We start from the raw sequence: 144,179 nt of genomic DNA on the forward strand, positions 1-144,179 counted from the left end.
GGGATAGTAGGGACCGTGCTCAGCATTACACGAAGAAGGACTGGCCTGTGCGGGAGGAATTGGTGCCTTGCAGAGAAAGGAACGTTATCAACGACCCTATGGTGGACAGAGACAGAATACTCTTCCCACCGCTGCACATCAAGCTCGGCTTAATCAAGCAGTTCACCAAGGCTCTGGACAAGGATGGTGACTGCTTCACTTACTTGTGCCAGGCTTTTCCAGGATTGACCATGGAGAAGTTGAAAGCTGGCATCTTTGATGGTCCTCAGATCCGTCAGCTCATCAGAGATCCAGAGTTCGGAAAGTCAATGAACGAAGTGGAACTGGAAGCGTGGAAGGCATTTGTTCTGGTAGTGAAGTACTTTCTTGGCAACAATAAGGCCAGAAACTACGCAGAACTTGTCAACAACATGCTGACTGCTTTCAGAAACCTGGGCTGCAACATGAGTGTCAAGATGCACTACCTATTTTCACATCTGGACCGGTTTCCTGAGAACCTGGGTTCAATGAGTGACGAGCAGGGGGAGAGATTCCATCAGGACATGAAAGAGATGGAGACCAGGTATCATGGTCGGTGGGACGCAGTCATGATGGCTGACTACTGTTGGACTCTGAAGAGAGACCTTCCTGCCGCTGAGCATTCCAGGAGTTCCAAGAAACGGAAGTTCAAGCCCTGAAGTTTGAAAAATGGTGAAGCAACATGCAATTTACATGTACTTACCTTTATCAATGCCCACCATTCAGTTTACAGTAAACCTGACCTGATGGAGAGAAACGGATGCCATTTCCTGATTCAGCAGTGCAAAAATACCCTAAATCAGTTGTAGAAATCTAGACAACATTCAAAAAGTAAAAAATTGTTGCCCAGTGAATCCAGCCCTGGCTAAAATGGCCTCTATCACGATTGAGTGAAAAATGAAACTAAGTCCAGAAACAAGTACAGTGGTACCTCGAGTTAAGTACTTAATTCGTTCTGGAGGTCCGTTCTTAACCTGAAACTGTTCTTAACCTGAAGCGCCACTTTAACTAATGGGGCCTCCCGCTGCCGCCACGCTGCTAGAGCACGATTTCTGTTCTCATCCTGAAGCAAAGTTCTTAACCCGAAGTACTATTTCTGGGTTAATGGAATCTGTAACCTGAAGCGTATGTAACCCGAGGTACCACTGTACAGATAATCTCACCTGCTCCTCAGCCTTCCACCTGGACAGAGAACATGGACCACCAGTGGCCCATCACCATGTGAGAATCTCTGGTCCAGAGGCACGGCTTTCATCATCTTTGTCATCATTGGTTTAAATCACAAACAAGCCATGTCAGTGGGGAGAAAAAACAGTACATAAACAATAAAAAAATGAAGGCAGTACATGATGAAGTGCTAGCTTCAGAGAACAAAAAACAGGGATTGTTTCCTTCATGTCCTGCTTACAAGTTTCCCAGAAGCATCTGGCTTGCAACTGTGGGAAGCAGAATTCTGGACGAGGCAAACCTTTTCCCTAGCGCTGAGCTGAACATTCTCAGCCAAGAATTTCAGTTCTAAAGGAGAGGTGGGGGAGAGAAGAGGAGTGAAGTGGCTCCCCTTTCTTCACCATTTTCATTGCAGCTAGTTTCACAGCAGCGGTTGTGACAAAGAGAGCTTTTCTTAGCACAGTGACCAGCTGGGAGCTGACATTTCCCCCACCAGAAGGACCTGAGAAGCATGTTAGGATATGATGTAGCCTCATTGTCAGTGTACTTTGGTGGTGAAATGGGCAGTTTCCAGCCAGTAATAATAATAACTTTCTTTTCAACCACCACCAAATCTGATATTTTAGTTGCATTTTCACCACTCACTTTGATGCCCATGAAACAATTATTTTCATAATGATTAGATTTGAAGTTGGTGGTGGTTCTTCAAGGTTTTCTTTATAGATTTGGATGCCAAATATTTGCCAGAAATTCTACGGTGTGTGTGTGTGTGTGTGTGTGTGCTCGCACACACAGAGACATACACATATACACACTGTTGTGTATATGGTGTATAATTTATAATTTAATAAGTTAATTTAATTTACCATTTAATGTTTTTATATGTTTTTATATATGTTGGAAGCTGCCCAGAGTGGCTGCGACAACCCAGTCAGATGCATGGGGTACAAATAGCAACAACAACAATTTATTATTATTAGCAATGAATATTTATTGTATATTGATTCCTGAAGTTCATATTGCAAATATTCCTTTAGGGTGATATTCAATGTTATACTCAGAATAGACCCATTTGAAATAAGTGGGATTATGTAACAAATCATTTTAATCCAATGGGTCTACCCTGAGTATGGCTATCATTGGCTATCATCTATGAGCTATAAGAACTGTCATTTCACGAACATTCCTTTGCCAACGTTTAGCACATTTCTAACTTATTTAGCACATTTTTTTTTAAAGGAAGGTGCATTGCTAAGCTCTGAGAAAAATATGGATTGCACCTGGAGCTTCTTCTATGAGATCAGCACACCACATACACAACAGTTTAAAGCAATCATTAAAGATTTTGACTGGAGTCATAAATACAGAGAAGTCAATCAATAATTCTAAAATATAGCGTCTTTTTCTTTTATCAGCCAAGGGTGAAACACAGGCACATCCACTGAACATGGCTTTAATTGAATCACAGTTGCTTAAGTGTTCTCAGGAGGTGATAAATTAAAAAGTGTTATGCATGAAGGAAATAGGTTTCCACAAGCTGGAAAAAGCAATAAGGCCTGAACTTGGTAATAAATTGCTGGTTATCCACAAAAACCAAGTTGCTACCAATAAAAATTATCTGTGCACCTTTTTTAAAAAAGAAAAGAAAAAAGAAGAAGGCAAGAAGAACATGTTTGATTCTGCTCTCAAATTAACAAGGCTATCTATAAAAGAGGCAGAATGATTTCTTGCAGCCAACGAATGTTGCCTTTGTGTTGTTTACAAGAACACCATTTAAATCAAGCACAACAACACCATTTAAATCAAGCCATAATTCGATTCAACTGCTGTTCTTTTTTTGAAGTAATTCTTTGTTTAATGTTGGGTGATGGCATTGCTGGCTAAATTGACTGGCGTTTGCTATCCAAATAATGCAGTTGGTTACCAGAATCTTTTGACATAAAGCAGTAAAACAAATACTAAACTATGTGTTTTTATGTTAAATTTCCATTCGAGAAGCCAATCGGGACATACATTTCAAGATGAATCAATGCAATAACTAAAGGATCTTCCACACTTTAGTTTGCCCTTCCACTTCCCCCAGGAAAACCTGCAGTTTAATACTGAATTGGAACAAACAGCAATGGGATTTTCCGTGGATTGCTGTTTGTTCTGATTAACACTAAAGAACAGGTTTTCCAGTGGAAAGTGGTGGGGCAAAGTCAAAACCACTTGAACCTGTGCCTAGAAAACCATTTGTACCCATGCTTTCTAGGTATGGGACAAGTGGAAGTGTGAATGAGCCCTTATACTGAGCAAAATTGCGTACCAAAATAAACAAATTGGGAGAAATATGCATGAAAATGCAAATGAGATTTGGCTGTCCTGAGGATAGAGGCAAGCTGCACTTCACTGTTATGAATAGCATCAGATCTTTCCTCACTTTACATATTGAATCGATGTACTATTTACTTGTTAAATTTGTATCCTACCTTTGAACCCAGAAGCCTACTTTTCCTCATGGTCAATGCAGGAGTTGCCTGTAGGCTGGTGATTTGGAATGGAGTGAGCAGCTAAAAATTGCAGGAAAATTTCTCAAAACCGTTGCCTACTGTAGTGTGCCCCCTCCCCTTCTGGCTTAAAATACAGTGGTACCTCAGGTTACATATGCTTCAGGTAACATACACTTCAGGTTACAGACTCCACTATCCCCAAAATTGTACCTCAGGTTAAGAACTTTGCTTCAGGTTGAGGACAGAAATCATGTTCCTGTGGCGCGGCAGCAGCAGGAGGCCCCATTAGGTAAAGTGGTGCTTCAGGTTAAGAACAGTTTCAGGTTAAGAACAGACCTCCAGAACGAATTAAGTACGTAACCAGAGGTACCACTGTAATCATAAGAAAAACCTGGCACTTGGAGTCTTAGTTAAAGTTAAACAGAAAAAGGATCTATTTCACAATAAGAATGGTAAACAGAAATATTTTGGGAGTTAGAGAATCAGCAAAGTGTACACACCAAACTCAGCAGATGTCGCAGACTTTTCAATAAGATGGTAAGTGTACACCTTAGATTTACTTTGGTTACTTAAACTTATCACAGAGATGTTCCAGCTTAGGTTTCAATAACTTGTGGGTTTTGAAACAGGCTGGTACTTTCTGTCAGGCTAGTATTAATCTGCCTATTGTCCTTCTGATTCCCCACCTTTAGAAATCTCACACCTGAGGCTCCTCTATTTGACTCGGCAAGGTTTATTTCTTTTAGCTGCAACTCACCAGAACTCAGTTCCGACACTTCTCAGGTGGGCTCCATTGCAATTATAAGGAGAACAAGAGTGGCATTCATGGTGAGCTCTGGCACCTCTTTTTTCTAGAAAAATAGCACTGTGGCTATGGGTTAAATCACAGAGCCTAGGACTTGCTGATCAGAAGGTTGGTGGTTCGAATCCCCGTGACGGGGTGAGCTCCCATTGCTCGGTCCCTGCTCCTGCCAACCTAGCAGTTTGAAAGCACGTCAAGTGCAAGTAGATAAATAGGTACCGCTCCGGCGGGAAGGTAAGCGGCGTTTCCGTGCGCTGCTCTGGTTCGTCAGAAGCGGCTTAGTCATGCTGGCCACATGACCCGGAAGCTGTACGCTGGCTCCTTCGGCCAATAAAGCGAGATGAGCGCCGCAACCCCAGAGTTGGCCACGACTGGACCTAATGGTCAGGGGTCCCTTTACCTTTACCTTAGCACTGTGGCTCAGTATACTGGACCAGGGAGATCAGTGCACACCCCCTTTCTAGCTGGTTTGGGATTCATCTTCTCTCACTAGGAAATCTATCCCCTTCCTACGCAATTGGGATTTAAGTAGAGTGTTCCCTCAGAACTCCTCTTCTCCCAGAATTCAGCTTTCTCATGTCTGTATACCCTTTGAAAGACAATAACCACTGTCTTTCAATCCAGCCCCCAGCTCAGAGACTGCCTTCTCTGGCTGCAAATATCCCCTCAGGGCGGATTTTCCATGGCTCAGAGGTTATACTGTTTTCCCAGCCCAATGCCATGAACAGAGTCCTGTCTCCACCCTCCTTCTGGCTAGCTGTACCTACCACCAATCAGAGTGAAGCTCTAGCTCAGCATATTCCACTCTGGTGGAGTTCCACCTGCACTGCTCTTTTCCTGGACTTTCCATCACACCTACGCATTTGGAAACTAATGCAAACAACACCATTACCCATATGTGTTAACATGTTCAGACGTAGGAACAGAACAAACCATCTGCTTCTATAAATGAAGAAACAGTTTAAAAAACCCATAGAAATGCATGAAAGGGTAAGTAGAGCGAACATCCCAGCTCCGCAGTAACACAACATATGGGCAACCCAAGGAACAGTAACAGCAACTCGTGGCATACTACAACTCTGGAAAACCACAAGACCACCCACAGTCATCGGCAGTGCTGAGCTTAGCACACATTTTTAAACTGGCAAGCCTTTCCTCATTTCTCAGATGGTAAGCTGGTAATTTGTATTCAGCCAATGCACCTCCCAAAATATTCTTTAAAATGCACATGATCGTATGAGCCTAGAGGAGGAATGGAAGGTGAGGGACTTTAGTTGTTTAAAAAGCAAACAGAAATTATTAAGGTGGTTGTTGTTGTTTTGCAATTGCCTGACCCAACTGAGGACATCTCAGAAGTTCGCTGATAGTGTGACTGACTGGTTTGTTCTATTTTTCTGTTTCCAGGTAAAGTTCAGAGAGGTGTGCATTTCTCATGTAGGGGAAAACATCTAATGCATGCATCTTTGTGGACTTGACTGAATGCCAATAAAGGGGGCAAATTCACTGTTGGAAGTCTTAGGTCCCATCCACACTGTACATTTGAAGCTGCATCATACCACTTGGCTTTCCCCAAAACATCTTGAGAACTGAGAATGCTGAGAGTTATGAAACACCTATTCCCCTCATGGAGCTACAGTTTTGACAGGGTTTAATAATCAATCCTCCTTTCCCAGAGAACTCTTAGAATTGTAGCTGACAAATCTCTCCACCTTTAACTAACAAAAGTTCCTGGGATTCTTTAGGGGAACCCATTACAGTGGTACCTTGGGTTACAGACGCTTCAGGTTACAGACGCTTCAGGTTACAGACGCTTCAGGTTACAGACTCCGCTAACCCAGAAATAGTACCTCAGGTTAAGAACTTTGCTTCAGAATGAGAACAGAATGAGAACAGCACAGCAGCAGTGGGAGACCTCATTAGCTAAAGTGGTACCTCAGGTTAAGAACAGTTTCAGGTTAAGAACGGACCTCCAGAACGAATTAAGTTCTTAACCAGAGGTACCACTGTACTGTTTAAAGTGGTCTGTTACTGCTTTAAATGTCTGTATCAGCAACGTGACATCAGCCAACATGACATTACTGAGCTAAGTTCAATGTATTAGTGTTAGTGTACAAACACCTGAATTACCTAGGATCAGGTTACTAGAAGGAACACGTTGCCTCATTATACATCAGCCAGGTCATTGTCATCATGCAGAGAAGCTCTCGTGACACAGGTGTTTGTTTAGCAGTCAGTGGTGTAGCGTGGGTTGCCTGTGTCCGGGGCATGAAGAGGGGTGGATGGGAGAGAGAAAAATGGATGTAGTACACATGTGCATTCAACTGCCTAGCAGAGATTGCAGCCAAAGAGATAAGAAGAGTCGTTCTATTGTCTGAAGAGGTCACTTCCTGATTTGCAAGGAGAAGCCATTTTTAATGGAGCCCAATGACGGAAGCGCGCAACTGTATTGAGGCAGCACCGAGTGTTGAATTTTTGCACCACCTAACAATTTTGTGCCTGGGGCAAACCCCCCACCCCACTATGCCACTATTACCAGCTTCTCCTGGAACTAAAGCTTTCAGAACAGAAGCACTAAGCCTTTGGGGTACACTTCCTGCTGAAATTAAACAGGCACTTGCAAATCCTGATCTGTTCCATTGTTTGCTGAAAACATTTTTGTTCTGTCAAGAGTGTTTAGAGAACGCACTTAATTGAATTCCTTGTTGGACCACTTGATCCTGTCCATTTGCAAAATGAAATGTGACTGTAGATTTTGCTTTAATTTGGGGAAACACTTCCACAATATTTTATTATAATGAGCTGCTGGTTTAGAAATGCTTTTATAAGTAAAAGTGAATATTCACATGTAATGGCGTCAAGCTAGCAGTCACCTTTCCTGTATTTGTGCATTCGGTTCTTCCTATCAAATTTCAAGTCACGTTGACACCACTTTGGATTCATAACCAGTTCAATGTAAGCTTCACCATTTCTCCACAACCTAAACCAGCCCACTCCCATTTAAATGGCAACCATGTTGTGACTGGTGCCCACTTCTTCTTCTTCTTCTTCTTCTTCTTCTTCTTCTTCTTCTTCTTCTTCTTCTTCTTCTTCAGGTCTCAGGGTGGTTAAACAGAATAAAATCTAAATATAAAACCACAAAATGCATAATCAAAATAAAAACAACCACCAAACAGCACTTGAAATGTGCCCACAGGTCTCAAAAGCATGAAAAATCCCTGATATGACAGAACGGGCACTGCCCAAACACGTCTTGTTTTAGTTATTCCATACACCAGGACCAGATGTAGGTTTGATGAGGCCCTAAGCTGCTGAAGGTAATGGGGCCCTTTATATGCCCAGCTGTCCTTTGTCAACAACAAATTGTCACTGTTTTTTGTGTTGAATATATGCTATATGGTAACTTATGGACCTAACAGGTATCTAAAGCCATTTGCACATAACAAAATATGTATTTTATCAAAGTAATTGTTGAACTGAAATACAATGAAGAAGTATATTAATAGTCAAATACAATGAAGAAGTATATTAATAGTGAAATAATTATTAAGCTCTAACTTTAAATGATTTTTTATGCCTAACAATCTTAATAATGCAAAAACATTGGCATTACATCATAGGAGCCTACACAGCACAAAACACTGTTGCTGTATGTAGGTTTTATTTGTTTTTTATCTTGTATTTTGGAAATGTACACCCAGTTATTTTTCCTTTAATTTTTTTTTTGAGACCCACAAGAGAGTGGGACCCTATGTCAGGCTTCCTCATCCTCAGCCCTCCAGATGTTTTGAGACTACAGTTCCCATCATCCCTGACCACTGGTCCTGCTAGCTAGGGATCATGGGAGTTGTAGGCCAAAAAACATCAGGAGGGCCGAGGTTGAGGAAGCCTGCCCTAAGCTATAGCTTGTTTAGGTTATACGTAAATCCAGCACTGTTCCACACCAAATTCAAAACTTTACCCATTTCCTTCGTCCTGCAGTATATAATTCCCATAAAATGCTTGGCAGGTTAAACCAAGCTATTATTATCCTAGAATTATCAATGTCTCTTAGCACATTAAAGCCACAGACAATTGCAGAGTTTCCCCCCTTCCTTATCTGTTGGATTCTTACCACCTCCCTGTCCCTCCTATCAAAATACACAAAGCTCTTGTTTATTTGTTATCATTAAGGTTTCTTGCTGGGACACCAGTCTCCCCCAGTCTCTTTCCCATGCATGTATGTTTCTGAGCAGGGCAGTATGGATGCTCATCAGATGCCCAATATACATTGTAGACCATTTCTAACACAAAAAATGTAATTAAGATAATGCTAATGACTTTATCAGATTATTATTTTTTTAAGTAGTTGAATGAAGTCATGGAATTTGGCTCATAGCAAGAGATCTCTCTGCACACTTTTTATTTATGACTTGCTTTCCACCTACGCTGACACAGCTGGGAATTTACAACGGCACCAAAAGCATTACAAGTAGTAACCTCAGAAATTCCACATTTTTATCGGGCTGCATTATTATGGAACGTTTGTCATGCAGCCCAAACGCTGTCAGTTCTGTAAGTGATTTACAGCAACATCTGTAAAAAAAAGAAAAAGAAACAAAAAACATGGGGAAGGGATAGGAACTCATCCCTGTATTGGACCCTACTGTTTCAGAAGATATTCCTGCCACATCACATTGAGGAACACACAGAACTAGAAAACACAGCATGCTTGCAAGTGCATATCAGGAAAATGTGGCTGAAGAGGTCTAAAAGCAAAGCCCATGCTTTTCTAAGCTGTAGTCCTATGCCTGTCTACCCAACAAAATCATTGAGACTTACTCCAGAATCACAGGTTGTGGCTTTAGAAATGTCACACACTAGTTGTATAAAACATCTGTTGAGGGAAATATATTGATTTTAGGTCCTCCCTGAAAAATACACACAAAAAAGATGCAGCCTAGGGTGAACATAATTATTTAACAGGTGGGGCTCAATGAGTACACTGGTTTAATTTTTGATAATATACAGATGCACACAAATCAAAGCAGCAACAACAAAAAAATGAAGCAGTGTCTAAGCAGTGTCCATTAAAGCTAGTAAAATTCTAGGTTGCATCCACCAAAGTATAATGTCCAGGGAAGTAATAGTTCCACTCTTTGCTGCCCTAGTTAGACCCCACCTGAGTACTGTGTCCTGTTCTGGGTGCCACAATGTAAGAAGGATATTGACAACCTGGAAAGTGTGCGGAGGAGGGCAAAGAAGATAATAAAAGGTCTGGAGAAGAAGCCTTATGAGGAATGGTTGAGGAATGTTTAGCCGGGAGAAGACTGAGAGGTGATTTTAAAGCCATCTTCAAGTATCCGAAGGGGATTCAAATGGTAAGAAAAGAGCTTCTGACGAAACATTCTGTTGTTTCAAACTCATGTCCTGTCACCTGTGCTACACCTGTATGAATATCAAGCCACAAACTTTATTTGATATCTGCGTCAGAAGGAAAAACAGCATAGCATAGCTCTGTGTTCCATGAGCGCAGAGTGTCAAGGTCAACTGTTTAGCCTCTTTCTAACTAATAAAACTCAGATGCCAGAAACTGTGTGTGGAAGCAAACTAAAAATATATTTTTGCAATGTTTCTACCTCCAAAAATGAATGTGTGGCAACATGTACTCTGGAACTGGTTCCTACATACAGGCACATATCAGAATGAAGAAATCCTAGTTCTTCCTTTCAAAATGGGCACAAACAGTGTATTTGTCCAGAGGCAGCCTTCACAGCCAACACAAGCGGCAAATGTTTCTTTACTCAGGAATTCCATCTGTAAGACATCTTAAGAGGTCCTCAGTGTCTAGCAATTGGGAGTTGACAATTGAAACTGGAGCTCCTCTATTAGCTGAAAAGAGCTCCTCTATTAGCTGAAAATATGCTTAACAGCATGATACACTTAAGCACCATTAAGGCCCATTGATGTTAATAGGAGATTTAAGTACAGTATATGCCTATTTGCTCTACTTAAAATCAATGGAAATCAGAAGTGCCTAACTTTGGGTAGACTGGGCCTTCTGACAAGATGTAAAGCCATAATATGAAAAGCAGAATTTTACACTTGTTTGGGTCCCACCCTCCTCTATTTTGGCTTTTTGTCAATTCTTTCTCCCCTTTTCTGGAATTTCCCAGGATTGGAAAGCCAACTTGTTGAAAGCCTTCTTTTGGAAGAAGAGGAAAAGAATCCAAAAGTCTGCCTATCTATGCACATCTCACCATGCAGATCTTTAGCTCTTTAGTCTAACTTATGGGTAGGCAAGCTAAAGCCTGGGGGCCAGATCTGGCCCAATCACCTTCTCACCTTCTAAATCCGGCCCGGGGACGGTTCAGGAATCAGCGTGTTTTTACATGAGTAGAATGTGTCCTTTTATTTAAAATGTGTCTGTTATTTGTGGGGCCTGCCTGGTGTTTTTACATGAGTAGAATGTGTGCTTTTATTTGAAATGCATCTCTGGGTTATTTGTGGGGCATAGGAATTCATTCATTCCCACCCCCAAAAAAATATAGCCCAGTCCCCCACAAGATCTGAGGGACAGTGAACTGGCCCCCTGCTAAAAAAGTTTGCTGACCCCTGGTCTAACTGTCTGTAAAATTAAACTCTGATCTGTCATTAGTGTAATTCTAGATAGAAGTATTGAAAATTGTTGAGTATGAACAGCCAACGAATAATGAGCTTACTCTTAGGAAAGTGAGTATAGGATCACACCACTAGCAAGCAAATCTAATTTAGGGTTTCTTACATTACTGTCTTGGAGCTGTGTGTCTTAACCCTGGAAAAATTAATTTCTCTCAAAACACCGTTAATTATCCCCAAATGCTGATATCAGTGTCTGCCACCACATAACCACATCTGGCAACAATGAAGACAAATTAACAATAACAGTCAGAAAACCTGGCAATTTGATAAACAAAAGCATGAAAAATCCATTCTGTACAGTTAGACCACCGGTGACTGAAGATGGATTAGCTTCCTGTCTCCAATGCTAGGGCTGAAATTAAAGAGGGAAATTACACTGCAATCTGGATGCCAGGTTCCTGGATGGGGAGAAAAAGAGAGAGCTTTGACTTCACTGGGAGGGGCAATGGGGAGGGGAAAAGACCTTTTGCTCCAGACTTACTCTCTGAAAGATGCAGCCTACAGAGTTCTGTTCCAACAGCTGCTTTCAATTAAGCTTTAAAAAGTCTGACAACTATATAAATTTGCACCTTCAAAGTGAAGGGATTTTTTTAATATATTTTTTAAAAAGAGACTCATAATATTAGCCTACAGGGAGCCACATGGGTCTAAGCACATTGTTGAGATGAGGATTCACAACTTTCAGGAGCCCTCGAGTAATGAAAACAGATTAGGGTAAATTAGACTTTCAATACCTTGATATACATTTCTTACCACTCCACAATTTTTGCTTAAAAATGGCACGGTTGCGGGGTTCCCCCACTTAAAACCTGGTCTAGATGAATTGTACCATTTAACTGAAGAATACTTAAATATGTATCTTTAAGACAATAGAGAATTATGTGCTTCCTCCATCAGTTGGCCTCCAATTCCTATCAACTGCAGCTACGATGATCAATGGTCGAAAATTGTAGTTCAGAAGTATCTGGAGGCCACAGGTTAGCCACCCCCGCTTTACTTTAGAGTAATACATGGATAACCTCCACTTAATAAAGGTAAAGGGTAAAGGGACCCCTGACCATTAGGTCCAGTCGTGGCCGACTCTGGGGTTGCAGCGCTCATCTCGCTTTATTGGCTGAGGGAGCCGGCATACATCTTCCGGGTCATGTGGCCAGCATGACTAAGCCGCTTCTGGCGAACCAGAGCAGCACACTGAAATGCTGTTTACCTTTCCACCGGAGCGGTACTTATTTATCTACTTGCACTTTGACGTGCTTTTGAACTGCTAGGTTGGCAGGAGCAGGGACTGAGCAATGGGAGCTCACCCCGTCGCAGGGATTCAAACCGCCGACCTTCTGATCGGCAAGTCCTAGGCTCAGTGGTTTAACCCACAGCGCCACCCCCGTCCACTTAATATAGTGCTGCAAATACAATAGCTTCTCTGTAATATATGACCTTTGCACATGCAGGGAGAGTAGAGAAGGTTTTCAAGTAAGCCCTCTACTGTGTGCATATTTGGAGGTGATGAAAATCATACCACACACCCTGAAAAATATTTGAGTCCCCCTTAATGCATTATACACAGGGATGCAGGTGGCACTGTGGTATAAACCACTGAGCCTAGGGCTTGCTGATAGGAAGGTTGGCGGTTCGAATGCACTGTGGGCATCAAAACTGTTCTGGGTCTTCCCAAACTGGGTGGAGAAGCATTGAAATGGCAAATGTGATTCAACATAAGCAAGTGTTAAGGGAAGTACCTTACATCAGGGCAAAACAGTCTAACTTCCCATATACAGTGGTACCTTGTGTTGCGTAACCTCCAGGTTCGGGTTACGGGTATACTTCCAGGTTTCACCGCTCGCACATGCGCAGAAGCACTCTATTGCGCTGCACAGGCATGCAGAAGTGGCGCCTCTAGTTACAGATTTTTAGGGGTGCACACAGCACCCCGAAACGAATTAAGGTACCACTGGACAGCTTTGGAGTCTGAACTGACAGTGACTGATGGCGAAAGTGTTTGGATATGTGCAGTGTAGCCCCACCACAAGTACTTTGCCCATCAAAGTGTTTTGGCTCAAACAGAGCAGGGTGCCTTTTGCTGTTTTCGAGTGAGGATACATAAGAAGTAATGTTCCCAGTTACTTCTTTACAATTAGAAGACTTCATCAGCTGTAAGCTTTGTTCCGTTCCTAGGCAGGTAACCTTCTGAAAGTGTTATGAAAATACTTTATTGGGGTATGCTTTCATAAAGCAGGCTTAACAGACTGTTGAATGACTTGGTAAACAGGGTTTAAAACTATTTTTCGATCTTTGGCAAAAAAAAAAATAATTGGACATTGCTACATTTTTAGAGATGATTTTGTTTGGGAAACTGAAATGGTAAAATAACAAGCATAAAATGATTAACTCATATTCATCTGGGAATGTTTTCGAGTGACTCAAGTGGCACGCAATCAAAGTTTCATACAAATCAAACATGTGTGCCTTAAGGAATGCATCACATGTGGATGGGCTGTTCCTTTGCATGTGCAAAGCTCTACATACAACTTGGAAATAGGCCAATGTATGGTGGGTTTGAATATGCTGTTGCTCATTTTGCTCTGCAGAACTGTGGTGCACATTGGCAAAGCTGCCTAAATCAAAAGTAGCAGCTCAGGTAAAATAATGAACACTATCTGGAAAAGGAGACTTACAAGTGCCTTTGTTCAGATGCCAAATATTCTGCTATGGGCGCTTATGCACTGTAGTGCAGACAAATTGGTGAAAAGATGGTTGGAGGAGGGAAACGACTTTTTCATTTCTCTGAACATAAAAAGCCGGCTGTATATTTCTTTTTATTACAGTGCTTCAAGTGCACAAGGCAGCCCAATGTATTAAAAAGTGATATGGAAATATGACCATTTTACCTGCTTATAACTTTGGAATGACCATTAAATGCACACACACACACACACACACACACACACACACACACACCCTTGGAAACAAAACATGTACATATGTTGGTATTCCTTTAGAACACTTTAGCACCCATTTCAACAAAATGAAATCTGTCTTAGTAACAAATGCATAGTTATTATTCACACCCTTAATTTACAAAAAGGTACCATTCAGTTAAAACAAAGCTATAAAATTATTAGAAATATATTCTATAAGGAATGTATAATCTGCATAAAAATGTATAATGTTTTGGCAATAAAACTGCATCTGTATAAAAAAAATGTGTTTCTTTCTTTCTTTTTGAATCATAGCCCTAATAAAAAACAAGTATGGAGTGTCTTCTTTCCTCTCCTTTTTTAAATAATGTCCACTTTGAGGTAGTATGTTCCTTTGGTTCATAAATCAGCTTGCAGGGTAGAGGGGGAGCTATGTATCCAACTCAGAGAAGCGAAAAACAGGAGTCCTAAAATTTTCAGCAGCCTGTTTGTATATACAATTGCCACTGTCCCCTTCATGAAACGTCCGGTCTTTTCTGTTATCATCCTCAGACTCTGAGTCAAAATTCAATGATTCACGAGGATGATTTTGAGAAGCTCTTGGCTGCCAAATTGAAGGCTGCCGACAACTTGAGAAGGAATCCAGCTGGTGTCTCCATATAGGTTTTCCAAACGTTCCTGAAACACATACACACAAAAGAGAGAAAATATGTTTGTCAACTGCTCTCCATTAAGAAGGGACAAAAGGCCACCCCACAGACCAGTGAAATGTTCTTAAATCAGATTCACCTTTCTACCTCTGCCTTTTGACACAGTTAAATGTCGAAGTTAGTAACAAGACGCATTTTTAAAATAGTCAACTTCCTGAGATTAGCCAGAGGCAGTATACATGTGGCTGCAGATTTTCACTCAACAATGTTGCCAGCTGGTTAGGGAATTCTGTGTGCAAATGGGTGCTGAATGCTGAATTTCCCAACCCAATGTTGAAATAATAATAATAATTTAATAATTTATTATTTGTACCCCGCCCATCTGGCTGGGTTTCCCCAGCCACTCTGGGCGGCTTCCACAAAGACCAAAAATACACTAATAAGACCAAAAATACACTAATAATGGAGAATGCATGCCCATGGTTCACATTTATTTGCTTTTTCAAAGCTAGTTTAACCATTGAAAGCATACCCATGAAAGCGCCGCTCGTAGTAAGGGGTGGCAGCTCTTGATTTCTGCTAAATTCACATGTATCCAAATTCAGATGCAAGCTTCTTGTCCCACTATCTTCATGCTGAGTGTAACCAGAGGGGAGCAATTTACTGCTTGGAGGGTGTATTCCAGAAATGCTGATATACTGGTCAAAAGGATCTTCAGGCGGGTGTGGATAGGGGTAGCATTCCTTTTCCTTCAAGCAGCTTGAGTCATACAGGTCCGCACACACTGCCCTTTGCTCTGGGTTGCAGCCTTAAAAAAAATAGCGTAAGCAAAAAAAACAAGGTTGGGTTAGCTTCGCTAAGCAAAAGAGAGCCTTCAAAAAGAGACAATGAAATGCAGCAAACTATTTTATATATACATATGGAACGAAGATTACCTGTGTGGTATACGTCAAACATATCTGGGCCACATATATTGCTTTTCAAATATATACTTCCTGAAGTTCCCAGATAATGACATAAAAATGGATCGGTTACAGCTTCCAAGTCATTTTCGCTGCAGTTATCTGTATGGCAAATTCCTTCAAAACAGAAATGGTGTATAGGTCAGGATCCCTTTATTTTCACTTTAACATTCATATATGAATACATATTATAATTTTTTATTGATTTCAAAGCAATATTATTTTAAGGTACTCATTTATTTCTGTATTAAGTGTATTTAGAGTCCACCCTTCACCCTAACGTCCCAGATATCATACTAATTTGAGAACGTAATGAGATTTTTCAGTTAGTGGTTTCCAGTGTGTAGAGTTGTGCACCCTTAACATCCAGTTCCACAGAGTCTATTTAGATGGTGTAGCACTGACCACGCTGTGGGACATCTCAGCTTTCTGTAAAAATGCCCCTAAATTCTAGAAGTAGCTTGTCAAAGGTGTGGAAAAGCTGCTGCTTGGGCAGGGTGGCGGCGGAGAGGATCTCCCAACAACATTCCTTACAAAGAACTGGCTGTGCAGCCCTCTAGATCACAGTCATTGCCAGGGTCACTGTCATAATGTTCCTTGTCAAGTTAGGTGCACTTATTCTGGCACAAGATTTCCTCAACAGCGAGAGCTAGAACAAGGATGGGGGGAATCTGCGGCCCACAAGCTGTTGTCCCATCATCTCTGATCGTTAGTTGAGGGTGATGGGAGTTGCAAGATGATGATGATAATATAATAATAATATTACAGTAATACCTCTGCGAACATCCACCTTGTCTTGCGTCCATTCCAGTGAATGTCCGCAGCAAACCCGGACGTACCAGAATGGGTTACTTCTGGGTTTGCTGCTCGCGCATGCGCAGAAGCTCTAAATTGCGCTTTGCGCATGCACAGAAGTACAAACCACTCCATGCGTGCGCGCAGATGTGGCGCTTTGCCCTGCGTCCTTTTCGGCTAGCAGCCAGGGCTCCGGAACAGATCCCGGCCGCAAAACGAGGTACGACTGTACTGCTTATACCCTGCCCATCTGGCTGGGTTTCCCTGGCCACTCTGGGCAGCTCCCAACAGAATATTAAAAACATGATAAAACATTAAACATTAAAAACTTCCCTAAACAGGGTTGCCTTCAGATGCCCCTGGGGGGCCACAGTCTCCCTACCTCTGATCTAGAGCGTTAAGTAGGGCACAATATATGGCTGCCACACCAAGTCCTTCTGTTGCATCTCACAGAAAGAACCAGAGGATACAGACTTTGCCTTCTGGATATGGAAGACTTGGGAAAGTACTAACTTGGAAAAAAGCACCTCTGCTTGATGCTGGGGAATGGGGAAAAACTGAACTTATCCTGTCAAGACAGAAAGGTCTCAGCTGACTCTCTTGCTGAAGACGCTTGGTAGCATTCGGATCACTACTGTATTGATGTCCTTGGCCAGTGGTTGAAAAGCTTAGCTCCAGGTGGAAAATAAAAATGGAATAAAATGCACAAGAAAAATCTCCAAGCCATTTCCTGGAAGCACTCCTCAGCAGGATAAAAATGTATGAATTTGCATCTGTATACACCGATGATCTAAATGCTAAAAGATGGCAAGTGTTTTGATATTCCAATACCCTTTAAGGGACCATAGCCATTAGTTGACAATTTTCTCATCAACAGAGTCTATCTGTCGAAGAAGCTACCCTCCATGAATTAAGGACAATAGTGATTGGATCTCTAGCTTTCGGATGGTACACTTCAACATTTTGAATGCTTACCGCCGCTGTCTCTTTGTTGTAAGAAATATCCTCCCATGGATGAGGATGAAGATACAAAATGATGTTGACTTCCATTCTCCAATGACCCATATCCATCTTGCCTTTCAGCTAGAGTTCCCTGGGATGACAGATAGCTTGGAATATCAGCAGGCAGATTTGTCTCATCTGCGATTTAAGCAAACACACGGAGCTATCAGCATCGAGATTCTTTGCCACATTTTAGGGCTAATAAGCAACAGAGGGATGTATTTGAAAAGCTATTCGCTCTTCTGAATCGGAGTCAAGAGACACAAATAAGCCTGGAAGAAAAACCTCTGTAGGTTAACCACAAACATATTTCAGTCTGCTCTTCCGGTGCCAAGTTTCAGTTTACACACCTGTGTTTGTGATGCTGCAATCTTCATTTCTCCTTCTTGTGTGGTATATGATGACCACCCACACGAGGGAAGTGCCCACCACGCAGCACACCACAGCTATGATCACAACGCCCACAGTGGCCCATCCATCATCGTCCAAAGACGGGGCAGCGTTCTGAGGAGAGTCACAGGTTGGCGTGGGAATTACGCTGAGGCGGATGTTGCCTCTCTCTGTCCCAAGAGTATTAGACATTTCGCACGTGTATTTCCCAGCGTCTTCAAAGTCTGTGTCCACAATGATGAGCAACTGGTTTCCTGCTGCAAAGAAATGCCTCTCCGTCACCATCAGAGTGCTGTCGTCTTTGGTCCAGTTAAGCCGAGGCGGGGGGCTACCACCGGCGATGCACTGCAAGACGGCCGTTTCACCTTTCGTCACCGTCCGGTCCAGCAAAGGCCTCAAAAACGAGGGTGTTTCTGAAGGAAAGAGGGGGAGCAGCAAATATATGAATGTTACCAAGAATGAATCTTTATTTGCATCAGCCATCAGCAATAAAACAACAATATGATATACAAAGAATAGAAAGAAAAAGTCAATTATATAAAATACATTTTAAGGTTTTGAATCAATAGTCAAATAGTGGCTCTTATTCTGATTGCCCCAGCTAAAAACATTGCAACCTTTGCTGTCACCTGCTCATCTTGATCTGCCAAGAGAAAGGACACTGTGGCAGTGGCTGGGCGACCCGGAATGGAAAACAAAAGAGGGGTGATAATCTCATTCCTAAAGTCTTTATAAAGAATGCAAGCCAGAAGGGCATGCGCCACCAATTCGGTGCTGCCATCTCCGCAAGGACGTAAGCATTTTTCGTGTTGAATCTGTTGGAATCGTCCCTCAAGTACAGCCAAGGGCAATACATTCAATCTTGAGAGAGTAAAAACGTGTCTATATTTTAGAATTGCTAGGTTATGCAGATAGGGTGCCAGTGAGTTAAAATGTGAAGCTGGAAAATAGTCATACCATGGGCAAAATTTCCTTATAGTGGGCAGGTTGTTCTGACGCTCGATATCATTGAGGCGCTGACAAATTAGACTGTTTGCTTTACTAAAACCCAAAGTGAGTAGCTGTTGTGGTGATAAACCACAAGAGTGAAGTTTTTGACAGACAATTTTAGTCCAGGCGCTCTTGTGACAATCTTGCAGCACTAGGGATATTAGACCGGGGGGATTTGAGTCCAAGTCTAAAAATATCTCTAAAGCTTTAATCATGTTATCAACAAGCAAAGACAAAGGGGCACCCCCAGTGTTCAGTTGGCAATCACATTTCATCTTACCTAACACTGTTAATGTTGCATTAGCAGAGATGCTCCCAGCAGTGTTCTGAGCTGTGCAGCTGTAGACACCAGTATCTTCGATTTTGACATCCACTATAAAGAAGACATCGTCCTCGGGCATCACGTGCATGCGTCTCTTACGTGCTGCGGGAAAGTCAGTGCCACCATCTTTCTGCCAAGCGATCTGGGGCACCGGGTGGCCGACTGCAGCACATTCCAGCCGTGCCATCGCACCTGCACGGATGGTGAGGTCCATGGGCATCTTGGTAAATGAAGGAAGCACTACAAAAAACACAAAAGATGCAAAGAGATACAAGTGAGTTTTCTTATTAGATAGCGTACAGACCACAGTTTTCAGTATGCCCATACAATGTAAGTGGAATCGGTGTCACCATCGATTCATGGACAATTGTTTCCCCTGCCCTCTACCAGCTCAACCGGGTCTAGATTTTTTAATGCCCAACTCCGAAGGAAACATCTGCAAGCTGCTTTTGAAATAAGGACTGATTTCAGGGAAGCACATACAGGGCAATCATTTCCTCATCCCGAGCACTAGCAGCATAACATAACGAACTGGCTGCTTGCTATGCTATCAATTCTGTTGCTGATTCTCTAGTTTATTTGGGGATAGATGGACCTGTCAATATCAGTTTCTCTCGGTGCGCCTTGCTTCTTCATCAGATTTTTTTATATATATATAAAAATTGTCTGCATGAAAATCTGTATGCAATTCCTGCCAATATTCACATTTTGCATTCATACTGTGATTTGAGAAAGGCACCACAAAATTTGTAGATGTGCATATTTTGAATGATTGCTGCCTCCTGGTTTACACATTAATTCTGGGAGTGTGAGTTGTGTGAATTTCTCCCCCATGATACTGTATTTCATTTTACTTGAATATTTGACTGAATGGTCTCTTTAACTGGGTATATCTTGGATGGCAATTGTTTGAATCTTTGATGAACCAAATGCAGTCTACTTTATATAAATAATTTCTAAAGAATCAAATGAGGTTTAACAGGTTGTGACGTACACAACTCGGGGAAACATATATATGAATTAATCTTATTTTAGACAGACCGTATTCACTCACATTTCACTCCAAGGTTAATTCTGGGACAACTTTGTTGGATATAACCTACTGAATCCCAGATATATAGATATATATATGGTTTTGGTGCATTCAAATATAATGTGCTTTCACATTTGTTCCCCATGTGTCCAGAGAAGGCAGCCAACAGCATCTCAACTTCCAGTATCCAAATATTTCGGGTGATGCCTTTTGGATTACATATCACATGATTTTTGTTTAATATACAGGTAATCTCAAGATGCTTACTGTTCACTGTGAGTTTAGCTTTGACAGAGTAGGATGAGCCAAAGTGATTTGAAATAACACACTGATATTTCCCCTCGTTGCTGAATTCCACATTGCGCAGCCTAAGAATGGTGGTATATTCCATCACTTCGCCGCCCTGTGCCCTGAGATGTGCGTAATTCTCCATTTCAGCATCATGCAGCAATTCATTGTCCTTCTTCCAAGCAAAAGTCATCGGGGAATCGCTGCTGCTGGCGGCTGAACATATAAAACTTAAATTGGAACCTTTGATTGCTGACTGAGTTTCAGGCTGTACAGTTATCTGTGGCTTCGGAAAATCATCTGTGAATATAAGAGCAAAGGGGGGGGGGGGGACGAATTGCAATAAGCTCATGTGATTTCTTGTCGGAGACGAAAGTGAGAGACCAGACCAGACCTTTAATTAATTGGAAGAATCAAGTACTTAAAAGAGATATGATGCAATTTCCAATCAGCAGTCTAAATCATGGATGGCAAACCTTTGACTCCAACTCCCATCATCCCTGACCATTTGCTATGGTGGCTGGGGCCTGATGGGAGTTGCAATCCAACATCATCTGCAGGGCCACAGGGTCCCCCATCCCTGTTCTAAATTGTACTCTTGAGGGAGGTTCTTTTACCAATAGCTGGGGAAGCGGGGGACGCTAAACCACTGAACCTCTTGGGCTTGCCAGTCGGAAGGTTGGCAGTCAAATCCCCGCGACAGGGTGAGCTCCCGTTGCTCTGTCCCAGCTTCTGCCAACCTAGCAGTTCGAAAGCACACCAGTGCAAGTAGATAAATAGGTACCACTGTGGCGAGAAGATAAACGGCGTTTCCGTGCGCTCTAGCTTCTGTCACGGTGTTCCGTTGCACCAGAAGCGGTTTAGTCATGCTGGCCACATGACCCAGAAAGCTGTCTGCGGACAAACGCCGGCCAACAGCATCTGGTGGAACACTAGTTCTCCATCTCAGGTCTACAGAGTAACTTTGTTTGTACTTGAGTTCATCTCAGAAACTGTGTCCGCCAAAGGCACCATCCTTTCCCAAATAAGGAAGCAGCACAGATACAGAAATGGATCCTCTGTTTCTTGTCTACAGAAAGAGGACGTTGCTGGATTGGCTGGGGCAAGCAAGCCCAGGCCTCCCATTCCCTCTGATGTTTGGTCATGCTGCTTTCGCATGTGGTTGGGGGTAGGTGGGGCTAAGAGAAGATAAAAAGGGCTCTACTGAATCCCATTGGGAAATTGCTGTACTCTGAACACTATAATGTTTTGACCAATCAACTAATGTTTAACATTTCACTCATGAAGCAGAAGTACATTCCAACTGCAATCCTCTATGCATTTATCTGGCAGCTGAGTCCTACTGAACTCAATAGAGCTTGTTTCTAAATAGCCTAAGATTGTGCTGCCAGTTTCCACCGCTTATCAGCTATTGGCTTTGCCACTCTGTCAAGGGAGTAAGAGGTGGCATGTTAAAAGTCAGGTTCCTGGCTTGGTGTAAAATTTCATTGCTTATAATCACAGCGACTTCCATATTGCCTTTTCACCTTTTGGGTTGTGCTGCTTTGGCCCAGGGAATACCAGCTGACAACTTCTATTGCATAATCATATGATGATCATACACAACAATGGATCAGCAAGATTATTTTATGTTTTAAATCTCATTTTCACCTTCTTCTTTTTTTAAAAAAATTGCCTTTAGGTCTAAAACTTATCATCTTTTGATAGCTGGGAGAATTACAAATTACATAAATTTCGAATTATTAAGGACAAAGGAACCGGCAAGCACACAATTTCATTTTGTTAAAATGCCCCGTTTCTGTTTCCTCGTCTTCCTTTCTTCCCAGAACTTTAACCTGGCATGTTGAATTAGCTTCTAAAACCACATACACACAGAGAGAGTTGTTTTCATTAAATTTAGAAAGGCATGTGGTATTTTTCTCCTGCTGAGCAATCATTTTAATGAATGCAAGGATGAATATTTAAATTACTGCCATTCAGCTGCAAGATCTGAGAATTAAGGAGCACAATTCTTTTTGACTGAAAATATATCTTTAAGCAACATTTCCCACTGAAACATTAACGTGATAACTAGGCTATGGAGATCAAAAAGTGTTTATTCAATTCAATTAATTTGTTTAGTCCATTAAAGAAACCAAATTTTGTCCAGTTCTTGGTATATGCTGCAAAGAAAGTTTAATTCAAGCAGTAACTCTCTCAATTAGACATGAGGGATTTATTTTAAAAGTTATTAAGAAGCCGTATTGCAAAGATGCTATAGCATATATATTTATAGTGTACTGCATTTTGGTGCTTCCCAGCTGAATGCTTGTAACATTGGTTCAGCTGAAAGCATGTCTCTTTCTTGTAGAAGTGATTTTTTGTGGCTTAATTTCCCATCTCTAATAATGGGGTCAATTATGCTTTTGGACCTACAGTTTCATTAGTTATATTTTACAGCTCTTCAGAGCAAGCCATGGTGGGTTTTTCTTTTTACAAAAGCTGCATTTCTGCTGCCCGTTATGCATTCATAAATCATTTTCTTTTAATGCCAGTGTTAACTGTGTACAAAACTCCAGCCCAAGTTTGCCTAGGGCCACCAACTATGGCCATTAACTGTGGCTATGAAAGAACACTTTTGACAGTGGTTCAATGAGCAGCACATTCATGAGCAGCACAAAAATAAAGGAAATCCTAGACCTGAACCTCCCTGCTATTCAGCACTGGTGTGTTTTTCACTGCAAGAAAGATAAACCAGAGTTAACCCCTCAAAAATCCACAATGCATGTCAGATTGTTTGCTCTTTCTGGTCAGTTCCTGTTACCACAGGCTCCCTGCTTCCTTTAAAAATGCTCACATTTCATTGGCTGTCAGGGTTGGACAACCTCCCTCCCTTCCATTGTGAACCAAGAGATGCAAAGAGCTTCTCACTGTGAGTGAGGTTGATGCAGCTGCCCTCAAATAGGATCTAATGAGGAAAGTGCCTACATCAATAGGGCTGGGCGATATATCGTCCAAAATCAGTTTGAAGTCCATATTAGGATATCCGTTTCATAATTTTTGACCTGGCAATATATCGCGAATCATGATGTGTGTGCTATGCCAAAAACATAACTTGAGAAAGACCATGAAGACAGCCAATGTCTCCACATACATCCATCCTTATTTTGGATACTGTGCTATATCAGTATATTGTGAAGTTTAGCTGGTAATATATCAACAATGCTGAAAACCAGATACTGCCCAGCCCTACACATTGTTTTGTGGTCCAATCTCTTTCTACTCTTGAGGGACGCGGGTGGCGCTGTGGGTAAAACCTCAGCGCCTAGGACTTGCCGATTGCATGGTCGGCGGTTCAAATCCCCGCGGCAGGGTGCGCTCCCGTTGTTCGGTCCCAGCGCCTGCCAACCTAGCAGTTCGAAAGCACCCCCGGGTGCAAGTAGATAAATAGGGACCGCTTACCAGCGGGAAGGTAAACAGCGTTCCGTGTGCTGCGCTGGCTCGCCAGATGCAGCTTGTCACACTGGCCACGTGACCCAGAAGTGTCTGCGGACAGCGCTGGCTCCCGGCCTCTAGAGTGAGATGAGCGCACAACCCCAGAGTCTGTCAAGACTGGCCCGTATGGGCGGGGGTACCTTTACCTTTTTACCTCTTTCTACTCTCTTAGAAATGAAACTATGCCCAAACAAAATTGATCGTGGAAAAAACATTGGAAATCCCTAATTTTGGGGGGTGGGGGTGGGTGGAATAATTGTGCTGAGTTGCAAACACAGAAAAGTGAGTCTGTGAGAAAATATTTCCCTAAAGACCGTGAGCTCAATAGAACTTCCTGGGCAGCTACTAACACGCTGGTCAAAATAGAAGGGATGCCTTTGTCCCACCTCTGACTCTTCTCTTTAGGAGGTGGGAGCCAGGAATGCGAGAGCTTTGCTAGGGCTCTCAAATGTTCTTAGATGTAGGAGTGCACAAAGGCCATAAAAATGAAATATTGTGCTTAAATATGACTATGTGGATTTTGTATGTTAACAAAGCTCCTGAAGAATGTCTTAACCTCTGCACAATGAAGGTGCTATTTATATTATACATATTCCTGCACTTTTGCATTTAAAAACACTAAGCATGCATCTGTCTAAACATTTCACAGCACACAAAAATATTTAGAACAATGCTTACCTAAGTGGCATTCACATTTTAAGCCTAGCAGCATATGCATTTGCCACCACAAACCACTGAGCCTTCCTTTGTACACAATATGCAACTATGCAGTACACAAAACTTAATCCTAAACTGTCGTTCCTCATCTGAAATAAAACCACAAACTTGAAATATCTGCAGTGCAGAGCTCATGAACAGTGGAGGATGGGGGGAAGAGTATTTTAAACAAACAAACAAAACTATTAACCCTCACAATTCAGGTAATAAAGCTAAAGCTGTTTAACTCTGCCCTGAAACAACCATCTAGACAGCAATGAAAAAGGATTACAAAAAACAACAACCTTACCACACACAAAATCTTCTAGGCTGACAGCAAGCACATTCCTCCCTTTTAGTATCTGAGGGTGGGCACAAGTGGCATTGACGAAAGCCTGGAAATTGTTGTCCATCAGCCATTCGGGTAGCCATTTCAGCTGGCAGTCGCACAAAAGGCTAGACGTGTTCAGGTACCTATAAAACAAAACAGGAGCGGATTCCATTCATAGGAAGCAGAACTTCACAGCTTCCAGAGCAGGAAAGCAGTATTAAATCAAACCCAAAGATAAGTTAAGCACCAAAACTGATCACAAAAATCAACGGTGTTGCACTGATTTATTTATTTCGTTTGCAGCCTGGCCGGTCTCAACATCTCAGGGAAGGTTCATGGAAAGGTGAGAATCATGGGCTATCAGGCGTACATGTGTTGGAGGGAACATATTACAGGCTTCTTGCTCATCCTGGTCTAACACATATATAAGAACTGAGTGTGGCAGTGTGTACAAGCCTCCTGCCTCACTCCTAACCTACCCAGATGTGCTACAAAGCCAGCATAGAAGGATTAGCTATTTATACAAACATAGGAAGCTGCCTTATACAGAATCAGACCATTGGTCCATCTAGTTTGTCTACGCCTGTATACCTGAAGGAGCGTCTCCATCCCCATTGTTCAGCCTGGACACTGAGGTCCAGCTCTGAGGGCCTTCTGGCAGTTCCCTCATTGCAAGAAGTGAGGTTACAGGGAACCAGACAGAGGACCTTCTTGGTAGTGGCACCCGCCCTGTGGAACGCCCTTCCATCAGATGTCAAGGAAATAAGCAGCTATCTTATTTCTAAAAGACATCTGAAGGCAGCCCTGTTTAGGGAAGTTTTTAATATTTAATGCTGTTTTTAACACTCGATTGGGAGCTGCCCAGAGTGGCTGGGGAAACTCAGCCAGATGGGCGGGGTATAAATAATAAGTTGTTGTTGTTGCTGTTGTTTGTCCACACTGAGTGGCAGTAGCTCCTCAGGGTTTCAGACAGTTGCTTGGGATTGAACCTGGAATCTTCTGCATGCAAGGCAGATATTTTATGGCCCTTTCCCTATACTTAGAGGAGAATGAGGGGGACAGAAACAAAACCTTCCCCTACCTTACCTCACTGAGATAAATCCTGTGTTGGCTCCCTGGTATCAGAACCAGGGTGGTGGAGGAGGAAAGGACTTAAAGAAGCAGAGCCCAGCGTGATTAAGGGTTTGGTTTTGCGTCATGGACATGCAGCTGAACAGGCAAGTGTCTAGTATAGTCAGTCAGCCGGATTTACGTATAAGCTAAACAAGCTATAGCTTAGGGCCCCACTCTCTTGGCCCCCCCAAAAAAATTAAAGAGAAAAAAACCTGGATGCACATTTCCAAAATATAAGATAAAAAACAAATAAAATAAAACCTACATACAGCAACAGTGTTATGTGCTGTGTAGGCTCCTATGATGTAACTAATGGGCCCCGCCTGCTAGCCTGTTCCCTAAAATATCACTGGTTTGTTCCTTTCTATATATAGGGTGCCTACATTCTGCATGTGCAAATGGCTTTAGATACCTATTAGGTCCATAAATTACCATATAGCATATATTCAACACAAAAAACAGTGACAATTTGTTGTTGACAAAGGACAGCTGGACATATAAAGGACCCCCATTACCTTCAGTAGCCTAAGGCCTCATCAAACCTAAATCCAGCCCTGGGTATAGTTCAGAGTAGCCCTTGCTTTAGGTAAGTGGGGAAAGAATTTCTGTCTTATAGGACCAAAACAGAGTATTATTACTTGTTCAGCATGAACTTCTAGAATTATCCTTGCCTTAGCTGTATACCTCCAAATATGTACAGTGGTACCTTGGAAGCCGAACAGAACCCGTTCCGGAAGTCCTCTCGACTTCCAAAACGTTCGGAAACCAAGGCACGGCTTCCGATTGGCCGCAGGAGCTTCCTGCAGCCAATCGGAAGCCACACTGGATGTTTGGGTTCCAAAAGAACCTTCGCAAACAGAAACACTCACTTCTGGGTTTGTGGCGTTTGCGAGCCAAGACTTTTGAGTCACAAGGCATTCCAGAACCAAGGTACGACTGCTATTCCTTTTTCAGATCCACAACACCCTTTTTCTTAACTGTGCCCTATGTTGTTCGACAACGACGTGAGAAAGTTGCTAAAGGTACTGCTTTTCAAAATAAATGCATTGTCATTACTACCAATGTCCGTGGCTATGATTATCCAATATATTCAAACATAACATATGTCTCATTGGGGCAAAGCAGAGACACTTACAATTCTTTAAGTTTCTTCATTTGTGAAAACGTGTTTCCTTGAACCGACATGATGGCATTGTTACTTAGATCTCTGCAGGTGAAAACAAAAGGAAAAGGCAAAATGTAGGATCGCAAGGCAAACAAAGTCAAAGCAAATTCTCACATTCTGCTCTGGGGCTGGGGTAAAATAGAACATGAAAAAGAAGCAGCTTGTACCATATAAGTACCACTACACAGAGGCTCATTTAAAAGATAATAAATCATAGAATTGTAGAGTTCGAAGGGACCGTGGGGATCATCTCATTCAAGCCCTGCAGTATAGGAATATTTCACCCAATGTGGGGCTTCAACCCACTGGGTCTCATGCTGTACCAGCATCTACCCCAGTTGTATGTTTTGACTGTATTTCCTAGATACAATGCAATTTGGCAGGGGAATGCCATCTATAGACCCTATGCTGCAACACAGAAAGTCGTCTCATACTCAAACCATCTCTAGCTCAGTCTACACTGATAGGCAACAGCTCCCCAGGGTTTCAGAGAGGGCTTTCTTCTCAGCCCTTACTGGAGATTGAAACTGGGATCGCAACTGGGAACTTGGGCGTGCGAAGCTGTTCCTTTGGAGGAAGAACTGTGAGGGGGAGAGACTCCATCAGGCAAGGCCTCCTTCCACCTGCCTTGCCCCACCCTCCGGCCCTGGGTCTCCTCATAAGGAAGCTGTTCCTGGAGGAAGAACTGTGAGGGGAGAGACTCCATTAGGCAAGGCCTCCTTCCACCTGCCTTGCTCTACCCTCTGCTTCTTAATGTGTATTGTATTGTTTGATGTCCTGTGGCTTGCTGTTGTTTTATTGATTATAGTTTAGATATTATTGTAACTGTTGAGTGGATTTCTGTGTAACTTTTATATGTTGATATTATTATTTTATACTATTCTAATGATTGTTGAGTGTTACTTTTTTGATGGAGGTTGCCTATTTTAAAATTATGTTTTATTATCACATTTCTGCATTGCATTAGATTGTTATAAGATGTACATTTTTTGTTTCTTCAGCTTGTAAACCGCCTTGAGTATTGTAAGATAGAAAGGCGGTATACAAATTAAAAACGATGATGATGATGATGACGAAAGCAGGAGCTCTACAACTGACCTATATGCCCCCTTTGAAGGTTATCATCAAGTTGGCATCATTGCACATTTTAAAAATTGTCTGGTTCAATGTGATTTTCAACTACTTACAGGTGTTCAAGTGCATCCAGACCAGAAAACGCTTTCTTAGTAATTGACCTAATTCGGTTTCCTTGGAGTAGCCTGGAAATATAAAAAACTTAACATGTAACAGATGAAAATAAAATAGATGCATGATTTTTGGAACCGTTAGGAGAGACTCTTAATAATTGTTTTTTAGGCATGTTTTACTGCACTATGTCTACCTACCTCTCAACACCTTCCTCTCCTAAATATATACATGTATTCTGCTTCAGTTACTGGAGAGATGAAGGCATGTTCAAAGCCTTTTAATGTATATAATTTGGTGAAGCTTTTTTTTTTTTTTTGCAAGGGCTGTCAGCCAATTTATTTCTACATCTGTGCATTGTGAAGAAAATCTTTGCATTCTAACAGAGCCGTTGCCTCTGAATGCTGGATTGCCCTGCCAAACATCTGCCCTTGCCTGCCTTATGTAGCTTTCCACTAACAGGACTGCCTCTAATTTCTACTCTGAAGAATCTTGGTCTTATGTGAAAGGCATAAGGACTGATTGCACGACACCATGCATGCAGTTAAGATAATCCAAAGTCTTTTCAACTGAAGAGTATTTGGAAACTTTTTTTGTAATTAATGAAAAGAGAGATGTACTGAAGAGAGGGACACGGGTGGCGCTGTGGTCTAAACCACAGAGCCTAGGACTTGCCGATCAGAAGGTTGGTGGTTCAAATCCCTGTGACGGGGTGAGCTCCCGTTGCTCGGTCCCTGCTCCTGCCAACCTAGCAGTTTGAAAGCATGTCAAAGTGCAAGTAGATAAATAGGTACCTCTCCGGCGGGAAGGTAAACGGAGTTTCCGTGTGCTGCTCTGGTTCGCCAGAAGCGGCTTAGTCATGCTGACCACATGACCCGGAAGCTGTACGCCAGCTCCCTCGGCCAATAAAGCGAGATGAGCACTGCAATCCCAGAGTCAGCTCGACTGGACCTAATGGTCAGGGGTCCCTTTACCTTTACCTTACTGAAGAGAAGCACATCACGGAAGGCCGGGTTAAACTAAGGTGACTCCAAAGAGCATATCAAGAAAAAATCCTGGTGTTTCTGGACTTTTGCCCCAAGGTTTCATAGGTAAAGGTAAAGGGACCCCTGACCATTAGGTCCAGTTGTGACCGACTCTGGGGTTACGCACTCATCTCGCTCTATAGGCTGAGGGAGCCGGCGTTTGTCTGCAGACAGCTTCAAGCCGCTTCTGGTGAACGAGAGCAGCATACGGAAACGCCGTTTACCTTCCTGCCGGAGTGGTACCTATTTATCTTCTTGCACTTTGACATGCTTTTGAACTGCTAGGTTGGCAGGAGCAGGGACCGAGCAACGGGAGTTCACCCCGTCGCGGGGATTCAAACCGCCAACCTTCTGATCAGCAAGCTCTAGGCTCTGTGGTTTAACCCACAGCGCCACCCGCATCCCTTTTCCAAGGTTTCATGTGTTAATTCCCACTCTGCCTGCCTCCACTTTAGTTAATTTTCTGATTACCCTTCTCCCTCCAACTATAAGCTAAATAAAGCAGATTAATATGAGAATCAAGCTTCTGCTAGCTTTGCACTGTTGCAGCTCAGACCTCAGCAGAGAGGGCTGTGTCAGGGAAGTACAGTGGTACCTCAGAAGTTGAACGAAATCCATTCCGGAAGTCTGTTCAACTTCCAAAACGTCCGGAAACCCAAGGCGCGGCTTCCGATTGGCTGCAGTAAGCTCCTGCATCCAATCGGAAGCCATGGAAGTTGTGTCAGATGTTTGGGTTCCAAAGAACATTTGCAAACCAGAATACTCACTTCCGGGTTTGCGGCGTTCGCGAGCCAAAACGTTCAACTCGCAAGGTGTTTGGGATCCAAGGTACAACTGTAAATGTTAACATACAGTCAAGCACCCTAGTGGCCAAATCCACATTACAGATGACTTCCAGCTTCCCTCAACCACCAATAATAGCAATCTTTTCTTTCCCACCCTTCCTGCCTGGTCCTTCTTTAATCTTTACTTTTGCCTCCAATGCCTTTCTCTCTAATGTGCGAAAGCGGAAAGAGATCTGGAAGGACAATAGCAGCTGGGGTGGGATGGGGAATACAGAATCTGCACTTGAAGATAAAGCAGTAAGTTGTACTTACAGCCACCTAAGTTTGTCAAGTCCGGAAAAAGCGCCATTCATATCTTCGATTGTCCAGGAGATTTCATTGTTTTTAAGATCCCTGTTGAGAGAAATAGATAAGTCAGATCCAAGGTCTTCAAAGTGTACAAGTGCGTTTAAATCACAAAAGCAATTGATTCCTAGAAGGAAGCACATTGGGAACCCAGCGGCATGTTCACCCCTAGTCTAAATGTTTTACCCAACTGGAAACCCAGGAAATTGGTTACACTTTCCACACACAGTGCTTAGAAGCACCCTCTTAAAAGTCATTTTCAAAAGGAGCAGCTGCATGTCATAAAATCAGCAAAGTAAAGCAGCCCTGCTATGTCATGATTTTACTTTTTGTTCAACTGATCGTATGACGTTTTTATTTTTTTTCAGGCCTGTTGTGAGGAATTATTCTAAAATGTGAGGTATATATATATGAAATAAAATCAAAACAGTTAAAGTAGCTTCAACAGTTGTTGCCAATGCATATCAATGGCAGCAGAGACGAAATCTTCCTTATATCAAAATGTATTCATCGTTTAGAATTCCTTCACATTCATCTACACTAAGATAGTCTTGCTATTGTAGAGCTTTCTGAAAGAGAGAAAAACCCTACTATGAAACTTACAAAGTCTGCAAACTCGATAGCCCTCGGAAGGCACAATCGGCAATGTAGCTCACTCTGTTGTTCCCAACATTCAGCCTCACAAGTAGGCTTAAGCCAACAAAGCTTGAATCCTCCAGCCGGGTTAAATGATTATAAGTTAAGTCCCTGCAAGTTTGAGAGGGGGAGAAACGTTTGCTTTAATCAGAATGAATAAGGAACCCAAACCCAATTCACAATTTGTCCCCTGATTAATTTCAGCCTGATTATTTTTGATATAAGCTTGCACATTATTTTCCATCACAAAGAAAATAGTAGAATGGGTTTCCTTATTCCTAATAGTAGAATGGGTTTCCTTATTTAAAAAATGACAGTAACAAAAGACCAAACATAACTTTTACGAAGGGGGGGGGGGACGCAGTTGGCTTCAGCTCCTCACAACAAAATATCATTGCATTAACTAACACACAAACAGCTGTTGCCACCTTTAGAAATCTTGTTAGAAAAAAAAATTCACAGCTCACTGGTAAGCCGCTCATGCTTTGGCTTGTACCCTGCTCTTAAAAATGGAAGAGTTTAAACACAAAACTACTACTCACAGCTCACTGAGTTTTTGGCAAAACTCCCAGGCATCAGGGCTGATTCTGCTGATAGCATTTTGGCTAAGATGGAGCTGCTGCAACATCAGCAAGCCATAAAGCCAGCCTTTGGTAATCTCTGTTAGGTTGTTATGATCCAGCTGCCTGTACACACACACACACACACACATAAATAGGAACAGAAAAGGGGGGGGAAAGACCTCAAGTTTCATATGAAAACTTAAAAATCAATACATAACAAGAAGAAATTAAGGCTCTTCCTACTGGAAACAGAAGCCAGAAAAGTTTTACAGGTTGGTGGGTTGTACATTTATATATTGTTAGCATCACAGTTACTCAGAATAAGCAATGAACTAAGGGATTCAAAAATGAATTATTTTTTGAAGACTATGGAAGCGTATACTTACAGGATTTCCATGCTACTTAATCCCCAGAAAGCTCCATCCATGAGCCTAGCTAGCCCATTTCTTTGTATTCTTAAAGATTTCAAAGAAGGAAGTCCTTGAAACGTAAGCCCATCTATTTTTTTAATTTTGTTACGGTTCATTTCTCTGAGGGAAAAAAAAAAAAGAGTTCCAAGTTAACTAAAATAAGCTCAGACTTCCCAGCACACACACACACACACACACACACACACACACACACATATATATATATATATATATATATATTTGCTTTCGTAGATTTTCACGGGTATAGGAATGCAGGTTTTGGTGTCCTCGGGTGTCTTCCCGTGTAAAAGTTGGGGTGTCTAGGCGACGTTTCGACGAGGTCTCACTCGTCATCTTCAGGCTGGTGCTTTCGGCTTCTTGTTACTGGAACAGAGCAGGATCTCAGTGTTTGAGTTCCTATAAATACTGTTGAGGAGGTGTGGTGTATAGCCCAGAACATTGGAGGCTATACACCACACCTCCTCAACAGTATTTATAGGAACTCAAACACTGAGATCCTGCTCTGTTCCAGTAACAAGAAGCCGAAAGCACCAGCCTGAAGATGACGAGTGAGACCTCGTCGAAACGTCGCCTAGACACCCCAACTTTTACACGGGAAGACACCCGAGGACACCAAAACCTGCAATATATATATATATATATATATATATATATATATATATTTTCAACGGAGTATGTATATATATATATATATATATATATATATATATATATATATATATACTGAGGTCCAGCACCGAGGGCCTTCTGGCGGTTTCCTCACTGCGAGAAGCCAAGTTACAGGGAACCAGGCAGAGGGCCTTCTCAGTAGTGGCACCCGCCCCTGTGGAACGCCCTCCCACCAGATGTCAAAGAGAACAACAACTACCAGACTTTTAGAAGACATCTGAAGGCAGCCCTGTTTAGGGAAGCTTTTAATGTTTGATGTATTACAATATTTTAATATTTTTTTGGAAGCCGCCCAGAGTGGCTGGGGAAGCCCAGCCAGATAGGCAGGGTATAAATAATTATACACACACACACACACACACACACACACACACACACACAGGGCTGCTCCACTCTTGGTACAATCAGAACGTCAAAGTGTAGCCCCACAAATTGTTGATTACGTACGTTGCTTGTAGCGAGATGGAACAGTAACAAATAAAATCCAGATCTTCCTGATGTACCAGGATTACATTGTGAGCTGCAACAGTATGTTAGCATTCTGAGGGGCATTACTCAGGGCAAAGCAAGCAGATCATATCAACATGAAACCTTAGGACAGGGATGGTGGAAACTGTGATCTCCATTGTGTTGTTGGTCTACAGGTTTCAACATCCCTGACAACTGGCCACACTGACTGCAGCTGATGGGAGCTGGTGTCTAGCAACATCTGGAGAACAACGAGTTCCTCATCCTCGGTTTAAAACATGAATGCATCATGAGATCTATGCCTCTGTTCTATCTAAAGCTTTCCTGCCTTTATGTGGTTACTACTGAGGTTGATGCTCAACCGCTGCCAGAAGCCTGCAAGACTAATTTAAAACAGTTAGGCTGTACTCACAGATGCTGGAGATGAGGGAGTTTAAACATCTTCTGTGGGATGGCTGAAATTCGGTTCCTGTTCAGCTTTAATACTTGAAGTGTGCTAGACAGGTTGTCAAAAGTGCCTGGTTCCATGGAGATTATTCGATTATTATTAATGTGGCTGTGGAAACAACGACAGTTAGCAACTATGGAAATTGTAGCAGATTTCATACCAAGACCTCATTACCGACTACGTGGTAACTGCTAATCCTAACTTAAGAACTTAATAATCACTTTAAAATATCCCCCACCTCTGTCAACCTCCAATCGGTGGTTAAGGGGAACTTTGAATGGAAACATACGTTTTGCCTTCAGCCAAAGTCTATGGTTCCTAGCAGACAGGAAATAACCAGCATGATCCAATGGCAAATATAATTTAAATTCTGAAATAATATTTCAATGACTGAAAGATATTCTGCCCTTTCACTCGTAGAAGGGACCATTAGATTCAACCCAATGTATTTATAGGACAACTTTTTTAAAAAAAAAACCCACACATACTGAAAGGGCTGTTTTTACTTTAGTCTACTACTTTAACTATGCTTATCAGACAGTAAATTAATATATGATTTTAGAACTCAAGATGTAATGAAAGCCTTGTCTTAAATAAAGTTAAACTTACATGTACTTGAGCATCAGAGAAGGAAACGACTCCGCCTTAAGCACAGAAATATTGTTGTTGCTCAAGTCCAAAGTTTCTAGAGACTGGAATGGCTTCAGGTCTTCAGGCAAGATGTCTGTAATCTTGTTACTTGTCCTAAATTAAAATTTGCATGTCAAATTTAAGGCAGTTTCCAGACAAGCAATGAAATGATTGCACTTCCCAATAATTTAAGGAAAAATAAAAAGTTTTGCCAGGATGAAGGTAGCAATCCTATATTCATGCTCTTAGCCATAAGTCCCATTGAACTCCACGGAGCTTATTTCTGACCAGACATGGAGAAAACTGCAATGTCAGAGCCACACATAAAAGCAAAACAACATAAAGATTATGGAGGGTTGATGGAGTCTCTGGTGCGCATTGGGGCAGGGGGATGCAGGGGGAAATTAATGGAGGGGAAGTCTCAACATTTCCAACCCCCCCCCCAAAAAAAAAATCACATACAAGGAACCATGAGCAAAAGAGGCATAGCACACAAAAAGAGAAGAAGAGGGAAGGCAACAATTAAGATGCAGAAAGCTCTGAACACATGGAAAAGCCAGAGAAAAATGATAAAGACATGACAGAACAGAGCAGCTAGTCAGACGGATGAGATTGAGCAATGTGCAAAGAACAAAACATGGGGAGGAAATCAAGAAGAGGAGGACAAACATAACATGAACGTCTTTGGAATTAAGAAATTTATAATTAATACCACCAGGAAAAGAACAAAAAAAGGAAGAGGTGATTATAACGTGAGACAGGAGAACAAGTTAAGAAGCAGAATTCAGGAGCCAAAGAAGGGGAACACTGTGAATTTGGGAGCCAAAGAAGAAAAACAACCAAAACCTGAACACAACAAGAATAAGGCCTTCCATGTACACATCTAATAACAGGGCATGTGATCATTGGAACTTTGCTGTTCTGCTACAGTGTTCACTGGCATCATATCTTAAATTAAAATGTAGTTCTTTTGAGGAAACAAATTATTCATAGTTTCCTAATGACTATTTATTTGCTTCCTTTGGGAGAGTCAGTTCAGCACAACAATTGTAGAGCTGACCCAGGAGGTATCAGGCACTAGGTCAGTCAGAGTGTCAAACATGCTGCTCTTATTCTGTCAAGAGCACAATTTAAAATAACACAAGTAAAGCTCTCTTCTCCTCAGCTATCAACCCAAGAAAAGGGCCACCAGTCGCCCACTCTGAACAAAATTGTAACAAATTTGTTCTCATGATTGCGTATAGGATAGGGTGCCACCAGCAAAAGAGATACCGTGTCTCATGCTTAGGGAAATAGAAGGAGCTTTAAAGTTTTCATAAAGACTGCATCGTTTCATCCTTCCACATAATTTCAGGATGTTTTTCTGCATTCAGGATCCAAAAATGACCCTCTGAAAATTCTTGCCCAAATAGGAGAAGGTCACATAGCAGCAGCTATTCCATCAGGCAAGAGAACAGATGGGGGAAATGGAAACACAGCTATCCCATTGCCTCTGGCCTACCCCCAACAACAGCCAGTTCCATCCTACTTCCATTCCAGCTGGTCGTCATAAGAAGTGTGTCTTCAAAAACTGGTACCCGAGTTTGCTACCAACCCTTCGATACATACATACATACATACATACATACATACATACATACATACATTCCTTTGTATGTCAAGCCTGAAAGCAGTAGGAATGATCTTACTATTGATCTTGGAAACTACTCTGGGAGCCTTTTCAGCTAAAGAATGAGGGTAAAAATTCTTGAGATCAATAAATGATTGGCAATCCTTGTTGAGATGCCTGCCAGCGGAGCCAGCTCCAGGTTTGAGGGAGTACTAGGCAAAGAGCTTTCTGCCGGGCCTTCTCCTACATCAGGGACGAGGAGTTTGTGGCCCTTTGGGTATTGTTAGGACTCCCAACTCCCATCAGCCTCGGTCAGCATCACCAATGCCCAGGCATGATGCGAGATGGAGTCCAACAAACATCTGGAAGGCTGCAGAGGTTCTTCGCTCCTATCCTTCATAGATAGATTGTTGGGCTTCTGAGGCAACATGCCATGAGCTGCCTCTTTTAAATTGCCTTCAGTACTCCGGAGCAATGCAGGAGTCCTCTGGTAAATTAAAAATGGTGGTTCAGAGGCCTAGCTGTTTATAGCAAGAAACCCAAAGCAGGCATTGTTGCTGGCGACCCAGTTGCTGGGCACTGGGTTACTAGAAGTTGCTGGAAGCTGCCAAGTGCTGATGCCAGGCCCGTCAGGCTACTTTATGGGGCAGATTAGAAAATATGAAAGGGCAGAAACGTAATGTGGTTTATCATGTTCTAAATCTAAGCAGAGGGAGAAGCTGGCTTGCCCACCTCAATTCTGCTAAAATTATACCATTTAAAGGTACTCTGAGCACATCAATGGGACTGTTCCTTCAAAATAAGTTGTTTCTATTTAAAACAGGATGTCTGGCAACTGAGGTACCCATATAAGCACTTAAGGGAAGTTAGAGGCTGAGATTAATCACTACTCATTAAAACCAAGAAATTGGCTAAAAAGAGAAGCCAGAAGTTGTGGATTAACTAGCCCTCACACCAGATGTGTTAAAAAGAAGTGATATTTTGTTACACCTCAGACATTGTTCTCACTCAGCATCAAGTTTCAGCCCTTGGCCTGTCGAGTCTAGGCTCTTTAAATTTAACTCTTAGCTACAAGATCTTATTTAAATCTTTTTTTAAAAAAAAAACCAACGGATGAGCCATGCGGCAGATTTATGAGTGAGCAAGACAAAGTTAGATAACAAGTTTAAGAGGCTTTAGTTTAGACGTTAGTGTTCATAAGGTAATTACTAATAAGGTACTAAAAACTGCCAATTACTTGAGTGACAAATAAAATTTTCCTTGCAGTAAAACTGTGCTTCAGCCTAAGCCAGCAATTTCCTGAACTGCACGCCTCCTAAATTGCAGTGTGAAAGTATTCAGTTAGGGAGAGCGTACACACTGCAGTCTTTGTGTCACCATTGCTTCATAAAAGAGAAATTTCTTACAACTGGCTGCATAATAGCACCCCCCCCCCCCATCATGAATTTCAGCTGTTCCTAATGGATCTGAATAATCTCACCTTCAGATCAGATGTTAACTAACTGGCAAATTACTCCAAGGCAGCCTCCTTTATAGATAAGGCTTGCTGGAGCTTTATTGTGGGAATACGGGAAGAGAAAGAACATTCGTTTGTTAACTAACAGCGGGCAAGACATTAGTAGTTTAATTACATCTCAATATAGTTCAAAGGCAGAGTAAGTAATTAAACCACCCGGCATTTTTGGTGCTGGTTATCTGAAAGATGCACTTGAAGATAAAGCTCTCTCATCTCTGCACTGAGTGTTACACTGTCTTAAAGAACATCATACCTTCAGTCAGAGGTCCTCAATCTTTCTAGGCCCCCTGGCCCACGCGGAGTTTTGAGAGCATGTCACAGGCAAAAAACCCTTTGCTCCCTTCGGTTCTCCCTCCCCACAACAGGCAAGCTCTCTGCCCCCCATTTTTTTCCATGGGGCCTGAATAAAAGTCAAATCCAGCAAAATGAAACTGGATTTTAGTAAATTCACGTACTTCTATATCCTCCCCTCCAAAAAAAAAAGACATAAAATTAAAACTTATACTGGTAGAGTGCACCGTTAAAAAATGTGAGTATATCACAAATCCAAAGCTTGCCAGAACCACAAAAACACTGATGCAATGCAGAGATCCATATGGGTCATCATGATTGATTGATTGATTTTGCAAAGGATTACAACAAAACCTCCAATGAATTACAGAACGCATCTGCGGACACAGAGGTAACCTATAATTTGATGACAGTTTTGAGGGGATCCCCTGAAAAAATGAGGAAAATTCAAGCTCTCACATAAACTAACATGAGTTAAATTAGATTTGAATGTGTCTTATTAGCAGGAACACCAACAAAACTTTGAAGTTTCCTCAGACCTCAAATATTTCCTTACATATAACAAGTATGTAAGAGCGCTGTCATGCTGCAGTTTGCATAAGTGTCGACAGGTGGTGCTACAAACTACAGGGGGCAACAAACTGGGCTGTCAGAGCTGTTGAGCCATCACAGCAGAATCAGAGAATGAGGAAGAAGCTTGAGGTATAAGGACGAAGACTATCAGGACAGGGCAGCTTCCCAGCAACCACTGTGCTCGGCTGCTGTCTGTTTCACACCGATGATGCCTGTTAGTGGGCATCCTATGAATGGACAGGGTGATTTGGTTGAGCTGTAGGTGGGGGGTTGGAGATTGTGAATGGAACAAGCACAGATATGGCTCTTGGGGCTCCCAGTATCTACACCTGTCTTTCTCTGCCTTGGGTCCTCCAATGCTGTTGGGCTACAACTCCCATCACCCCTAAACTAGCAGGACTAGTGGTCAGGGATGATGGGATCTGTAGTCCAACAACACTGAGGACCGAAGGCTGAGAAAGGCTGATCTGTACCAAATATAGCTGGGAAACCAGGGGCATCAACTGAAGTCAACTGGTGAGTGCAAAGGAAGAGGAGCCTGAATGACCGACACAAATCCCCAGATACTCTGATTTAACTGTATACTTTTTGTTTCAAAAATAGCATTATATCTGAAACACAAGAATGTGCCAATCATGGCTATAAATCACATCAAATCTCAGAAAGATTATCAACAGTTGTGATCATTTACAGGATGTCTATCATTACCTTGAGCTTGTAGAGAGGAAAATAACGATTTGCCTAACATACTATAAATAAAACAAATTAAAACATCTTTTAAATCAGGGTTGGGCAACCTGAAGCCCAAGGTCCTATGAGGCCCTCGGTATTGTTTCATGAAGCAGAAAGGGCAGAAAAAAACTTCATGAAAGATGAGTGGCAAAAAAAACAGAATATATATACTTAAAAGCAAAGCTAAAACCACACAACTGTTATGAATGTGCTGATGGTTACTGTATCCTTAATGTGAGCTGGTAATTTATCAGTAGCAGAGATTATTTCTTTTCCTTTATTTTTTAATAATCTTATTATTTCTCTTCATTAAAATTGTAACACACACACACACACACACTTTAACAGAGTAGGGACAGATCAGGGAGTTCACTCATTTCAAGCCGTACTAGTAAAATCTGCAGTTTTTGTAGTTGGTCCTAACAGGTTACTCACACTTTTTGATAAAGATCAACTCCCTTCTTATTGCATTACGTTTTGCTTGGCAGGCATTCAGATTTGATGTCAGAAAATTTGTGGCTCTACCTATGCATCTTATTGAGAGAGGCAGTGTTGTATATTTTTAACTACTGATTTTATTTATACTTGGATTTTTGTTTAGGCCAACTTGTTTTTAACTTCTGATTTTTACTGATAATTTTATTGTATCTTTTTTTTGTTTCTAATGTATATTTTTGTTCTACTTCTTGTTTAATGTATATTATTTTTGTTCTAAAGCTTAGAGATTTCAACAATTAAACAGTGTATATATGGTGTTTTTTTAAAAAAAAAACCCTTAAAAGTAAAGTCATACCTTGGAAGTCAAACGGAATCCATTCCGGAAGTCGGTTCGACTTCCAAAGCATTTGGAAACCAAATCGTGGCTTCTGATTGGCTGCAAGAAGCTCCTGCAGCCAATCAGAAGTCACGGAAGCCCCTTCGGGTGTTCGTATACCAAAAACCTGAACAGTCACTTCCGGGTTTGCTGCGTTCGGAAGTCAAAACATTCAAGAACTAAGCTGTTCGAAAACCAAGGTACAACTGTACAGTGATTAAAGAAATAGAAATTCCACGGTCCAATAATCTATTTGGTTTAGGACAGCCTTTCTCAACCTGTGGGTCCCCAGATGTTGTTGAACTACAACTCCCATCACTCCTAGCTAGCAAGGCCAGGGCTCAGGGATGATGGGAGTTGTAGTCCAACAACATCTGGGGACCCACAGGTTGAAAACCGCTGGTTTAGGACATTGAACATCTTCTATTGGATTGTTTCTCTTGGCAGAGGACTCTCACTATTGTGCAAACAACTAATTTCACATCTTTCACCTTCACTTCTCTTAAATGGCAAACGGCCTTAGCCATTTGACAAGGCAGACTCCAAGCATGACTGGATCTCTTTGTGCCTGGAGAAGGGAAGCAGCAGAAGAAGCAAGAGAAAATGTCAGGAGAGACTGCCGCTTCCTCCTTTCTCATCCAAACCATAAGAGAATCATAGAATGAATTGTAGAGTTGGAAGGGACCCCAAGGGCCATCTAGTCCAACCACCTGGAATGCAGGAATATTCAACTGTCCTACACGGGGATCGAACCTGCAACCTTGGTGTTATCAGCACCACTCTCTAACCAACTGAGCCATCTCTCGGACTCTCTTCCAGGGCTTCTATGTTTCATCTGCCTAAGTCCAGAAAACTGCAGAAACTACAAAGTGGACCCCAGCTATATTTTTTGCCTCCACCAACTTCAGCACAGATGAGAGATGCTCAAATGAGAATAAGAGGAATCCTGGTGGACCAGATCAAAGGCCTGTCTGGCCCAGGATCCTTTTTCCCATGGTGGCCAACAAGCTGGTCCTTTTTCCCATGGTGGACCAACAAGCTGGTGCTCAGTAACTGGTCCTCATGGTCATACTGCCCCTGAAACCAGGAGACAGCGTATAGTTTACACTTCCGTGACCTCATCTATTTGGCATGCATCATACACCCTGGTACTCCCAGATCTGCCTTTGCTTTCTGTTACCATTTTCCCTTCCAACTTGCTCTGCCACAGACCAAACATTTAACACGCAGGCGTATTCTTCAGCTTTACCGTGAACCACATTCAAGAGCTTGCAGAACCTGCTCCTTCCTCCCTCTGTTTGCAGTCCTTTGTTTGCTGCCTCCCCCCAACAAGTAACATTTTACCACAATTTTCATTCCTGGGCCTGATTCCAAGTGGATTCCAAGAACGAAACCTTGCCTGTAATTCAATAGGTCATGCCTCCACCTTCGTCTCAAGTTCACCATTTCTTTTTCAAGGCTCACGTACCCTTAAGCCCATCACAACAAGTTGCTAGTACACGGCAATTTAAACATCTGCTAAAAACAGTTTTGCTAGTTTCAGATATAATAGCTTATACTTTTAGACTTGTGGTCTGACATCCCACCTATTTCACCCACCCCAGTTAGCCCAGAAGACCAAAGCACTGGTCACGTTCACAACACTTGTACAGCTGCGAGAAATGTGACTTCCATATGTGTCACAGCGAACATACAACTTTATACCTTCTCAAAACACACCGGTTGACAAGGAGTTCAGGTTATATCTTATGGCTCAAAAAAAACCCCAAAGGAGTGAGAAACCAAGTTTATATATATGAAACAAGAGACAAGCTTGTATGTGCACATTCATCACACAAAAACCATGCCATCAAGGAACGACTAACATGTGAGCAACCATCAACAGGTCAAGCAACACAGAACTTTTGTGCTAACGTCATTTCACTGGGGGTAGTTCATATATTCATCGCCAACCCATCGGGTGGTGAATAATTAAATGCTGCATATTTTAGGGTGTGTGTTTTTAATTTGGGGGGTGGTGGAGACAGATAGCAGCTAGGAGCAACCTGGAAATTGCTGAGATTTGCCCAGTGCTCATAACCAATGATTGTACATAGTGATCAATATCCACACAACACAACTAGTCATCTGGTCCCCTCCCAAAACAATTTATAAGCAAACACCAGAAGTAACCAAGGTGCCACATCAGATAAGCTCACATGATTAAATAAATTATTTGAGAAAGAATTTAAACAGCCTAGATGGTTGAAGTGACTGTGCCAAACTTTGTATTGTAAGGGAAAGAAAAATATTAATTATTGGAGGGGGCATTCTTTTCAGCCTCAGATGTGAAGGTTATTTAAATATAAAGTAGTAAGCATTCGCACCAATGCTCTAGCACAACTGCAGGTCAATGTGTCGCTGATCTTAAGTTGTGACTAGCTGCAGTGCACAAAGGGAACCACAGTAGCAGTTACACGCTTCCAGCAGTAGGGGTGCTACGCTCTCTGAGATGGGGTGAGGTTGGGAAAGCTCTGGTTTCACAGCAATGGCACCACAGCCCCTCCACCCACACTCTCATGTACTGCTGTTGGTTGTGACAATCTCCAATATCCTACTGGGGATAATAGGAAAACAAAGTTATGAGGATGAGGAAATGGTTGTTGAACTCTTCAGGTTCCAACTGAAATAGAAAGTCAAAGAATGCCAATCATTAACCAACTGGGCCAGTCAGCTCAACAGCCAAACTCTTGGGCACTTTCTTATTTCCAATGCAAGGGGCTCTTCCAGTTTTTTCTAGGACAAAGTCTGTCAGGCAAGAATAGTCTAACATCTTATTTCCGTACCTGGTGCACCCCAGCTGTTTTGGACAACTTCCAACAGCCCCAGTTGTAGTCCACAACAGCTGGTAGACACCATGTTCCCATCGTTCAGCCCGGACACTGAGGTCCAGCTCTGAGGGCCTTCTGGTGGTTACCTCACTGCGAGAAGCAAAGTTACAGGGAACCAGGCATAAAGGCCTTCTTGGTAGTGGCGCCTGCCCTGTGGAACACTCTCCCAGCAGATGTCAAAGAAATAAACAACTATCTGACTTTTAGAAGACATCTGAAGAAAACCCTGTTTAGGGAAGTTTTTAACGTCTGGTGTTTTATTGTGTTTTTAATATTTTGTTGGAAGCCACCCAGAGTGGCTGGGAAAACCCAGCTGGATGGGTGGGGTATAAATAAATAAATGATGATGATGATGATGATGATGATGGTGTACTCTATACACAAAGGTGTCCCAAGGCAGCTGCCTCCCATCATGCAAATCTTGTATCAAGAGAAAAGTTAGGATGGAATTGCCCAGCTATTTACAGCACAAAGTCCCCTTGAAAAATTAACATGTGGTGACTCTAATTGTGCAACAATCTGATCACTTCTAAACTTCTGTAATGTTCAGAGGCGACATTCTCATTTTGGATGAGGCACATGGAAGTGCAGGAGACATGGCAATACCCAAGCCCTCAAGGCGTGAGGATACAATGGACTAACTCTACGCAGTTATCACTACCATGCAGAGAGTTTCGGCAACCATCAAATTATAGCCATTATATGGTCTGCTTATCTTAACTCTACCACCACAAGATAACTACCAACCGTATTACATGCCTTTCTCAGACATTCATTACTAAGGCATACATTTCATCCCATTTATGACGGTTGGCAAACAGTAAACCTCACAGAAGCTGTACCTGCCCTCCTTGAGAGAGTATCACAAAAGTACAAAAGAAGACAGCCAGGTATGCATGAAGTGTTTTACGAAATACTTAAACCCACACAACAGATGGCCTCACAGGTGTTTAGTTTCACTCATCACCGTTCTTATTGCAAAACTCCCTTTGTTCATAGGCTTTGTTTGCCCACCAATAGGTGTCTAGTACACACTATAAGACTCCGACAAACAATATCCTATTACCTCACAGTCCTCCCTCAGGCTTGTATAAGTAGACCAGGCACAAAAGCCAAGTGGGCTGAAATGCTGAGCCACTGCTACGTCATTTTCACAGCGTAACTTTGTGCATGTTTATTCAGGAGCAAGTCCCGCTACGTTCAATGGGGCTTGCTGACTAGGAAGTATAGGACAGCAACCTCAGTTTTAATGGGTCCTCTCATACAACACATATATTCACGGCACATTCCCAGCTCTAGCAAGAAGTCAGGATGCAGAAGCAAGTGCATTAGACGACCTAAACAGCCTGTGACAAACAGGTCTAATTTATACAAGCACTTAAGAAGGAATTCCATCTAAAGCAATCCCACTGATGATAATAATAATTATATTTATATGCCACCCATCTGACTGGGTTGCCCCAGCCAGTTTGGATGGCTTCCAACCAATTAAAACGACAAATGCAGAACAACATCAAACATTAAAAACTTCAAATGTCTTCTAAAAGTCATATAGTTGTCTATCTGTTTGACATCTGACAGGAGGGTGTTCCACACGGCAGGCATGGCTACCAAGAAGGCCCCTCTGCCTGGTTCTCTGTAACCATATATTTTTGTGAAGAGGGAACCTCCAGAAGGCCCTTGGAGCTGAAACTCAGCATCTGGGCTGAACAGAAGATACGCTAAGATTTCATGATATGGCAATTTGTAAGTCATTCATTCACAAGGGAGCTTTTTGAAATTCAAAAATGGTTCTGTGCATGAAAATGGAATGGCAAAGACACTACATGAGGACCTTAACAGAGTCAAATATAAATGAGTGAATTGACCTTTAAATTGGTGATTAACTTGCACAACAGATTGTACTATGCTGCCTATTGAACCACTCGTTGACTCCAGCTTATCTACAGCAATCAGAAGGTCAATACAAATGTTAAATGTAAGGCCCTGGAGCCTTATTAGAACCTGTGGGATTCCTAAAACAAGTGTCCACTCCTGTGCTGCCTGTAACACACAATTCAAGCATTTAAAAGGTTGTCACGTGACATGCTTGAGGTGCCCTTGCAACACATTGCTCTCCTTGTACTATGAACTAAGTCAACCAGACATCACAAATCAGATTTGATAGTGGACTTATTTCCAAAGCCTTGTTGCTTCCCTACCCTTGCAGGAGTATCTCTTCTCAAGATATACAGTACTCCAGGAAGAGAAAAACTTTCCACAGTAAACAGCAAAAAGAGAATGTTGGGGAAATGCTTTCACCAAAAGCGCAATTGACTCCCCCCGCCCCATAGCAAAAAAATACAGTGCCACTGAACATCTGTCAGGTACAGAATTCTGTTCTTATGAGCATCTGTGTTTTACACCCTACTCCAGGGTGTAAATCCTTTCAATGAAGAAAAAAAAAAGGTCCTAGAGTCATCAAAACACAGCGGCTTTGATTGTGAGAATATATTATCTATCTTGAGTTGTTAATTTACTGCTGGTTAATTGTTCTGAAGAAACGCCATGCGTTCAGATAGGCAGGCTACTCCTCTGGCAGGAAAGAATACTGTGCACACTAATTTGAATGAAGATCTTCTATACCAATAGCAAACACATACTCCATGTGTGGGTCATTATCAGCCTCCATCACAGGCTGAGCGGGTTCTAGCTGCTCAGTCCCACTCCCTTGCCTCAGAGGACCTCAGTGGGAACTGTTGCCTGCTACCCGCAGAACAAGTCTTGTCTCCATCACCAGCTGAGTGAGTGCCACTTATTTAGCATGGCTCCCTTGTCTCAGATGTCATCAATGAGCTCTGTTGCCTAGTAGGAAAGACCAAGGAGGACAGGGAATGCCACCTGCAACCAGGGCCAGATTTAGGTTTGATGAGGCCCTAAGCTACTGAAGGTAATGGGGCCCTTTATATGTCCAGCTGTCCTTTGTCAACAACAAATTGTCACTGTTTTTTTGTGTTGAGCATATGCTATATGGTAATTTATGGATCTAATAAGTATCTAAAGCCATTTGCCCATGCTGCCATGCAACCAGTCCATGTAGAATGTAGGCACCCTATATATAGAAAGGAGCAAAGCAGTGATATTTTAGGGAGCAGGCTAGCAGGCGCATTGCTTACATCATAGGAGCCTACACAACACAAAACACCGTTCCTGTTATGTAGGTTTTATTCTATTTGTTTTTTATCCTATATTTTGGAAATGTACATACAGGGGTTTTTTCCTTTAATTTTTTTGGGGTCCCCCAAGAGAGTGGGGCCCTAAGCTATAGCTTGTTTAGCTTATACGTAAATCCGGCACTGCCTGCAACACTGTTGGGAATCTCACTTGCCCTACTGATTTCAGTAGCACTAACCTCCAAGTTTAGCAGGCCTGAGCTGCAAGCTCCCTGCTAAAGTTCCTAGGGAGTAAGCTGCATTGAACCAAGTTTGACTTAGGCATATTTCTGCACAGCTCAACTCTAAAATCTGTTTTTATGTTTTACACTCCTTGTTAGCTACTCCAATAAGAGCCATACTGAAGGGTATGGTATATATATTTTTTCAAAATAAATAAAATAAACAAGCACTCTCACTTCAAGATAATCTACCATGTGAGGAAGATGACAGCACAGTAATTACTTCAGACTTAATGAATGCTGGTAGCTTGTATCAAATTCATTTGTGTTCAGTATTTAACCCCAAATCTCTGGGTCACAGTGTTAAGATACACAAACAACAACAACAACAAAACCTAAATTGCTCTATTTCACTGAGTCATAAAGTAGAAGATGAGGGTGTTTTCTTTTTCATATTGCACCAGATTACAGTAGCCTTTTTATTCTATATATAGTTATTCAAGTCATTTGCAGCCTAAAAGCAAAAAGAGCCCATTTCATTCTGAAATTCAGCAACCTTTGTCACCTCAGAATTGGTGACCCTGGCTGCAAGTTACACCCAAATCTCGCAGAGAATTTTAAAAAAAGCTACACAGAGACTACTTTTAAAGCTGTGCTGCATGAAAGCCCCTAGATCAGGGGTCTGCAACCCGCGGGTCCGGAGCCGCATGTGGCTCTTTTACATCTTTGCCTCGGCTCCGGGGCGGATACTAGCGAGGGGAGGAGGCGCATTGTGCACCCCGACACTCCTCACTGTGGCGGGCGCTGTACTGGCTGTGACGTCGCATGGGGGCGGTGTCCAAGTGGCTCTTTTTGTCTTAAAGGTTGCAGACCCCTGCCCTAGATGTATCTGCCTACAATCTGGCAAGCTTCATCCACTCTGGAGGGGAGGCTGTGCTTGCAAATTTTATCCACTCCTATGAAAAGTTTTTCAAAAAGTTATAAACCACTTTTAGATTCCCTGTCATAGTATATTGGGGGGGGGGGGGTAAACGACTTTGTTTTCAACATATCTAATTCTGTTCTGCTTGAGTCAAAATGGAAAGACACAGAGCAGCCTCAAAACAGATTGGGCTGCTTCCCAAAGCTACTGATATAGATACAAGTCAAATCTTGTTGCTGGTGCACACCCCTAGAGAATATTGTCAAAAGATAACAAACTTTCATCCTTATGATTCATGTGCAGTCAACAATAAAGAGATATAATTTAAAGTAGCCTAAGCCGCTGAGAAGCATATTACCAGGAAATAAGTGTGTATGGGGATTTGCTCCTGCCTCCAACAATTCTATCAAACAGCCTTTTGCAAAAACCTCCTTGGAGGGACAGGGCCACACATGGGGCTCCTCTAGCAGCAGCAACTTCTATGAAATTACTTTAGCGGAAGAGAAAGCTCCATGCCTTGTGGGGCAACTCACAGAGAGTTGACATCTTCTTGCAGTGAATTGGAAAGCACACTCACTGAAAGCACCTCTGGGTGTGAACATCAGAATGCAGAGCAAGTTCCATGTCAAGTGTCCAGAAGCAGGGAAAAACTGACCTCGCCATTAATATAACTGGTATGCACATGGAAGAATGGAGTGTTTATTTTACCATTTACTCAACAATGTCAATCACACATACCATTGCAAGACAGAAGGCAACGACTCCCTCTTATATAGTGAAATATAGCACAGATCTGAATGAAAGCCAATACAATCAAGAAGTCAAATGCTCTCGGAAAATGACAGCCTATTGGATGTGCTGCAAGGCTTTCCATCATTCTTCACATATTGGTTGGCTGTGTCAAAGCTGAAGGGTGAAACTTATTCACCGGTGCCCTCCAACTAAAGTTTGAGAAGTAGCAGCCAAACTGCATAGAGAAGGCAGAAGGATGATCTTGCCAGGCTCTCGGCAAAGCACACTCCATCACTTTCTCTGTAGGACTGTATGAGATACAGCATTACTGAAAAGGTACAAATTTTCATATAGATATATAGAGGCAAGCCCCCATTTACACAGGAGTTATGTTCCGAGGCACTGTGCGCACCAGTGAAATCGCGCATATTTGAAACACCACTGAAAAAGCCTGCAAGCGCCCTGCTCCACACTTGTCCTGCCTCCACGCCACTCTAATACAGTGGTACCTCGGGTTAAGTACTTAATTTGTTCCGGAGGTCTGTTCTTAACCTGAAAATGTTCTTAACCTGAAGCACCAGTTTAGCTAATGGGGCCTCCCGCTGCTGCCGTGCCACCGGAGCACAATTTCTATTCTCATCCTGAAGCAAAGTTCTTAACCCGAGGTACTATTTCTGGGTTAGTGGAGTCTGTAACCTGAAGCATATGTAACCTGAAGCGTATGTAACCCGAGGTACCACTGTATTATAAGAGAAGGCAGGGAACATCTCCCAATCCACTTTTTTCCCCACCACACATGATCTTATAACACCTCCACCAAATAAGCATTTCTCTTCTAAAATTTGCACCATTTGTAATCATGATTTCTTCAGTCATAATACTAAAGAGTTGATTAATGGGTTGGGAGTTGCCAGAGTTCTTATCACGACACCGGGGCATATTGCATCCCATTCTCATAGAGGCTGTCTGTGTTATGAACCCTCCATGCATCTCTAATGGCGGATGGCTTTGAAAGCAGGTGGGGTAATGGCAAGAGAACCCCTCTCCTTCCACCACTCTCAGAAATTTATTGTGTCCAGACAGGGAAACCTTTCCTGAAACTTTTTTTAAAAAAAATCAAAAATCAGAGCATAACTTAGGACTGAAACCACACTTACAAAGGAGATTGTCATGGACCTTCACTTTTAATGAAACAAAGGAAGTGTCCCTCAGATTGCCAAAGTATAACAGAAACCAGGTGAGCATCATTCATCTCACATCTACTTCTCAACTACAGGACCAAGGGAAGCCTACAGAGCAGGAGTCAAGCTTGTCCATATTCACAAAAAGTGCCTTTTTCCCAATTCAGAGACTTCCATTCAAGCGCAAAAGTACAGAATGGAGAGAGGGAGAGCCTGCTTCTGCGCAGAGAAAAGAGTGTAATGTGCAGAATCTGTGGTCACACTTCACAAGTGCAGAATTAAGTACCGGACACGGAATTTCTGCATGCAAGAAATTTACCAATATGTCTGTTTGCAGCAATATAGAATGGAATGCAGGTGGTGAGGGCAGGATGGGGTTTTACTGCCCAACACAGACCTGAGAGCGGTAGAAACAGAATTATGCAACAGATGCATGTGCAAATTAGCTTCATTTCCCTAACTGATGCAGGCCACAGACTCCAGCGCTTCTCAGCACATTGTTTGGGGTATCCTGGATTTTTCTTATTAGAACATATGCCACGCCGGTAATGGCAGTCTTGCCCCAGAGTCAAGCTACAAAGGTGCCAGCTGCACTCCTATCCTGCTCCAACTCATCGGAGGGATTAGTAGCAGAGAAAGGAAGAAAGAGAGGCTGCCAGATATGGAGACAAAAAAGAAGTCCGTCTGCTTTCCAAAATAAGCCAAACGTGCTCTGGGAACGGGAAAATCTGACACAACGATGGCAGGCAGCCCAACGCTCCACCCATTTCGAGGAGCAGTTATAAAAGCTCACTCAGTTCAATTCCCAGCCTGTATTTACCTTCCTCCCAATTGAAAAGGCCACTAGTCGGACTGGGTTGATACAAACCACGCAGTTTTGAGCAGAGCAGTCAATTTGCTTCCATGCCAATTGACAGGGCAGCACACACAAGGAAGGTCACACACAGGCATTGATCGGAGCAACATTTATCTGGTTCAGTTAGAATTTGTGGAAAGGTGCTAATGGGCACACACGCCAGGGTGAGATTAGGAGCAGTTGTTGCGGTTTGGCCAGATCACTAGTAGAGACTGATAACCTGCGCTGCTTAAAATGAGAAAATGGTTACACAATACTGCTAGTTGCCCAATGCTTTGCACCCCTGAGAATCCTACTGCAGCAAGTTCTACGCCTGAGCATATTTGCTATGGGGCTAATATTCTGCTCAAGGCAACACTGCCAAGGAAAAGGTATACACACACACATATATATACACATACACACACTAGGCAAGAAGGAGGTCAAAGGACAATTCTACATATCTGTTCCAAGAATGGGACAACACTGAGTTCAAAATGTTATCTGTTATGAAAAACTAGCCTGTTATTTCAGGCAACAGCCAAAGAAAATCCACATGCAGCGGGTGCTTCTATAGTTTTCTTTAGGATGCCCTGATCTCTGGCGGCAAAGTGAATTAAAGAGTTTCGTAGAAGCTCTCTCTTTCTCTGGAACAGATCCTCGTCTGGGAAAACACTGTGTGCATTCATCATCCTTAAGATACTCATGGGAATGTCAAGGTACAAGCAAGTCAAGCTAGGACACAGGTGCCATTGTTTAGACTATTACAATGCACTCTACATGGGTCTGCCCTTGAAGGTGGTTTGAAAGTTGCAGGTAGTGTAAAATGGTACCGCCCAAGTCTTACTGGGTCTGGCACCCAGGGATCATATAACAGCAGGCTTCAAAGATCCACATTGGCTGGCATCAACTATTGACCCCAATTCAGGGTTTGGGTCTTGACATATGAAACCCAAAATGACTTGAGGCTCAGTTATTCAAAGCAGTGACAACCCATGCATTTTAACCTGTCCACCATGATTTGAGATCTACTGTTAGATCTCCCAGCTTTAAGGGGAGTTGTAGGGATATATGTGTGTGTGTGTGAGAGAGAGAGAGAGAGAGGTCTGTTACTTGTTGAAAGGCCTTTATAGGAACAGCACCCAATTTGTGCAATGTGCTTGCCCTAGAGTTCCAACTGGCACCGACATTGTTCAACATTAGGGCAACTGTATCAGTCTTGCGTAGATCTCAGACAAGAGACAGACTGTGTTTCACTGTGTTTCAGGTAGTTATTTTGTTTCACTATTTTTTATTGTTTAGCCTATTTATTGCTGTAACCTGCATTGGGAGGTCATAGGACAAAAGCGATAGTCGTACCTTGGTTTTCGAACAACTTAGTTCTCGAACGTTTTGACTCCCGAACACCGCAAACCCGGAAGTGAGTGTTCCGGTGTGCGAACATTTTTGGGAAGCCAAACGTCCAATCAGAAGCCGCACTTTGGTTTCTGAACGTTTTGGAAGTCAAACGGACTTCCGGAACGGATTCCATTGGACTTCCATGGTACGACTGTGTGTGTGTGTGTCTGTGTGTGTGTGTGTGTGTGTGTGTGTGTGTGTGTGTGTATACACACATTTATTTTATTTTTTAAAATAATATTTTATTAAGTTTAACAAAAGGGAAAAACATTCACAAAAACAATGTAAACACAGAAGGGATATAAAACATCACAATACAAAAATACAAACATTTAACCTAACAAAGGGAAAAGAAAAAATCCATACACACACAAAAAGGTAAAACACAAATCACTCTTTCTAATTTCTTATCATTGATAACTTATTTTCCCGACTTCCTCGCGCCTCCCTTTTTTGTATCCCTTTTTAACATTTGGTTCAGCAAATTCATATCCCACACATTTAAAATAAATCAATAAATCTCAAGAATGTTGACTATAATAGCAAGTTCAGGATGGAAGACTCAATTCTCTTTCATTGTGGGGGTTGTGTGTTTTTTTTGGGGGGACAGGTGATCAGACACCTGTGAAAGATGCTGTCAATCCAGGTCATTCACCCCAAACTCTCATCACTCAAGTCTCAAAGACTGCAATACTGTGTTGTATGCTAGTAACACATGTTTTAAGAGAACCCTGTGTTCACTGTATGTGGTCCTTCAAATATTTAAGGAATGCAAATAAGTAAATATTTTAAATATCTGTGTTTAGGGATACAGAATATGGCTATTGATAGTTAGCACAACCATTTATAGCAGTTTAAATCCAGAATCCCCAATACTGGAGGGTGTGGGGGACTGCACTCATTCCGTGCTAATTTCTTCCAAAACAGTTTTTAATTATGACAAAAATAAGTATTTAAATGCTCATTTCTCAATAGTTGAGTGCATAGAAATGAATGGGACTGTGCTGAACCAAAATCTTTTATGGCTAAATTTTAAGTCAAGCAAGGCAACACATTAGTATTTCCTTTAAAATTCCCCCATGAGGTCTAAGAGAAGACATATCCACAAGTACCAGTCAAACAGAAGATGTGGGTACTCTGCTTTGAAAGTAATGCTCACTTTTCAGCATTCCCCCCAAAAACTCCCTAAAAGAGGGCACCCGCACTGCCAAATAACTGCACTGATTATCTACCTCAGGGGTCGGCAACCTAAAGCCCATGGGCCGGTAGTGGCCCACAGGGCTCGTCTATCTGGCCCATGATAACCCCTGCCACCCCCTGCTCTTACCAGCGCAGGGACCGACTTCCGCTTTGATGGCGCCTGTGTGCATGCACATGGGCACTCCTCTGACCCGGATGTGTGCTGGAAATAACATGTGTGCACACGTGTGGGAAAGAGAAGCAACCGTGCGCATGCACCATTTCCAGCACACATCCAGGTCAGAGGAGCACCGGAAATAGCGTGTGTGCGCACGCTCTGGCCCATCCTCCAATGGACAGAGCGTAGACCGGCCCATCGTCCAGTAAGCTTGCCGACCCCTGATCTACACAAATGCCCAGCTCTGAGGATATTTTTGCCTAGCAAAGGTCTCTTGTGAATTGGTGGTTGGGCGATCAAGAAGACAACTCACAGAAGAATTCAGTGTGGCCTCCCCTCAAGTAAGTGGGGGGTCGGCTTTGTCATTTGATAAGCAGAAAAGCCATTTGCCATTTTAATTTTTATTTGAAAAATCACCAGCATCTATTTTTGCAGAATCATGGAGTTGGAAAAGAGACCATTTAGTCAAGCCCCCTTCCTCTATCTGCAATGCAGGATGTTTCTCTAGCATCTCTGCCAGATGGCCACCCATCCTCTTCTTAAATATCCATAGCAAAGAAGATCTCAGAAATTCCTGAAGCAGTCTGAGGAAGCCTCAGATTTAGCCAAAATCTGTTCTCCTGCAATTGCCACTCACTGGTTCCAGTTTTGTTCTCTGGAGCAAGAAAGAACAAATCTGTTCCATCTTCTACTATTCAAACACCACTGTCACCTCTCTCTTAAATCTTCCCTTCTCCAGACCCAGCTTTTTCAACAATTCTTCTTAGGATTTAGTTTACATACCCCCATGCCACCCTAGTCCTCTGGACACACTCCTGTTTATGTAGTAGCCAAAAAGAGCACAGATTGACCAATGCAGAATAGAAAGAACCTGCAATCTCAATGATACTGCTTCTGTTAACATACCCTAAGATTGTCTTGTTTTTTTTAAAAAAAAATTCTGGAGCATAAAACATTCGCTCAAAACAGCAGACAATACGTGCCGAGTACAATTCACTGCAGAAATTCCTAGGCACACAAGGTAAAAACTTAAAGCCTCAAACATATACAAGGGTTACTCATCACTGATTCAAAGAGGGACAATGGAACATTTAAGAATCTGAATGGGCGGCAGAAGTATTAGTAGATGCCTTTAGATGACATACAGATAATATTTGCACACTTCCTATGTCATTTGTGCACATGTAAGCACACATACATCACCACTTAGAAACAGATCTGACCCCTATGCAGGAAAAAAAGGCTAGCAGTAACACACACACACACACACACACACACACACACACACACACACACACGAGAAAAAGCTTTTCATAAAAGCTCTCTATAGATCTTCCTTCAACAGAAGTCAGCCTTTGAAAGTGGGGGGGGGAACATTGCCATAATTCAGCCACACTGATTCATAAGATGTCTCTTCCAAAGTGCACAACCTCAAAATCACTTCCAACTTGCTAGATACCAACTTGGGCATGGAAAATTTAAGTTCTGTGGTGGCAGGAATTTCACGGTACAATCCCATACATGTCTACTCAACAGTAAGCACCGTCGATTACAACAATTCTTACTCCCAGGTAAGCAGGTACAGGATCACAGCCTCAGCCATTCTTGCACATTCCAAGCTGTGAGCTCTGAGAGAATCAGCTTCATCCTGGCAGGCCACAGGGTCGATTCTGCTATGCAGGGGTTTTTGTGTGCCTGTGTGTGGCGGGGAACAGTTAGCTTGCAGAATGTAGAGCGAACATCCCTGATTACATACTCAACCGCCACCTGATCCCTGTCCTTTGCCTTTATTTTATTTTGTGCTCATCCCAAAGTTGGGCCCATGCTGTGCTGACCTAAAGGTGGCTTTCATGTCAAAGCAGCCATAATAAATTGCTACTATTTCTAATTCCAGTCATTCTCTGCAGAGGTCAGGAGGTGGATGGTACATACACTTGTAACCTCAGCCGAGTTCTGCTGAGCATAATCAGAAGCCTTCGGAGGCCATTCAGAGGCACTGTGTGAGTTTCAAAGGACAATAGTAACAAGACACCTCTTCTCAAGCAGCCCAACTGTGCCGCATAACAATTCCACATCTTTTCAGGAAGCACCTTAAAAGAAATGTGTACTTTTATTTTATTTATAAGGGGGGGGGGGGAACCATACACACAACCAAAATCAAATAAAGATCTTTATATTTGGCCGGCTGGCCAAACTAACATAAACTCACAAGTTCAAGATTGTGAGGCTTGACTTTTGAAGTCTTTTCACAGCCGCAGAGGAATATTTTTAGGTTTTCCTGAGCTGCAGTTACAGTTCCTTGGAATGTAAAAAGTAGAGGACACAATAGAAAGCCGTGGTGGCTGGTGCTGATTGAGACATGGTAGGGTGGAAAACAGGGAAACCAACAATGGATGGAGCCAGAACAAATGAAAGGCAGAAGCAGGCAATTCAGGTTTTGTCCCTCATCTTCCTCCTTGTGGTGTTCTGTTGCAAGGGCATCTCTGAGAAGGAAGCCGATAGGTAATGCTATTCACTGGATTGGTCATAAATAATGAGGTAAATATCTGAGACCTTGCTAAAGGCAGATTGAGGTTGGTGGGGCAATGTCCCATTTGCACTAATGGAGTAGCTTCCACTAGCAGAGAAAAATATAGTAGTACCTCAGGTTACAGACTCTGCTAACCCAGAAATAGTACCTCGGGTTAAGAACTTTGCTTCAGGATGAGAAGAGAAATCGCACGTCGGCGGCGTCGGCATGGCAGCAGTGGGAGGCCCCATTAGCTAAAATGGTACCTCAGGTTAAGAACAGTTTCAGCTTAAGAATGGACCTCCAGAACAAATTAAGTTCTTAACCCGAAGTACCACTGTAATAATACTAATACTACTACTAAAGGTAAAGGGATCCCTGACCATTAGGTCCAGTCGCGGACGACTCTGGGTGCGACGCCCATCTCGCTTTATTGGCCGAGGGAGCCGGCATACAGCTTCCGGGTCATGTGGCCAGCATGACTAAGCCGCTTCTGGCGAACCAGAGCAGTGCATGGAAACGCCATATACCTTCCCACTGGAGTGGTACCTATTTATCTACTTGCACTTTGACGTACTTTCAAACTTCTAAGTTGGCAGGAGCAGGGGCCAAGCAACGGGAGTCACCCCGTCACGGGGATTCAAACCGCCGACCACCCATCTGACTGTGTTGCCCCAGCCACTCTGGATGGCTTCCAACAAATCAAAACATCAAACATTAAAAACTTCCCTATACAGAGCTGTCTTCAGATGTCTTCTATAAGTTGTATAGTTATCTATCTCCTTGACATCTGATGGGAGGGCGTTCCGCAGGGCGGCGCCACTACTGAGAACGCTCTCTGCCTGGTTCCCTGTAACCTTACTTCTCACAATGAGGGGAACTGCCAGAAAGCCCTAGGACCTCAGTGTCCAGGCAGAACAATGGGGTTGGGAAACACTCTTTCAGGGATACAGAAGATCTAGCCTTGTTCTTCCGAGCCCATGCAATAAGATTTCATGGTATGGCAATTTGTAAGTCGTTCATTCACAAGGAAGCTTTTTTTACATAAAAAAAATGATTCTGTGCATGAAAATGGTACTGTAAAGACACTACATGAGGACCTTAACACAGTCAAAAATAAACGAGTGAATTGATCTTAAAAATCTTGATTAACTTGCACAACATTGCACAACAGTATTCCTGCATTGCAGGGGGTTGGACTAGATGGTCCTCAAGGTCCCTTCCAACTCTACAATTCTGTGATTCTATGAAACATCTCAGGCTGAACAATAGGGGTGGAGACCTTAGAAACCGAACTTTTACGCCTCAAGTTGATATTTCACCTATGGAATTCTATAGTAATAGGCTGCTGTTAATTTTATGGAGCAGCTCTCCACTTCTTCTTCTTTCCCCCCATAAACCATCTGCCTTTCCTTTTCAGTTCTCTCCTCCACCCAGCCTAATCTATAAGAAAGCCACACCAATATCAAATGTCATTCAGCTTTCTCAAATAGGAGCAGAGCAGACACAGCGGCTGCAACCAGCTGACTTAGCTGACCTAGGCTCAGAGTAAAAACAGCAGGATAATAAGTCACCAGATGTAAGCAATTGAATACTGATCACTTTCATTAACTGAACGGCTTCCCAAAATTTACCATATTATTTTAACCCTTTAGCGTCCTCTACCAACAGACAACGTGCAACTCGTACTTAAGTGCAGATTTTCACTGTTAGAAAAAAACGAGACAACCGTGAAGCAATCGAATGGCACTTCCAAATCACACAGAGAGCAACATTTTTTACTGACTAAGGATCAGAAAACTTAGACTGAGAAGTTCTTACAAACATTCCATTTCACAGGAGCAAAAAGTTATGAGTTGGAAAGCTGCCAAATTCTTGAGAAAAAGGAAATTATTGTGATCAATATTCAGAACTGGATGTTCAATTCTGCTTTTCTTAATTTCTAGCTAAATATACAGACCTAGAATTTTCAAAACAAAAATATGGATCATTAGAAAAAGGTAAAAGTCTTGACAAAGAGGTGCTCTGTTCAAACACTCAATTCAACTGGTGGGAGTTCAGCCTTTTTTTAAAAAAAGAAGTGCTTCATTTATGCAGATCCATATGTTCTGTTGGACTGAAGTCTGCATGTTTCCCATAATCTCTATCTATTACATATTTTTGGAAGAAGCCGCTCTACGAAAGCCAGCAACCAACTTCAGGAAAGCAGCAGCATAGGAAGCTAACTTACACAAAGTCAGAATGTTGACTCCCAGTCACAGACTATACAAGTCTAGGCCTGGCTTGCAGACAATGCTAAACCATAGTTTAGCTCTACATGCACAAATTAGAATGAGCCCAAGCACACCCAACCCTCCCCTCTCCTCCCACGCACCTAGAAGGACTTCTGCAGTATGGAGTTTCACTTGTTATGAATCCTAGAAAGTGAAATTAAGCTGTACTGAAGTGCTTCTCCTAGTGGTCCAGAAAGTAGAGGGAAGTGTGCATATTCAAGGTTTCATTCACTCGAGCTCATTCTATCTTGTCTGCATAGGGTTAAATCATGGTTAAACATTATGTGTCAATATGGCCACTGTTCTCAAATATGAATAAAAATATTTTTTTAAATCGACTTACAGAGTCAGGAGAGTGAGGTTTGCCGAAACAGGTCCCAAATTTGGTATGGCTTCAAATTCATTACTGTTTAGTTTTCTGCCAACATTAAAAACAAACAAACACACAAGTCAGCTGACACAGAAACAAGAGCCGATTGGTATTTTCTGATTTCCCCTTGACCATTTTAACCCATCGCACTAATTTAAAGTAGCCCCTCCCCCAAAGGGAAGTGGGGACAACCTATAGCAACACTGACTTACATAGATACCCTCTGAAACGCCCCCCCCCCACTAAGTTATAGCTTCATTTCACATTGTATAATTTTGTGCCCATGCATCACTATGAATACCACCACTCAAAATCATTTAAAGGAATGTATCTTACATCATGCATATTATAGTCAAACAGAAGAACATGCAGCCACTTACATTTCTCGTAGTTTACCAAGGTGACTCAAGGAACTAGGCTTGATTGAAGACAATTTATTGTGGCTCAGATCTCTACAAGGATAAAAGAAGAGGAAAAGCTCTTGTATCAACTTTCACCAATATCAGGTAGATTTCAAAGAGAACAGGCAAGTAGCTTGCACAGAAGGAAACTGGATCATATATTGAAATATAACACATAAAATGCACACTGGTTTTGTTGTGCCTCTCCCCTCCATCTACAGATAACCACGTTGTTGTTCTTCTAAGGCAGGTGTGAGGAACTTGTGGCTCTCCCTATGCTGTTGGACTGCAACTCCCATCATCCCTTACCAGTGCCTTTTCATTCTCCACCATCTGATGCAGGGGGGAGGAACTGGCGACTTGCCCAAAGTTTCAGGACTACAAGTCCCATCATCCACAATCACTGGCCATCCTGGCTGGCTGACTGGGGAGTGTTGAAGGCCCACAGGAAGATACTTTTGCATCCGCTTAAGTTGGTTCAATTAATTGCCAATAAAACACCGTCACAGTTCTACATCTCCTATTCAGTATATGAGCCAAACTCACTCCCCCCACCATAGAAGTCTAGGGGGCCAAAGACTGTTGTTACAGTCTAGCGACATCTGGCAAATCCAACATAAAGCTGTTGCTCAATTTATGGCTTTCACCTGGTAAGTCTAAACTTGCAAAGTCTAGGTATATTGACGGCTGGGTGGTACGGAAACCTCTCCTCTCCTGTGTTCACGTGTCTTTGCACCATTAATTCTCACACATAAAAATGTTAATGCGAGCCATATGTGAGTAGTGGAAAACAGGCCTGGATAAACACTCCAGCCTCAAGGCATCGACATTTCGAATGCAAAGCTGAACAAAACAGCCCCATCTGCCACAGATGTGCCTATCCTGCAGCATCCTAAGCCCGCTTCCTCATGTGCATCAGCCATAATGGATGGAGGCATAAGTCCTTCCAGGGCACCCTTGACGGAACTGAAGAGATGTAGGCCAACTAATTCAACAAGACTGAAACGGTGATCTGAATTAAGCTCACTTTAACACAGAGAAAGGCCTTTCTCCTGCCTTTGCGCCTCAGCTGGAATATTTGGCCTTGGCTCACAGGGATTAGAAGAACTATGCAAAGCCACAGCCAAAATGCTATGAAGTCATGGCTGTTAAAAGTCTAATACATTACTGTTCATCCTGCATTAGACAAGAATCAGCAATTATTTCAACAAAGAGCTTTCAAAATCCTACTGCAAAAAAGTGCTGTTTCCAACAACCTGCCTTTCTTCAGTTCACCTAAAAAGTAAGAAAGCAGGATGGGGGGGGGGGGAGGAGAGACACCCTATGAAAATTTATTTAAAACATGCTTGTTTGCCTTAGGACCTACCAGACAGTATCAGACATGAGTGGATTTGTTCTGCTGTAGTTATAACATTGGGGCGAGGAAAGGGGGGGGGGGGGAGAGAAAAATCTGGCAGAGCCTTTAAACTATAAAAATCCTGCAATTACAACCACTGCTGTGCCTGATCACCAAACTGGAGCCAGACACTTTCACTCAGAGCTCAAGCTCACCATCCATCTGGAGTCCATCAAGGCAACCATAAGCATAACAACTTGCGTTATGTTTCAGACTAAATTTGTGTTTTCTGACACTGCCGATATCCACAGATTTTCCATGCACTGTGCTGCTTTAAAGGGGGGGGGGAGGGAGATGCAAATATCCCTCCAAAGCCCTTAAGGTTTTCTTGGAAAATTATGACTCCCATCCCAAAAAAATTACAACGTGCCTTTATTGCTCAACAGCTCAAATCAAACAATTACCGGCACTTTAATAGGTCTTCTATTTATAGCATATTTTTTACACTATCTAGAATCATCAAGGAGAAGATGACTCTTTTGAAGAGATGAGCATTCCTGCAAAACTGCTAGAAACAGGATGGGAGCTAAAATAAAGATATAATCCTTTCTTAAATCAGCTTCTCCCCTGATGTAATAGGTTTTTAAGTGTGCACATTTGTCTTTTCAAAAGGGCAGGAGCAGCAAATACAATTCCTTAAACCCGTAGAAAAATAATGTGAACAGACCTCCTCCTTATAATTTAGGAGCAGAAGCTGGAATCACAAAAGTGGTGGAAACACATTTTCCACTCCCAATTGCCTCCTCCCTCTTTGCCCTTCCCTTAAACCACAGTACATGGAAAGAAAAATCTCTACAGTGGTTTAAGCTTACTAGTAGCACTTTGAAACTTATAAGGCGGCTAGATTCAGGCATTTCAAGTGCAAGCTTCACTTTTGAAAGCAGAGCACATTTTAAAATGCCATGCTGTTGGTACCAACTCAAAAGTGCAGCTTCCACACTCTTCTCACCATAGAAGACACATAGTGGACTGCTGGCTTGGAAGCTTTTTTCTGCAAAGGAAGACATTCTTGAGGGAGAAGCTTCTGAACACGAAACTTCTGGTGCAGTTTTGCTTTTAAACAGAATTCCCCAATGCACTCTCTGTGACAAATTATGAGAACCAAGTGTGTATAACATAAACTTAAAGGACATTTTAACAACCCTCTGCTAAAAGATAGCTGTAGATACTTGCTGTTTTAGTGTATAAATGCAGAATTTAAACTCATCAGTTAACATTCTTTTCAGTTCACAAATGAACAGAAATAAATATTTATCTAGAGTCGACACCTGAGTCTGATTGAGGGAGGGATTGACATTTTGCGGGGAGGTACATCAGATAAACAGAAGGGTGTTGTATGTTTTCCATCTCCCTTCTCTACTGCATTAGCAAGGAGGAGAGCATTTCCTTCCAGTTTCAACTAACTATGGTTTGTTGGTATGTGGGGGATCTGGTTAGTCTTCAAACTATGGTTTAGTGTAACAAGTCATGATCAGAAGAACCAAGGTTTGAACTCTGCTTATTTACCAAAACTGTGGTTAAGGCAAACCACAGTTAATCACAGTTTCAGAAATATTGATAAACTTTGGTTAGTTAAAGCAAAGGCACTTTTTAAGAGATAGTTTATAGGAGGAGGGAAAGTCAGAAACCAGGACAATCAACATATGCCTAAGGCACCGAAGTATTCCACGATTTCAACTTTTAACAATCCTTGGTTTGCAGAATGGTACTAAGCTGTACTAAATAAGGTCTTCCAAGCCTGTGTTTCTGTGTTTGTCCAAGGAATTGCTCACCATGAAGGATGGTGTTATCAGCAATAAGATTCACAAATAATCTCAGCAAAGTGAAGCGGTGAAGAAACAGCTCTTTGGACGTTTTATAAATGTGTATGTTAGGGATCAGTGCCATGTGTGCCATTTAGGTGCAATCAATATGGTCTTTCTTGGAAATGCCTGAAACTTAATTCAAAATTTTAAAATGCAAATCCAGCAGCAGCTTCTTAATCAATTCCCATTGGGGCCTTTATAGCTGCTAATTCAGCAAAAAGAAGGAAAGCTAAAAAACAAAGAGGCAGGCTGTAGCTGTTTTAAGACACAGATCCAAAGTGACTCATAAATCAGCATGCTATGTTCAGATTTTAGTCTGGAAAATGCTGAAGAACAGCTGTGAAAACTATCCAAACTTTTTTCCTCTGGCAATTCTGGTAAGAACTGGAAGGTTTAGAAAATGTAAATACCAAGATGTAATACAAACATTAGCAGAAACCATCCTTTAGATTTCCCCCTGTCTCAGTGACAGCTTCAACATTCCTAGACAAACCCTGGTAAAATAATCTAGAATTCCAAAGAGAACTGAAAAAACAGCAAAGATGTATGGCGACTACTCAGAGTCTCTCTTCCTCTCCCATCCTGGCTGCTAAACTTTAAACCTAACAAAAGCGAAGTTCTTAAACTGTAGAGTGTTTCTCCTGAGCGACTAGCCTCCTGCCCTGAAAGCAGAGGCAAACCGTAAAGAAAATTTGTTGATAAACTATTACAAACACTCACTAGCTCTGAACAGTCTTGGTTTTATTTAAGTCTGTGAATACCTCTTCAGTGAAAGGCTGTAGTAAAAAAACTGTGTTAAAATTGGCCACTTTCCCTCACTCGGAGACTTTTGCTATGTCAACTGCAATTACAAGAGTAACCACAACTCAGACAACACGTACAGATAATACAGTTTTGGTCCTCCATCAGTCAGTTCAGAAAACAGGTCTGGGATTCGCAGTTGCATCATTTGTTCCAACCCACCACCCAAAATCACATCCAGCAAGAAATCTGAATGTAGGGGAGGGGTAGGCTTTTCACTCAGATGGCTACCAGTGTTTAAGATAGCAAGAAAAGCCTGCTGGATAGCCCATCTAGTCCATAATCCTATTCTCATGCAGACAACCAGGTGTCTGTAAGCAGCATTTGTGCACAAGAGGACTCTCTCCTCAGAAATGGGTGGTTGCCTTGAGTGGGAAGAACTAAAGGGGCACATGTGATAGGGGAAAGCTCTGGTCAAGCGAGAAGTAATCAGCATCTCTCTGCAGCACGGATGAAGCACTTCTAGCCCTCCAGATGTTGTTGGGGCTCCTATCAGCCCCAGCCAGCATAACCAATGTCAAGGACAATGAGAGGTTTACTCACAAACTCATAGAATGTAGTGTTGAAAGTGATCCTGAGGATCATCTAGTCCAACCCTCTACAATGCAGTTGTGCCATACACGGATCAAACCTGCAACCTCAGCATTCTCAGCTCCACACTCTCACCAGTTGAGCTATACTCAAGCAACATCTGGAGGATCCTCACCTCTGCTCTACAGAAGGACCTAAAATTCACTTCAAAAATTTGCACTGCTTAGGGCAGGCATCCCCAAACTCGGCCCTCCAGCTGTTTTGGGACTACAATTCCCATCATCCCTGACCACCGGTCCTGTTAGCTAGGGATGATGGGTGTTGTAGTCCCAAAACAGCTGGAGGGCCAAGTTTGGGGATGCCTGGCTTAGGGTAACTAAGTCTATGAAAAATCTTACTGGAGTTAGCCTGCAATCCCCCCACCCTTGAAATAAATTCTAGTAGACTACACTAAGCTTACTTCTGAGTAGACATGTATGGGGTTGCACTCTTAGCATGCTATTTCGATCATTTTTACATACAGCCTAATCCTAAACATGTTTGCTCAAAAGTAGGCTGCATTCTGAGAAAGGAAGCATAGGATTGCTCTCTTGAAGTCCACACCCCAGGACTGCATTCCTTACACATTTGGGAGTAAACACTACTGAACTCCGTGTGGTTTGCTCCCAAGTGTGAAAAGGAATGCAGTCTTGGGCTGAAATGCTAAGCACTCTGGAGAACACATTCCTCTGAACGGTTTACTCAGAAGCAACCCCACTGTGGAACTTACCTCCCAGTAGATGTGTTTAGAATTACAGACTTTCTGGAAAGTAAGATCCTCTGAAATCAATAGGAACTCTTCCCTGGGAAATATATTGGTGAGGTGCCAGAGATTTAAGATTTTTGAAGCAAGTAGTTTTGGTTATATAATCAACATGAACTCCCATCACGAATATTTCGGCAAACATGTTTGCAGCCTCATATTATTCACAGACAAAACTATCTGGGACAACAGTGATCTATGCTAACAACAACAAACTATTTTGTTTCCTTATTGCCTCTTAACTGCCTAGAGTTCTTTAGCGGTCTCAGTTCTGCTGCATAAGAACAACAGGAGGCAAGAGAAGAAGGCCACATGTCTGCCTGCATGCTTTTTAAGGGGGGTGGAAAAGCAAGTAATGAACAGGAACTTCTAAAGGCATTTAACTCAAACAAAAGAAACATTTGCACAAAACCTAGCGGACCACATGGTCTGGTGACACCTACAAAGATGGTAACCCTGTGAGTTTAAGAACAAGTGACACAGCTGCCCAATGAGTGATCACAGCAGGGTTCCTTACAAAAGGCCAAGTGCTTATTTATACAAGTGGAGCCCATTTTTCACACTTCTTTTAAAGGAATGCGAATGTACATATGGACAATTTACGTCTCCAGGGGAAATCCAATTAGAAAGCTTCCACTGTGCTAACTGAAACAACAAAAGATCTGTTTGTTTTAGTGGCCACTAAATTAACTGGCACAGAGATATCTTGCTATTATTTCTGTTGACCCAATATCCGTCTTAGAAAACAACCCTTTAAAATCAGTTTTAATTCCTAATTAGCATTTTTTCTATAAATTACTTGCTAGGATTTCCTGTGGTACCACTTGTTTGTTAGATCGTTACTATTGCACCTTTAACCAGGAAAACTACCATCATATTTGATAAACTTTTGTTGAAAAGTTTACAGGATTTTTTTTTGTTTAAAATCAAATCTACAAATAAAAATTGTGACAAACGTTTCTTGTCAAACAATAGCTTGGCCTTTAGATTCTTCAACTATTTGTGGCTCTGATCGTATGCACAACGTAAAGGTAAAGGTACCCCTGACCATTAGGTCCAGTCGCGGACGACTCTGGGGTTGTGGTGCTCGTCTCGCTCTATAGGCCGAGGGAGCCGCTGTTTGTCTGCAGACAGCTTCTGGGTCATGTAGCCAGCATGACTAAGCCACTTCTGGCGAACCAGAGCAGCACACGGAAACGCCATTTACCTTCCCGCCAGAGCGGTACCTATTTATCCTACTTGCATTTTGACGTGCTTTCAAACTGCTAGGTGGGCAGGAGCTGGGACCGAACAACGGGAGCTCACCCCATTGTGGGGATTCGAACCACCAACCTTCTGATCGGCAAGCCCTAGGCTCTGTGGTTCCCAACTTACTTGGGAGTAAATGCCATTGAACTCAATGGAGCTTACTTTTGAGTAGGGACTGTTCTGTAAATGTTCCACAGAGTCAAACCCAGGTGTTATGAATACAGCAGTCACTTTTTCTCAGTAAGGAAGACCTCCAGAGGAGGCAATTGAACAGAATTAGCCAGAACTAATTCAAAGACTTCCTGTTTACTTTAAAGTTCTTATCTGCACTTGCTTCTGAAGTGCAACAGAAAATTAATAAACCAATTGAGATGTGATTGAAATGACAAGAGGTTAAGCTCAATCACACTATTCCAAAGTTTTTCACCTACTTTCTGACTTTAGAAAATTTCCAAGTCTTTGTGGAGGAATCAGTATGGATACTAGATATTAAAATACCAGCTCAATCCTGTCCAGCTCTCATGCTTGTGTTGATGAGTTAATTTAACAGCCAGTGGAATCAGTAACTTAGCATAAGAGACTGAAACTCACAGCACAATGAATGAATGCTTGTCAAGTTACAACTACTTTACTGTGTCAATAAATCATCACGTGAACAAAAGCACAAGAGACCACAACTTTTCTAAAACTGCTCTCAGCTTGGAGGAATGTTGCTCAGGGACCGTACTGGGTCCCATGTTTGCTTAAACAAGTATCAGCCAGAGCAGTTCTCAAAAATCCACGTTTTTTATATAGCCAACATTTGGAGAAAAAGCAAGTGGAGTTGGAATGTAGGATACCAGAAACCCTTGTTTTAAAGCAACATATTTGACTCTCTGCTAATTAAATGTATATTAGAGTCTCCCTATTCATCCCCTTGCCTATTAACACAATGGCATTTCAATACATATTTGCACTGCTTTTAATTCTCTATGGAATCCTGTATTGTTTCCAAGCCATATTTCAGCATCATTCTCCCAATAACAGAGACTCCCAGGGCAATGGTTTCTGCACATGAACTAAAGATGTTACCAACTGTAGATCAGCATCCTCCTTGTGTAAAAAGAAACTCTGTTTGGATGCTTCCTAGTGAACATAGCAATTTTCATTATGCATTAGACTCATCATACATTAAGTTATATGTACATGATATAATAATGCAAATTTCCACATGAAAGTGCCACCCGTTTCTTTGACTTTTTAATGTGTCATTATAGGATAATGGCATTGAGGAAATGGAAGGGGGAACAAAATAGCATCGTTTTTCCAAGGAAAGGTACAGATCAATGTTAGAAACTAAAATATGAAAGCTAGGAGCTACATGGCACCTTAAACTTAGGTTATGGGCGCAACAAGGGGATGTCTAGACACACTTTTTTATAACAGGAATGCAAAGCTGAAAATGAATGAACTGCAGCTAAAATATGATGTTCATTTTTCACATCCTTCCCCTACCCACCCACATAATATTCTTTAAGAGGGTCTCTTCTCCAGTCTTCAGAGAGTAGCTGGAAGTGGGGAGGCAGAAAAAGGTCCTCCTTTCCTTCCACTTCACAGTTTTAATCTGAAATCTTAGGCGCAATACTGCGCCCAGAGCTTAGAAACTGCTCACACTGATGAAATTCCCTGTCACAAAGTGTGCCTAGAACAATGGGAGTTTCAGACACAATAGGCCTGGGATGTCACCCTTGCCCACTACACTCCTATATGCTGTCCATTCTAGACTGAAATCCACTTTGCCCTACTATCCACATTTACACATCCCTCTGCCTCAGACCCCACCCCCCACTTAGAAGTTTCAAGTTGATCACTTGCGCCAGTCAAGACTGACATCTGGAGCTGGTACCCTTAGGCAAGGCCCCAGCATCTCAAGGCCCCAGCACCTGCCAACAGGAGAGGTTTGGACCAGTCTCAAGAAGATGAGGTTCCACCCTCTTTGAAGCAATCTTCACCTCCTCCTCCTCTTCACAGGAGGCAGAAACCAAAGCAAGTGGGAGGTGCAAGTGGCAGCCACTTTCTCCTTCTCTCTCCCTCTTCCCCACACACATCCTTTCCCTCTGCACAGCAATGGGAACAGAACCCAGCCCTGCTTCCAGAGGGAGCACCTAGGCAAGGGGCCGGCCTGTTCAATGCCACCCTGGCTGCTCCTTCACCCATCCAAGCCCTCCCCTCAGGACCACAACCTTCAAAGGAGCATTAGGCAACTTTGTGAAGGCAACCAGCAAATTACTAGTTATGGCAACCGTGCGCTACCTCCAGGAACAAAGGCAGCGGCAGCAACAGAAGAGAGCTATTGCTTTCCTGCCATGCTTACGGGTCTCCCAGAGGGAGCTGATTGACCACCGCAGGGAACAGAAGGCTGGAATACATAGGCCTTGGCTCTGAAGTTCTTACAGTGGGTTGGAGTTGCTCCCACCAGGGCCCAACTCCACATGCTGGCCCAAGAGAAGCAGTGGTGTCACCTATGAGCTCCCCATGTGTAGTGCTTGGAGGCACTCACTCTAGGAAGGCCCAGCAGATTGCACCCATACCTCCTTATTGCGTGTGAGAGAGATGGTAGGGCAGGGCCTCTGCCTTATCTCTCACCTGCTCACTTTCTAGCTGGCCTCTGGGCAACGCAACAGGCTGAGATTGAGCGCAACAGCCCCAGTTCCACGTCCCAGAGAGAAACAAAGCGAGGGGATTGTGTTGAGGGGGTGGGATTCCTCCAAAGGAGAGGTGGCTCTCCATTATGTTGGTGGGACTCCCAACTCCCATTGGCTCCAGCCAGCGTGGTCTATGGTCGGCGTTGAAGCACTGGTTTTCCACCTCTGCTTTGAAGCCATCCCTGTCACCTGACAGCTCACCCGCTGTGGAGCCAGGAACTTCGCTTGGATGCCCTGCCATTTGGGTGGGTTCATCTTTCCCCCCCCCCTCCCCTAGTGCAAAGCACAGACAGTGTGTGGAAGCCACTAACCTCTGGGAATCAGCCTGCTAAGAGGATGGGGAACACAAGGAGGGCCACTCAAAACATGCCACTGCCCCTACGTGCAGCTCAGGGGTGCAGCATCTGCCTTGCCCACCACAGGGTCCTGGGTTCAAACAACCAAGTTTTATTGGCAGACAGAGAAAACAGGAATATATGGATTGAAACGTAGAATTGGCATCTGTTCACAGGAGGAGATGCTTCGAGATAAAACTATACAGGCCTAATAAGGTGAAAAAGCACCACTCAAGTCTAAGTCCTGGGTTCTCCAAGAGGCCCAATCGCGCAGACAACACCGAACTAGATGGGACTCTGCAAAAGGTTCGTCCCTTCCACGCACACTCCAGCCTATTTTAAACTTATTAAGCGGTGCAGAAATCAAATGAGAACAGGAATGAGAGCACGCGAAAGAATAAATCAAAGCCATTCGCTCCTGGGACGCGGGGAGCCCGGAGCGCCCCCTAGCGCCCCCAAACCCGGCAGGAGCGAAGCCCGCTCGCCCGCTCTCGCTACTCACAGCTGCACGACCCAGTCCGGGAGAGGCTCGGGCACTCGGCTCAGCTTCAGGCGGCTGCAGTCCAGCAGTTCCCCCCGGCAGCGGCACGGCAGCGCCGGGCACCCTTCGGCCAGCGCCAAGGAGGGGGAGAAGGCGGCGACCAGGCAGCAGCAGCACAGGAGCAGCGGCGGCAGCGCGGCGCCCATGGCCGGAGCTCCCTTGGCGCGCGTCGGCGCGGCGCGCTTTCCGACGGGGCGGCCGGGCGCGCTCGGGGGGCGCGGAGCGTGTTCCGTTTTGGGGGCGCTGGGCCGGAGGCTCCCTTTCATGGCCGCCTGCCCCCGCTAGACCCGCGGGCGAGGCTCCGCCGCTGCACAGCCAACTCCAGACGCCTCGCCAAACTTTCCGCCGCCGCCGCTGCCTCCTCGTCGCGGCAGCGCCTGCCTGGGCCCGCCCCCTGCCATGTGATGACAACAAGGCGGAGGGCGGGCGCTCGGGAAGAGATGCTCGACGGCAGAGGCAAAGCAGCCGGCCTCGCCGACGGAGCTGCACCGCCGCGCAGCCGAGGCCAGCAGCCCCGCTGTTGGAGGGACGGGGGGCCAAGACCTCCAGGAAGCGCTCCTGGCTTCCCCCTCTTTTCTACCCGCCTTCGAGGCTTTCTACCAAGACCCGTCTGCAGGAAAGAAACGCGCACAATTTCAAGAAGTCTCCCAGTCCGCAAACACCTCTCTCTCAACACAGGAGCCAGCTAGCAATGCCCAAGCCGGTGCCAATCTGCTAGGAACTCACCACGAACGTCCCCCTTGTTCTCTTAACATGGCATTGGCACCCATCCGGCTGGAAAAAAAGAAAAGCCCTGCAACAACGGATTTACTTATAAGCTAAACAAGCTATAGTTTAGGGCCCCACTCTCTTGCCCTCCCAGAAAAAATTTAAAGGAAAAAAACCCTGTATGTACATTTCCAAAATATAAGATAAAAAACAAATAGAATAAAACCTAGATAACAGCAACAGTGTTTTGGGTTGTGTAGGCTCCTATGATGTAAGTAATGGGCCCCGCCTGCTAGCCTGCTCCCTAAAATATCACTGGTTTGCTCCTTTCTATATATAGGGCGCCTACATTCTGCATGGACTGGTTGCATGGCAGCATGTGCAAATGGCTTTAGATACCTATTAGGTCCATAAATTACCATATAGCATATATTCAACACGAAACGGTGACAATTTGTTGTTGACAAAGGACAGCTGGACATATAAAGGGCCCCATTACCTTCAGTAGCTTAGGACCTCATCAAACCTAAATCTGGCCCTGGGTGCCATCAATAACTGGGAAGACAGAAAGTCTTAACCTGTGTTTTGTTTGCACACACGTTAAAAATGGGTGTATGTGGACAGTGTGAGATAGATATAGATATATATCACTGTTGTAAATAAAAAGATGATGAAGAAGACAAAAGACAGGACTTTACTCACTCTTTGAAGACTTAGGAACAAAGTTTCATGGGCATCTACTGCAATTTTTGGGGGGAGGGGTTTGAAGTAAATTTTTCCAAACAAAATGATTCCTCTCACCAGCCCAATCCTGTTACACCCTACGGCCTCCTTACCAGGTCACCCTTTTAGCTGTGAGCAGGCAGTGGTGCCACTATTGAACAGGAGCTCCCACTCACCGCCATTTTAATTTGCCCAAATTGCAATGCTCCAGCTCATAGATCTGTGAAATACTGTGTTTACTGTACGTAAACCCTGCTGAACTCAATTTGGTTTACTTCTGAGTAAAATATAGATTAGGATTGTACTGTTAGAGGGACATATACACCCATTTTTTGTCATGCATATGAACAGTAAACAGTCTATAGAATGCTTTCCCCAGCAAGGCCTGCCTGGCACCTACATTAACATCTTCTTGGTACCAGTTTAGACTTCCTTTATTCCCAGGTATTGATGGCACCTGTTGGGTTTTAGAAGTCTATTGGATATTAGCTGGCTCCTCTGCTGAGAGATAGGTATTTGTAGTGTGGGATATTGTTCTGTTCCTGTTGCTCTGCTTGAAATTGAGTGTTACTTTTCTGTAAGTTGTCTTGAGTCAGTCTTGATATAAAGCATATAAAGCATCTAAGCAATGTAATAAATGATACTATGCAGCAATGAAATGAAATCATGAAATGCAATAATTATTATTTGTTTACATTATAAAGTGATGCAAAAGCATGCAGTACATGTTCTCTTTATATCTTAATTGGATGAAAATAGCATACATCAATGAAGAAAGGCTAGCCTACTGACTGCATAATGCTCCAATTCCTGGAGTTCATAGGAAACTGCTTTAAAAAAACAAAAAAAAAAACCCACCATTTTTTCCCCTTCTTATCTAGAGTGTTGGCAAGGGCAGTGACTCATATGCAAGTGTTAATAGAGGCATTAAGCTTTCAGCTTTCACTTTCAAGAAAAAGAACAGAAACAAAGCTTGTCTGAACTTATCATGCCGATTGAAACATTTTGCATAAGTATAAACTATAAACGGGTGGGAAGGTTTCAGAAATAAAGAATAAGCATAAACAAACTCTGATCTTTAAGGATCACTTTATAATAACAGGGGCTTAATAAAGCAATATATGCATTACAGATATACTATTAACAAGGCATAGAACTCTTTTAACATGCTTAAGAAGGAGTGGGAGGCAGCATTGGTAGTTATTATACACCCAAATTAGTGGCTTCAATAAAGTACAATGAAACCCTTGTGCTAATTCAGTTCATGCCCCCCTGATGGAATGACAGTACCATAATCTACAGAAAGATGCAGGGTGGGGTTCCTGTTTAGCAGCCATGAACCATCTCCATCACCAGATAATAAAATAATTTTTTCATGCAAAAACTGTATGCCCCAGACCTGGGCAAACACTGGATGTGTTTGCAACTTGTAACTATTTGTGTTATGATGAAATATGGCATATTCTCATGTTAATTCGTATTGAAAGCTGTGTTTTGGTGTATGGGGGCAACATCTTTATTAGGCCTACCAAAATGTCCTCAGAGTAATGTGTAGGTTTTCAAGTGCGCCAGAATTCTTCATCAGGCTAGATGTAATAAATGTAGTTGGGTAAGGGAGGAGAGAAAAGGGACGCGGGTGGCGCTGTGGGTAAAAGCCTCAGCGCCTAGGGCTTGCCGATCGAAAGGTCGGCGGTTCGAATCCCCGCGGCGGGGTGTGCTCCCGTTGTTCGGTCCCAGCGCCTGCCAACCTAGCAGTTCGAAAGCACCCCTGGGTGCAAGTAGATAAATACGGACCGCTTACCAGCGGGAAGGTAAACGGCGTTTCCGTGTGCGGCTCTGGCTCGCCAGAGCAGCGATGTCACGCTGCCCACGTGACCTGGAAGTGTCTCCGGACAGCACTGGCCCCCGGCCTCTTGAGTGAGATGGGCGCACAACCCTAGAGTCTGTCAAGACTGGCCCGTACGGGCAGGGGTACCTTTACCTTTACCTTTAAGGGAGGAGAGAGAAAGGCTGTTCTAACCATCTGGAGTGAGTCTTTAAGATTGGGTGTGGGAGGAGGTAGCAAGCATTCACAGGATGCTTTGCAGTTCAGGTGGCACCCAGGCCTCCCAGGAAGGATAGAAGATAATGGCAGGTCTTCTCTGTAAAAACAGCAGCCATATGTTAGTTCTGTATCCATTTAGGCAAAACAGAAACATCCTTTTGTAGGTGACAAGCAGGAATAAAGAGAAACCTGGCCGTAAAGGTAGCCATATTTACCCATCAGAAATTATGGCACACAACATTATTGTTGTTCTATCAAAGGTATTGGCCTGATAATGCACTTTGGAAGTTTTCTCGTGTATCAACATAGCTACTTTTACTTTTTTTGTAGCATGTAAACTGCAGGTGGTGGGAGCAAGGGCAGAGGAAGGGGAGTGCGCTTGGGGGCGGTCGCCCCGGGTGTCACCACTGAGGGGGGTGACAAAATGCCGGGCGGCACTCACCTCGGGGCCTGCGTCTCTTCTGGGAGTGACGCGGTGGCTTGGGTGCCTGCGGGCTCCGCACTGCCCCAGACAGTCCACCCGCCGCTTCTTCGCCCCCAGCTGTAGGGCAGCTGAGTGTGAGGAGGCAGGCAGACTCCTAGGAGACCCTGCGGAGTATCCTGCCCCGGCTCGCCCCACCTTGCAGGCGGTTGGCCCCGCCCCTGGGCACAGTGCGTGCGCGCCACTCCAGGCGCCTGATCAGCTTGCTCCGCCGCTGGGTGGGATATTAGTGGGACATGATTTAGAGAAGCAAATTGCCTGTTCAGGGGATCACAATTTCACAAACACAAATCCATGAAATCAATATAAGGAAGGCTATTTCCTAATCGTTTCTTTCCTGGTTGTTTCACAAGAAACAAATCAAATTTAAGCTGCTTAGGTCACCCAGTGTGCCATGAGGCATTGCATGTTAACTTATGTTCTGCAAAAGCTGAGTTCAAATCAGTGGAAGATCATGGGCTAGTTGATCTCTCTCAGTCTATCCAGGGTAGGGCACCTCAGATCCAGCTGCCAAGTGTGGCCCTCCAGGCCTCTCTATCTGGCCCTCAGAACTTTCCCCGGAGCACCTAAATGATTTTGCTTGGGTGCAAAGTTAAGAGGGGTGTGTGTAGAAACTAGCCTAGAGTACAGAGGCAATGCCCCTCCCAGCATGCGGCCCCTGAAATGTTGCCTGGAATGGAAAGTAGCCCTCCGGCTGAAAAATGGATTCCCACTCTAGACTAGCCTATCTCACAGGATTTTGGTGATGATAAAAAAATAGAACAACATCCATTCTGAAGTCCTTGAACTAACATGAGTGAAAACACAGAGCAAATTATGTACCAATTTGTTTGGAGAGGATTTAGTTCCTTATTCTACTCTTGAGAAAATAAGTCATTTCTATCTGAGTTCAACAGGCAGCTTGAATGCTATGAGAGAGAGGCATGGAATATAGCACATTCCTAGAGCAATCTACAGAGATGAAAGCTAACTACAAGCTAAGGATGAAATAGCCTGTCCCAATCATCTTCAGAAGGGACTTCTACATGCAATAGATGGACTGACTTTAATCTTATATGATAGACTTCTTTTAAACTAGAACCCCTGTCCCAGCTCCCACCCAAAACATGACAACAGAGGCTCTTACTTGCGAGTAAGAAAGATAACTTTATTAAGATAATGGTCCAGGCTCAGGAGCAGGCTTAGGAATCAAAGAGTCCAGGAGAAGGGCAAAAAGTTCAGAAATGAATGAAAGCAATAGAGATGTCCCAACAAGTTTCCGTGCTCCTCCCACCAAACTTTTAAAAATGTGGGAATGGTGAGGATGTAGATACACATTGCATCTGGGCAGGTGACTCGTGTCCCACCTAAGGACAGTGCCTGGATCTTGGCAACAAAGCTGAACCTTTGCCTTCTGATGCTGTCTGCTGCACAGCCCTGCCCCCACAGTGGTTGGTTAAGGCCCTCCCCAGGCCCCCATGTTGCTCTGCATTCTGAAGAAGTGGTGGAGGGGACGGCCAGGGTTCCTGGTCTCCCTTCCATGGTAGCTGGAGTCAAAAGGAAAGAGCCTCCATTTTCCAATCCCAGTTTCAACAAATCACCCCCTTTCTCCCTCACTCATCTGCATCTGAGACTCCCAACTCATGCCCAGTCCCAAAGAGGCCACAGGGCAGAGGTCACGAAGAGAAAGGAAAAATATATGAAAATAACAAGAAGAGATGTGGGAAAACAATAAAAAGGACTGGATAGTACTGTGAACATCGTATGGTCAGATTTGTGGACATTAAAGCAGCAGCAAGAAGATGATTGGATCCCCTTCGGAACTTGAAATATGGGTACCCCCAACAAAAATTTAAAATTCGGCTTTGTAATTTGTAATTTATGTAATTTGATTTGATTGGTCGATTAATAAAAATTATTCTTTAAAAAAAAAAGAGGCCACAGGGATAATGACAGTCCTCTTGGTCCATTAATGTGCTTGAAATTTTAAAAGAAACATTAACAACCTAACAACTATTTTATTTAAAGCCTTAGGCATCTATTGCTTTTTCCAGGAAAACAATATTCTCTGTTACTTTCTATTTCCTTATCTATTACTTTCTCCAAGAAGGACCCACAGCTGTTCCCATGGTGGTTCTCCATTCGAGTTCTGTACTATCCAGAACCAGATCCCGTTAGCATCAGAAGTTCAACTATATCATGTGCTTTCAGAATATTCCCAGGGCCGCATTTAAATTAATAAGTGACCCTGAGTATATACTCCTATGTAAGAACACCCCAAGTTCCAGATCCCACAATGGTGTCACTTAACTTGCCAGGATGTAGATGAGGCATGGCAGGGTGGCAATGAGATCAGAGCTGTGCAGACACTGGTGGTGTCAATCCACCATTCCCACAGGTGCACCAAAATAGACCTGTCACCCTTTGTCACAACCCTGACCCAAGCCAGCCCCATAAGCTGTAGCAGTAGCAATGCTGGGAGGTTAGCTCCATGTCTTCATCACCCCCCGCCCATCTTCTTCTTCTTCTTTGGTGATCACTCATAACCAAGTAAGATGGTCTTCCATAAACACGGTTTTAACAATGAGTCCGTAAGTGGCTGTGGAGGCCAATTCTGGATCAACACGTCCTTCCACAGTGGGGACATAGGTTTCTGGGCGGGAGCTGATCACGGTGTGGATTTGCCAAGCATGCCTTCCTCCTAGCACGTTTCTCCCTTGCGTCCTGAGTCTGAGCATCTTCAAAGTCCACAACACCTTTGGCAAAGGCTGTTTTCCAACTGGAGCGCTTGCAGGCCAGTGTTCCCCAATTGTCAGTGTTTACAGTATTTGCCTTGAGAGAGTCTTTAAACCTCTTTTGTTGACCACTGGCATTACGCTTTCCATTTTCAAGTTTGGAATAGAGTAGCTGCTTTGGAAGACGATCATCAGGCATCCGCACAACATGACCAGTCCAACGAAGTTGATGTTGAAGAAGAATGTTGATGCTGTCTTGGGAAGACAGGCGAACTAATATCAGTGTACTGGAAGAAGCAGAGATCAACCCCCCCACATAGGATGCTACCGGCTGATACTAATTGGTTCACTATAAACTGGATAGCAACTCACAGGTCAATTGTTGTCTACCACCAATAGATACTCTCTATGCAATCTCCCTCCATTTCCCAGAAAACGCATCATTGTCTTCACAAAGCCTGAGGTGCTCAGACACGGAAAGTTGTAAGGGGGTCATAAACTCTACGAGATCTTGCTATCTCAGTTAGATGAAGAGTGGCACCACGATCTGAGGAAGTGCCTTTCACAATTTATTTACACTTGCATCTACAGTCTCCTGAAAGAGATAGCGATAGCGATAGACACTTGAAACAAAACAAGACTGGTGCACTGGGCCCACTTCAACAGCAGTTTTTTTCTACAACATATGTGGTATATAATCATTTGTCAGAACCATTGCTGTTGTTCATTCCCCCCCCCCCATCTATAGTTCAAGAAATCTTGCCTTAGAAACTGGAATATCTATGAAACTGTCCTTTTACTCATATATACTCATATATTCTCTAGCCAGAGCAAGGGATACTTTGCTCCTGTTATTCCTGTCCCCTCTTTCCTTAACCTTCCCAACATCTTTTTTTTATATATAATCAAAATAATGCTTTTGCCCCTGCCAGGCATAAAAATATCAATTGATAATCCTTTTTATTTTATAATAACACTAAAACCTGATGACCGTTTACCACAGTTCCTGTGATTACTCATTGCAATTTCACATGCCTTTGAGGAAAAACAATAAAACGTATTTAAATAATTTCCCAGTAATTGCAGTTCCTTTTCGGAGTGTGTCATAGGTCCACAGTGAATGCCCTGAAATGCGTGTAGAATTCTCCTTTGTGGTAGTAATTATACTTGACTTTATGTGATCCAAGACCCAACCGTGAAAACCAAATTATGCATAATTTGAGCTGGGCTGATTACAACTAGCAAAACCATATGAACTCTCTCAGAAAGCTTTGCCTAGGGCACCAAATATCCAGCCATTTGTAGCGTTCGCCCAAATGTGGAGTGTTTGTCTCCATTACAAATAAACTCAAGTATCCTTCTGGCAATTCACATTTCATAATGATTGCTAATGTCTTCAAGATATGTCCTGCATATGGTAAATGGCAAGCTAAATGTAAGCTTGTGAGGGTGCTGCAGAGGGAGGGGCAGTCAATTAAACATTCATCATTTAAGATTATGTAACCATATATTTTTTAATATAGGTCACAGTCCTAAAACCAGGCCCTTTCAACAAGATGCACTGAATTTCTGTGTGTTTACTTTCTGATCCTATAAAGATTTCTTGGAAGCGAGACCCATTAAAATTGGCAGGTTTATGAAAAACAGCAAGATGCCATGTTTTTCGAGACACATAATTTAAATGCAATAAACTTTATAATGCTCCGTGGCAAGAAGACACAAATAAGCCCCCATTAATTACAAATTTTGTATTATAATTATATCATGTTCTAGCTCTGATTTTTTGATAGGAAGGTTGACTTCTGGGTCCGTAAATTTTACCCCTCCTCATCTCCAGGCTGACAATTTCTCCTCCAAAGTCTCAGATCATTACAATACACTGAGCAATTTGGAAAAAGCAGGGGCCTTCTCCAGGAAGCCACAAATGCAGCCATAGTAGAGACACTTGTCAAATTTTGAAGCAAATTTTGGGCTGGACGCAAAACAAAGGTCAACGAGATTTGCAGACTCATGCGTGTGTTGGGCACCTCAGCAATGACCAGTTCATACCCCGCAAATGTCCTGGAAAAACCATGCCATCCTGTTTTGTTGTCGCAAGAGAACGACAGCCATTTGGGTTGCTGTGATCTTGCATGATTTTTGCAGCGTAATTCCCCCTCCCCGAAAAGCACTTTTTCCAGGGCTGTGATCTCACATGGCACCCCAAAACACATGCTGGGAACTGCTGGACAAAATCATGAGAGATTACAGCTACCAATATGCCTGCTGTGCTCTTGCAATTTAAAAAATGGGAAGATGGCGTCAGTGAAGATGGCGTCCTGGATTTAGACTTCAAAGGGTTGTAGGGTATGTCAGTTAGGTCAGGCGCACATTGGTGGCTGGGGGCCATTGAGGATGGTGGGGCAAATGTTGGGGAGGAACAAACAGCTGGTGCAGCCAGAGCCAATGAGAGGGAATGCCAACTGAGGGAATGCCTCCTTTGTGCTGAGTTTGACAAGTGCAAGACTGAGACTAAGGAGGAGAAGGAGGCTGACAGCCAGTGGCACCCGTGGACTGCTGGGAAGTAGAAAGGGAGAGCAGGTACGGCCTGGCTGTGGGCAGACTGACGTTGATGGGGTGGTGTCTCATTAGCCCCAATGGACCAGAGAGAAAGTTGCTTTCGGAATTACCTCTCTCATAACCCAAAGCAGAATTATACTTTGCAAGCAAGGTAGGACCTTAAAGTGGTACCTTGGTTCTCAAATTTAATCCGTTCCAGAAGTCTGTTCCAAAACCAAAGCATTCCAAAACCAAGGCGCGCTTTGCCATAAAAAGTAATGCGAAACGCATTAATCCGTTCCAGACTTTTAAAAACAACCCCTAAAACAGCAATTTAACATGAATTTTACTATCTAACAAGACATTTGATTCATAAAAATGAAAGCAATAATCAATGTACTGTACTATAAAATAAATAAGACAGTATTGTAAATGATAAAAATTAAAATTATTTTTTTCTTACCTGCACTGATGATAGTTATTGTTTGGGTGGGGGGCTTTTATCCATTTCTGCAGTCATGCAATCAATCAATCAATCAGTAGCTGAACTGGGTTCCACACAGTCACAAAAACAAATTAACCAAAAAAGCCTCAAAAACAAAAATGCTAAATAAATAGCAAAAACAAAAGCGTGATACTTAATCCATTTTGGAAGTCCGTTTGACTTCTGAAATGTTCAAAACCAAGGCGCACCTTCTGATTGGTGCAGGTGCCCTGGAAACAATAGCTGACAACTGCATCATATGTTCGGCTTCTGAAAAACGTTCGAAAACCGGAACACTTATTTCCGGATTTTTGGCATTTGAGAACCAAGGCGTTTGAGTACTAAGGCATTTGAGAATCAAGGTACCACTGTACTGTGCCTTCCTGTATCAACATCAAGAGGTGGGGAGGAGGGAGAGACTGGTCCATTGACTTTCATGAAGCAGTACAAGACATTACAAAAATCTATTTTGGGGAAAAAATATGAATTCCAATTGATCTGGCATACAGAACAGAAGCAGAGTGAAGAACTGCAGATAAAAGGTAATGGGTCACAGGCGGGGGGAACAGAGCTTCAGAGAGGTACAGTAGTAATTAGTACAATAAAAGATTATTTGCTTTAATTGTTTTGTTCATCATAAAAAAGGATAAGCCACAAATTGCATATCTAGTAATGGAACATTTTATAAATGTGAAAAAGCAGCTTTAGTAATACTAATACAGGAAATAATACGGGGCATGCATCCTGTCCTGGAAAATTAATTCATATTATTACTATTAAATTAATTACCCAACACTTCAGCAGCAGGTCCCAAGATGGGTTACAACAATTTAATTTTCAGAAGTCAAAACAGATTACAGTTATAGGGATAAGGCTGGTTCTGAAAAAACACAGGCTAGGGTATGTATCTGCTTCACATACATGTTGCTTTGACCTACGGCCAGCAGATTGCAATGGCAACAGTAATCCTCTGGTTTTGACAGTTGTTTGAACAATAATTTCAACCAGAGCTTTCTCCACCATCATAGCACCATGACAGGCAAGCGACACTAGACCAAATACTGTAAGCATGTTATTGCAATTACTAGAAGACAGGAAATTTTCCCTCATGGTTCTTCTTTCTCCTTACACGTCAACTGAGCATATTTGTACTGTCATGGCTTCCCTCAAGTAACCTTGATAGTTTTGCGAGGGTATTCTGATCTCTGTGTTATGGTTTGCTAACACAGAACCCTCAAAATAATCCTGTAAGGTAGGCCAGACTGAGAGGTAGTGAAATGTCTACTATTATCCCTGGCTTTTCAGTCCAACGCTTCACCAGGCCTTTTGCAGAGAAGCCCCAGAGACAGATCAGGTGGGGAAAGGCCTGCAAGGTTTTGAGGATGTCAGCAGTGAAGGTAAAAAAAAAGTATATTAAATGATCCAGCAAGATAGGCAACAATTTGCGAGTGTTCCATGGAGCGGAGGAGTGGTGACTAAGTTTGAGAATTGCTGTCCGGAGATAGAGTGTGGCCCTTAAAAAAATTCAACCCAGAGAATCTTTTCCCATTCTGTGGTGCTGCTGTGAAATATATACATGAGCATATAACTTCTTACATATTAGCTTAAATGCTCACTTTAAGTCTAATTTCAGAGCAAAGAGTGAAGTAGGAGTAGGGTGCTGCTACTGAGAGTTGACTGGGAAGCAGAAAGCCCTTACACCAGGGGTGGCTAAACTGCAGCCTCCCAGATGTGGTTGCAACTCCCATCAGCCTCAGCTAGTGTGCCCTATGATCAGGGATGACAGGCGTTGTCATTCAATGACATCAGGAGGCAGCGGCGTAGCGTGGGTTGTCAGCACCCGGGGCAAGGCAAGTAATTTGCGCCCCCTAACCCGTGGATTTGCGCCCCCTAACCTGTGGATTTGCGCCCCCTAACCCATGGATTTGCCCTAACCCCAGATGTTGCGCCCGGTGCGGCCGGCCCCCCCTGCACCCCCCACGCTACGCCACTGTCAGGAGGTCCACAGCTTAGCCAACCTTGCTGCAAGAAGCAAAGATCACCACTGTTGAAGCAATTATTTTTCAACATCAACTTCGTTGGACTGGTCATGTTGTTTGGATGCCTGATCATTGTCCGCCAAAGCAACTACTCTATTCCAAACTTTAAAATGGAAAGCGTAATGCCAGTGGTCAACAAAAGAGGTTTAAAGACTCTCTCAAGGCAAATAAACACCGACAATTGGGGAACACTGGCCTGCAAGCACTCCAGTTGGAGAACAGCCTTTGCCAAAGGCGTCGTGGACTTTGAAGACCCTCAGACTCAGGACGAAAGGGAGAAACGTGCTAAGAGGAAGGCACGCTTGGGAAACCCTCACCATAATCAACTCCTGCCCAGAAACCTATGCCCCCACTGTGGAAGGACGTGTTGAACCAGAATTGGCCTCCACAATCACTTACGGACTCAATGTTAAGACCGTGTTTATGGAAGACAATCTTACTCAGCTATGAGGTAATAGTTACCAGCCAAGAAGGAAAGACACCCTTCCTGTGGAGAAATGTGAGGTGGCATTGGAGCACCTGCCTGGGTCTGAGTTTCTCTACACCTTGTCTCCACTATCACCTTGTATCTCCAGCCTATGAGAGCGTGAGGGCTCCCATCCCCTTTGGTCACCACTCAGAGGCAGAGAGGTACCTCTACTGACCCCAAACCTCAACTTACCGTCAGTCGCTACACATCTAGATACTTCCATCTTTCAGTAGCTAGTCATTAACCACACACTTTTCCATTTCTATTAACTTGGAGAGGCTCACACAAGCATAGTTCCCAGTTAAAAGCTGATTAATCAGCATATTACAGGGGGATAATATTTCTTTTAAAGTGTCCCTTTGTAATTACTGTCTCATGCTGTCTTCTGGCAACGTTTGTGTCTGTTTACTCCTGCAGTTTGACACATTGGAAAGAGCTTTGCGGAGCGAGGGCATTTGGCGCTCTTTTGGCCTCTGCATATTTTCATGAAAGTAGCAATAAAGGATGTGTTATGACTAGATAAATGAGAAATTGGTTAACGAGTTTCAAATTGCTTATTGCCTCAGGAAAGCTTTAAATAAACCTTCCTTAGATGTTACTTCATTTGTTAGGATTCCAAAATCAAGTTTAATACAAACAGTGGAGTGGAGCGAAGAAAGTACAGCCGAAAAATATTTCCTTTGAAGCTTAAAGAACATATGAAAGCACATATTAAGACAAATATTTTTCTTTGATTTGCGCATTCTTTCATTTTTAAGATGGGGGAAACAATCCTATGAAATAAGAACAAGGCCAGATAGCAAAATGTGAACCCCGTTTCCCTATATGTTCTTAGTTTTCAGTGTCCTAAACAAGTAAAATGTACAGTTTAATTCTCTCTGTCTTTACTCAGGAGTAAAACCCCATTGTGCTCAATGGGTTTGCTTCCTGGTAACTATTGTCAGCTTGCTGAAAGTCGCTAGAGTGTGGTCTTCTTTAAAACATTATACTGCATAGCAGGGGATGCGGGACCTCAGGCATGGTGAATGAATGTGGCCCTCCACAACCCTCTACCTGGCCCTTGAGACTTTCTTCGGGCCATACTCACCAGTCTACTTTGCACCCTCACTGAATGATTCTGCCTGACTGGAATGTGCCCTTAAACTTTGATAATGGATCCTGTCTGCCTTGATGGAGGTAGAGGGGTGTGTGCATGTGCATAAACCACTCAGCCTCTTGGGCTTGCCGATCGGAAGGTCGGTGGTTCAAATCCCCATGTCGGGGTGAGCTCCCATTGCTCGGTCCCAGCTCCTGCCAACCTAACAGTTCTAAAGTGCAAGTGCAAGTAGATAAATAGATACCGCTGTAGCGGGAAGGTAAATGGCATTTCCGTGCACTGTGGTTTCCATCACGGTGTTCCATTGCACCAGAAGTGGTTAAGGCATGCTGGCCACCCAGAAAGCTGTCTGTGGACAAATGCTGGCTCCCTCGGCCTGAAAGTGAATGAGCACCACAACCCCATGGTTGCCTTTGACTGGACTTAACTGTCCAGGGGTCCATTACCTTTACTATAGTGGCCCCGAAAAGGTTGCTCAGAATGCTATGTGGCCACAAATCGAAAAAGGCTCTCCACCTATAGGATATATACTATAGTCACATGAAAGTGAGGAGGAATTAAAGAACCTCTTAATGAGGGTGAAAGAGGCGAGTGCAAAACATGGTCTGAAGCTCAACATAAAAAAACCTAAGATCATGGCCACTGGTCCTGGTAAATAGAAGAGGAAGAAATGGAGGCAGTGACAGATTTTACCTTCTTGGGCTCCATGATCACTGCAGATGGTGACAGCAGTCACAAAATTAAAAGATGCCTGCTTCTTGGGAGAAAAGCAATGACAAACCTAGACAGCATCTTAAAAAACAGAGACATCACCTTGCCAACAAAAATCCTTATAGTTAAAGCTATGGTTTTCTCAGTAGTGATGTATGGAAGTGAGAGCTGGACCATAAAGAAGGCTGATCCCTGAAGAATTGATGCTTTTGAATTATGGTGCTGGAGGCGACCCTTGAGAGTCCCATGGAATGCAAGAAGGTCAAACCTATCCATTCTTCAGGAAATCAGCCCTAAGTGCTCACTGGAAGGACAGATCCTGAAGCTGAGACTCCAATACTTTGGCCACCTCATGAGAAGAGAACACTCCCTGGAAAAGACCCTGAAGTTGGGAAAGATTGAGGGCACAAAGAGAAGGGGACGACAGAGGACAAGATGGTTGGACAATGTTCTCAAAACTACCAACATGAATTTGATGAAACTGCGGGAGGCAGTGGAAGACAGGAGTGCCTGGCATGCTCTGGTGCATGGGGTCACAAAGAGTCGGACACGACTAAATGACTAAACAACAACAAACTATTGTCACATGGACTCTTGCTGTAGCATGACAGGAAAGAAAAGAGCTTCCAGTTGCATGAGGGCCAATTCCAGGATTTTATAGGTCGTGTGAGGCAATGCCAGGGCACTCCCTTAACTTCCAATGTACTTAGAACTGCCTTCAGCTTTGTCAAGTCAGACACCAAGCCAGTTATGTGGTTGTTTGGGAGGGGCTAGTGGGCTTCTTGCCAGATTTGTAGTCCCAATGACCAACCATGCTGCCTTCTGTAGCCAGCCATGCCCAGAGACTATACCACATCTATATCTCTAGGTTTGCAGTCAGTCTTAAAGAAACACAGCCCCTGCACCTACTCCAGGGAACACTTGCAAATATGTGGATCATTTAATATACTCTTTTTTTACCTTCAGTGCTGACACTCAGCAACCCCCTCTGTAGCGACAACAAAGCAGTCGGGTACCAGCTTCAGAGCCAAAGCTTACTGTAATAAGCCAAACCAGGCAATAAATGCAAGACCTTACAAAACTAAGCAGAACTCTTTAACCTAAAAATTGCAGAAGAGAGATACAAAGATGCCTTTGGGACTCGAAGTACAGGCCAAAAATAGCAAGAGGTAGTTTGCCTCACCCCCAGACCCCACCAGCAAACTGCATCCAGGCATTGTGGTTGTTGCAACATCCAAATGGGGGTTATTAGACTCAGGTCAAAGACCAGTTTTTATACAGAAAGCCCTTGATACAGGAGGGTAAATTTTCCTTTAGCCAATCTGGGTCTAGAGTCTCCCAGCTCTAGAGTGTGTTTTTGCTAGAAGATCATGCAGCTACTAAGTGGATTTCTGCACTGTCTCTGCGACCTTGACACAATATTGCATCAAACACCCCACACGTTGGTAAGTTGGACTAATTAAATGGAACTTTTAATTAAACGGAAGACCATAGCCAGAACCCTAAGTAAAATGAACCATAGAAATTGGAATTTCTTTACAAAAGCAATGTGGTTTATTTACATTTTTTGCTATTCTTTTTTTTTACTTGTGTTGAAATAAGTTACTTAACAAAATCAAAAAGCTCTCCCACCTCTTGCATGGTAAAGGAGCACTACAGAAAACTTGGTTAAATTTAGGGCCCACTGTGGGATAATTTGAACTTGTCTCATAATAAAGCAGCAATTTCCATAGCAGGGACTGAATCTGTGGAAATACTTTAAGGATTTAAGCTGTCCAAAATGTCTGGTATTTTGAAATGTCTGCTAATCATTTTGCTTTTCATAGTCCTACTGTCACCTTCTTTCATGAAAATGCTTTTTTATAGCATTTTTCTCCTGCAGCTTTTTATATCAATTTTGTTCTCAGTGTGGAATAAAAGTGAATGTCAGAATGCCATGCACTTTGGAAATTTCTTTCTTTCTATCTGAAGCACACCTTTCAGCAATGTACGATATTTTCCGAAGACCAAAATTGCCCATGAATCAGCTAAACATGCAGCTACTTGAAGAAAACTTCCTTTCCAGTATATTCGGTAAACATATTGCAAGATTGTACAGGGTTTGTTCTAAGATGTTTGGCAGTAGAGGGGATGTGTTGAAAATATTAGTTCAGGGGAAAAAACACAACCTCACAATCTTCTCCATTTCCCCTCAGGAGAAAATTTGATGCAAAAGTGATCCCATGCAGAAATGGGATTCTATTCATTATTTTAACCTGTTGTTAGGAGAGTGAAGAAAACTTGAGGAACAGCTACAGGCCGGTGTGGTAGTGACTTTCTAGAATTGTAAAAAGGCCTTATGTTCTTAGTGGAGGCCTTTTGCAACAATTGAGGCTTCTTGGGTGCAAGACCTGGACCCATCTGTGCTACACAGTTAAAGCAGTATCATCCCACTTTAAACATTTGTGGCGTCCCCCAAAGCATCCAGGGAACTGTAGTTTGTTAAGGGTGCTGAGAGTTCTTAGGAGACGCTATTCTCCTTGCAGAGTACAATTCTTAGGGTGATTTAATCATCAATCCCTCTTCCCCAGGAATGACCGCTCCCCGCTTAAAACGGGGGGCACCCTTTGCGTGGACGCGCACAGCCCCTAGATCTGGAGCGGCTCCATCAGCATAGGCTTGGCTTTGCCTTCCCTCAGGTGGGATACCTGGAGGTCTCCGCCTACCTCAGTCAGTTGTCCAATCCCACCTGGGGAAGCGTTGCCAAGGAGACCAGGCCAGGTAGGGGAGGGATTACCTGCCCACACAATAGAGGGAGGATCTTACCTGGGAATCCTCACTTGGCTCCAGAGGTTCTCCCACCCTACCCACCCTCAGTTAATGTCTTATTTTGCAGGTTAACTTTTCTTCACAGGTTTTGCAGGTTAACTTTTCTTCACAGGTATGCGGGTGCTGCTATGTTAAGGTCGCTGTTAAAGGGCCGGAAAGGAATTTCCCTGCATTGGCAGGTTTCGCCTTTCCCGTAGCAAAACATCACAACTTTGGCGGTATCAGGCCTTGGGCGGAATCCTTTAGTCCATCTTCCTCTTTACGGCGGCGATACCAGGGTTCCCCGTTAAAGGGGTTTCTGAAGGGAGGCTTTGACCGTACGCCGAAAGGTTGTCATTGCTCTCCCCTGCGGCGGCGGCGTAACGGGGGCAGCTATATCTGCTTGAACATATGTTCTGCAGAGCCGGCCCATCCCCCCCCACACACACACTGGATAACCCTGATGCTCCCTAGGTCCCCTGCTGGGGACTGGGGAGGGAGAACGCCCAATGCCTGAGCCAAGGTCTACCCACATTTGAAATTTAATAAAGTTGTGGCCAATTTTTTTTTTTTAAAGTAATTTTTATTGCATTTTTTCAATCACAAACAGAAGAAAAAGAAGAAAAACAAAAAAACAAAAGAAAAAACACAAAAAGGAAAAAAATGAGAATCGTAACCTTTCAACAGCTTATTTCAACTCTCTATCGAACTTCCCCACATCTCCCGCACAATGCATTCCTGGCAATAAATTTATCAGCAAGTTATAACCTTATTTCATATGTTTCTTTTGTACTTTCAATTGCAGTTTAAGTTTAAATTCCTTATTATCCATTTACTCTGGAAACAAAACATATTATCATTTTTAACATTTAAACTTTGATTCTTTCAATAATATTATCCAATTTCATAAATATTGCATTCTCATTGCTGGGGCTAACATTTCAGGTTATGCGTCATTTTATAATTCATATAACTTATAAAATTTTTGCAAATAGTCCTTGAATTTTTTCCAATCCTCCTCCATTTCTTCTTCTCCCAGGTCTCGGATTCTGGCGGTCATCTCGGCCAACTCCATGTAGTCCATCAGTTGCGTTTGCCACTCTTCCAGTGTGGGCAAATCTTGAGTCTTCCAATGTTTAGCGATAAGAATTCTTGCTGCTGTGGTGGCATACATAAAAAACGTTCTATCCTTCTTTAACACCTTTTGGTCCATAATGCCCAAGAGGAAGGCCTCCGGTTTCTTAAGAAAGGTGTACTTAAACACCCTTTTTAACTCGTTATAGATCATCTCCCAGAAGGCCTTCACTCTTGGACAGGTCCACCAAAGGTGAAAGAATGTCCCTTCAGCCTCCTTACACTTCCAACATTTGTTGTCAGACAAATGGTATATCTTAGCAAGCTTGACTGGGGTCATGTACCACCTATATACCATTTTCATAATGTTTTCTTTCAAGGCATTACATGCCGTGAATTTCATACCGGTGGTCCATAACCTTTCCCAGTCTTCAAACATAATATTATGCCCAATGTCTTGAGCCCACTTTATCATGGCTGATTTAACTATCTCATCCTGAGTATTCCATTCAAGCAGCAAGTTATACATTCTCGATAATACCTTGGTCTTTGGTTCTAACAACTCTGTCTCAAGTTTCGATTTTTCCACCTGGAATCCTATTTTTTTGTCCAACTTAAAAACCTCATTAATTTGGGCATAATAAAACCAATCTTGCACCTTATCCTTTAGTTTTTCAAAGCTCTGCAGCCTCCAGTTGTCTCCAATTTTTTCTATTAATTCCCAATATTTCGGCCAGCCGGCCTCCATATTGGTTTTTTTCCGCGCCTTGGCCTCCACTGGTGATAGCCACCTCGGAGTCTTACTTTCCAGTAAGTCTTTATATTTTGTCCAGACCATGAATATTGCTTTTCTGACAATATGGTTTTTGAACATTTTATGTGTTTTCACCTTGTCATACCACAAGTACGCATGCCAACCTAGCGAATTATTAAAGCCTTCCAGATCTAGGACATCAGTGTTTTCTAACAAAATCCAATCTTTCATCCAGCAGAAGGCTGCAGCTTCGTAGTATAACCTTAAGTCCGGCAGGGCAAACCCCCCTCTTTCTTTTACATCAGTTAGTATTTTAAACTTAATTCGGGGCTTTTTGCCCTGCCAAACAAACTTCGAAATAAGTTGTGGCCAATTTAATCCCATAGCACGTTGTCTTGAGTCGTTATTCCACATGACGGGGGGGACCGCTCGGGATCTGGGGACTCTGCCTGTCCACGCAATTGTCACTTTGTGAGGGGAATAGTGGGTGTCCTAACAACTCTTAGCACCCTTAACAAACTACAATTCCCAGGGTGCTTTGGGGGAAGCTGTGATTGTTTAAAGTGATATGATGCGGCTTTAAATGTATAGTCCAGATGGGGCCTTAAGATCTGAGATAGTGGCAAGACCTGACATTTACTTTGCAAAGACTTTAAGACTGAGTATTTGTTATTTATTGTTATTCATTACATTGATATCCTGTCTTTCCTCCAAGGAGACGAAGACTGTATGTGGACCCCTTCCCCAGTTCCCAAACACAACATAACAAACATGGCTGCTGCTGAGATGCTGTCTCCAAAATGCCTTGCTGCTCAAAGGAATGACCCCCTCCTGGTCCTTTCTCAGGGGGAGCTGAGGCAAAATATTATTGTTATTTATTAAATTTCATCCAAAGATCAATATACAGTGGTACCTCGGGTTAAGAACTTAATTCGTTCTGGAGGTCCGTTCTTAACCTGAAACTGTTCTTAACCTGAGGTACCACTTTAGCTAATGGGGCCTCCTGCTGTCGCTGCGCCGCTGCTGCACAATTTCTGTTCTCATCCTGAAGCAAAGTTCTTAACCCGAGGTACTATTTCTGGGTTAGCGGAGTCTGTAACCTGAAGCGTCTGTAACCTGAAGCATCTGTAACCTGAGGTACCACTGTAAAAACAAAAAACCCACCAAAACAAACAGAAATAAAACCCTCACCACAGTTTAAAAGGCCATAGATTAATTAGCCAAAGGCTTTGGAGAAGAGGAATGTTTTTGCCTGGTGCCTAAATAGAGGAGGAAGAGAGCTTGTTGGGTTATTCCACCACACCAGCTGAACCAAAAGTAAGCAGGCTCTGATAACAGGTGGAGAGGGAGCTGTAGCAAAGATGAAAGAAGCCATGGGGCAGGTGGAAGGAGGAGGCAATGGGGGGGGGGGAGAGAGATAGTGGTGGCACTGACAATGCACACAAGTGAGGATGGAACCCACTGCTTACAACTTATAGGATACAACATATATTTTCGTGGATCAACTAGAGGAAACGTGGTCTGACAAACCATCACCTTAAAATCTGCCTAGGATACGAAGAACTGCTGTATGGCCCCCTTTTCTTTGTGCAGCAGTGCAGATCCCTGAGCCAAATCACAAACAGCTTTTCAGTTTCAAAAAAAGTTGTTTGCATGAAGCATGGGCAGCTGCTGTTCGAGGAAGACACCCTCAGAGCTTCCTTGCTGCATGGAGCTAGATGTTTTGGATCCCGGCCTAAATCTTTTAACTTCGACAGTATGGCGATGGGCCGCCATTGAGAGACTTGCCATCCACCCGAGCTCTTTTTAAATACTGGCCAATTTAAATGTTAAGCATTTTGTGTTCTCTCTCTGAAGCGGTGGAAGACATCCAGATGATATCCAGATGATTAAATGTCTTTATCCTGTTAAAATCAGTCTGAAGCTCAGCTATAATTTTCTAGATATCCTTTCAGCTTTTCCTGTTTATAAGCCTTTTATGTCCATTCTGGGGAAATGCAGAACACCTGGGATTGTTCATTATTAAAATACTTAATAAAATACATTTCTAAAGTTCAGCAGCATTAATCTTCCAAATGACTAAATTCAATAATTTCCTTGACAGGGCAATCAGCTACTTTGTTCCCAGTGGGTGAGTGTTAATGATTAAAATAAAGACATTTGCAATAATATATAGTTTGTCAAATAAATTACCCCAAATAATTTCACGTAGAGACAAGGTATTCAGCCCAGCAATGACCAGCTGGGTGCAAGAAGAAACCTTCCTCTTAGGGTGAAAATAGACATGATGACAAACATGGCATTGACTTCAAAACCAACAAACCTGTGTCAGGTTTGATGAACTTAGCACAGTGATATGCTTTACTTGCAGAGGGTTCCAGGTTCAGTCTCTAGAGAGAGTAGGGAAAGCCTCCTTTGAAATATTGGAGACTGTAGACCAGGCATGGCCAAACTCGCCCTCCAGCTGTTTTGGGACTACAACTCCCATCATCCCTGACCACTGGTCCTGTTAGCTAGGGATGATGGGAGCTGTAGTCCCAAAACAGCTGGAGGGCCGAGTTTGGCTATGCCTGGTGTAGACCATCGGTGACCAACGTGATGTTCTTCAGATGTTCTTGGATTCCAACTCCCATCAGTTCCAGCCAATATGGCAAATGATCAGAAACGGGAGCTATCATCATCATCATTATAATCATTTATTAAATCTCTATACTGCCCTTCAGCCAAAGATCACAGGATGGTTTACAATTAAAAGAACACAAAAACACATAACATTATAATAACAAACAAAATCAACACCACCACCCCAAGTTTAAAAGGCCATTGATTGTTTAATTAGCCAAAGGCTTAGGAAAAGAGGGATGTTTTTGCCCGGCACCTAAAGATATCCAACAAAGGTGCCAGGTGAACCTCTTTGAGTAGAGCATCCCACAAGTGGGGAGCCACCAAAGAAAAGGTCCCTTCTTGTGTTGCCGCCCTCCGGACCTCTCGCAGAGAAATGAGTGTAAACAATTATGTATTTCAGCTTGCGATTTATTTTTTTAACCCGCACTCTAATAAATATGAAATGGTGAGTGTGATTCTGGACAGTATCCAACTATATAATCCCATCAACACAAGGATTGTTATTAGAAGGACACAACTTCCCCCTCCCCCTGCTCGCCCTTAATCTGTTCAGGGATCCCTACCCTCCGCAACACTCCAGAGCAGATTTGGGGAGCACATGAGGTTTGCATGGAGAGAGAAGAGTGGAAGTGTAGATCCTTGTTTTGATGTAACCACCCGGAAGCACGAACACCATTCCAGATTTATTAGAAGCCCAGTTGGGAAATCACAAGCATCCAAACATTATTGTTTATATTCATTCATTCATTCATTCATTCATTTCCAGCTTGTCAGTTCACCATAGCTGGAGAATCAGACTCTTTCCCTTCTGTATAAATATTGCACACGAAAAAGTTTGGAGCCTTTAACAGATGCTTGAAGCATTTTTTTTTAAAAAAAGGCCTTTAATCTTTCTTATTTCCAATGTAGTGAATTGAGTTTTAAACCAAACTTTAAAACCGTCCATTTTACGTAGGGGAAATTATGTTTGCCATTAACATAAATAATAACATGCATTTAGGAACACTTAACTTTTAATGATGGTTAATTTGCTCTATCCTTTATTCTGACACATTTCAGTGTCTCTATCATTGTTATTGATAGCGCCATTGTTCTGAGACATTCAGCAGTCAATCAAGACAGGAAACAAAGACTTGAATATATATTTTTTTAAAAATGAAACATTCTTCTCATTAACTGAGAGACTTTCACACATGAAAATGCATTGGATGAAGCTCACTGGTTCATTTCAGACCTGGGAGAGCAAAGGTGATAACTAGATTGCAGTCAGAAATGAGAGTTGGGTTTCACAATGAGCTTTGACTAATTTGTAAACAAACACAAACACAAATCTTTTGGCAGCCTGCCGGAGGATGGGGGGGGGGGACTGTTCCCCAGCCAGCCATCTCATGAGAAATATAGCTTAGCTGATCTTGAGATAAAAGGATTTTTCCAAATATATTCAGCACTGATTGCCACCTCTCTCTTGGAACAGAACCAGGCAGTGATCCTTGAGGAACTTGCAACACGGTAACTCAAGACTGTCTAATGTTTATGAGCGTAGCGGCTCTCCAAAGACCTTCCTAAAGGAGCTTAGCAAGAGAAAGCTGTCTTTGCTCTAAGCATCAATCCAAAGACTTGACCTGCAAGTCACTTCTCCTATGCAGCACAATCTGTGGCCTGGTGAAACTGGAGCCGTTCGATTTATTATACCAGTGTAGTCAATACAGTTGTTGTTGTTGTTGTTGTTTAGTCGTTTAGTCGTGTCCGACTCTTCGTGACCCCATGGACCAGAGCACGCCAGGCACTTCTATCTTCCACTGCCTCCCACAGTTTGGTCAAACTCGTGCTGGTAGCTTCGAGAACACTATCCAACCATCTCGTCCTCTTTTGTCCCCTTCTCCTTGTGCCCTCCATCTTTCCCAACATCAGGGTCTTTTCCAGGGAGTCTTCTCTTCTCATGAGGTGGCCAAAGTATTGGAGCCTCAGCTTCAAGATCTGTCCTTCCAGTGAGCACTCGGGGCTGATTTCCTTAAGAATGGATAAGTTTGATCTTCTAGTCAATACAGTGGTCGATAATAATTCCTATTTTATTGTTGGCTCATATTTCTTCATTGTTTTGGTAAACTCGTTGTCTGTTCACGTATCTGCCACTCTGTGAAACTGGGAAGCAAATTTATTGACTTCTTATTCATTTAGAGCTATATTTAGAACTATGTCGGAGCTATCTATGCACATCTGAAAGAACAAGTTGGACAACTCCCTACCCCAAGAAGCATACCATCTGAAATAGATACAATGGAAGAAACGCAAGCAGGGATAGGCAGAGGAGGAATATGTGATTATTGCATCATTTCAGCCTGCATGTGCTACTAATGCCATAACACCAATGAGCATCAGCATCAGCATCTCTCTCTCTCTCTCTCTCTCTCTCTCTCTCTCTCTCTCTCTCTCTCTCTGTGTGTGTGTGTGTGTGTGTTGGGGGGAAGGAGGCATGGCAGTGCCGGCCTGCGGCAAAGTTGAGGAACCTCTGGTTCATATCCTGGCAAAGGCAGCACCATCACTGGGCTTTTTTTCAGGAGGAAATCACAGGAACTCAGTTATGGCACCTCTCAGGCTGGTGCCATTGCCATTCTAAGAGAATGAGGGAGGTATTCATGGTGAGTTCTTTCTTGAAAAATAGCACTTACTGGAAGGTTGCCATCACCCCGGTGCTCTGCCGCTGCTAGTAAATGATAGGGGTTTTGTGTGAGTGTGTGGCAATTCCAGAGGGAACAGGAGAAGTGAAGTAGTGGTGATAGGGGGAAGAGAAGAAAGAGAAATGAATAATAATAATAATAATAATAATAATAATAATAATAATAATAATTTATTTGTACCCCACCCATCTGGCTGGGCTTCCCCAGCCACTCTGGGCGGCTTCCAACAAAGATTAAAAATACATTAAAATGTCACATATTAAAAACTTCCCTGATGTCTTCTAAATGTCAGGTAGTTGTTTATCTCTTTGACATCTGATGGGAGGGCGTTCCACAGGGCGGGTGCCACTACCGAGAAGGCCCTCAGCCTGGTTCCCTGTAGCTTTGCTTCTCGCAGTGAGGGAACTGCCAGAAGACCCTTGGAGCTGGACCTCAGCGTCTGGGCAGAATGATGGGGGTGGAGACGCTTCTTCAGGTATACCGGACCGAGGCCGTTTAGGGCTTTAAAGGTCAACACCAACACTCTGAAATGTACTGGGAGCCAATGTAGGAGAGAGAGAGAGAGAGAGAGAGATGAATAGGAATGAGATTAGGAGAATGAGGGTAGGTAGTTAAATTTGAGTCAGGTAAAATCAAGAGTTCAAGCTGCCAGGGCAACACAGCTTCTACCTGATGCTCTTCCTTGTGTATTTGTTTTCGTTTATTATCCCCCCCCCCCCCGTTCTGCAAACAGCCCTCAACGACACTGTATGAACTTACAGTAAAAATTCTATATGTGTTAGTAATACTGATAAAGGAGCACATAAAAACTAATGAAAAGGCTGGTTCGTAAACGAGCAGTAAAGCCTTGAGACAAATTGGTACATAATGTGTGGAGGAGAGTGGGGAAAGAGACCTTCTTGGAGGCTTGATTTGGTCCCTGAGCCTGAATTTGCTTCTCCTCAGAGTACAGCTATCACCCCAAACACAATTCCCTGTCCCAAGGAATTTACTGAATAATCCTCAAGGCATGTTTCTCTTGATTACAGCTCCTATGGTTTTATAGAGGGGGCCACTTTGCGTTGTCATCAAGCAACAGAAAGAGCTAACATGATTATTGTGCCATTAAGTGTTTAGAGAAAGTCCTAGAACAATCAAAACGTGCTTAGCCAGACAATTTGCACTTACGCAACGTGTCTGCCTCAAGAATGTGTCCTTAATTTGGCTCCTCTGTGATGATCGGTTCACACAACGTGTTTGGCATGGTGAAATGAGGGATGTTTACCCGTTGTCTGCTCTGTTATTCTAAGTTACCTCCCACAAGAAAGGCTGTGTGGCGTAGTTAATGGTGTCACAAAACACTTTTGGAAGAGTTTTCAGAGTCACAAATCAGTCAATTAATCTGCAGTGCGTCATCATGACATCACGAACAGTTCAGTGGTTTTTAAAAATATTGTTACTCAGCACCCCACACAGTGCGAGATTCCAGTGGTCCAGGGTTTTTCCTTTGTCTCGTACACTTCTGAGTGTGCCCCACCTGAGGGAGGTGCAGAGAGTGTCCAGGGGACATGCCTAGTGCCATTATTGTCAGTCTTTTGGCACCTGTCTCATAACTTTTTGTTCACTCAGTTGCTTATCTTTTAATGGGGTCAGTTGTCCTTATAAATAAGTTTTTAGATGAGCATTTTATGTATTTTGCACTGTTCATTGTTTTAAAAAAATTCCTGGTCTTAGATTGCTTTTATTTATTGCATTCTGGCTTGTTAAGTTGCTATGAGAATTCTTTTCTTTTGCATAAAAGCTAATGACAAGCATAATAAATACAAATTGAATGTGTGCATGAAAGGGAGCAAAATAACTCCCAGGTCCCATTTTATCATTTAACCTTTTCTTTTTGAATGGGATTCTAGCACCGGAAGTTCCATGTTGCCCCCAAGATTGAGGGGCAATGGTGTGCATTGCACATGTGTGTGATGTCATGTGTGTGATGCACACACAACATCGTGTCATTTGAAGGAGGCCAAGCACTCCGGAGGAGTCAGCCAATGAAGCTGTGCCATGCTTGGCTCCCTACTCAGTCTCCTCTGCCCTCTCAACAATGAAGGGCCCCTTCCAACAAATTTTGAGGGGGCTGAAGTCTCTTTGGCTCCCAAGAGTTGGCACATCTGTCCGTCACCATTTGCCTCCTGCAACCAATGGGAAGGCCATAAGGTGTTTGTTTCCTTTGCTAATTTATGAATGGATCTGTTGACAAAAGTTTGACTTGCTTGATGGCTTCTCCCCATGTCTAAGCAACCTTTAAATCCATTGAATTTCCATGAAATTTGCTCAGTTAAGAGGAAGAAGTGACTCTCCTCTGAGTCTAGGCCAGTTCCTTGGTGCCTGTAATGTCTTCTCTTCCAGTCAGCCTGTTACTCTCCATCTGATTTTAATAGGAAAGACATCTCTATCCTCCCCTCAAAAAAAGGAAACACTTCTTTAATGTTCCTCAGCAAAGTCAACATTTATATTTCCAGACTTCATTGCACACAATCCAATGCGCGCCCCCTTGCCACCGCCCCACCATGCGTGCTTTAAAGAAACACCCAAACTGTTTTGAGTATCCTACTTCAAACAAGATACAAAGCTGCATAAATGGGTCACCGCCAAAATTATTCTTGCAAAATAAAAACCCGAGAATGCCTTGGAAAATAGTGTGGTTATTGCCTCATTGTTCCAGGCAAACAAGGCATGAAAAAATGGATCAGGCCAAGCCGGGTGGCAAGGATCCACGACTTCCTGCTGGTGCTGCTACTCCTGCCCTGGGCTCCCTTTGGCGGTGCTCGCTTGTAATTGACCACAATGCCCTGTAGTAATGCGACATCGAGTGGTGCCAATAGAAGCTCCTCTCCTGTGGCTAATAGCAGTATTGGAGTGTGTGCATGGTTTTCATTAAGACTCTTCAGCAGGAGGAGAAAGGGTTTAACATTCCTCCTGAGACCTTACTGTCCCAATGTTGATTGCTGACTCACCCAATTGTCCCAGAGAAATATTTTATATGCATCCATACCTTTAAAGTCATATATAGCCCCCCCATCCCCTGTCTTAGATGCAGAACAGCCAATAATAATACAGTGGTACCTCAGGTTACAAACGCTTCAGGTTACAGACTCTGCTAACCGGGAAGTAGTATCTCGGGTTAAGAACTTTGCTTCAGGATGAGAACAGAAATCACGCAGTGGCGGTGTGGCGGCAGCGGGAGGCCCCATTAGCTAAAGTGGTACCTCAGGTTAAGAACAGTTTCAGGTTAAGAACGGACCTCCAGAACGAATTAAGTTCTTAACCAGAGATACCACTGTAATAATAACAATATCCCTGCCATCTGACTGGGTTTCCTCAGTCACTCTAGTCGGCTTCCAGCAAAATATAAAAACATATTAAACCATCAAACATTAAAAGCTTCCCTGAACAGGCCTGCCTTCAGATGTCTTCTAAAAGTCAGATTGTTGTTTATCCATAGGGCAGGCACCACTACCGAGAAGGCCCTCTGCCTGGTTCCTTGTAACTTTGCTTCTCACAGTGAGGGACACTGCTGGTAGACCCTTGGAGCTGGACATCAGTGTCTGGGCTAAGCAACTGGGGTGAAGGCACTCCTTTGGGTATACAGGGCCGAGGCCATTTAGGGCTTTAAAGGTCAGCACCAACACTTTGAATTATGCTCGGAAACGTACTGGGAGCCAGTGTAGATCCTTTCAGACCGCTGTTATATGGTCCCGGCGGCCATTCCCAGTCACCAGTCTAGCTGCCGTACTCTGGATTAGTTGTTGTTTCTGAGTCGCCTTCAAAGGTAGCCCCACGTGGAGTGCATTGCAGTAGTCCAAGCGGTGGATAACTAGACCATGTTATCTGCTCTGCATGCAAGTCAATCCCTGACATCTCCAATTTGGACTGGGAATGTCGCCAGGCAGCAACCCTGTAGAGTTGATGCCAATCAGTGTGGACAATACTGAGTTAGACAAGTTTCACTCAGCATAAGGCAGCTTCCCATGTTCCTACAGTTAAAGCAGTTTTATCTGTGGATGGCTATTTCGGAGTCCATGATCAAAAGATAAGGCCCACCCACCCACTTCCTCCTATTCCCACCACCCCAGGTATTGAGTTCCATGTGTCTAAACTTTGGGAAGTACCTGTATACTGCAGAACCACTTTTTCCTGCTTCCTCCATCTGTTGCATTTACTTTTAGACTACGGGAGAATGGATGATGAAAAGACCATGCCAACACTCCCTGCTGCCTGACCGAATTTCTGTATAGAAATCTCACCATGAGCTATGTTAACACCCACTGTTGCCGTGTCATGTCTATCACTGAGCGCCAGGAAATGGACTTCAGTGGCAAACCATATTAAAACAGTCGTTCAATTTATTCTGAACTAAAAAGAAGGGGGGGAGAAATCCCTCCATTTCAAATGAATTGCAGCAGGAGTCGATCAACATTTGTCACTGCAGGAAGCGCACCACCAAATCAAAGTGCACTCCCTGTTCCTCTGAACAACGTCCTGCTCCTTTAGCAGCAAATCCAGGAACTCTACCTCTGAGCTAGACTCCTAGTTAGAAACATGTCTTTCATTTGTGGGAACTAAGTCTGTTATTACACAATTTAGCCCCAGAAACAGAAAATAGGTGAAGCAAGCTGTAGCTCGTTTGAACATGAAAGAAGAAATCACCTATTGCTAACCAAGAAGATTGATAGCATTTTTATTTTTTTACCCCTGCTGAAGTCTGTATTTGCATAAAAATAGTTTCTCCTTTCCTACTGGAGGAAATAATGAAGACTCTAGCAGTCCCGAAGAGATCTGTAAATGAATCTAAATTACAGCCAGCTGATGCCGTGGAAGCCTATTTTTCTGAACTTTCAGGATTGTACAGCTTGCAATTCCACTCTGGGTTCATCTGTCATGATGAACGACACTGCCAACAAGTGATTTTTATAAGAAAGGAGGGAGCAATTCAGAGTATATCCCACTGGCAGACTCTCCCAGTCTGGTGCCTTCAAAATATTGTTGGACTCCCATCAGCCCCAGCCAGTGTGACAAAGAGTCAAGGATGGTGGGAGTCATAGCCCAACAACTTTTGGAGGACACAAGCTTGGGAAAGGCTTTTCTAGACCACTGAGCAAAAAACAAACAAATGTAAAGCATGGGAACCTGTGGAAAGACCCCTTGTTAAATAATCCTTTCCCCTGATATTTTAGTTTTAAAATCTTGAAGTTCAGTTAGGGATTAGACAAATCCGTCAATTTCAGTTTCCCTCAGTTTCTCATTTTCCCAATCTTCAGTTCTCCACATTGCTACATCAATCTGCATTTTAAAAATAAAAAGTCTTCATGAAAATCAAGCAGTGTTTTATTGCAAATTTCTTCAAATATGCACAATATGATGATTTGAATGCAATTTTGCCTAATATAAACATTTTTTAAAGCACTTCCCATTATATAATGCACTTTTATATATCATTTCCCCTAATAACATTTCTAGGCACACTTTACCTCCACATTCGCATTTTTATACACATTACTTGGGCTTGAAAGATGCTTTGCAAAATTCAGAGGTGTGCGAATTTTGAAGGATGGCTGCATTTTGGGTGTAATTTCAGAAAGTGAACATGAAGTAGATTCCCCTTTCAATGTGAACCAAATTCCTCTCCAGTCCCTAGCTTTAGTGCAGGATGGTTTGATACCTGTTGTTGTTGTTTATACCCCACCATCTGGCTGGGTTTCCCCAGCCACTCTGGGTGGCTGACAACATAATATTGATAATAATAAAAATAAAAAAGTGATTAAATATCAAATATTAAAAACTTCCCTAAACAGGGCTGCCTTCAGATGTCTTATAAAAGTCAGATAGTTGTTTATTTCCTTGGCATCTGGTGGGAGGGCATTCCACAGGGCGGGCGCCACACAGCACACAGAACCAGCAGTACAGTGGTACCTTTACTTACATTCACCTCTGGTTGCGTATCCTTTGGGATTTTTCCGGGTTTTGCCCCACACGCATACACAGAAGCGCTCTACCACACTGCGCACTTGCACAGAAGATGTCCCTCCAGTTGCAGAAACCTTGGGATCCGACTGGAGCTCCAGAACAGATCCTGTCCGCAACCAGAGGTACCACTGTAGTTCCAACTTTCCAACTGTGCTATGGAAATTATTAGAACAAAAAGGCAGAAAATGCAGACATTTATGTTCAACCAATATTTTATATTTTTGCAGGACAGTTACAGAGTTGAGTGTGCATGAGGGTGAAGACACATTTCTGCATCTATGTATAATTTTCAACTACTGGACTTAAAAAAAAATATGTACCTGAGTGGGATCTTGAGCTCTGCCCATGTGAAAGTGTGAAGGATGTACAATTTGTAGACTGTTTCACAAGGTCACCTAACATGCCTATGTGCAGGTGAAGAGGGATCTACATACCGTATTTTTCGCCCCATAGGACGCACTTTTCCCCCTCCAAAAATGAAGGGGAAATCTGGGTGCGTCCTATGGGGCGAATGCAGGCTTTTGCTGAAGCTTGGAGAGCGAGAGGGGTCGGTGCGCACCAACCCCTCTCACTCTCCAGGCTTCAGGAAGACATCCGCAGCCTAGGCAGCCCTGCAGGAGTTCCCGCAGGGCTGTCTAGGCTGCAGATAGCAGCCTGCTTCCCGCAGTGCCGGGCGTCACAAAAGCAGAGCGCCCAGCGCTTCAGGAACACATCCGCAGCCTAGACAGCCCTGCGGGAGTTCCCGGGCAGACATCTGCAGCCTGGGGAGCCCTGCGGGAGTTCCCGCAGGGCTCCCCACGCTGCGGATAGCAGCTGCGTGCGGCGCGCCCTGAAGCAGAACGCCCCTCGTGCCGGGCAGACATCGGCCAGCCCCACAAGCTCGGGGGACAGCAGGGAGGCGCAGCGCCGCCATCCCGCTGTTCCCCGACCTGGTTTTGGGGGAGAAATAAAGGAAAACATTTTTTCCTTTATTTCCCCCCCCAAAAAACTAGGTGCGTCCTATGGGACGGAGCGTCCTATGGGACAAAAAATACGGTACATAAATGGGCATAATCCTGCTATATACACATTCAGTTGGACATGTGAAAAGGCTCATAGTTTTTGAGAAGTGTGTTGTATTCAGCTAAGTTATAGTCAGAGTGGACCCCACTGAAATGAATATACAGTGGTACCTCGGGTTAAGTACTTAATTCGTTCTTGAGGTCCATACTTAACCTGAAACTGTTCTTAACCTGAAGACCACTTTAGCTAATGGGGCCTCCCGCTGCCACCACGCTGCCAGAGCACAATTTCTGTTCTCATCCTGAAGCAAAGTTCTTAACCCGAGGTACTATTTCTGGGTTAGCTGAGTCTGTAACCTGAAGCATCTGTAGCCTGAAGCGTATGTAACCCAAGGTACCACTGTAACTAAGTTAGGTCCATTAATTTCAACGAGTAAAACTTGGCTGAATACCATTCTATGTAGCACCAAATTATGGCATGCATACTGTTTTTTACGCAGTTTTGCCTGCACGATTACAGCAAAATATGTACTGAAAAGGCCTCTCCTGTCTTATCACGGTTATTAATAAACCACAACAGAAGCCTTAACCTTTCTGTAACCCAGAATATCCAATCCACACATTTCCTTTCTTAAGTGTTTTAATGAGGGAAATTAAGTTGTTGCGAGCTTTCAGTAAAAAATGGCACATTTTAATTTCATAATTGCAGAGCTTAATTATATCATTACTGTTTGTACCTGCAGTTCAGCAAGGAGCACATTTGATGTTTTGTTGTTTCTGTGCAATTACAGGTGGCATAACCGTCGTAAATAATAATGGGCAGAAGAGCAAAGGACTGGCAGGAAAGTTGCTTCTTCAGAAGTCAGTGAAGCCATGGAAGAAAAGTATGTAGATGTCCCTGCATTTCCGGTTCTTCCCTGAATAAACCACTCACTTTATAGTTCCTCTATCATTTCTTTGGAATTCCTCTGTCAATTGTATCATACACCCTCAACTTCTTCTATGCAAGAGCTTTTAAAATAATGATTCATCATACATTTTGTCTATGATTCTGTTGGTTCTCAGGCCTGCAAGTAGTCCAAAATCCCAGTGGACACCAGCTGTCACTGCCTTACAAACATTTTTCTGTATCCTCAGGCATTTCAGTCTGTTGCATATGCTAGTCTGTTCTAAGGATTTTATCTTCTGTTTATTATTATTATTATTGTCTCCCACAGCTCTCTAATTGATCGCTAATGACAGGAAGTATCCTTCCAGGAAGAAAATGAATATTTGCTAGGATGTGTACTGCGAGCAGATATTTAATAAAAGACCACGTTAACAGAAAACATCGAAAACAAAGGCTTGACAACTATGGATTCCAGTTCTGACTAATGACTCTATTTGCATTTACTTATGATTAAGAAAATCAAACTTGCTGTGTGAAAGAATGACTTGTGGGACCAAGCCACAGAGTAATACTTTTCCAAAGATGCAATGAAGCCTTATGCAGGTGTAAATGAGAACAATCCTTAATGCCTGTGAGAATCTGGTTCATAAAATAGATGAATATTTATTTGGCAACACAGAGCCACAGATTTAATTTTATTTCAACCATCTACCTGAAACACTGATTTACAGGACAATTCTGCAGTCTAACATTGTTGGAAGCTGTCACACCAGGACTAATACTGATGTAGATATAAGTCCACGCTAGCTTTCCCAACCTGGTGCCCTTCAGCTATTTTGGACTACAGTTCCCATCCCCCCAAGTAAGCATGACTGTGGCTTCTGGGGCTGATGGGGATTGCACTTCAAAACATGTGAAGGGCACCAGGTGGGGGAAGACACATCTATGCACTTAAAGCTCAAAGAAAGCACAACAGCCAGAGAAATATAAAACATGAAAATACAAAAAGACAGGTTCTTCGGTAACTGCCATCAACCAACTGTGAGAAGATCATTTGTTCCTCCTCAGACACATGTCCACACCTGATATCACATATGTTGTCAACCATGGGGCAGGTGGACATGGAATAGGGGAAATGGTGCAATGGCCAAATTAGGACCCCTACTGGGTGTACTTAGGCTGGTGGACCAGAGATCTGCTGCTTTAAAGGCACCCAATTCCTGTCAGAAGAAAGGTGATTAAACATATAGTATGAGATTATGATATTGACGTATGGTAGTGCTTGACTGTAAATAGGCAATAGTGATTAAATGTGTCCATGTTGTGTTATCTTGTTTACGATACCCTAACAGTTAATGCATGTGCATAATTTGCCTCAGACACCATTTGTGATTTATGGTGCCCCCCCAACCTCCCCATGTGGTGCACCAGTCACTGTGCAACAATTGCGAAACAACCCTATGATGTACCCCATCCTCAGTACAGTGGTACCTCTAGTTACAAACTGAATTTGTTCTGGAGGTCTGTTCTTAACCTGAAACTGTTCTTAACTAGAGGCGTGCTTTCGCTAATGGGGCCTCTTGCTGCTGCTACACCACCGGCACACAATTTCCGTTCTCATCCTGGGGCAAAGTTCTCAACTTGAGGTAACTATGCCAGGTTAGCAGAGTTTGTAACCTGAAGCATTTGTAACCTGAGGCATTTGTAACTCGAGGTACCACTGTATATACAGTGGTACCTCAGGTTACAGACACTTCAGGTTACAGACTCTGCTAACCCAGAAATAGTACCTCGGGTTAAGAATTTTGCTTCAGGATGAGAACAGAAATTGCGCGGCAGCAGTGGGAGGCCCCATTAGCTAAAGTGGTACCTCAGGTTAAGAACAGAGCTCCAGAACAAATTAAGTTCTTAACCTGAGGTACCACTGTATACTAGGCATGCCGGGCAGGCAGAATGACACCATAGCACTCTTCCCAGTAGTCTTTAATTCCCAGGATCCCTGTAGACACAGAATTGAAAACAGCAAACAACAACAACAAAGCCACCAGGATCTTTCCCAGAGGAAAGCTGGTGGTGGCAGGAAGGGGATATAGTCAACCTGTGGCAGACTTTGGGGCGATCTTTCTCTCTCCTGCAATCCTTGCCATAGAACAATTGATGGTAGATTGTCCTGTAGAGGTGGAGAGATAGAGATATAAGAACATAAGAAGAGCCTGCTGGACCAGACCAATGACCCATCTAGTCCAGCATCCTCACAGTGGCCAACCAGTTGCCCATGGGAAACCAGCAAATAGAACACGAGGACTCTCCCCTCCCATGATTTTCAACAATGTGACCTAGATCACATTGGAGAACTGGTAGCAGTGATTCTGAGATGCAGCAGAATATGGTGACTGGTTCTAGACAGTACTGAGGCTTGTGATGCTGTCTTCAGAGCCCTGAGAGCCCTGTGTGCCATTGCTGCAGCTATGGCACTTCAGTAACATCAGAAAGTTTAAGTCACATGGATACACAATGCAACATCTTTCCATACCAGTGATACCTCCAATTCCAGAATGTAGGGTGCTACTATGAGAAAAGAGCCACAGCATTATCTCTTCCCATGTGACCTAGATCTAATGATGCCAAGGTGGCATGGGAGGATGATACTGCCTCTTCTCACACCCAATGCCAAGAGGCACAAATGTTGGCATGGGAAAGAGCCGTGCTGTGGGCTCCTCCACCATGACCTACATCTTCTGACAGCCCCAGACATCAAAAGAGGTCCAAGGAAGCCATTTCAAGTAATCATCAAAGAGAAGGTCATCAAAGAACATGCCCTAGTTCAGTGGTAGGGCATGCTCCATGCATGTAGAAGTCCCATGTTCAATTCCTAACATTGCTAGTAGGAAAGAGTAAATGGGGATGTAAAAGACCTCTGCTCAAAATCCAGAAGAGCAATGGTCAAGGCTTCTCTGCTCCTAGATCAGTTATAGATGAATCATCCTGAAATACTGGTACATTCTCAAATACCGTACTTAGAACAGGAATATCTTGGCATCCACAATTGCTTTCCTGCAAAACCTCGACTCTTGTCATGCCATCTTGTATACAAAATTAAAATATGTGAATGATGTGCATTTCAATTGCAATCAGTGCATAGTAAACTGCATAGTAACATGCTTAGGAGCACAACCCTTTATGTATTTATAAAATAATTTATTTAGCTGTCCATCTGTACATATTCCCCGGAGAGCTTGCAAACAAAGCACTATTAGAAAATACAATATTTATTAATTAAAATCAACAAAAAGCAACAAATGCCAGTCCTCGTCTAAATCATTTCCTTGCAACAGACAGCATAAGCAGAAATGGGTAACACCTTGGATTTGAAATGAAATTTAAAAGCCTGGATGAACAAAATAGTCTTCTCCTATACCTGTCTATTCAGAAGTAAAGTTGTGTACACACTATACTTTTAAAGAATATTTATCTGAAGCACATTCTTTCCCTCAAATAATTCTGGGCACCGCAGTTTCCTCCTCACAGAGTTAATGTTCCCAGCAACCCTTAACAAACTACAGTGCCCAGAATTCTATGAGGAGGGAATGTGCTTTGAATGTGCTTTCAAGGTATAATTGTGTGTGCAATAAGTCTTGCTAAGCTCAATGGGACTTAAGTGTTCAAAAGCCTGCGGCCTAAGTCCCACTGATTTCAGTGGGATTTAAGCATGCCTGCCTTTTGCAGAATTTCAGCCAGTCGTTGCTTTCGGGATGACAGCAAAGAAAGTAGGTTAGCTGACTTTGAAGATTTATGCAGATCTCTAAAGATTGTTTACATGGAGCTGGTTTTGTAAGGCAGTTATTTGTTGATCAAGATCTTCTTGCCCTTATGGAAGAACTGCCAGCAGCAGGCGTGACCTGCAATCCAGATAGCAAAGGAAATGGGTGTTTTCCTTATGGGATAGGAGTTGATATAACCTGGCACTTGCTGAGAACAGCAAATTCCTTTTGAAGATATTTTGACCTTAGGCGTGCAGGTTTTGTGGATGAACCTTATGTTTTCCCTTCTACAGCTTTGAGCTATATTATTATTATTATTATTATTATTATTATTATTATTATTATTATTATTATTATTCCACCCTTCTTACTGTGTTGCCCCAGCCTCTCTGGGCGGCTCCCAGCAGAATAGTAAAAACACAATAAAACATCAAACATAAAAAAGCTTTCCTAAACACGACTGCCTTCAGATGTGTTCTAAAAGTTAGATAGTTGTTTATTCCTTGACACCTGACGGGTGGGCACCACTACCAATAAGGCCTTCTGCCTGGTTCCCTGAAACCTCACTTCTTGCAGTGAGGGAACCAGCAGAACACCCTTGGAGGAGGACCTCAGTGTCCAGGCTGAACGATGGTGGTGGAGACGCTCCTTCAGGTATACTGGTCCAAGGCCATTTAGGGCTTTAAAGGTCAGCACCAACACTTTGAATTGTGCTCGGAAACATACTGGGGGCCAATGTAGATCCTTTAAGACAGGTGTTATATGGTCCTGGCGGCTGCTCCCAGTCACCAGTCTAGCAGACTTTAGAGTTGGGATGGGGAACCCTTGGACCTCAATACATTGCTAGACTCCAACTCCCACCCTCCATGGGATCGATAGGAGCTGGCGTCCAAAACCTCTGGAGTGTCACAGGTTCCCCAAACCTGTTTTAAAAGGTAATTCAGGCATCTATTCTTGAGTACTCTCAAGCTATGTAACATTCAGTTCTATGATGGAAACTCACTATGAAATATCTGCTCTTGTCCACCTTTCCGCCTGATCTTTTTCGATACCCCATCCGCACTTCTCTGCATGTTCACTGTATACTTGACACATGCTTTCGAACTCCAGCACACCTGTTTATCCCAGCCTGTGAAACAACAAAAATGAACATACTGAAACGAAACAGGATGGGGAAAGATAAGTTTCCTATACCCTGCTGCTGCCACTACTGTTGTACACAGCAAGGGCAGTGCTAAACTGCTTTGTTACATGTAGTATATTATGCCCTTAGCCAAATATTTGGTAGCCAGTGGTGAGAGATATGCAGTGTCAACTGAAGCTAAAAGCCAACAATATGTAGACCTGAACCAAGAGATACTGGGGAATAAATGGTATTACTTGCTGATACTTTGAATTTAAAACATTTTGCACCATGTTTGTTTGATTATGACATACGCAACCCACTTACTCTGGTCTAGCAAACAGTTAACCATCTCCTTGTATCTGCAGTCCCAGACAGGGAGGAAAATACAAAAGATTTCTCAAACACCTAACAGGCCACTGTAGACAGCTGATGTGCTGCATTGGGCTTGCCGGGTTACAGTTTTTCTAAGCTTGTAGTTGTGTGTGTGTGTTTTAAATAATAATCCCTTCTGCATGTTTTTCTGCAAAAGAGGTTCTCCCTCCCTGCTATATTCAACATATTAGCGAAAGTTAACTTCTGCAAGTGCCTGATTAAAGAAGTGCTTCCACTTAATGTTTGCTTGTTCTCCCGACAAGATCAAACATGTCTGTGAGAACTAATAACAGCAGTTACATTCCAAAAAACACAGATCAAAATTTTTCAGGCGCTTGCAATGTGTTTGCCTTGGCTCGGCCAACGTGGCATTATAGTCTATGCCGTGATGGAATGATAATTGGGTTTTGATGAAAAACATCAATCGCCATTGCATTGTGATTCGCGTTATATTTGCTTTAAAGTGAAGCTCAAAGTTGTTGTGAAATAAAACCGTTTGGTTTTGGTGATTGCATTTTAAAAGCTTCATCCCTTTTGCTTACAGGGGCTGTGTGTGAGTCATGGCTCGAAATCAATAGAGTTGTGGGGATTTTTTTGTTTTTTGTTTTGAAAACACATACACATACAGAGTGGGATTACCTGGGGAAAAAACTATCAAAGGGCTTGTCATTAAAAGAAATATAAAAAACCCTGTTCTTTGTCATTCCTACCCCCAATTTCATTTCACTCTTAATCCTAGTTATAGCCATTGCTTTGCCAGGCCTGCTGCCAGGAACAGGCGCCTGATTTTGATGAACATTTTAACAAAATGGTTTACCAGAGTCGTTCTCCTATCTGCATGAGGAATGATTTAGCTGCGGTTTGTGGTGAAATGAAATTCAAGTAGAACTTGCCCAGAGTGGTAGAGCTGCCCTTGGAATATATCTACATACATTATCCTAGCCAGGTGCAAAGACACCCATCTTTCTCCCATGGTGGAAAACAAATGTTCAATTATAAACAAACAAAGGGTGTGTGTGAGAGAGAAGGAAGACGAGCTGGATACTGTTTGAGCATTTAATCTCGGTGCTAGCAACGGCAAATGACTTTGAGCAAGAAGCAATTTGGAATTAAGAAGGCTAATGTTCCTACACTACTACTAATACCAGTCTTCATAAATGACGTGTCAGTTGTGTCGTACAATAAGCCCTTCATGCATTCGAAGGAAGGTGTGGGCATAAAATGTGGATGGGGAGCAGACTCCACTCCTAAGGTCCCTGTTCCCACCTGCTCCATCACCCACACCCTTCCTGTGTTGAAAAAGGAAGATTCTGAATGGATAGAGAAAAGTTTCTCTCCTCTCTCTTTCTCTCATAACACTAGAATTTGTGGACATCCAATGAAGCCGAATGTTGGAAGATTCGGGACAGTTAAAAGCCATCGCTTAGTTAGTTAAACTATGGAACTCATTGCCACAGGAGGCAGTGATGGCTACTAACATGGATTGGACCCATAGGAACCAACTCCTGGGGGCCGAGGTCCCTTCGCCCCACCAATAAAATATTTGAGGGGGCTGGGGCATTGATGGGCATTGCCCTTCAAATGGTGTGTGTATGTCACAACATGGGATTGATTATGCAGGGCAAGGCTTTAGCTGAGATTCTTGCATTGTCAGGGGTTGGAAAAGATCGCCCATACAGTCCCTTCCAACTCTACAATTCTATGATTCTGTGATAAACATCTACAAGATTCCTGTGTGTAACAGTAAAATGGCAATCAGAGCAAAAGCTGCAGTAAATGGATGCAACGTTTTTGCATTTAGGCATCAGGATCGGAGGGGACTGAGTCAGACCCCTGTTCCTTCTAGTTCAGCATTGTCTATATCAGGCATGGCTGAACTTGGCCCTCCAGATGTTTGGGGACTACAACTCCCATCATCCCTAGCTAACAGGACCAGTGTCAGGGATGATGGGAATTGTAGTCCCAAAACATCTAGAGGGCCAAGTGCAGCCATGCCTGGTCTATATTGACAGGCAGAGCATGTCCTGGGTTTCAAAAAGGGGTGCTTTCCAGCTCTACCTGGAAATGCAAGGGATTGACTTTAGGACCTTTTGCATGCAAAACATCTGCTCTCCCAAGAAGGTAAATTCCGGCACTTTACTCAAGAAATTTGTATGATCAGACTGGGCTTTCCCAAAGAAAACTTTATCTTCTCACTCTAACTGTTGTAACATTCCTACTTGGCAGTATTGTTAGTTTTGCCCAGGAAGGTGTGAGGCGGTTGGCATCACCCTTCCCTCAGTGACTGTGTCATGGAATATTTTTACTCTTCTGCAAACAACTCATATTCAAAAGAAAAATATTTCTCCAAAGGCTTTATAACTTCTTCTAGCGCTATAGAAATCCCTCACAGAAAATAAAAAATGGGTTGCTGCTACCCAGAGGCACAAAGAGTCTTCGTTATTAAAAAATGCTTGCCTAATTAGTTTTTCTTTCAAGTCGAACCACTTTCTTAAGCAACAACTTGGCAAAGCAGCCCACATGAAAATGAACAGAGATCATTGTTTTCACACCACCTTTGTAACTAAGCGAACAGCAAGTAACTCTTAATTATTTAAAGGTTGCTCCCTTTTTCTTTTTTTTTTTAAAAAGGAATCTCTCTTCATAATAGAAGTAAGAATGACAAAAAGCTCTGCAAATCACGCTTTTCAATGCAAAGCACTAGCCTAACTCGGTGCTGCCTGTGTTACCTGTAATAGTTAACTTCCTTTTAAGTTTCAGCAATACATTACACACACACACACACACACACACACACACACACCCTCTATCTGTGACATTCTGGGCTACAAACTACTGACTTTATTGCAGAGTCAACCCCTAAAACTTGCTGTTTCAGCTGTCAAATGATAAAATTATACATCCTTTGTTTTAGATTTATTCTCTCACATTATGCCTTTACTGCAAAAAAGGGAGAAAAGAAAACCAACTCCATGCTGTATTAATGATGCATCTTTAAGAAGGAAAGGAACTAAACAAACTTTAAAAGAAACCTTAAAGTATACTTTCTAGCACTTCTACCCAGGGATGGCTTGAGAAGATGCTGGACAAAGTCTGCAATTCTGATGACGATAGTGATTTTAAACTTGTCAGTTGCTTGCTTGTCTCTGAGTGACTTAGAACACATTGCTATGAGTTCGTGGAGGAGCAGGAATCCTCCAGATCCATTGATGCTAGATTCTTGGATGCTGGGCAGTGCTGAATTTATGTATAGGCTAAGTAGGCTGAAGCCTAGGGCCTCTAAATCTAGGGGACCTCACCAGCCTGCCTACTCCCCCATGTCGCTGTGTCCCCTCTCCCAAAATTGCAAACCCAAGACTTCATGTGAGGGCAGGGCAACTCAGGCCTCTAAATCTAGGGGGCCTCACCAGCCTGCCTGCTCCCCAGCAGGCAACCTCTCCTCTCCCAAAATTGCAAACCCAAGACTTCATGCAAGGGCAGGGCAATTCGGGCCCAGCAACTATGAGACTCAAGGCTTGCCAGTGGGGCCCAACTTGAATTTTTTTTGTAGGGCCCCAGTTCACAGTCAAAGTCTGAAAAATCTTAGAGATATAAATAAAATCCATCTAGATTGCCCTGGTGCGAGGGCCCCCTTAGGAGCAGCCCATGGGGCCCAATTGGCCCAATTGCTCCAATTGCCTTAAGGCCAGCCCTGATGAGACTGTGCAGGGGTTGGACTGACAAGCCCTGCCCCTTCTAGGTCCCTGGTGTCACTATTCAAAGTATAGACTCAATGACATGTTATGGAAATAAAGGGGGGGACTTATTAGAAATCAGTTTTGTCACTACTCCCCCTCCCAAACCCTGGGACGATGAGCCCAGCCACTTTTTATTCACAGTTGCATAAGCACTACACTACAGCATGGCCATAAACCTCTACGTATACACCCAATATGTACCAACAGAGATTTATGTTACTGCTTTATGAATGAACACTATAATTTATGAATGGACTCTGTATTTTGTGAATTACTTAAGAGCCACCAATAGGGAGCTTTAGAATCTGACAGCTAACCAATTGGGTACTACCAAACAGCAACCCCTATTGCTGAAAGCAGGGAACCAGCAGGGAATGCTTCAGCTCAGCCTTTGCACTGTTGACTGAACACCTCCTGCCATGCAGATAATGGAGAAAGCTCGTAAATTGTATCCCTTCTGGTTCTGATTGGCAAAACTTGTTGCATTGTTGCAAGAAAGTGTCAAAATTGTATCCCCTTGTACTTGACAGTGCTGATGGACTACTAACCTTTGAAAAATCACATAAAATCAATGCCATACTACAACTCCCGGGTAAGCAGCAAGCAAGTGTGTGCACTCATAAACTCTAGAGAATCTACAGTTGTTGATTGGTGCCTTCCCTGCCTGGCGAATGTGCCTCATCCATGTGCATAAATGTGGTTGGTAGGTAATGGTAGAATTTTGAAGGGTGCTATGGGTGTGGCTGTCAGTGCCACTATGTCCCAACAGCTGTTGCTGTCTGCATTTGGATTACAACTCTATTACGCTGGTGTAAACCCTGGTGCAGCAGAAGCCCAGAATAGCAGCAAATAAAATCTGCTCATATGTCAGCGACTGATAACTTGTCAACCACTTCTTCCAAAGTCTTCCTAAATCATAAAGCTCCAAAATACAGGCCAAAAGAGAGCAGGTCTGGGAAGACCGAGCCATGCAATGGGCACCATCAGTGAAAAGGCCCTGCTCCATGCAGCTCCTGCCCTGTCATTTGATAGGGTGCCCACTTGCCCTCCTTCTTGACATGGAATGCTCTCTGTTGGAGTCTCCAGTATAAAGACCATAAGAAGGGAGAGGAGGGACCTTGAAGTTCCCAACAGCTGTTAATCAAGCAAGCAAGCACACAGGTCACCTTTGTCACAGGTGTGTCACACCTATGTCCTGGCCAGGCCTGCACCCAATCTTGTTTCTGTACAATCTTGTTTGTTCTCAGTAACCAAAATTATATTATCAACTTATACAAGCAGAAAAGTTGTTTTCCTTCGTTTGCAAGGAATCGTACAAAACCAAGTGGCAGTAATAAAGAAAAGTTCCAGTGGCAACAGAAAGCAAACTAAAAATGCTTTTGTAGTTCATCAAAACTATCCAGCAATATCAAGTTATAGGAAAACTGCTGCTATTAACAGTAATCCTTCTAGTTGGTTAATTGGTTCAGCAACTTCCATGCACATGACGTGTGATGCTAATTATTTTCCCCAAGAGTTAAATGATAACTAATCAGAGGCAGCTACAGTTGCAAATGGCAACAAAATATCTGTGAAAGGAAGAGGAGCAGGTTTGCTCAAGTGTGTTGCAGGTAGAAATACTGTTTGTAATGAAGTGAGAGCCATAGTTTATTTGCTCGAATTAACAAATAAGAAAGTTTTGAGAATTTAAATTCTAGATTAAGATTGATTACTTCATTGAGAAGGGGATTGTAAGAAAAACACTGGGGCCTAATTTGAATAGTAGAGTGCCTGGTATCTGGTGGGCCATCTCATCCTTTATTTCCACACTGTGGCTGCAGACCAAATCACCTGTCAGGAGAGTTATGAGATTCAGGTGAGGATCAGATGCCTTGTCAATCCCAGCAGGTATATAAGAGGATGACCGCCCTAGCCAGGCCTTTGCCTCCTCCTCGAGAGAGATTCAGAGGGTGGCAACACGAGAACGAGCCTCCTCTGCAGTGGCTCCCCATCTGTGGAATGCTCTCCCCAGGGAAGTTCGCCTGGCACCTTCATTATACACCTTTAGGCGCCAAGCAAAAAGTTCCTTTTTAACCAGGCCTTTGGTTGACCTGATTGACATCCTATACCCTTTTAAAATGTGGCTCTTTGGGGGATGGTGTTATTAGGCTATTGCTCTTATTTTGACTTAATATATTGTGATCTTTTCTGTGAACCGCCCGGGTATAGGGTGGTATATAAATTCAATAAATAAAATGACCATTAGGATTCTCCACGGTGACTTGCCACTATTTCTTTATTTCAAGGGATGGTCCCTTATTTAGCAACAACATTTAGCCTTGCGAAATTGGGAGCTGTTGGTTGAAATTGGTTGAAATAAGGAACAAGGGGGCAAGCCAAGCTGGAGTTGAATTCTTCTAGGAAGTTGAACCGGTTTTGTGTCACTTGTTGTTTACTGATAATTCCCCCACATACCCCACCAGCCACAGGAGGGACACTGTGTATTTAGGAATGATGAATTATTCTGATGGTTAACTTCTTCTTTCCATGTTACGTTTACAATGAAAAAATAAGTGAAAATAAATACAAGCAGTCCTGTCCTTTTGAGACATAGGTAAACACTCTTAAACAGCTAGCATACGCATGTGCTTGTATCTGTCATTATTTTAAAGAACCGCTGTGTAATATATTCACTTTGTACACATGCATAGATCTTCTGCAGCAAGAAATATGGTCACGGGAAGAACTTATTTACGCTCCAGCTTGCATTGGGCGGGAAGCTCCTCTGTCGACTCCTGAGCTGAATCAACAGCTCCCTCCCCTGTTAATTTATGCCGAGTTAGAAATCAAATTGCAATAAAGTTGTGCCTGCAATAAAACAAGTGTGTGTAGACTATAACTGCTGCATGATTGATTTCATGATATATAACTCCTTTCATTGTGAGCCACGGAACAGGTAGAGGCATGGTAGACTAATTTGGTTTATATATACAGCTGTAAGGCTAGACACTGCATCATTCTTTTCGCAGACCCATGACTCTAGGCATGTGGAACTCGTAGCCATGACAACAATAAAGCAGTTCTGAATTTGAGCCTGAACTAAGAAACTCTGCTTTGTCTCCATCACTTCCTGTTCATGACCTGACTTTCCAAGCTCCCTCTCTCTCTGGGCTGAAGCCATATGAATGATCTATTGAGTAGAGCGACTACTGCAAGCTGATCCTGGAACACACGGGCTGATCTTTCGAGTTTCTCGCTGACATGGGCTCTGCTGTCAGGGCTGGCTGCAACAATATTTGAACAGTTAAGTTCTGCAAAGGGCCCTTGGCTGCAGCAGCACTTGGCGCGGGTCTAAGCAAGGCAGGATGCTGAGCGAAGCAAGTGTGGTGACTTTCCCCCTGAAGCCTGTGCCTTCTGAGGGTCTGGCATTTGCTGGGTGGTCTTTCCCCCCCTCTTGCTTTTATGGTTCAAGGACATGTGGATTCACACCCCCCCAAAATACACAGAGCAGGGGTGGGGAAACCCTTTTCAGCCTGAGGGCTGCACTCCTTCTTCATAGGCCTGCAGGCCAGGAGTGGGAGCGTCCAGAAGACAAAGTGGATGGAGCAAAAGGTATGACTCTTAAGATTTGTACAGTGGCATACCCTCCAACTGTCCTGATTTTCCAGGGACAGTCCCAGAATTACGAAAGTCAACCCCAGCTTTTGATTTGATTCTGGAATGTCCCTGTTTGCTCCACTCAGGGAGGAGTATGAGCCAGTTCTTGTCCCAAGCAGCCGCCACCACGAAGAAGCATCCCATTGCCTCTCCATGGCCTCTCCATGACTACTGCTTCTGGCCTTCACCTTTGGGCAACTCATAGTGGCTGCTGGAGAGTGGGCAAGGGGGAGAAGAGTCTGTCACTGCTGAGGCCCAGGCCTGTGTGACAGGCTAGCTCTGAGGGGCAGGCAGAGGGGAGGGCCACCCTGGGCAGGAGAAAAAGGGGGAGTGAAGCAGAGCACAAGTAATCTTGATTATTAATGTTTTGAGCATCCATGTCTAATCTTGCCCCTTTCTAAAATTTATTTATTGACGTGTGCTTTTCTTTTTGCAAATCTACCAAAGAATAAAATAAAATAAATTCAGGATTAAGGGGTTTTCTCAGGACAGTGGAGGACGTGTCATGTTGGTGTAGTGATGGTGGTATTTGCCCTTCTTCTGAAAGGAAATACTCTGAGGGGAGCGGACCAAAAAAGGAGGGGTCAAAAAGTGTCAGTTGGAAAGGAGTGAGAAATGTCCCCATTTTCATCTGAGGAATGCTGGAGGATATACAGTAGGCCACAGCCAGCTTTTTCCTCACAACCCATCCACTCCCCAAACTTCCTCGCTCTAAGCAAGCAAGAGAAATTATCACAGTTCTGGAACACATTCCAGCGAAGCAAATGCATTCAAGGAGGGAGCAGAGAAGAGGAGGGATGTGGCCTTGGACGGGCTGTGGGCATGCCCTGTACAGGGTCCCAAGAGCCCATAGGTAGCCTAGGCAGACAAGTCGTAGATGCCACGTTGGTGAATCCTGCTTTAGCATGTCATTTTTTGAACACCCAATGGTCACCTTACCATTGGTAAGCTGCACATGGCTTGTCAGCCATATGCAGTATCCTGCAAGATGCCTATCAATCCTTTCTGATTTGCACAAATCAGCTAGTCAGAAAAAAGGGAGATGTATCAAGTTCCTGGTGGTCCATCAAACATGGCTGGTAGGTTGTGTTTGGCTTTGTGGATCTTCCTTTTTCCAGCTGGCTCAGGTCTTGTGTCGGCATTCCTAAGCCTTGTGCAGGGCCCTAACACCTTAGCAACATCCATTGCTGCATTAATCACCAGCCCTGGTTTGGAGCTGACATTAATTTCCCACAATGCCCTCTGATATTGCTCTGGAGTAACGAAAAAAATGTCCATGGTGGCCCACCAGAGGGCACTTTGCCAGGGGTCCCCTCAAGTCAGCCCGGATCTCTATTCCCCTTTGCAGTAGTGTTTGAATCAATGCTTCTTTCAAGTGCAAAAGAAGAAAGTTCTGCTAATTGTGTGTGTGCATGTGGCAACAGAAAAACTAGAAAGCTGCATCATTTTCTTCAATGCAATGCTCATATTTCTAAGGATGAGGAACAGATCAGCCACTATCTTTATTTTGCTACTTCCTAGCTGTACGGTAATGATCATTTTCAGGTGTTTAATGGACCTTAAGAAACATATGTATTGGTTTTTTATAATTTGAAACAAAGAGTGGAATTGTGTTTGGATTATTATGCTAGCAATTTATTTTGGATAGAATTCAGTGCCTTCGCAGTAAACACAAATGTCTGAAAAATCCACTTTTTACTCAGTAAACAAAAAAAGATTGAAACCTAATTTACTGAAACATACCTTGCGCAGGATACTGAATCAGCATCTCCTGTCAGATAAATTTGGGGTTCTTTTATTAAGTAAAGTGAAGGTGTAAAATATGTTACATTTCAGAAGAAACGGAATAATTTCTTGCATAATGTAACTTGAGCTTTTCTTTCTTTTCAGGAGGAATGGTTTGTTCTTGTTTATGATAACCAGAACTGGAGAGAGAGAGAGAGAGAGAGAGAGAGAGAGAGAGAGAGAGAGAGCTGTGAAGGGAGAAATACAAGCTGCAGAGGAATTCTTGGGCTAGCCTATGCAAAACGACTTGGCCAAGCTAGGGCCATTAAAAAACAATATGGGGACCATTGAGGGCCATTGGCAATGCAAGAGAACTGTCCTTTCCACCACCTGAAAGTGTGAACAGAGACTGGGGATTTGGAAAGTTGCCAGGGTAACTGGGTGTGAGGTGACAGGACAAAAGGAGCCTTGAGCAAGGGTTGCTGGGAAGAAGAAAAACTGGGATCCATCTTGGGCAGGTTGGCTGAAGTCTGGCTGCACTGTTGTGGAGGACAAGCCCTTCTTGAAATGACCATGCTGTAATATCAGGACTCCCTCCTGTCAGGAGCTCATCCTACACTCGAGTAGGACCCTGGCAGAGACACATGCCCAATTGGCATGTACTCTCCCTCCTGATCAATCGTTCGGGAGCTTCATTAGCTTTCTTCAGCTCGAACATCACAGCGACCGATGCCAACAGACATCGGCACATTTAGGGATTTGCAGAGTCTTCGCAGTTGCGTAACAGAACTCAGCAACCCAGCATTTAGGCTAATCTACTTTATTTACATATAAACACACACGGAGCACTGAAACATGGCTCTCTCTCTCTCTCTCTCTCTCTCTAGCATCAGACAGCAAAGAGAAAAAGAATAAAGGACAATAGTCCTACTTCACAGAACACAGTAACACAAACATCCTGTCTCCGTCACTTCCCACTCTGTGGAGTCAAAACATACACCGTCATGTGAAAGACAAAAAATCCCATGACTGCAATCATGGAGCAGGAATTCTAACACCTCCATGCAGACTGAAGGTGTAACTAGGTGAACAAACCACATTTCTTAAGCTACAACAGTCTCCTCCATGTATCAATTCTCCAAAGGAACACAGACCCTAGGCGAGTGCCTGGAACCCTATGGCCTCTTGCCATTGCTCGGCAGAGAGAGGAGGAGGCACCCAACTTTTGTAACAGTAACTTAGCCATAAAATATAGAAAAAATAACAAATACAGCAAATAATCCAACCACAGCCATTAAAAAATGGAACAACCAGTTATGCTTCCTAAAATGAAAGGTCTTAAGCACGTTAGAGAGAGGGGCTGAATGGAACCAGCACCAAGTAAAATATTTTTATGACGGCAATTTTGTTTTTACCCTTGGCCAACAGAACTGGCACCCAAAGCTATATAGTCCTTGCATCTTTTGTTCTGTCACTATCTGGACTACTATAAGGACAAGCCTTTACCGTTTGCTAATGACCAAAGCAAATGAAGGCACTGGTTCCTACAAATTCTTACAAATACATGGAAATCCCACTTGAAACAATGGGGCAATGTGCACCTCAACTTATAAATGGCTCCAGGCCAAAACTTTGATACAAAAGGTTATTCATTCCAGTCTAAGCTGATTTTGTAGGCTTCTCTCCCCACCATGACACCCCCTCCTAAGAAAAAGAAAACCCAGGAAAAAAAAGTATGGCTGGTACAGGAGAATAAACACGGAGAAAACGTGTTTAAATCAATAATAATGCGGGGAATTGGTTTTCTATATATATAAAGATAGAGCTAAAGATAAAGCATTTTAAAATTAAATTCTCTGCATGGCAGGAGATAAAATATAATTATTTGGCATGAAAGGAAAATAAAGCCATTAAATACATTTTTGTACACAGCTTCTATTACTGGGGGGGGGGGACTTAATATTAAGACACATATGAAATTGTTAAAAGGATAGAATTAAAGAAAAAAGTATTGTTTTTGTACATCAACACCATGCACTGACAATACCCCACTGTCATTTAATTAAATTGAGATTAAAATTTTACGAAGCCCACGCTACAGAAAAGAACTGCATATTGTTTCATGGCAGTAAATCACCCAAATTTCATATATATTTGTACAAGCATTTTCTGGAGTGCTACAGATAATTTTATTTGCACAGATCACATTTTGCCAAGATAAGAAGTTTTGATTTTCAGTGCAGCTCAGGATAATATACTTTCAGACCATTCAACAATGTTCAAAAAAGAGCCCTGCATTTTTGGTATTCAGAAATGTTGCTGATAAAGCTTAGTGCGAAACAGCAGAACAATAAATGCAATTCTTAATGTGCAACAATGTTTTCTTCCAGTTACTTATTGCATAACATTAAGATTTGTGCTGAGTTGCAAAATGTTTAAGCTAAACAGGTCGTTTAATGGCACAGTTTTAAAACTTGCCGCATCAGCAAATAAATGCTTAGAAATGGTCATACCAACCTTTGTGCTAGCACAATATCTTGCCAGCTTTCCCAGGGTGCTGTTTGATGAAACAAACGTTTGGCGTCAATATAAATTAAAAAAAAATAGTGAATATAGTTGCATGCACTTGGGAGTTCAGTTATATAGTGCACGAAGTTAGGGTTGTAATGTCAACTTCAGGGAGTTGTATCAATTTCAGTGAGTCTACTCTGAGTAGGACTAGCATTTGATACAGCCCTACATCTTGCTTCAGGGCCTGATGCACATAGCTATTTAGCTCATTAGGGCTGCCTCCATTTTGTTTCACCTCTGCAAACCTAAGAATTGCTTTCACGCTCAAAACATCCTTCTACTTTTCGGTTTATGTTTTGTGAAAAATCACAGAAAATGCGGAAACTGTCAAGTAAGGAAACACTGGGTGAAATGAATAAAGTGCTGTCTAAATGCAACCAGTGTGTGCTTGTGCGCGCGCGCATGTACAGGCAACCCCACATTTATGTGTTTTCAAAGCATGTGTCGCAGACCTGGAAGTGGTGTGAAAAGGGGCAAAAGCGGTTCTAAAAGAGCACGAAAACAGCAAAAATGGCTTAAAAACAGTGTCTAGCAATCCCACAGGACTTTGTAAATGCAATCCCAGGAGCCCTTTGAGGCCTGTGGATAGTCAGATTTTCAGCAAGGAGGTTTGGAGGGATCGATTGTGGTTGAGTATGGCAGAACTGTTGTTTTTTTTAAAGGTTTTTAAAATGGTTTTCAGAGGTTTGCAAGGAGTTTGCAGGCTTTTTCAATGGCAGTCCAAATAAACACGTGGAATGTAACCCCAGTGTAAATGGGGTATGTAAAGTTAGATAGGCCAGGAAGGGGTTACTGGGTTTGCCTAAACTATCACACTGTAGTCTTGCCATCTGAAAAATGCTTAACATTGATCTTTCAGAGTAAATAGATGCATAAACATTCAGAATTCATGCATCTCCTTTGGAGGAAGGGGATAGAGAACGAAAGGCGCATTTCACACAATGCGCCTTTCACACACAAGCGGGAAATATGAAACATTCCTACTTCCTGTTTCCTTGTATCACTATCACACTCAAAGTTACTCTATATGTGGGTAGCTGAATGTCAGTTGCAGTTTCTTGTCTTCCCATGACGAGCAGAAATGTGTCACCAGAGAGCCTGGGTGTCTGTGTGTGTAGCAAAAAACTTTATAAGCTGCAATTTACATTTATTAGTTTTCCAGGCAGAGAATACAGAAATGGGAAAATATCAAATGTCGAATAAACTTGGAAAAACACATATATATTTTTTGTTCATCATTATTTTTCAACCTTCTCTGTTCAAGAGCAAACTAAAGTCATGCTTAAAAAAATTAAAAAATTAAACAGACCCTTCTAGTCATGTGATTATCAATGTATGGTCAAGGCTGCTCTAGGAAGGGCTGAAACCTTGGTAAATTAGCTATGTTGCATATATAACTGGAAAATATTTCACCTTGCACCCTAGAAAAATGCTGTCAGTTCAGACAGATGCTGATACGCTATGGATAGGTCACTGAGCTGACTAAGTAATGTCAGGTCCTTTTTATTAATGGAAAATTAGATCCAATTCATCAGCGCAGAACAAATAGTGACTGTGTTGCTGTATTGTCCTTCATCCATAGTGAATAATAAAAATATAAGGCTATTTAAGGCTGCAATCTGAAACACAAAGAAACTTGCTTCTGAGTAAGCATGCACTGTTAGATGCGCAGTCTTTATATGCCAGCCTTTCAAGAATCTGTGCTCTTAAAACTCTGGAAAGTTGCCTTGTTTAGAATTAAACTTTTATTCCCTGCTATATATAGCAATGTCTTTTAAAGGCTTCCTCGCAAAGAGTCATTGATGAATGCAAGCTAGGCTATCTGCAATGCACACACACTATAGAAAGCCATGCATAAATGGTATGATTTGCTTGTGACTGACTGTTTATTTACTCTTTCTTTCAAAGGGGTTTGCAATCTACTAATTGCTTTTCTTTATGCACCCTTAAAAGGTTCCTTGTAACCTAGCATCTCCCGAGTCCCCTTAAATTGGTCATCTGTGTTCCTGTTATAGCAGAAGTTGTGCAGGAACAAATCATTTTCCATTGGCTTCACCTTTATACATCCCCTCTTCTTTAGTCTTGCTCTCCTAGCTGGGGGATAGATGTAAAAGTGATGAGAGTTTGGTTTATCCTTGGCCTTTATTATCTGATACCCACGCAAAAAAAAAAGCAGAGCTTTGATCTACTTCCTTAGAAAGATAATCCGAGTGATTATGTGGCAATGTGCTCATTGGTAGCTATAGGGATATACCTCTTTAATCTCTTGGTGTTGAATACTTAATCCAGTAAGGACTCTTGGCAGGGAGATTTAAAGAACAAAATAATTAAACTGTTCGCAGGCATTGTTTCCAGGAATGCTGATGTCTGGTAGCTTTACCACTGCTGGGTCTCGCATATAGCGGCTTTGTAACGGAATACTTTCTGCAAAAGCAACAATGCACTTGTGCATTCCAAAGCGAAACACAGCAGAATGGATTATTTTCCTTGCCACCATACGAAGTCTAGGTCCCTCACAACAGAAGCCTAGAGAGTTAATTTCTGCTACGGCTGGAACCAGCAGTGTTTATATCAGGCAGTTCTCAGTTAAAACTGGCCTCTGGCCAATAATCTCTGCCCAGGTCAGAAATGTTGGGAGACGTGCCTAGAGACCTTCCTATTACTTTTCAGCTCTAGAAGGTCCTCAGGGAGACAGCCATCTGCAGAGAGCAGGACATTGTCTGGATTGTGTCTGCTAGCTCTTCAATAAAGTTCAGATGCGGTTCATTTTAGCACCTGTCTCAAGAGGTTATTGCACCCTGTCTGAACACAAATCATAAATCAAAGCAGGCTTACTCTGAGCTGGGGCACAGCTCACTAGAAAGGTTCATAAAGTTTTTAATGATTCCAGGGTGAATTTCACCTTGAACCTATGCATCACAATGAATATGCTGCAAGCTGTAATCATCATCTTGCTGCTGTGCAGATTTGTAATGGCAATAGCTCGTCGTTCTGACTCCCACCTGAACAAGCCTAATGGAAACAACATCCAGTACCTGTTCAGTTTTTGTTTTAGAGACACAGCTATCAGGTTAACAGCTAGAATCCGTTGGGAAGTGTGTCTTTCCCCAGTCCCAATGCAACGAATTAAGATTCACACAGTTTCTGTGCAATTCTTACACATTAACCAGATTTTGCGCAAGGAATCTTCACAGTGAGCTACACCCAATATTTGGAAGTTGTCATAGTGTGCGAGTATCACACACTTCCAGTTTCAATCATTATTCCTTGTACGTGGAAGGGCAGTGCTGGATTAAACCGTGTGGGCAGCTGAAATCTTAGGGCACCCCTTGCGAATTATCTCAAAGCTTCTACTTGGTTCCCCGCAAATATTCTACTAGGACCTGGAGTCGGTGGGAACTCGCAACACACCTAACTCACAGAAAGCTTCATATCTGGAGGTTTCTTGTGCACAAGCTCTAGTGGGATAACATTGAACTAAGAAAGCTTGATTGTAAATTTCTCTCAAGATCAAATAAATATTATTCTGATCCATTGTTGTGGGCCCCTAAAAGGTGTGCCCTCCTCTTCCTATTTGGTAATCCGGCTCTGTGGAAAGGGAGTATATGAAACACTTCACAGATCCTCTCCTGCTGGAATGAGTTCCTTTTCTTTGTTGTGTTGAATTTAATCATCAATGAATTGACCTGACCCTCAAGCTGTAGGCTGTCATAGAGACGCAAATTCATAATAAATGGAACTGGCATGTGGATCTGCCAGCAATGCATGATTCAAGAGACCACAAAGTATGGTGTTTTCTTTTTATTGATAAGAGGGCTATAAACATTCAACCCCACCACTAGTTGTGGGAGTCGCAGACAGCAAGGAGGATCAGGTTCCTGGTCCCTCTCTTCCCTTTAAAGCATCAGCAATGTGGGAGGATTTCCACCTCTGTCACCACAGTTAGCGACAAGCCATGCCTGTGGTGATGTTACCTTCTTTCCATATGTCAGCTGCAGTTACAACTTTTCCGATTTACTCCTCTGGAAGTGCACTGTATTATCCATTCATTTATTCATTTTCATTTCATTTATGAATCTCTTCTCAAAGCAATTTCACAGTACAATAAAAACACACATAAAACAATGGCATATATCAAAACAGTTAAAACAATAAAAACAATTTCAAATCAATCTCCCCTTAGAAGGCTCATTTAAAGAGGTGAGTCTTCAACAGATGCCTGAGATGTAACAGGAGGAAGTTCCAAAGGGCAGGAGCCACATCATACGGACTCAAACTCGGATGAGATGTTACCTGGAAGAAGCCCACTTCTACAGGATGCGGTGATTGGCTGGCTACATAAGAGGGTGAGATAATCTAAACGCATGGAAGTTTACACCATCCTACACATCCACAAAGCCAATCTATTCTAATGAAGAAGCTTGCTTACTTCTATGGTGTTGGGGTCAATCACAGCCTATTGAGAAGCTTCACAGTGCTTGGGTAAATGGCCAAGGAGATGAGGAGGCATCAGTTTGTGCAAATGCTGCTCTCATTGAGAGACTCAGGGCGAATCTACACTCATTGGTTATAACGTCAGAAATGCGTTATAAAAATGTAGAGCAGTGAAACTTTGACAATGGAAAACTGCATTGAGAGTTATGTAATGTTATAGTTCATAATGTTTTTACATATCAATGTAGATCCAGCCTCATACTGTACTGGACAGGGCAATGGCTTTATCCAATCAGATTTGTTGATGTGTAGGATGGTACAAGCCTCCATCCCTCAAAATATGGGCAATCAGAAGGTCGGCGGTTCGAATCCCCGCGACGGGGTGAGCTCCCGTTGCTCAGTCCCTGCTCCTGCCAACCTAGCAGTTCGAAAGCACGTCAAAGTGCAAGTAGATAAATAGGTACCGCTCCAGCGGGATGGTAAACGGTGTTTCCGTGGGCTGCTCTGGTTCGCCAGAAGCGGCTTAGTCATGCTGACCACATGACCCGGAAGCTGTACGCCGGCTCCCTCGGCCAATAAAGCGAGATGAGCGCCGCAACCCCAGAGTCAGCCACGACTGGACCTAATGGTCAGGGGTCCCTTTACCTTTATTAATAACACAGCAAATGATTGTATCCAGCATGAGCTTAAAAACCTTTCATGCTTTGGGAAATAAAAAAAGATACTATAATAGTATAATAATATTGTTGCAACTTAGTTGCATATAGTCATCTATAGTTACCTTATCATGTGGTGGGTTGTGAAAGCCTTTAATCACAGATACGTCATCTCATGCACTACAGCAGTTAGATCCAGCTAGTGGAAATAAATACTGTATGTGTTCCTCATATGTATATTCCTGCTGCTGCCAAGCACTGACAGTATTGATGGTTCTAGACCACCAGCACTGCCTGAAAATATCTGTATATTTAAAGCTCTTCTATGTGATGGGGTATTCATATTTCTTCTAATCCCCCTAATAGTTAACTTTGTATGTTTTCAATGTTTTTTAAATATAAAAACGGACTTATTTTAACTTGTTTTTAATTCTGCAAGTTGACTTTACACTTATTTCCAGACCGTTCCCCCACAAAAAAACCATTTACGCTGAAACTTTGATGCAGGCAAACAGAGACACGTCTGGAGGGGGCCACTGATGGGGGAGCAGAACATTGGAAGACAAAATGGTGAGAATTATTATTTTTTGCAGCTGGGCAGAAGAATGTCGTTTCAGAACTGAGCTTGCTGGCAAAGCCCCAACTGTATATAAATGGTTTGCAGCTGGTTTAATAATCAGTCTAAGCCTCTGGTAAATGGGATAATTGTTATTAATGTTTGTAATGTTTTTTGAATAGCATGAATCATCGTAATCAGATTTCCTCCCCCACCCTTGGTTTTGTTTGTAAGTATATATAATGGTAAAAGAGTTGGACAATATATAGAGTAGCTGGATTGTATAAAATGGGTGATAACCATTGCCTCACCGTCTCGAATCCAGACAGTGTGGTCTGTTTCTAAATTTGCATCTCTAATAATAGCTTCGTTCAAAATAATGTAGGCATTGTGGAAAGAATTAAAAATAAATAGAGCACTTACATACACACCCCATTCAAACCTTACGCATCATGCACAACATTTTTCTTCATTGTTCTCACTGGAGCTATATCCAATTTAATCCTGAATAGCGTAATTTAACTGACAATGGCTTGACTACTTCCCTTGGCAGTTATTTCCAATGCCAAATTACTGTAACGGTGGAGAAGTTTTCTTTCACATCTAACCTGAATGTTTTTAGTTTTCGCTCATTACTCTTCCTCTTACCATTTTAAGTAATGGACCCTTTCTTCTTCTCCCTGAATACTACTCAAACAGATGAACTGTATGAGCAGGATTTCCTTGGGGTGGAATTCTGTCGCCGTTGACCAGGGATAAACAGTGGTTTTTTTTGCCACTTCACTGCCTCTTCGACAAACGCACAGCAGATATAATAACTGCACCGGGGATGTTGTGTCCACCTGAAATTAGGATGGCTACTTAAAAAGCAAGAAAAGCTAAAATATATCATGCAAGGGTGGTCAAGGCCAGAGCGCAACATGTTACACATATTTCAGAAGCAAGCAATTGGCCGTTGTCATAGCTCCCCAAGTGACAAGTCAGCTGATCTGAGTAGATATACAGATTCAATTAATATCCAGCATAGATTTTCAGTGTCTTCAGTAGCAAGCTCACATACACACACATACACTAGGCCAGGGCTGGCCTCAGAACCCACTGTCCATGGGCAGCTCCTGCCTACCCATTCCTCCAGAGGTAGAATTACCTGGCAGCAACTTCTGGATCTGGGAAATTAATTAATCACCATGTTAAATTTTGGGACGCGGGTGGCGCTGTTGGTAAAAGCCTCAGCGCCTAGGGCTTGCCGATCGAAAGGTCGGCGGTTCGAATCCCCGCGGCGGGGTGCGCTCCCGTTGCTCGGTCCCAGCGCCTGCCAACCTAGCAGTTCGAAAGCACCCCCGGGTGCAAGTAGATAAATAGGGACCGCTTACTAGCGGGAAGGTAAACGGCGTTTCCGTGTGCGGCTCTGGCTCGCCAGAGCAGCGATGTCACGCTGGCCACGTGACCCGGAAGTGTCTCCGGACAGCGCTGGCCCCCGGCCTCTTGAGTGAGATGGGCGCACAACCCCAGAGTCTGGCAAGACTGGCCCGTACGGGCAGGGGTACCTTTACCTTTTACCTTTATGTTAAATTTCAAACAATGGTATGGGGCACCTAACAGTATTATGCTGGGAGCTCCTGAGAATTGTGGGAAATTTAACATGGTAGGTGGTTTTCTGCATTCAGTTGATGCTCTATCTGGAAAGCACCAACAATGTGACCTGCCCTGAGATCTGTTGCTGTCAGCATACATCATCATCATCATCATCATTGACTATAATAATAATAATTAATAATAATAATAATTTATTTATACCCCACCCATCTGGCTGGGTTTCCCTGAGCGGCTTCCAACAAAAGATTAAAAATACCTTAAAACATCAGTCATTAAAAACTTCCCTAAACAGGGCTGCCTTCAGATGTCTTCTAAACGTCAGATGGTTGTTTATTTCTTTGACATCTGGTGGGAGGGCGTTCCACAGGGCAGGTGCCACTACCAAGAAGGCCCTCTGCCTGGTTCCCTCTAACTTCACTTCTCGCACTGAGGGAACCGCCAGAAGGCCCTCAGTGCTGGAACTCAGAATGCTTCTGGAGGAGTGTTAATATATTCACTCAGTGCTTTTAAAAAAAACAAAACATTTAGGGGTACTCTCATTTTCCTACTCATATTGAAATACTGCCTCTCAATGAAGCCAAACTTAGATTCACAAAACGTTTAGGGGATTGCGTACCCCTGTGTCCCCCCATAAAAAAGCACTGTATTCACTTATTGCTATCCGTTGAGAATGCCACCCGTAGACCTTTTCATACCCATTAGCAAACAATAAGTGTTTTTGTTTTGCTTTGCAAGGGATGCACCAACATTTCAAATTCTGAGGATGGGAGGGCGTGCACATTGTCAGAGGCCAACAAATAATGAGGTTCTCTTGGTTTGATGTTCACTCAGCATAAATAGACCCTGGCAAGGAGGCAGGGGGAAATCGCAAACAAATATAATATCCAGAAATCCAGATTCTCATTCCTTGGAGGTTTTGAAGCAAATGTCAGATGACCATCTGTCATGGATGCTTTAGCTGAGATTCCCGAATTGCTGAGGGTTGGGCTAGATCGCACTCAGGATCCCTTCCAACCCTCTATAATTCTATGAAATGATTATGTGAATGGACTTGCTTAGGATACCAACAGAAGGGCAGCTCTCCCCAATAGCAAAGGAGGCAAATCTGGTCTTGAGAAACATTACAGATTGAGAGTTAAATATGCTCAAATAGGATTTTACTTCATTTGAAGCATAAATATCCAGTTGCTTTGTGTCAACGACTGCAGTAGCTAAGGGACAAGTTTGAAGCTGTAAATGCAAAGCACAGTTTACATTCCCACCCCTCTTTGTGAGGTAGGATGCTGACTGTTCCAAAACGTAGCAGAACAACTGTTTCCCAGAGCTCAGGATTTGAATATACTCTTCAAACTGCAGACCACACATGTGCATGGAACATCCGATGGTGTCAAAGGCAAAATTACACTTAAGCTCACCACACAACCAATAAATCTGATTTTAGATTAAATTGTTATAGACGTGCCTCAAGATTCTGGGGGAATTCTCATATTTCTGAGAGACCGTTTGAGAAAGAATAGGGGAAGGCGGCAGAAGCAGAGACCTCACCCTGGCTCAGCCACAGTTATGCCAGTGGAAATTCCTCATCTCAGCTCAGAAAGGCAGCTGAACCAAAATGGGAGTAAAGTAAGTCCCCAGAAAGGGCTGTTTCTGGGGAGTAGGCGGGGGCGTGGGATGGGGCAGGAGGAGCCTTATCCCTTTTCCAAACTCTGTTCAACTTGGCCATGTTTCCTAGAAAACCAGCATAATTTACACCAGAGAAAGGGTGGTGCAAGTCAAACTATTTTAAAGGCTTGTTTTCCCTCTGCCAGGCTCAGACCAGCTCAGCCAGCAGCAGTCTTGTTGCTGAATGGAGTTTGGAATAGGGTTGTTACCGTGGCCTAATTTACCTCAGCATAAATTACACTGGTTTCCTGTAGTCTGGATTGTTCTGCCTGTGTACAAAGGGAATAATGGATATCAGAAGCACTTATTAAATGGCAAAGAGGAGGAGGAGGAGGAGAGAGAGAGAGAGAGAGAGAGAGAAAGAGAGAGAGAGGTAGCACCCACTTACTCTAATGTCTTGCGGCACCTCTAAGACAAACATATTCATAATGGTAGAGTCTTTTGAAAACTTTATTTCACTTCATGCAATGTTATCCTGAGTTACAGACATATATAGATGTGTATGTGTGTGTGTGTGTGTGTATATTTTTTTGGGGGGGGAGGGGTTGTGCCCGTTTTTTCTTTTGCCTAGAGACTGGCCTGTTTTTCTGACATAGAACACGGAAGGGCATTCTACATAAACAAATAAAAGACACAATTTTTGTAGGTTATATATTAGCTTGATGGTAATTAATGCATGAAGGGGTTAAGACCATAGAGTAAGCTGTCCTGCCAGGCTTAGCTAGATCACATCCCCTCATCTTAGGAGGAAGGTGTTGGGAAACACCGAGGCTGATGCCTCTCCCCCAACACAACACAGCCCGAGATGAGTCATCACTCTGGTGTCCCGTCACGCTGTTGTGACCCATATCCAAGGACACAAGCACACGACACTAGCAAAGTCCAAACAGAAGCTGAGCCTTGAAGTGTGACATCTAAGCCTAATTTATTATGTACAAAATCAAACGTAACAGAACAAAGAAAACATGGCTCCTCTCTTTCTTTCTCGGAGACAAGGGAAAAGCAAAAGTTATACAGAACGGAACAGCGTATCTGAACTTCCATTCCCATGACATCCAACACTGTGGAACATAAACACAGACGCGTGACAACAATAATCACACAACTGCAGCACGGAGGAATGAAATTCCCAACATCAGGATTACTACAATCTTTGTTCTTTTTCTTCCACCATGTGAACCCTACCAGTAAGGATGTCTAAGCTGAATGATGCAAGCTTAGACTGCATGGCTTAAGCAAGCCAGTTTTGTGTTTCTATACAAATAATTTAGAAACACTTTCCATTTCTGCTTGTCTTTTCTTGTGGCCAGCTCACCCTGCCCCATTCTCTGGAGAGCAGCAGATGCCATGAGGGCAGGGGTGGAGGAAGGGGGGCGGTGGGGGCGGTCCGCCCCAGGTGTCATCACTGAGGGGGGGTGACATTCGGCACACCGCCCACCCGTGACTCCCCCCTTCCCCCTTCATTTTGACTGCTCGGGGGAGGCCTGGGAGTTGCGGGCGGGCAGCGTGCCATTGCCCCCCGCTCCCGGGCTGTTTCCTGGGGGGGGGGGGAGTCTCCCCTGAGCTGTCAAAAGGAAGAGGGAAGTGAGGAAGTCTGCTGGCAAAGTGGCGCAGCTCCTACTAGCCCAGAAAGCAGCCCGCCATGGGCGTCTCGCTCCACCCCCCTGGGTGTCTCACCCCCTGGGATGCTCGCCCCACCCCCATGGCCCCCACCCATGGGTGCACAGCATGTGCACCGCTCCAGATACCGGAGCAGCTAGCTCCGCCTCTGCATGAGGGTACTGATGCTGCACTGTCTTGCACTGCTGGTGCTGTTTACAATACCCACCCAGCCGTGTGTATATGTAGCTGTCACTCAGAAGAGCACTTTTGCACTCAATGTAGTCCATGAAAGCTGATGCCGTCATAAATTTGTTTGTCTTCAAGGCACCCCAAGACTCACGGTTGCTTTTGTTGCAACAAACTGATGTGGCTACCCCCCTGGAAATGGTTACTTTCCCTGAAGTCAGTGAAAAGTGCTACACGCTGAGGTGGAAATTGGATGGAGCGTCTCAGGAAATGTTCCTTCAGACCCCTGCAGAAAGCTGACCAAAAACATCAGTTCTGCTAGGTCGTAGTAGAAAGCTTTGTGGAAACAGCTCTTAGGAAATGTACTGAACATTTAAAAAAGCATAACAATGCTGCAGTATAAATGAATGGTATATTGGTGATTAGAAAAGCGTGTTTGTTAGAAGGGTTAGTTCAATATGTCTGGCGTACACACACACACACACACACACACACACACGATGCAGGCAGATTCCTTCCTAAAGTGAAACAGGTCTGCATCTGATTGGTGTCTGGATGAGAGACCACCTAGAATCGAATGCATGCCACCTTAAGTTCTATAGAAGAAAGGTGGAATATACATGAATAATTACAGATGAAAGTACAGTGGTACCTCAGGTTACAGACGCTTCAGGTTACAGACTCCGCTAACCCAGAAATAGTACCTCAGGTTAAGAACTTTACCTCAGGATGAGAACACAAATCGCACGGCGGCAGCGGGAGGCCCCATTAGCTAAAGTGGTACCTCAGGTTAAGAACAGTTTCAGGTTAAGAATGGACCTCCAGAACGAATTAAGTTATTAACCTGAGGTAACACTGTACAAGAAAAGGAAAACAGAAAGAACAGAGGCTGGGATGTAGCATCTTCTTTTTACCTGCAGCTGAACTCTGAATTTTCCCTCAGGCTGCCATTACTCAGCCAATTCAGACACTCTTCCCCAAGCTTAATTCTCTTCCTTCCTGGCCCTCCATTGCCCTGAGCTTAATTATCCCTCTAGGTATTAATGCTTGCTGGCCCATGAGCCCCTACCACCTGAGCTTCCTTCTGGAGGGGCATCTTAAATAGTAGGGGCTATTTAGCTTGGACAAAAAACTGACTGAGATTAGGGATGGCAGAGATGTATACAATTATGAACAGGAAAAAAAAGTAATGTATTGTCTGGCACACTCATGTTGGCTGGCTGACTGAGTTCAGGACAAAAAATAAGAAGCAATCATTGGTGTAGGACACCATTAAATTACAGAACTTATCACCATGGGAAGTTGGAATGAGCACTAACACAGATAGCATTTTGAAAGGTATTTGCAACATTGCATCTTGGCCACAATAGCTAAGAATAGAACCTAATGTTTAGGAGAATTTTATCTCCGAAGGTAAACAACAGGAGATGGCTAGGTCCATAATGCCTCGCTTGTCAGCTTCCTAGGGTTTTGGTTACCAGAGGTGGGTTTATAATCTGATTCAGCAAGGCAGCGATTATGTTCCCACACAAAGATTTTGAAAGGGAAAATTCGCAACCTCATTATGGTAACACAGTGTATACTCCTCTATTAAAACCCTGTTTTTCAAGCATGAAGGAATTTAAGGCTGAAAACATGCAATTCCTAAGTGCTATCTGCATGTTACTCGCATGGACGGCAGTCCATCTCACGCTGCCTTCAAGGCAGCATTGCCATGCCACCTGTGCCTCTGACGACCATATGTTGCCTGCAAGGGAACCTCTACGCATATGCAGCTGCTTATACTTAAGCACAGTTCCTCTCCAGTTAGTGCTCTACATGCAAATAATGCATGACTAGAGCTTAATCTTACCCTCTAGGAACTCTTTTAGTAAATGGAGTGTAGCTGGACCAGCTGGGAATCCATTGCCCTGTTTCAAAGGTGATGCCCTGCTGTACCATTGGTTCCCATTCTTCTCCCCCTGGCCACATTGAAGTAGCACAGTAGTGCCACGATTTAGCCATGGTGTTACTTTATTTGCATGCAGAATTTGCTGGTGGCACATGAGTCAATCAATTTGCCACAAGTAGGCACTTGTTCTGAGCAGGATGGCCATGTCTGTCATATAATCCATTCTATGGAAGGTCCTGCTTCAGCGTTGAACCAATGATGACACATGCACCTTAGATCAATGCATTTTCCTTCATAGAAAGTCACTGTTTAATGGGTGGAATATGAGTTATTCCACCCTTATCTTGTTGGCTAATGCAAATAAAATTTCTATCATCTAGCTATCTTTCTATCTTTCCATTATCTATCTATCTATCTATCTATCTATCTATCTATCTATCTATCATCTATCTATCTATCTATCTATCTATCATCTATCTATCTATCATCATCTAGCTATCATCTATCTATCTATCTATCATCTATCATCTATCTATCTATCTATCTATCTATCTATCTATCTATCTATCTATCTATCATCTATCATCTATCATCTATCTATCTATCTATCTATCTATCTATCTATCTATCTATCTATCTATCATCTATCTATCTATCTATCTATCATCATCTATCTATCATCTATCTATCTATCTAGTGAAAATAAACAGCCATGTAAGTGACATTAATAAAATGAGACCATAAAATAGGGACCCTTTGTCTAATCTTTCTAAACTTTGCCAGGTGCAATGCCCAGAGATGGGGGTAGTTCAATTTCTGAAACTATAACCTTGCCCAGTTTTATAGTCAAGTCTTACAACAGAAGGCCTAAGCCTATAAGAAGCAAGATAAAAAATAAAAATAAAGCAGTAGTATCTGAAATGTATCTGTCTCTTTTTTCTTAATTTTGGTATGATGTAATCAATCCCGTGCCTCCAAAAGAAATAGCATGTTTTCCAAGCCTTGGTCCTCTTTAGCAAGAACTATCTTTTTTAAAAAAATAAATCCCTTCTTTCCCCCCAAAGAACCGATCAGCCTCGGAGGAGGAAAACATCCCTGTGTTTCTCAGAATAAATATTCCCTGCTAGCTTTTTGGCATCCATTGAGACCACCCTTTCAGAAAGAAATCGGATCCTAACCAAACAAGTATGTGTGTTTGCGTGTGTGTGTGTGTGTGTGTGTGTGTGTGTGTAGTTTTAAACCCCAGCTGTTTAAACATTTGGGCCGATTGCCGACCCCCTTGCAAAGCATACAACCATCTTAGACCTTTTGCTTGTGTGTTTGAAAGGAAACATAGACCCTCTGCAATGAGCGTGAACAGCATGGCTCATTCCCATTCTCTGCTGCTGCCGCTGTCCTCCTCATCACCACCTTCTTTCCACATTCCTGGAGGACAGTCGGAAGATTTATTGTATAATTTCTTTGGCGGCTGTTAGCCGAGCATGCAACTACAGCTTGCTTTAATTAGGAAATCAGAGCATTTATTTTATGTAGGTCACATCAGTTTTTGATTCTGAAGCTCATAAAGTTATAACCTTTCTGAAAAGCCAGCTACGTCTGCATGCATGTGGATGTGTGTATGGCCGAGCTTTGTAGGAGGAGAAAGAGTGACTCACTGAAAGGCTTCTGAATGTTCCCCATGTGCCAGGAAACACAGTCCCCTCTCTTTGAGACAAATGGCGAGAAAGACCTTTCTCTGAATATCTCGATGTGGCACTTGACAAAATCTGTATATTGTCTGACAAGCATAAAAATGCTTCCAGGCAGGATTTAGAATGACAGACGAGGCCTCCAACTGCCTGCAGTCTGGCAGTTTTGGAAAGAAAACAGCCTGTCTCTAGAAGGATATTTCGATCTGTCCTTATAATTCATATCCATTGGAATTACATTAAAATAAAATGCACTATCCATCAAAGCACTAAGAGCTCCCCTTTCAAAGAATTTTTCAAATCCTGTTATCAGATAATGGCATTGCGGCTGCAGTCCTAGGCCACATCTGGACTATAAGTTTAAAGCAGTGTTGTAGCAGTTTAGGGCAGATGTGCACTCAGAGGCAGGAAAAAGTGGATGTGGTGGGTATGGTCTGCCCCGGGTGCCATCCCTGAAGGGGGGTGACATCACCGTGCTCTTGGTGGCCGTGCATCCCCCAGGACGCTTGCGGCGGGTAGGTGCACATTCCCTGGGAAGCTCGCGGTGGGTGGCCGCGCACCTCCTGGGACACTTGCCCCACCCCCCAGAACATTTACCCCACCCCCTGGGATGCTAGCCCTGCCTTCGCAGGCGGCTAGCCCCATCCCCCAGGTGCATGCCGCTGCGGGTGCTTGAGCAGTTAGCGCTGCCTCTTTCTGTACTATGCCTTTAAAGCATATTCAACACATCTGAGAAGAAGAAGAGTTTGGATTTGATATCCCGCTTTATCACTCCCCGAAGGAGTCTCAAAGCGGCTAACATTCTCCTTTCCCTTCCTCCCCCGCAACAAACACTCCGTGAGGTGAGTGGGTCTGAGAGACTTCAGAGGAGTGTGACTAGCCCAAGGTCACCCAGCAGCTGCATGTGGAGGAGCGGGGAAGCGAACCCGGTTCACCAGATTACGAGTCCACCGCTCTTAACCACTACACCACACTGGCTCTCAGAGGGCCCCCAAAATTGTGAAGGACGAATCTAGGCCCCATCAATATTCTACAGGCTGTGGCAGGCCCCGTTGGACCCTCCTGCGGCTGCAATGGGTCTCGGGCGTACCCACAGCCACAGCAGGCCCCGCCGGACCTCCCCCCACTGCTTGACATCAGACGCATGTCACACGTGTGACATCACACACGTGCACTGCCGCCCTAAGATGGGTGGAACACTGCACGCATGACACACATAAAGCAAATTACATAACTTCCCCCAAAGAATATTGGGAACTGTAGTTTTCCCATCACAGAGCTTCAGATTCCCAGCAACCTTCACAAACTACGGTTCCTGGCATTCTTTGGGGGAAGTTGCGTGCCTCAAATGTGTGTTGGGTGCACTTTCAATAGATCTGTCTTATTCATCATCAGTCATGGCTTCCCTCAAAGAAATCTGGCTCCCCTGTATTTTGTTAAGGGTGCTGAGAGCTGTTAGGGGACTCCCTAGCCCCTTCCCAGAGCTACAGTTCTTTGAGTGGTTTAGCAATCTGTCTTTCCTAGGAAATCTGGAAATCGTAGCTCATTGAGTGGGATTGGAGTCTCCCAACAACTCTCAACACACTTTACAAAATACAGTTCCCAGGACACTTGGTATTATAGCACTTTAAATGTATAGTACAGATGCCCTACACACACTTCCATGGGAGTTAAGTCCAGTTGAACTCAGCATGACTTGCTTCTCAGGAAACATGTATAGGATTTCAATTACTTTTCTGATATTTCCAGGGATTTTTCTCAGATTGCTCCTCTCAGTCTACAACAAGTACAACCAGTTCATCAGCCAAGACACTGCACCATCCTGCTGTCAAAACACAGGTGCTTATTCATTAAATATCCAAATTTGCTTATTTATGATGTTGGTGGGCCTGCTTCCAGCATAAACAACTCATGGAAGACAATTGAAACGCTAAAAATGATAGGTTTTTATTCCTGTAATGGACAGTAATACACCATTGGAAGGAAGTTTCAAATGGATCAATTCTTTCCTATGATACCTACCAGAATCTACCAGAATTCCTGGCAAGCCTTTGTGTTGTCAATGAGATATGAAATTTCTGGAAATGTTGAAGCCACAACAAAAACCATCAAAACAGAAACTATCACCATTATAGTTAAAAATAAAGAAAATGATTGTGTATTTTGAAAATTGTTATGCATTATATTCAACTAAGTCCTACCCAGAGTAAACTTACTGAAATTAATAAACCTAAGTTAGTCATGTCTATTAACTTCAGTGGGACTGAATAGGACTAACAGTGAACACCATCCTAGGTCTCCTGTCCTCCACAGTGTCAGTCAGACATATATTTCCATACAAAGAGCTGTGGAACAAGGGCCAAAGGACCAAGACTCAATGAATACTATGTAAGCCTTAATCAGTCTCATTTTCTGAGCTATCGCTATCAGTTTCTGCTTTTACATATTTGTCACCATATTTATCATGGACTTCTAAAAATTGAAGGTTGGTCTGGACTGAAACAAGCTTTCACGTCTACCCTTTCACAGGTCACAGTCCAGCATTTTTTCCATTTTTCAGAAAAACAAAACAAAACAGGCTTCTGGGGAAATGGAAAAGCACACACATGCTGGCACAACAGTCTGTTTCCAGACCCCTTTAGCTTTGCAGGACAATGCTAATAGCTTTACTTTCCCTGTAGTATACCTGTTTCATGTGCTGGCTATTGTATAGCCTTGGAGACAATGTGTGGGATTTCTGCATGGACTCATATGCACACTTTGGCACCACAGAAAGGTTATATATAGATAAAATAAACAGCAAATGACTTTTTTCCAATGGGGAAAGAGGGGTTGCATTAACTCAATGTGAGACATAGCTTTAGCTTCCAGCTGTTCTTGAGTGATGGCATAGGACTGTTTACAAATATACACCCGCATGTAAAATTTCATTAAACTCTTGCAGAGCAATGGATTGGGTTTTCTCTCCCTATTTTTTGCCATCAAAAGGTCTGTATATGTTGGCAGATATGGCAAGACGAAATTTCCGCCTGGAACAAGATCACAAGTATTTGCAGAATATAACTTCTCATCGTCGTAGATCCATGAAGCCAAATCTGGAAGTTTCGCCAAATGCCAGATAAGTGCTGTAGACAGGCAGACTGTCTCTAGTGGATTGTTCCTGGATCAAAGAATGATCAAGTTTTCATCCTAGCTCTTTCACTGACAGCGTGTGGTCTTTGGCAAATCACAATTCTTGTCTAGTATCCTCATGTGTAAAAAGAAATGGAGTTTCAGTATCTGCCTATTTCACTCAAATTAGAACTAAGTGAATCAAGTTTGCAGTACTTGATGCTGCAACAGTTTAATAAACATGTACGTGTGAAACAAAGAGCTGATTCTCTTTATTTGGTGCACATATTTTATGTACACATTACCTTGGGCACGGATATTTGGTGCACATCCAAGGGCAGCACTATTCAAGTCCAGATTTAATGTCTCCAACACAAAACCACAACATGAAACTGCTGGATATATAATATATCAATAAGTTTAATGCTATCACTTGCAGATTGAGCTGAGCCAGGATTTTTAGCACATTGTGTTAATTTGCTTACCACTGCTAGGGTATATGCCAAATATCTGTAGAACATTATCAGCAACTGTTTTGTGAGTTGCCACTGTTGTCTTTGGGTTGCATCTAGTGTTACTTCTAGTCAGACCAGACTCATTGAAAACTATGTGCATGATTAACTTAGGTCTATTAATTTGAATGAGTCTACGCTAGGTATAACTTAGTTGCATGCAACCTTTTATCTCTATTTTCCCTCTGAAGTCACTGTCTATCATCCTCACCGCCACCCCAACAATGTGTATATAGCTGTAACTCAGGATCTGTAACTTCAAGCATCCGATGACATGAACTATAATAATAAATAATAATAATACATTTTTATTTATACCCCGCCCTCCCCAGCCAGAAACGGGCTCAGGGCGGCTAACACTAATAAAATTACAATAAAACATAATAGAGTGGGGGAACAACAACAAAAACCAGTTAATTAAAATACAGGTTAAATTACGGGTTAAAATACAATTTAAAATGCAGCCTCATTTTAATAGTAGCCCATAAATCAAAACCACAAGGGGAGGGAAACATAAGGGTCAGACTGAGTCCAAACCAAAGGCCAGGCAGAACAGCTCTGTCTTGCAGGCCCTGCGGAAAGATGTCAAGTCCCGCAGGGCCCTAGTCTCTTGTGACAGAGTGTTCCACCAAGTCGGGGCCAGTCCTGAAAAGGCCCTGGCCCTAGTTGAGACCAATCTAAGCACCTTGCGACTTGGGACCTCCAAAGTGTTGTTATTTGTGGACCTTAAGGTCCTCTGCGGGGCATACCAGGAGAGGCGGTCCAATAGGTACGAGGGTCCTAGGTCGCATAGGGCTTTAAAGATCAAAACCAGCACCTTAAACCAGGCCCTGCACTCCACTGGGAGCTAGTGCAGTTCGTAAAGCACTAGATGAATGTGGTCTCGCGGCAAGGACCCTGTACGGAGCCTTACTGTGGCATTCTGCACCCGCTGGATTTTCTGGGTCAGCTTCAAGGGCAGCCATGTAGAGCGAATTACAATAATCAAGCCTGGAGGTGACCGTTGCATGAATCACTGTGGCCAGATCAGGGCGAGAAAGGTAAGGGACCAACTGCTTGATATGGCGGAGATGGAAAAATGCCACCTTTGCTGTGGCTGCAACCTGCGCCTCCGTGGAAAGGGAGGCATCGAAGGTTACACTCAAGCTCTTGACAGAAGGCGCTGGCACTAATTGAGCCCCCACAAGAGATGGGAGTCTCTTGTTGTCCCGGCCCAACCAGAGGACCTCTGTCTTTGAAGGATTTAACTTCAACCAGCTCCCATGCAGCCATCCAGCCACAGCTTCCAGGTGTCTGGTCAGTGTGTCTGGGGCCGAGTCAGGGTGGCCGTCCATCAACAGCCCAAGAAAGCTCATGTCATAAGAAATGCATTTATCTTTTATGTGCCACAAGATACTTTTGTTGTTTTTCCTGCAAGAAACTATCACGGCTACTCTCCTGGACACATTTCCATGATTATTCAGGTACAGGGGAATGAACAACTAATTGAAAGACTCAGAAAATGGAGTTTGCTTGAGAGAAAGTAAGGACTTCAGTGAGCTGGCAAGGAAAAACAACAAGGTACTTTGAACATCGTCAGACAAGCCATCTTATTTTCATTAGTAAGAAATGCAAGACTATTGCTAAATATAGCTACGTGACTAAGAGGGTGACAGATTAATGAACACCTTTATGGGTTCTTAATAACATTCTAATTTATCCTTGTTTTCAGCCTTTTATCTTTGATTTTCATAAATGTTCAGGCAAGCCAGGTTTTGTTCGTGAAAATTTTCGGGAGTCTAATTTCAGGCCTCTGGCTGAGATTTCTTTAATGAAAATTGTTACTTTGTTCCACACATTTGTATAGTGACTAAATGCTTTTTTTGCCCTTAAAGTGGTCTCTGCAAAGGCCACACTGTACTCCTGCCAAGACAAACAGCAGCACAACGTGACCTACATTTCAATCAAACAGTTAGAATTTAAAATTTGGACCCATAAATAGTAGATTAATCGTCTGATTAATACGCACTATGAATATTCCCCAAATGAGTCACAATTTTTGATTTTATTACAGACCATGTGCTAGGCCATTTCTGAATAATGCAGAAATGCTAAAAAAGCAACACCCTTTAAAACAAAGGAAAAGCCAAAAGAGTTAACTTCAGAAGTTGCAAAAGTAAAAGTTTTCCAAACTCAAAATACTTTCAAGGACAGTCATTTTGGACTATATTACTAATCAGAACATAATAGAGAAATCAATGCTTAAAATCCGCTTAGACGCCCAACCAGGGATTCCTGAGCAACTCAAGAAAAGTGCTAGACAAATCCTGGTGGTTACTGATATTTGACTCAGTCTCTTTCTAACCCCTAGGAAAGTCAGAAATTCTGCAAAGAATGTCTATATAGTTGATTTGTCCACATGCAGGACTTTGATGTAATCCAAAACCAGATTACATAGTTGCTCAGCAGGCAATAGAAACCCTCCCTTGAGGAGCCTGTTGGAAGTGCAGTGCTCACTGCACACCAAGCCAGATCGTGCAAGGATTTGTGTCATCTAGGACAGCACTCATCCTGATTCCCTAGCACAATGATTATGTGGTGTGGTTTGTGAATCTCCAGTCTACTGAGCATTCACTCTGACTTGTTTGTGGCCTGGTTATATGACAATGGGCATTCAGCCAAATTTGCAGTGGTTTCTTCCCACCTGTCACTTGTTCATTCCACACTTTTCAGTTCATTTCCCGGTCACTTTCCTAACTGCAAAAAGTTCATTTTTTAAAACAAAAACAAAAACAGGCTGTGTTATGCTTGGGAGTCAGGGCACTTTAATTCATTTTAATTATGCGAACCTAAATTATGTAATTTTTTTGGTTTTTTTTATATTGAAGACAACCCTGTGATCGTCGGATGAAGGGCAGTACAGAAATTTAATAGAGAATAATATTTTTTTTAAAAAAAATATCGGTATGCACTTGAATCCCTCCTACAAAGCATTGTTAGTCCGGAGGCCTCCGTAGATAGATAGATATCAATAGCTAGTAGATTAGCTACACATGATGTTTAAACCAGCAAGGATAATAGTTTCTGTGTTATGGTCAAAATTCAGTTTCTTGCTCTGGAGAACACAAATCCTCATCTTTTTTAATTTTCATATTAGACTTGAAGGACACAAGTCATTTTAAACATTTATATCTATAAGAGTTTAAAGTCCTGTGTGGGGTGTTTAGTGGGGCTGGTGGTTTAACATACCTTTCACTCCCTCTATTTTTCTCTGCTCTGTTCATGTATATCTTCGGCATATTTTCAGCCACAGACCAAATGCGTGGAATGGGTCTCTCTGTGTTAAGGTGCATCGCCATTCCCTCTTTGCTGGCAATTGGCAGTACAGTGGAAGAGGACCACTACAGAGTGGAGCTGTGCTGTTGTGAGTCCCCCTGCCAGGACTGAGTCAGCAAAACCCCCCAAGATAGGATGTTTAGGGGCAGTGCTGGAGGTGGTGCACCAGATTCTTCAACATCTTCAACTTCAACTTCAATTTCAGCATCAACATCAACTTTGTTGGACTGGTCATGTTGTGTGGATGCCTGATCATCCTCTTCCAAAGCAACTACTCTATTCCAAACTTAAAAATGGAAAGTGTAATGCCGGTGGTCAACGAAAGAGGTTTAAAGACTCTCTCAAGGCAAATCTAAAAAAAAAATGTAGTATAAACACCAGCAATTGGGGAACACCAGCCTGCGAGCTCTCTAATTATCAAAGGTTTCATGGCCTTTGAAGACGCTCAAACTCAGGACCAAAGGGAGAAACGTGCTAAGAGGAAGGCACACTTGACAAATCCACACCGTGATCAACTCCCGCCCAGAAACTAATGTCCTCACTGTGGAAGGCTGTGTGGCTCCAGAACTGGCCTCCACAGTCGCTTACGGACTCACTGTTAAAACCGTGTTTATGGAAGACATTTACTCGGCTATGAATGATCACAGAGGAAGAAGAAGAAGAAGAAGAAGAAGAAGGAGGAGGAGGAGGAGGAGGAGGAGGAGGAGGAGGAGGAGGAGAAGGAGGAGGAGGAGGAGGAGGAGGAGGAGAAGAAGAAGAAGAGGAGGAGGAGATTTGGATCTATAACAGGTGATGCAGCAAAAAAGCAAGCAAGCAAACAAACAAACAAACAAACAAACAAGCCATCTCCGGCTAAGAGTAGCTGTGCTTCAGTTCATGCATTGCTTCAGAAAGTGTGAATTAGGTAGCTTCACTATAAAGACTGAACTGAGCCAAGTTTACCAAGTCTATCCCTATCTTTCACTCAGACTGGCAGAAGCCTTTCAGGCTCCTCTGCATCTCTTCTCCCTCTCTTAATAAACCATCAGAAGGGGAGTAAAACTAGATCTGGGCCTAGCATGTGTCTAATTTCAGAAAATAAAATCACATTATTAGTGAGTCTTTTTTGTTTGAATGATTATGTGGTGAAGATTCAATTAGTTCACGAGTTGGAGACATTAGAACAGGAAGCTCCTTTGCTGAAAAATGGAAGAAGAAAGGGAAAAGAAAAGAAGAAAGGTCTTTATGCACTTGCCCTGGAACATTTGGGCCGTGTGTGTGTGTGTGTTTGTGTGGAGATCAACAGCAATATCATCACAGTGGATGCACACTATCTTTATTGGGATAGCACATTTCATAGCAGTTTTATTTCCCATTTCTGGTGCATTATCTTTTGCCTCCCATGCTGTGTCACAGCATGTTATCTTGTTTTGCAACAAGACGCCATGTGAAGCCTTAAGAAAGAAAGAAAAAATGAATCTCCAAAGAAAAATGTATACACACTTTCCTATTTCAGAGGCAGCGCAGTCCATACTGTGCAAGGAACACGTTGCAGGCGCTCATCAAAAAAACTGGAATTTACATAATTCCCATGCATTTGCTTCTACCCGTTTAATGTTTGCTTAAACAATTGTAATTGAAGAAAATGGTCCACCATTAGCAATGTTATTCCCCTTTTTAAAGGTATTCTTAAATACTGAGAGAGAAAATGAGACCTTTGACTCAAGCAGCATGGATGTAATTCTAGACCTGACATGATAAAAACAACAGGAAAGGCAATGAGGTGAGGGAGATCGGGAATCTGAAAAATCACTCGCAGAGGGTAAGGTAAAGGCAGAAAAGAGAGTTCAATTCTATAGCTATACAGATTGGAGCTAGGAAGAATAGAAGTGACAATAGCTATTTTTAAAAGCAGCTCACAACAAAGTAGCACAGCTCTGGAGGAATCCCACCAACCATAGGTAATGGGGAGCCACATGACTGGTTCACTGAGAAGAGAGCCCAAAAGTGGTTCAGCTTTGAGCATATTATTCAAAAATATTGAGGCTACTGGCTTGGGCAGAGCCAAAATATCATTTGGGGCAGAGTCAAATTGTCCTCCTTTACTCATAGCCATAGCAGGGAAGGGAAGAATTAAACCAGAAACTCAGAGAGTCATTGGAGGGGACCCATAGGATCATCTAGTCCAATGCAGGAATTGTGGGCACTACAATTTAAGAAGGATGTTAAGAAGCTGGAATGTGTGCAGAGGAGGGCAACCAAGATGATCAAGGGTCTGGAAACCAAGCCTTATGACGAACAGTTGAAAGAGCTGGGTATGTTTAGCCTGGAAAAGAGGAGACTGTAAACAGGTCTGATAGCCATCTGCAAATATCTCAAGGGTTCTCACATGGAAGATGGAGCAAGCTTGTTTTCTCCTGCTCTGGAGCCTAGGACTCAAACCAATGGTTTCAAGTTACAAGAGAGATTCCAAATAAACACCAAGGAGAACTTTCTGAAGGAAAGAGCTGTTCGAAAATGGAACGGACTCCTTTGGGAGGTTGCAGGTTCTCCTTCATTGGAAGTTTTTAATCAGAGGTTGCATGACCTTCTGTCATGGATGCTTTAGCTGAGATCACTCAGATTCCTCCATCCCTAGCAGGTTCGATCTGCACAACCCCCCAAGAAACTTACATTTGATGCAAAGACACAATTATAGCACCATATCTCATTTGGCCCTGAGTACTCATGCATTTCTGACAGAGGACACTTCTGAAGGGTATGTAGAATTCACCCCAGTGAAGTCCTGCTCGTCAAACACGTAGAATGCTTAAGGTTCAAATGAATAAAGTACACATTGTTTTCTCCTTCTTCGTGTTTTTGGGGCCAGACCAAGCTGTGAAAATCAGGGCTGACTTCAGACTTGAGGGGCTTCTCATCATCGTAGCCATAGTGCCTTTCCACCAGGATTCCCACGCACCCAGAAAGTTCACCCAGCAGCGATGGCGCCACTTCAACTTGTGTCTCTGATCAGTGTTGGGTAATCATCATTAAAAAAATAATAATCCAGAGCACGACCCCATCACTTTGATGAATTATGAGAAATACAAAATGGTGACAGGGGGCAGCCCAAGTAAAGTGACCAACAACGATCAGTCTGCTGATCCTGATCCTGGTGTCACTGCAGAAAATGGCACGCCTGTTCTTGAGTTCCCCTTCCTCTTCCAGACACCCGTAGTTAAGGAAATGTGGGGCACGATGTCATGTTGTGCAAATGCTTGCTCCTCCCTCCTCAGGTCAATGAATGACATGGAGAGGGCGCAGGAAAAAGCACAACATGTGAACACATTTCTTCAATTATCCATTACAGGGACTGGAGGGATAGATTGGGTTGCCATGTGCGGCGGCAGCCAGCCATCACTTCTGAAGTGGCTTTGAGTAGGTCTTGAATTCATTGTACAATTTCCCTGGAGAGACAGTTAATCCCTCAACATGTCAAAATGCCTTTTCCTACGCAGCTGTTGTTGTTGTCCTTTCCCGCATATTCTTTGCAGCTGTCATCTTGTTGCTTCAGTCATAATCCAAATGCAAAAAATAAAAATAAAATTGTTTGATGCATGTAGCCCATAAACCCTTCTTCTCTATACCGAGGACTCATTACTGTAAATAAAACCCAAATATTACAGATTTTAGATTTTACTTTGTCAGTCATCACCTTCTATGCAATCCATGACCACTTAGAAAACAACTGAGAGCAAATGCGTGATAACATCCCGCTTTTACACTGTACCCACTATTCATTCTCTCTCTCTCTCTCTCTCTCTCTCTCTCTCTCTCTGCAATCAAAGATGGGGGAGACATTTGATTCTGCTTATATTTAAAGGCCTGAGGGTCATTTGGACTCACAGCTGTCCATGGAGGCGCAGGTCAACTCTGTGTCCAGTGCAGCTGCCTACCAGCTCCACCTGGTACACCAGCTGAGACCCCACCTGCCTGCACACTGTCTTCCTAGAGTGGTACATGCTCTGGTTATCTCCCATTTGGACTACTGCCATGGGGCAGGTGATTCAGAAACTACAACTTATCCAGAATGTGACACCCATCCTGAAGGATCTACACTGGTTCCCAGTATGTTTCCAAGCACAATTAAAAGTGTTGGTACTGACCTCTAAAGCCCTAAATGGCCTTGGCCCTGTAGAGCTGAAGGAACGTCTCCACCCCGTCATTCAGCCAAGACACTGAGGTCCAGCTCTGAGGGCTTTCTCGCTTTCCCTCACTGCAATAAGTGAGGTTACAGGGGAAAAGCAGAGTGCCCTCCCATCAGATGTCAAGGTGATAAGCAGTGCTTTTTTTCTTTAAAAATGTTTAGGTGTACTCTCATTTTCCTAATATTGAAATACTGCGTCTCAATGAGGCAAAACTTAGATTCACAAAATGTTTGGGGTATGCATACCCCTGCGTCCCCCCAGAAAAAAAGCACTGAAGATAAGTACTGTAACTATACAACTTTTCGAAGACATCTGAAAGCAGCCCTGTAAAGGGAAGTTTTTTTTATTATTATTAAAAAAAATGTTATTATATATGTTGGAAGTTGCCCAGAGTGGCTGGGGCAGCCCAGTCAGATGGGTAGGGTACAAATAATAATAATACTATCATTATCATTATCATTACTATTATCATTATTACTACTAATGTACATTTTCCAAAACCATGCATGAATCAAACCACAGTCATCTTTTGGCATTCACGTGTGTCAGGGAAGTGCCATCGGAGCCAGAGGGAGAGGGAGGGCTCCAGAGGGATTCTGAAGAGCGTCCCGGGAAGGAGAGAAGCAGCACATCTTCTGGGGAAGGAAATCAGCGTAACACCAGTGGAGAAGGGGGGCAGATGGGGGAATCGGCGAGGTGGCTCCAAGACTCCTCGCCGGGAACCAGTGGGGAGAGCACGGGTCCTCTGATGCCCACACCCTCCCTGCGCAGAAGGCTTCCGCGCAGAGAAGCTAGGCGGAGACTAGGCATCAAAGAGCTTCTTTGCTGGAAGAAGTTCAAGAAACGCCCACTAACGGATTCTGCCAGCGACTGAGACAGCCACGGGCGCGTGGCTGTCCAGACAGAAAGGGTTCATTCAGGCAACCAGCCCAGGGTGGCATTGATTTACACACAAGCAACCCCTAGAACCATTATAACGTGTTTCAGAATTTTTCAGTGCTGTTCTCCAATCAAGTAATGGGTAAACATATATTAGTTTAAAATAGTAATGTACACAGGGCATTGTTTTAGGAGAAATTGCTTTGTGAAGATGTGTATGTTCAGCAAACTCTCATATAAACATGTATATTAGGATAAATTAATACTAAAATGCTGGTGAGTTTTCATGAGCACTTAAAAAAAAAATCCTTACTGATGTGGAAATGTGAAGGGCTCAACTTGACTGGAAAAATGATAAACCATGAGAAACTGAAATGGACAGTTTCGCCCATTCCTAGCTGCAGTACATCTGACAGAGAACCCTTTCCCTAAACTTAAAAGACCATCACTGGACTGTCTGAGTTGTTTGTTCCCACCTTAAAAGGGCTGGCAATATGAAGCTGGGTGCTCTTCCCAGGTGAAGGAATGCGATAGCACTGGGGGAAGCAGTGAGGGTGTGGAGGAAGCAAGATTGGAGGCTAAAGGGTGTTGCTTATGGATTGGGATCCTCATCACCATAAGTCATTGTGAATATAAACCCAGAGCATGGTTATTCCAGAGTAATTTGTGTAGACACCCAAGGATGTGAAAATGGATGTAAAAATGGAAAAATAGAGAGAAGTACAATACAGATGCAACAGGTTATATCTTCACAACTTGAAGGTAAAGATAAAGGGACCCCTGACCATTAGGTCCAGTCATGACTGACTCTGGGTTTGCGGCACTCATCTCGCTTT

The 144,179-nt window shown here is 43.1% G+C and overlaps 1 protein-coding gene across 1 annotated transcript; it reads right to left on the reverse strand.

Annotated features, from left to right (window-relative positions):
• Positions 1 to 13,327: 13,327 nt before the first annotated feature.
• LRIG3 (leucine rich repeats and immunoglobulin like domains 3) lies at positions 13,328 to 68,780 on the reverse strand. Its single transcript, XM_028746073.2, has 19 exons — positions 68,308 to 68,780; positions 58,183 to 58,254; positions 57,776 to 57,850; positions 34,427 to 34,561; positions 33,782 to 33,925; positions 32,188 to 32,331; positions 31,781 to 31,924; positions 31,206 to 31,349; positions 30,570 to 30,650; positions 28,450 to 28,521; positions 27,233 to 27,304; positions 24,964 to 25,127; positions 20,463 to 20,783; positions 19,121 to 19,402; positions 17,811 to 18,263; positions 17,434 to 17,598; positions 15,637 to 15,780; positions 15,234 to 15,509; positions 13,328 to 14,729 (listed from the first exon to the last, which is right to left on the reverse strand). The coding sequence occupies exons 1-19, from the start codon at positions 68,610 to 68,612 to the stop codon at positions 14,482 to 14,484; spliced, it is 3,441 nt and encodes a 1,146-aa protein (XP_028601906.2). The 5' UTR covers positions 68,613 to 68,780; the 3' UTR covers positions 13,328 to 14,481.
• Positions 68,781 to 144,179: the final 75,399 nt, after the last annotated feature.

This window comes from Podarcis muralis, chromosome 10 (assembly GCF_964188315.1).
Source record: "Podarcis muralis chromosome 10, rPodMur119.hap1.1, whole genome shotgun sequence".
NCBI lineage: Eukaryota > Metazoa > Chordata > Lepidosauria > Squamata > Lacertidae > Podarcis > Podarcis muralis.

Coding starts and splice junctions, on each gene's coding strand:
- LRIG3 (XM_028746073.2), bottom strand. CDS start 68,612: ATGAAAGGGAGCCTCCGGCCCAGCGCCCCCAAAACGGAACACGCTCCG. Junction 19,403..20,462: donor AGCTAAACTCACAGTGAACA/GTAAGCATCTTG, acceptor TGTTTTTTGTAG/TGCTTCCTTCATTTACCAAG. Junction 17,599..17,810: donor TTGCAGCATCACAAACACAG/GTGTGTAAACTG, acceptor CTTAAATCGCAG/ATGAGACAAATCTGCCTGCT.